This window comes from Colossoma macropomum, unplaced genomic scaffold, assembly GCF_904425465.1.
Source record: "Colossoma macropomum unplaced genomic scaffold, Colossoma_macropomum, whole genome shotgun sequence".
Classification (NCBI taxonomy): Eukaryota; Metazoa; Chordata; class Actinopteri; order Characiformes; family Serrasalmidae; genus Colossoma; species Colossoma macropomum.
In genome coordinates this window covers 10466609-10610787 of record NW_023494791.1, presented here as the reverse complement: position 1 = coordinate 10610787, position 144179 = coordinate 10466609, and the positions used below count along the sequence as shown (strand labels likewise).

At 39.0% G+C, this 144179-nt stretch overlaps 1 protein-coding gene across 1 annotated transcript; it reads right to left on the bottom strand.

The window, feature by feature from the left end:
* Positions 1 to 53284: 53284 nt before the first annotated feature.
* On the bottom strand, positions 53285 to 138722 carry srbd1 (S1 RNA binding domain 1). Its single transcript, XM_036573830.1, has 20 exons — positions 138189 to 138722; positions 136730 to 137015; positions 136109 to 136360; positions 135744 to 135910; positions 134103 to 134220; positions 133831 to 133969; positions 131709 to 131805; positions 131403 to 131559; positions 124378 to 124481; positions 123524 to 123631; positions 123219 to 123376; positions 120766 to 120856; positions 120280 to 120387; positions 101582 to 101673; positions 92747 to 92829; positions 74421 to 74527; positions 71479 to 71646; positions 69989 to 70138; positions 59627 to 59811; positions 53285 to 53854 (listed from the first exon to the last, which is right to left on the bottom strand). Exons 1-20 carry the CDS (start codon positions 138257 to 138259, stop codon positions 53562 to 53564), a joined length of 2934 nt encoding a protein of 977 aa, XP_036429723.1. The 5' UTR covers positions 138260 to 138722; the 3' UTR covers positions 53285 to 53561.
* Positions 138723 to 144179: the final 5457 nt, after the last annotated feature.

Sequence of the window (144179 nt, the reverse complement as noted above, 5' to 3'; positions counted from 1 at the left end):
AACCACCTGATGGTTAATTGGCAACAGGTCAGTAACATGATTGGGTATAAACAAGGATCCCAGAGAGGCTGAGTCTTTCAGAAGTAAAGATGGGGAGGGGTTCACCACTCTGTAAAAGACCAGCATGATCAAATAGTGCAAAAATTCAAGAATAATATTTCTCAACATAAAATAGCTCAACATAAAAGGACCTTTGCTGTTCATCATCTATGGTGCATAATATCATTAAAAGATTAAGAGCATCTGGAGAAATCTCTGTATGCAAGGGACAAGGCCAAAAACCAGTATATGCTGGCTGTGATCTTTGGACCCTCAGGCAGCACTGCATTAAAAACAGACATGATTCTGTAGTGGAAATAACTGCATGGACTTAGAAACACTTCTGAAAACCACTGTCTGTGAACACAGCTCATCACTGCATCCACAAATGCAAGTTAAAACTCTAAAACGCAAAGAAGAAACCATAAATAAACAGGATATAGAAATGCTTCCACCTTCTCTGGGCCCGAGCTCATTTAAAATGGACTGCGGTGAAGTGGAAAAGTGTCCTGTTGTATGATGAATCAACATTTGAATTTTTTTTTGGAAATCATGGAAACTGTGTCCTCCGGGCTAAAGACCATTCAGCTTGTTATCAGTGTACAGTTCAAAAGCCAGTATTCATGATGGTACATATATACATACATACATACATACATATACACATACAGCCTCTGTTTTTATTAGATGTCCTGTTTCAGCAGCTCTAGCTGAAACACTCTTTATAACTTTAACATGAATGGGTGGGGCTAAACAGTTATAGGCTGAATATGCATAAATACATAGGTTTTTGTGACATCACAAAAACAATGAATTCAGATCAGGCTATTTTGCAGCTTAGTTTCCATATATGATCTGTATGAACAGTGTAGTGAATGGTACATTTGGAAAATGTAACAATTTTGACATATTAAATCATTTTAAAACTATTTTGTACCAGAAAACTGTCTATGATATGGTCCTTTGAGATTAATAACTGAATAATACATTTGGAGTTTAAGATGTTAAACCTTTACAGCACAACAACAACTCCTCACTTTCACAGCTATAAAACTAACACAATAGATTCATAGCAGTTACCAAAGAATTCCTGAATAATCAATCTTAAGATTTGTAACTGAGCAAGTTGTACACAAGTCCATCTCATTACTGAATAATATATTTCATTAATAACATTTCTAACAAAACACCAAGATTAACTTTAAGCCACAACAGAGTAGTAGTCATCTTACTTCAAACACACAAACAAACAAGTTGAATTTTGGCCCACGCTGTGGACCCCACATGGACACCCCAAATTCCCTAGAAACCACTACAAGGTAAGGGGACACCGAAATATGCAGACAAGGCCGATATGGCTCTCATTCTTCTCATTCTATAGTCCTGCAGGCTCTGTGAATATTCTCAGCCAGCCAGGTCCAGAGGCCCAGAAGCAGATGGAGCTCCACTGGCCTGTCTGGCCTTATCCTGGGTGGGCAGCAGTTACCTACTATTCCCCCATGCCCACGGGAGAACTGAGCTGGATTTAATGTCCATACATTGAAAAAGCAATCTTCTATGATTACATTGAGTCCAATGTAAACATCAAATGCATTGGAATATATAAAATCTTAGAGCAGTGGTATGTACTCTCGGGGCAATAAGTTGTTGGCAGCCTGCGTGGTTCAAAGATAGTCTGTGAAATGTAATGTAGAATCCGTGTTTATGTTGGAAAGTGAGTTTAAATAGCAAAAGGTCAACCGTGGAGTTCCATGATGAATTCAATAAAAATTGGCAGAGGTGGTCTGTAACATTTTACTCCACTACTTAGGCAAGTGAAATATTAAAGAAAGTATACCTTTCTCTATTTTCAATAATGATTTTGAGTATATTGCACCATCACACCATGTGAGCTTGTTGGACATCCCATTCCAAAACCATGGGCATTAATGTGGAGATGGCCCTCCCATCTATGACAGCCTCCACTCTTGGAGTGTGTCTGTGGGGATTTGTGCCCACTGAGTCAAAAAAAGCACTTGTGAGGTCAGACACTGATGTTGGGCGAGAAAGCCTGGCTCACAATCAGTGTTCCAGGTCATCCCAAAGGTGTTCTGTGCAGAACACAGGAGTTCCTCTACACCAAATTTGCCCAGCCATGTCTTTATGGACCTTGTTTTATGCACAGGGTCACAGTCATGCTGGAACAGGAAAGCTCCTTCCATAAAATTCTAAGCATAGAATTGTGCAAAATGTCTTGTATTCTGTAGAATTTCCACCATCCTTCACTGGAACCTGAGCCAAGCCCACACTCTGAAAAACAGCCCCAGAACATCCCTCCTCCACCAACTCCAACTTTACTGTTGGCACTGTGCATTATGGTAGATAGCGTTCTCCTGACATCCACCAAACCCAGATCCATCAGACTGTCAAACAGTGATGCGTGATTCATCACTTCAGAGATCATGTTTCCACTGTTCCAGAGGTAAATGGTGGGGTGCTTTACACCACTCCAGCCAAAATTTTGCACTGTACACAGTTATCTTGTGTGCAGCTTTTTAGCCATGGAAACCCATTTCATGAAGCTCCTGCAGCACAGTTCCTGTGCAAATCTTTCTTTCAGTTTGGAACTGTGGTGAGTGATGCAGCAGAGGATTGGAGATTTTTTACGTTATGTGCTTCAGCACTTGGCAGCCCGTTCTGTGAGTTTGCACGCTCTACCACTTCATGGTTGGACTGTTGCTGCTCCTAGACTGCTATTTCACAATAATAACACAGTTGACTAGGGCAGATCTAGCAGGGCAGAAATTTCACAAACTGACTTGTGGCAAAGGTGTCATCCTGTGACAGTGCAACGTTTAAAGTGCTTAGCTCTTCTACTGCCAGTGTTTGTCTATAGAGATTGCATGGCTATCTGCTTGACTTTGTATGTCGATATGCAATAGGTGTGATTGAAACACCTGAAATCAATAATTAGGAGGAGTGTCCACACCTAATATAGTGTATGTTTGCTTGCTTTGGAGAAAAGAATATTCTCACCAAGATCTAAGTACTAATTTAACTCATTTATACAGTTTTCTTCTGTAGCAAAAAGCACCTAGTATGTTAGCCTGCTAGTTACATCTGTCTCTCTCTCAAGTATCAAGTATTAATTATTACTCTTGTCCAACAACCTCACAAAAAGTGAAAAAACTGCACCTAAAACTACTATTTTTAGGTGATATTAGCTAAGAACTTTTATTTTAACTTAACTTTTTAAGAAAATTATCTTGGTAACTGAGTGTTTTGTCTTGATATTTATGAGATCTCTTTCAGAAGGTGTGTTTTACGTCTACTTGAGTTAATGTTTTATTGTTTTAAGTAACAGTATTTTTTTTAACTCTGCTTTGAATTAGTGTACTTAGCTTAACCCAGGAGCTGGATCACCATACCTAATGCCAAGCTTTGTCTAGAGGGGCATTGTGATGACATGTCACCAGAACTCTAGTTCACCTCGTATCTCCATGGACATTAAGGTGACTTTTATTATAACAGACATTTAATGGAATAAATCTAAACTTCTACTTACCTGAGTCCCAGGGGGATCCAGTTGAGGTGGGATCCAGGTTGTAGGTACCTGTAAAAGTGAAAACACAATGTTAAATAAGGCTAGCTTATCAGTACTGTTTATAAGTTGAACCTGCAAATGTATATATGAAGACAAATGGCCATAGTGTGTATGTATCTAATATATATGCATATTGTTTTTGTTTTCTTGTCCATTTTTATGTGCAAAGTTTCAATAAACTTCAGAGCACTGTGAAATGGAGACCTGACATCCAAGTGTAATGAATTGGGAGCCTCTAGACCACTCACCCACCACAACACCATCAAAAGTGGCAAGCACACTTATCACAGGCATAAATGCCCCCTGCCTGTGTTCTATGGAGTGATGGAGCTCCATTCAATATTTTTGGATGAGTTGGAGTGATCATCCAACATCAGTACCTGACCTCATTAATGCTCTTGCGGCTGAATGCAATCAAATCCTCACAGCAATATTGTAATATCTAGTGTAAAGCCTTTTCAGAAGATTAGAGACGGTTACAACAGCAAAAGGGGACACCATTCCCATTAATACCACTGATTTCAAAATAAATGCTGGTGTCTACAAATTTTTGGACATATAGTGGAATCTCAATTAACCTCAACCAGCTCAAGCAGCGAAAAATAAGCACTGTAAGTTTAATATGTGGACACAGAACAAACATTCTTTCTAATTTTCTCCTAGCTGACTAAGAGAGTTCCACTCATGGCAAAACTAAGCTACTCACAAGCCACTATGCTTAGGCCCTCATCCAAATCTGCAAGGGGATGTTTTTCACACTTTCACTATAATTTCCACACTGCCTGCTTCTTTGAACCACGTTTTTATGGTCATTTCTGAATTGCATAATTACTGTGAAACCACACTGGAAAACTACTCATTTCCTGTCTAATTTATCCCTTAAGATGATTTAGTTGAACCGCACTGTTACTTTCTACCTGCGTATAACTAAACTCTCTGTTATGAAACTGAGATCTTAGAAGTAACACTAACCATATTGCCAGCATAGCTGATGGAAAGAGCTCATAATTAAATCACTGAAGCCAACTTTGCGGGCCTTGTCTGTCTGTTCATTTTTAAGACTCCTTCTTAAAACTCAAGGTCTACTTGATTTCCCCTTTCAATGATTTATTTCATGGTTTTACCAATTTTTTTTAATTCTTTTTGTCTGAAAATCGATTCTATTCTGTTCACTTTATTTACTTTGCTGAGATTAATAAAACAAAGTTAATAAAACAGCATAAAGAGAGCAGGAAATATTGGTTTCTGAAAACTCTATATGTATATGCAAACCCTACGTTTATTGGCAAAATGACAGACTGATTTGAGAGTTGTACCCAGTGGAGAATTCTCATGGCCTTCTAGCAAGTATTGCAGTAACACTCTTACTGTTAAGTTTTGATTGGAAACAAAAAAGTTAAAATGTTGAAATGCCTCATGGAAAATTATCTAATCATAATTTTTCTTTCTGTAGTAATTAAGTAGATATAGCCAAGCAAGCTTTTCCATTGGTTAGGACTTCAGGAGTTGAACTGAAGGCCTTACATACCAGATTAACTACCAACATAATTAGGAAGTGACAGTGGAATCAGTCAATCACGTTTTGGTTTATAATGGGTGAGACATTTTCACAAGAAAAAACATCACATCACAGGCCTCTTGGAAGTCCTACATATGCAGCAGCAGCTCTTACCAGGGATCACTGTAAGACCGCAAAATTCAAGAACAATTCATGAACTTTGTTAATATCTGCTATAAGTTTCAAATAAACCATAAGTAAAGTCTTTTATAAGTTTCACATAATCATGCTTAATCTAGAATGAACAAAAAATGTGTTTTGTATGCATAGATTATTAACTGCTAACAAAGGTGTGCTAGCAGAAACCAGTACTGTTTTAGTGTTATTATTTTTCGCATTTTTCTTTTTCTTTTTAGATTAGGCTGTGATATTTATGGGCTGAACTAAAGTCCTAGTCCTAACAGTCAGTTCACTACTTGTAAAACCCAGTTTTATTCATTTAATCGCCAGACCACAAACGCATGTCTGGAACAAATAAATAAGACTGAACATGCAGGAGTTAGGTATATATATATATATATATTATGTGTGTATATATATATATATATATATATATATATATATATATATGAAAATAACTTATAACCTGAAATTCTGCATAATTTGAAATTTTGCTCACAACACAGAAATATTAAAATAATAATTATTGTTATGTACCCACAATCAACTCAAAAAACTAATTAGCTCTTTAATAAATTTGCTCTTTCTTGTTTTAGTTTGTGTGATTAGGTTGAAACACTTTTGTCAGTAACATACTTAGAGTACCCACAGATGTGTGCTGCTCAGATGTGCTTTTGGGGTTTTACAGTTTTGCAGTGCCTAATTCATCTGTGTGATTTAATACTGGGTTTTATAGTGTAGGGTTTTCCAAAGAAAGCACTGACATTTTACCCAGAAACTCTCCGTTGCACTGGACTGCCTTCAGCTGAAAGGCAATGGTGCTCATTGTTTATTGATAGTTAATGGCATCTCTGCAAGTTAGTCCATTTGTTTTCGCTGTAACAAAATATGCATGTTGTTTATAGCTTTAGTTTAAAATAGCAGCATGACTCATGGCAGCATTGGACGTGGCAGTTTGTGACCCAACACCCTTCTCCTATTGCACTGAAGAAAAGCAAAAGGTGGTGGTGTGTGTAGTTGGAGTGATAGTAAGGTGTGTGTGTGCGTGTTTGGAGACCCTCTAGCCTGAGAAACGGAGGAGGGGGACGGAGTGGGAGAGAGTGGAGATTTCTGGCCAGATTATGTCAGTTCAATCATTCTCACACCCACTTTCCGTTTGGTGGACGAAACCACAAATAAGGTTTGAATTGGGCCGATCAAACAGGCCACCTCGCGCCCCCGCACATGGAGCCGGGTTAGGCCTTGTCACGGGCCGGTGGCTGGGGGTTAGGGGGGATAGAAGCAGGGTCCGAGCGCTGAGCGCTTTAGCAGACAGGTCGGCTCCAGTAGCAATGAGTCATGGCTGTCTGTCTGTGCTGCCTGCAGGCTAGTCGTGAGGGGCTTATATTTTATCATAATGCTAACAACTGCTTCATTCACATAAAGAATAAGCCCTGCCATTTATGACTTGTGGGAGTCCAGTTATCCAAGTCTAGCAAAACCCTCGCATGGACACATCATACAGAACAAACAGTGGCTATACGCTTGTGGCTAATGTGGGGTCAAGTGTAAGAGATTCAAACAACCAGAAGTACACAAAAAATTAACTCTAAAAACAGGCACTCACAGCAAACTGGAAAAAAAACAAGTAAGAAATTACAATTCAGCACAAAAAACTTACAAATAAAAAAGAAATTTAGTTGCAAGTTTCATTCAACTCACAAGAAGTATTTTACATCAATGCAAAATTCTGCCCTATCCCACATTTTACCCTGTAGTTTAATCATGTGAACAGACAATGGTTAATTTCTCAACTCAACGTCATTAAAGCAATTGACAGGTTGACCACAAAAATCCTAGCATTACATTTTTCTCTTTTCCCAAATTTGGTCAAGCCAACATTTTATTAATGCCCAAAGTTTGCTTATTCAGTTTTGCACTGGAGCTACAAGGTTAATTTAGTTAATTTAACAGTTAAAGGAAGCTTATTTCCACCCAATAGCATTATGGAAGCTACATTAACTGCCAACATAACTAGGAAGTGAAAGAGGACTCAACCAATCATGTTTTGATTTACAATGGGTGGCACTATTTTGTGAGGAAAAAAAAAAAATCACTCTAAGCCTTCTAGGCCTTGGTTATGTATATTAGCTACATAACCTATTACAGGTAGATTATGAAAATTAAATCATCACAAACTTGTCTCAGACCAGGTGTTAAATAATCTGAAACAGCTTCTGTGGTTTCTGACTGCATTACAGACTCTAATCTATAAAAATATGTAGGAAATTCAGGCCTCACGGTGGCCACTGCAACTGTTTTCAGCTTTGTGGTGCAGTTTTGTTACTTTTTATAGATAACTGTATGTCAGAAAGCTCACAAGCAATTTTACTAAGATTAGTTAAACTCGGTTTGAGGCAGGTGAAAGATGATTTAGGCGTAGATCTTGCACAATGCAAAGTAGGTAGCTGCATTAGCCTTGTAGCTCCATAGTAAAATTATATAAGTAAAATAAATAACCTAACATGTTTTAATGACAGATTATATCAGGGACAATTTATCAATGGGATTTTAGGCCAAACCACTGCTTTAAACTACAGGCTGTAAAACTAATATGTAGTTTCTGTCAATATGAGTTACTAGCATATGCATTGATTTTTGGAAGGGGAAGGAGGAGATGGGTTATATATATATAGTGAAAGCAGTCACAACACACTGTTAAAAAGTAAAGTTTTAGTTTTTATACATATTTTCCATTTTCCGTCACTTTTTTACATTCCTGTGCACACAAGACTCATGGGAAATGGAGTCACCATCTTTCACTGTTCCTTTACTGCAGCAGACTGAGCCAGCTTGACTTTTCTAATATTCAAGACAAGGATGTTTAAAAGTGAGGTAAACTAAGCAGGCTACCTGTGATAATGTAGGATACAGCCAGCTTGTTAGCTACCTCATACTGAAGCTCTCCCTTGATAAAAAAAAGATTAATGCTTCAGCCTAGTTTGTTAGTGGTAACTAGCTGGTTCAGAAGATCTAGCAGTTTTTCTTTTACTTTATTAAACCTAGAAAAAAGCTCCACTTCTGCTGTACTTCTGTGTCTATGTGATGTATGTTTGTCTAAATAGGGTTCCTGGGGATCCTTTTTTTAGACCAGTTTTGAGCTCCATTGTGCGATGCTCGGTTGATACTGCTGAATGGACGTTAAATGTCCAGTCAAGTCTCACTCTTAAGGCATTCATTTTGTTGAAGTAGATGCAGTTCTGGCCTCATGATTGTGCTTCTGTCTCTCAACTTTCCGTCTAGTGACTACACTGATCTGTGATAAAGAGATCAGAGATCGATACACGCAAACAGCAATGAAGAAACAAAACCTTTTGCTTGTCAAAGGCAAAGTGTGAGGAGGTGTTTTAATACACAAAACATCAGTCAGATATGGAAGGGAAAATGTTTTGCATATTGAATAACCACTTAAAGGCTCATTCCTGATGTATTACATCCTTAACACATAATATTTAGTGTAAAACACTTATCATATGACAGGTCAGGTGGTATAAGGGGTGCAGCTCAACCTCCCCCCAAACCCAAAACCTTTGCCACTGGTTACTAGTGAGGACTGGAAGTCTGAATTCGCCAACGAAATTTAGGAGGTTACCTATACTCTACTAACTAATCAGGCAAGAAACGGTGCACACTTTCCACTGAATCTCTTACAGAGTATCCTAATGTGGTATGAGTACATATCATATTTCCCCTGTGGGGTGTGACTCAAAAAACCTGTCCCATCAGTGGTACCACCACATTACCTATTCTCTCAGCAGAAACAAACAATAGCATAGTAAGCAGCCAAACCCCTCTGTAAGTGAAGGCTGGTTTAGGCCTGGCCTAGTTCACCAGGGCTGCAGCAGAAGAAGAAGCTCTAGGTGAAATATGATAGTGTGTTGTATTGGACTTGAACCGCATCAGAACCATTACAGAGCAGCACCCTGGTGTTCAGGCCATGTAGAAGCACATGGTGAGAACAGCATGGGCCTTCGTTAAAGAAGAAGCACCGTGAAGCTCTATTTGACCCAGCGCACATTCACTACTAACCTACTGTGAAAAATCCCTGTCAAAATCCCCAAATCTCCAATATTCCCAAATTCTGGTCTGGACCACAGGCCGGATATGTGGGCAGATGGACGGGCTCCAAATCAGGCAGATTTCACAGCTGAAGCTGGAAGCCGTGAACCTTCTCATTCTCTCGGTTCACCATGTGCAGCGGCACAGACCTTCCGGCATTGTTCTGTGGAAAAAAGAGAGGAGGATCATTTTACCTTTCAGGAAAAAAGAAGTAAAAAACATGCAACCTAAAACTCTTCGGAACTGGGTGAGAAGAACGGGAAGCAGACAGGAGCAGAGAGAGAGAGGAGAGCGAGAGCGAGAGCGAGAGAGAGAGAGAGACAAAAACATGTAAATGAGAGCGGGACACCGCATTTTCTCACTGCAGACAATCAAACCCTCTCCATCATGGCTAAGACTAAGATTTTACAACAAAATCTTACATAATTTACTAGTGTGTTGTGTGTGTATCATGTCACTATTATGCATCTCTTCTTCAACCTGATTTGGAAACCATGAGGGTACATGAACACATGCATATACATATGCATTTCTCTGTCTTAGTTCCACTGACTTCTCTATAACAATACTTAAAGTTACCCTATGTAAGTTTTGGGGATATAGAGATCTCTCTAGTGGAAATGTGCAAGTGCATTCAACGTGTTAAAGACCATTTTGTAATGACATTTGTGAGCACCTTAAAAGAGTATTTAAAGAGAACACGGTCAAAACCTGGTGAAGGACGTGTCTTCCGAGGATGTAAGTGAATTATTTTACTTTTGTCATCATATCTTCATCAGTATAATCTTGAATTTGCATTTCAGACCAAAACATCGAGTCTGATTTTCTTGTGTCTGTGGGACGTTGAAATGTAAAAATGTATGATGTGGTCAGAAAAAACTCCCACAAAATCAGACCTGATGCCAATGTTTACCAAAAGAAAAAATGATGTGATTTATTATTATTTCAACCCCAGATTCCTTGTCCTTTGCTCATTTTCTGTGAAGAACATACAAAATAACACAATTTTATATTACACATGTAGTGTTGGGTGAACCTGCAGGGAATAAAAGTGTGGAGGTGTTGTGTCCTTCACTCTGTTCTCCTCCTACATGGCCTGCTGTTAGTGTTTGTGTGTCTGTGTGTGTATGTGTTTGTATATATGTGTGTGTGTGTGTGTGTGTGTGTGTGTGTGTGTGTGTGAGAGAGAGGGTGGACAATATGGAGAGGCTGCTGACTGGCTACAGCTGCTAAAGGAGAACCCTATGCTGGCCACTTGTGACATTTTAAACATCTGGTATTTGTACATAAACTGTTATGGCTTTATTGATTTACAAAAACAATAATGCGGTGGATCCACCAGACCACTGAGTAACAAACACATCAACACCATACAAGGGTTAAATTATTATTTCAGGTTTTACAGTGTGACTCGGACAAGCACACACACACACACACAACACACACACACACACACACACACACACACAAGTAGGCCTACTTCTCTGTTACTTTCCCTTCCGTAACTCAAAAGTCAAAATGCAAATTATGCAAATTCAAAACTCACCAACACTCATATCTTAGTTCCAGGGAAATAAACTGAATACATAGACATAGAATATACACCCAAATAGCTGAGATAATATTACGCTAATATCTCAAGATCAAACCACAACAAGTGGAAAAACTCTAATTAAGACAGATGGAATATAATACAACAGGTCACAGAATTTCTAGGTTCAGAAATTTACATTAAAGTCACAAATTCACTACGTCAAACAGTCTCATAGAAGTGTGACAGCTGTCTACATACCTCTGGCCATACAGTGAATGTTAACTGGTATCTTCTTGTTTTTGTGTCCCCACAAGTAAATTGGAAAATAATATCATGTCCTAATTATGAGATCATGATATAATTATCAGTGAAAATTGTCACTTTACTTGGGCAGACACAAAAAGTAGCAGTGACTGGTTAAATAATAACAAGTAAAGAGTGGTTAATTGCCAGAATGTAAAGACAGCTCTCAGCATAGTGAGGCAACCAAATAAGTGAAGGTAAAAGAAAATGTCCTGTAAAACCCACATGTAAAAAATGAGAAGTCTTCTTCTCAAGTTTTCTTGAGTTGACTCAACTCGAGGACACCACAGTTCAGCCAACTCAAACTTCTTAGTTAAGTCAAAAATTCTCTTAGCTACTGTTTCTAGGTCTGCATCTCAGTTAGATAATAAAACAGAATGTGTTTTTTTACTCAATTTCCCCACTAGCTGGTGCTCCTTCTGTCACACAGGCCCATCTGGTATATTTTCCTCTTGGGCTTCCAGATATGGACAGCTGTGGCATTGCTGGGATGTAAACTCACAACCTCCTGATGAATTGATGATGTTGGGATTAATTATTAGACAGCTCCACCACAAGAGACTCTTCAAAACAACACATATTTTCTGTTTTATCTCCAGTGTATTAAACTTTTGTAGACCCAAAATCTGAGTCACTTTTGAGTCACTGTCATTTTGAGTTGAGCTGACCTCTCACAGTGCCAAACTGTTTCATACAACACTGCACAACGCAGGAAAAATATAACAATAAAACAAGTAATTAACAAGACTAACGCATAAGTACTAGTAAGTTCCCATGTTACTTCTTCATATGACTAAACACACTTCTCAGCACATTAGCACTGTAATAAGCAGCATTTAGTACACAGCTAATGAGTGAATAAGCTATGAACTAATGACAACAACTAACTGTTACTTAAGAGTGTACTCAATTATTTAATGCCAAGTATTCAGTTAACACTGAGTAATAACTATCACTTAATAAACAGCTAACTAATACATAATAATACATGTAATTAATCATTAAGTCTATTAAGCATTTTCTATTTCAACGGCAGGTCCCAATTTCAAAGCAAAGCTGGCCAGTATTAAAGTGCAGCCCTCAAATGAAGACTGCTATGACACTGCTGTGTTCCTGTGGCTCAGTGATTCAAAATGATGCTGATATAAACTGTCCGAGGTTTGAGTTACGGAAGTCATAATAACAGACTAAGACAGAGTTACACGGAGAGACAGGCACTCAGACAGCATGCAGAATGATGAATAGTAAAGAGTGAGAGATACACATGCTCTGAGTCAGACACACAGACAACGATTTGAATAATCAGCCAGCCTAGACACACACACATACACACGCACACACACACACAGTCTGACCTTCACAGACACTTGACCCACAGCCTATAAGGTCACACCAGTAGGTAGCACATTCTCTCACAGTGACACTTGGAGTGATTCATGGCATTAGTGATAGTATCATCACTGCGACTGTGGTTAGACGCTATTAATAGAATGTTAATTACACTGCGGAGTGTGAGAATCGTGGCTGTAACTGCGAGGCTGTGAGTGCTTCTCTTCCTTGTGCGCTGGCTGAACGGTGGGGATTTTTTGGGGTAAACCGATAGGTCCCAGACACAAACAGGATCTTATCAGACAGATCAGGTATGTATGGGAAAGTGATACATGGCGAGTCACTTGCCCCCTAGATAAGGAGGTACAAGTTTCCAGTTTGCGCTGCAGGCCTATCCTGTTACTAATACTGGCCTGCTTTTGTTTCTCTGCTAGGATGTCACGTCTCCTCGGGGCACAGGAACGTCAACTTCCATTTCATTCACTCTCATCCCATCACCTACACAGACAAGACATACCAGCGTACACTACTCTGCCACACCCATCACATAGGTTGAAATAAGTACAGTATACAACATGACGTATATCTTCATACAGTTTAGAGACTGTTTATCGCATCTGAGACAGCAAACACAACGGGCCACTCTTTACTGTAGAGCAGTGTTCATAAGGTTGGCTTAACAGTGAAACTGCCACTAATACTTGAAACCAACATGAAGGTAAATTGCACTTCAGCTGTCTAATGCAAATGTCCTGCAAATCATTTGAAACTTGATGGACAAGAAAAAGAAAGAAAAGCCAGTGTTTTGGACATCTGAAAAGGAGATACTCCAAAATGACTTTATGCAAAGTTGGTAGCTTTTATTTTGTCAGTTAACCAAACAGTAACAGACAAACAAAGTTTCTCAAAGCTAGCCGTTCTGAAACCAGCTGGGTTAACCAGCCAGCTAACGGCAGCAGCTGCTTAAACTCTTTTCTCGCTCTTCAGTAGCCAGTTCTTCCCCCACGTTTATTTAGCCCTTTTAGTTCATTTTCTTCGTTGAGCATATTTACAGGTTCTAGTGCAGTGATAGCTCTCTTGGATTACATGCTGCATGAGTTTATATCGCAAGAACATCACAATAGCTCAAATAATACAAGCTGTGTTATTTGGCTAACTGAATATGTTGCGTGTGGCTTTGGTTTTGAATTGCTTTGTGTAACTGTCAAGTTGCACAAAAATTAGGTTACAGGCAACTCAAAACATGCAACTAGTTCCATGAAAGTTTCAGCACGTAAAGCCAGCCAAATAAGGCCACATGACACTTACATAAGATTGTCATGACAACTGACATAAACCTACACAAGAATTTATAAAGTCTTATTCTAAAAGGCACTATCTGTCAGAAAGCCTGCTTTTGTCAACTTGTCAGCGTAGCACCTGTCAAATGACAGAGTTTTTTCTGACACTGGGCTGTGTGATTACACTTTTTGAGTGAAACAACAGCAGATTAAAACAACTGACTTTGAGGACTGGTGTATATCTGAGAGGCATAATGCTGATAATGTGACATAGTTTATATCTTATAAAAGGTAAAATTAAACTTTACCAAAAGGCCACAGAAAATGCCTAATGTGGTAAGCTATGTGATGTCACAGAACCTAATGACAGAAGAAAATCAGTGTCACCTGGCATAGGTGTACTTGACTTCAAACACGGCAAATTTATGATAAATAGCACTTATTGGAATAAGTGTTTATAAATGTTCATGTTAGTGGTCAGTGACAGGTAGCCTCAAGAACACTACCCTACAGAACACTGTCAATTAAGTGTGCTGTAAGATGTTCTACATTTGAAGAGAAAAAAATTTAAATTATTTCATTAAAATTTCATTAGTCTCTCAACCTATCATTCATATTTCCACCAATAAACTACACAGACCATAGTGCTTGGACGGCAGACAAGCAGCCATAAAGGGAGACGTTGAATTCTCTCACTGTGGACTCATTAATGAATTAATGAATGAACTAAATGAATTCATAACATGACAGATTGGCTAATTTACTAGTGTTGTATGTGTTTGTACATTCGTGCCTTTTTAAGGCTTTTCCATTGACTTATTACTTCTATATTAAATCTTCTATATTACTACAAACCACAGTCCCACCTCTTTTTCTCTCTCGTCCTCAACACACTCTTTCTCTCTTTCACACACACACACGGAGCATGGACCCTGGATGAACTTCTCATACTTTATTATCCCGTCTCTTACTCTCAAATGTCCTGAAATATCAGTTTCCGTGTTGCTGAGATAATAGTGAGGGACAGGCTCAATACATCTTGGCTCTCAGGCTCAGTTCTGGTGTCCAGTGAAATATTTACATGTTGAGCAGAGGCCTATCTGTCTGAGGCTGAAAGGGTCGTGACAGGCTGTGGCAGGTGCATCTCAGTCTTTACACTAAAGGTCAAAGGTCACAAAGACTGAACAATCCTATATTACGCTCACCTGGAACCCCAGCTTAGCAGTGAACAGAAGTCTTTGCCACTTAAGAAAATATGTGAGCCTGTTCTTCTGGACAGTAACTATTTAATTTAAAGTACTAACATTTGAGTAAATGCAAATAAACAAATAAACAACACATTGTGACTTGATGTGTGTGAGCTTGTTAGTTTGATCATTTCCAAAGCTCTCCTTAAAGAAGTACAGTCACCATCCAATACCTGCTTTAACTAATTAGTCCTTCACTGAATTAAATCAGGTGCATCTATATCTATAGATCTTTCAAAAACAGGAGCTTTTTCTAATGTTTTATGGATTTTTTGCTTGTTTGTATTTATTTAATGGTATATAGAGACACATACAATATGAAAAAAAAAAATATAGGTAGATTTTTTTATGAATAAACCTTATAAAACAAATACCCAGTCATGGGATTGGATATAATATAATTTTATCTATACAATAAGTATATACACAATATATATATATATAAAATGATATTTATTTGCTGAGTTTAATGTATTGGGAAAAAAATAAAATAATAATAAAATAAAATGTGCCATAACCTTTGCACAGGCCACATTTGATGTTTTCCTTTTTTTCCCCCAATATGTTAAATTAAATAAACTTAAAGCAAATAAACAGTAATTGTGCATTAAAATATGCAGAAGTGTGTTTTCTGTAGTCAATATGTTTTGCCTACAACTGTACATACTGCTCATAAGGTTGGGCAATATAAAAAAACATAACACAACAATATATAGACTATGAAAAACTATGAGTATTGATTTTTTAAACTATTTCTGGAACAGCAAAAAAAACAAATCACACAGCTGGTTACAATAAATTAATAACGGATAATGTGTTACTATACACATATGTATACTCTATAAATGGTATAAATCTGAAAGGCATATTGTGACATAATTTATCACAGATTACAAAGACTACAACAGAGACATAGTTAGCTCAAAGGCCTAAACATCCTGTTCCACTCCTCCTACATCAGTCTATAGACAGTGCAAAGCAATTATGACTGCAAGCTACTTTCTTTTGAACTACATGTGTGTAATTGTCTCTTAACTGAGAACTGTCTATAAACTGTATGTGGTGCATCCAACAAGTTCACTCTTTTCCATTCTTATCATCTGCGACAGCCTAAAACTCTCACCTGTCCTGTAGGCCTGTCTCTGTCTGTGCCACTCCTCCTGGGCTTGCCCTTACACCTCTCTCTCTCTCTCTCTCTCTCTCTCTGTCTTCTCTCAGTGACCTGTCCTGTGGAAACACAGTCCAATCCCATTAAAGTGCTATTCACACATTCCTGCGCTGTCATTCTAACCTGGATGTTTACCTTGTCTTTCAGAGGACGTCCCTGCCTGCTCTCAGTGCCGCTCTGACAGGCAGTGGGAGTGACGCAGCCCTTCAGAGAGCGGCTCAGCAGCAGGCACTCCTCTCACCTGCACAGGTAGTCATTATACTCATCACTTCTGCACCCTGCCACTCTCTGTCCTGTCAACACGGCTAATCCAGCCCCCTAAAAGCCCTGGGCCTCTTTAAGCCCCCTGCTCTCAGATCCTCAAGTGCTTTTAATGCCAAATGAAAGTTTTGTGGACAGATGGCAGGGTAATTTGATAAGCTATCTTGCCCTGTTTTTTTTTGTTCTTCAGGTTGTCAACAGGAGAAGCTAAGAGTTTTGGCAGTTAAAGAGTGCGCTGATATGATCACTCGGATAACGCTGGGAAAATTCAAAAGCAAACAGACAGCGCCAGTTTCTCAGATACCGAACCATACAGTCTAGACCAGAGCTGCCCAAAGTGTGGCTCTTAGGCCAAAGTTGACCCGTGAGGATGTTTGGCCCACCAGCAAGTTACTCAAACCCCACCCCTCAATCAATGAGAGAAAAAGCATATTTCTATATTATATCTAAGTTATTAAACTCTTATTTTCATTTAAAGGGCCAATACTGTGTAAAACAAAATGTTCCTTGCTTTTTTAAATAAAAGTTTTATGTAGTATGCAGACATTGTTAAGGTTTCAAAACATACTGGTCACCAGTCCGTAAGGTCCATTCATGAAACTCAGCTGCCAGAACAGCCTGTTTCGAATTCATTGTTTCTGTGATGTCAAGAAAACCAACACATTTACACACATCCACCTATTCAGCCTTCAGCAGTTTAACTCTTTAATGCTCATTCTCAGTTAAGTTACAAGGAGTGTTTCAGCCTGGAGTGCTTTCTGAATGAGGCACAAAACAGGGCAGTCAATCTGAACAGAGCTCATTTACATATATCAGTCTTAAACGCACAGTAACAAAAACAGCCTGTGTACTTTCAATGGATAAAGAGAGGTTAGAAAATGGTCATGGAAATTGAATTTATGACTGTTTTTGGTACCTAAACTCACACAGATGTTCAGATCTCATGGCGGCCCACCACAAACATTGCACATTGGCCCCCTAAGACAAAAAATTTGAGCACCCAAGTCTAGGCTTTTCAACAGTGAATAACTAATAAGGGTGCAGAATATATTAGCAACCAGCATTATTATAAATATGATAAAAGGGAAAATGCAATTATTATTATTCTCTGGATTTAAACTGGAATTATAGTCATTAATTTAGCACCTTATTTTTAGCTCATGCACACATTAACACACGTTATGACACAAGTGGTTGCAACACCACTTCCAATAAACATCAAAACGGCAAGCTTCCAACACTCTATTCACCAACACCATCAGAACTGCTTGTCTGCTCATCCAATATATCTTCTGGAATCTCATCCATATTTCCCCTACATATATCCCATCCATATCTTCTGGAGTCAATGATATTAATTCCAGTAACAGCCTTTGCTGCAGTAACAGCCTCTACTCTTCTGGGAAGGCTTTACACTAGATGGAACATTGCTGTGAGGATTTGACTGCATTCTGCCAGAACAGCGTTAGTGCAGTCAGGTTCGGGATCACTCCAACTCATCCCTGTGGTACTGAATAGAGCTCCATCACTCTAAGGAACAAAGTTCTACTACTCCATAGCTCAAAACCAGGGTGATTTATACACCTCTGGCCGGTGCTTGACATTGGTCATGGTGAACTTAGTCTTCTCCAGAGCATCCCATTCTATGATACTTTTCTATGGAGATTATACAAGCTGTGTGTGCACTATTGGAAGCCTGTGTCAACAATACATGCAGCTTGAAGTGGATGAATTCAGCTATTACCAGGGCTTCTGGAAACTTTTGTATTTTAAGTGGGTGGTCATTTATTTGTTCAAAAAACATTAAACATCAAAACCCAAAAATAATACATTGTGTTCTTAAACTGCAAAACTGTTCCCACCTCTGTGTCTTGCGTGTGCATAGATTCTGCTCTTACCTAAGAAAAGAAGAAAACACTGATTAATGTCAGAATCTTCAAGAAAACTGCAAGCGAGTTTTAAGAAGAAATTTCTTCTTAAGAACATTTAGTGAATGAGGCCCATTGTCCTTCAAATTAGCTCACAAGCTCACTTTTAACTGTTTTAATGTTTATTTGCATGTATTCTAATGATATATGGTATTTGTACAAGCATACATTTACTTATTGCCAAGACAAATGCTTTTAAACAATGCGCTTAAGTGCCTAGGATTTTGTGCACACCAAAAGGCCCTTTTCACATTTACACGGTTTTTTCTGCTGGAAATACTTGCTGCATTATTATACTGTTTCAGTTAAAACAACAACAATATCAACAATGACTGCAGAATAAGAGCTTTTGCAGTGTAAAAAATGCTCAAGCATGAAGCAAAAACAATCTTATCTCGGTTTCAATGGCTTCTCAGCTGAAAATGAGCGGAGGGAAAATGGGTTTGTGCAATTAGAAGGGATGAAGGAATAAACTTGTCATACTGAGGGAAAGTACCTACAACATTTAACCACTGCTGTCTAATGTGACATTGAGGACAGCTCATGCTTTAAAGTCGGTGCTGTTCTGGCCTCTTTCTGTGGAACAGTTTTCATTCCTCCTCAAAAACTGTCAGCATTTGAGAGAGCAGGTGCTCGACAGTGAGTAGATGTATGAGGCATTACCCCCTGCTGATACGTGTGCATGTTTTTGCATGTTTGGTTACTTGTTAGTAAGTTCAACATCTCCAGCTAATATGGTTAACTTAGTTTTTTGGTTATAGTTATTTTCACCTATTTTCTATCATTTTATCACTCTGTAGAAATTAGCTGATGTTCTTATGCTCTGAAAGCTGTGAAGGAATCCTTTCGCAACGAATCTGCATCCTTTATTTAATTTGGACTCCCGCATTGTGGTGTGTTTGGCGTTCAACAGTTCTGAATGCATCCTCAAATTTCAATCTTGGCAGCTATGACAAAGATAAACTGACACCTTTCCATTGTAAGTTATGAACGCCAGTATCTCTGAGGTTGATAATCGTCTGTAAGGCAACAGTGGAATTTGTTTTACCCGACGTTTACGCAATTCTATTTCTTGTGAAAAGTATATTTTTCCTTCTCCTGTAAATGTACTAGTTTTGACAGCATGTGCATGGTTATGTCAAATGTCTTTAATTTATCTCAAGCTCACTGCACTTTATATATCCATTTTACTGTTTTAAAATGCTCAGAAATTCTATATCAGTGCCAAGAACCACAGGACACTGCAATTTAGCCCAGAACAAGGTTGAATCAATGTCCAGGAAACTGGCTCAGAAACACAAACTCATTCACCAATCATAAATTATTATGTTATACCCTGTTTTAAGAGAATGTGCTTCTTTCAGAAATACAGACATCATTCACAGTGATAAGGATTTCTGAAAAGGTGTAGGCATGCACTCATGCAGATGTTACAGATGTTAGAGATGATTGTCATGTCTGATTACAAACATAAATTCACTGCCATCATGACTTTGATTGATGAAGTTGACAGTCGTGTGCCCACTGAGCAGTAATGAGACAGACTTCTCAGAGTTTCATGCATATTAGATCTTCCTCTTTTTCCTCTGACTTCATCAAACTCCTTCCTTCCACACCTCCAGCCAGGTGCTGGCCCATATCAGGTGTGTGTACACTATGTGAGAAGAGGATGTGGCCGCAGCAGGCAACACTCACGCCGATGTCAAGGAGAGTTCATCCAAGTCGAGGAAAGACGCTGCCAGCACAGTCAAGTCTGAACACACACAGCAGCAGGAAGCCTCACACCTTCCTTCTGTTGTCTTATGCAACTCAGCACACTTTCAGGTGCCTGACAGATCTGAGAGAAGTGGGCCTGCCAAGTGCATGCTGGAGCTGACCCACGTTTTTTTTTAAAGCAGCCTTCCTTTTGCTGAAGAATGAGTGACCTTTTGGATTAGCTCTCAGCACCTCGTTCTGCGACACAGAGAACGGAGGTAGGGTGATGAGCTGTTGGACCAATGCCAGCAGCTGTCTCATGGTTCAGACAGGTGAAGTGAATGCATGAATAAGCCTGCTTAGATCCACAGCTATCAGTGCATACCCCAGAGACTACTTCCTTTATCTCCCTCTACTGGCTGTAGAACTCCCTGGGCATAGAACACCGGGCGTCTGTGTGCTTTGGGCATTCGTTGACCTATTATGTAGACTTTCAGCTTGTGGCTCCCAACCCTTCTCCTGCTTATATGTTGGTGTATTCTCTGTTTAAACACATCTGATTCAAGATAAATAATAAACTGAGTTTGGATGAGTATGTTGAGGGACAGTGGTACTCCAGGACCAGGATTGAGAAGTTCTCTTTAGTGATATACACTGATCAGGCATAACATTATGACCACCTCCTTGTTTCTACGCTCATTGTCCATTTTATCAGCTCCACATACTATATAGGTGCACTTTGTAGTTCTAAAATTACAGACAGCAGGCCATCTGTTTCTCTGCATACTTTGTTAGCCCCCTTTTACCCTGTTCTTCAGTTTTTAACCACCTCAGTGGTTTTTAAACATCGCAGTGTCACTGCTGGACTAAGAATAGTCCACCAACCAAAAATATCCAGCCAACAGCGTCCTGTAGGCAGCGTCCTGTGACCACTGATGAAGGACTAGAGGATGACCAACACAAACTGGGGAGCAGCAGATGAGCTGTCGTCTCTGACTTTACATCTACAAGGTGGACTGACAAGGTAGGAGTGTCTAATAGAGTGGACAGTGAGTGGACACTTGTACCACCACAACACACACTAACACACCACCACCACGTCAGTGTCACTGCAGCGCTAAGAATGATCCACCATCCAAATAGTACCTGCTCTGTGAGGGTCCATGGGGGTCCTGACCACTGAAGAACAAGGTAAAAGGGGGCTAACAAAGTATGCAGAGAAACAGATGGGCTACAGTCTGTAACTGTAAAACTACAAAGTGCATTTATATAGTAAGTGGAGCTGATAACATGGACAAGGAGCAAAGAAACAAGGAGGTGGTCATAATGTTATGCCTGATCAGTGTAACTGCTGTAGTAACAAAAGCGCTCTCTCCAAAATGGTGACTTTGCAGGAAAAGGTAAAAACATCCTTAAACTTTTATGTATGTTAATGTACTAACTATATTCCAAGTCATTTTGGATCTTTCTGGTTGTTTATTCAACATAAATTCTTCAAACACTATAAAAGGCAAATGGCAGGGATGTAACCACAGGTAGGCCTGCATCTACACAGATCGATCACAGGGCCTACCCAATCAAACGAGGTGAGAATATTTATTTAGCTGCATTTTTTTAAGATAATGAAATTTGTTTTCTGTGAGTGCTGTACCGTTCCTGAACAGTATAATGTAATCGTCTAATCACAAGTTCTGTCTTATTTTCTCAGCAGTCCGATCACTGCTTAGCAACCATTATCTGCTACAGCCTCAAGCTTTCAGTTCTTTATCAGTGCACTAATGTTTGAATTTAATGCCCCAGCTGTAGATGAAAGATGTATCTGGAGGATGTGTAAAAGTGAGATCTGTCACTGATGCAGTAGATTGTACCATTTTCTATCCATTTCAAAAGCAAAAACCAATTAGAAAAACACTGTCATCATCTTCAGTGGTTGTTTACTATAAAAGCTAAAATAGGCTGTGTCAAAATGTTAAAGCAAACGACTGCTTCAAAGCATTCAGTCATCAAAGGAAAGACATTGCTGGGCTACAAACACTTTTCATGTACACTGTGGCAGTATGCTTAAGCCTTGGTTATTAGGGGTTAGCTTTTAAGTTTACAGTGTTGTCTTGCTTCATCTCAGCTGTCTGATTTGAACTAACATTGTCATCTTCATTTGTCACGTTTCAAATAGTTAAAACTGGCTTTGATAAAACAGTGAAGATTTGAATAAAATCCTAATTTTCAAACACAAACCCAAAACGATGCTCTGACGTAATCAGAACCTTAGTGTAAGCTTTGACCTGGTGAATCTCTTTCAGCTTGTGTTCCTTTGTAGTTTTTCCTTTTAGTCACTCTCTACATGTTTTTTTTAAAAGATGCTTAACACCTGGTTCATTCCTGTATATTTATCCATGTCTTTTAAAAAACCCTAAATAGATTTTAGCTTCAAAACTCTCTGGTCTGAGATTCACTTGTAGTGTTTGTGAGATTTGGATTCTTGACAAATATTGTTTTTATTAATCTGAACTGTGATTTTGCTTCATTTTAATCAAACAGGACCTCCAGTGCATATGCATGAAATAGATACATCAAAATAAAACTGTGGAACTTGACTAGAATATAAAACAGCAAATATCAGCATGCTAAAATTATATATATAAATGTTCTGCTTATATACACTGTAAAGCTGTACAAAAGTTTATTTGTGTATTTGTGTATTAAGTATTTCTCCTTATCAGTTATTATCTTGGCTTAGCTATCTATTTCATCTTGCATTAAAAACAAGCTTAGCCCACATCACTCTTAAAGCGTTTCATGGTCTGACCCCTCCTTAACTTTCTGAGATTTTTTGTCACCTACATCTGAGGTCTTCAATTCTAGACCAGTTTCCGGTCCTGGATGTTTGTAATTACTAATAGGTTACCTTTGATTTAGCTGATTGGCTACTTACGGCGCTTAGATTTCATATATTGTGATACACCTCTGCATGCACACAAAGGAAAGGTGGAGGAAAGGTGGTTCTCTTCAAATAGAGAGTGCTGCTTCTTGAGCAGACATGCTGAGACTGTATACCTCTCAGCTTCTGGACCGTTTCTACAGCGAGTCTGCCTGCAGCATGTCACTCTGGTCCCCGGAAGCCTGCTCAGGAGTGAGTCTAATCCTGACAGATTACCCTGATCTGCCCAGCGACCTCCAGCCTGGTCCATCAAAGCCTGCCGCAGACTCCAGGTTTGGAGGATGAAAGCAGTCATCTCTGAAAGCAAGGCCTACGTGGGGGAGCCCTCAGGAGCCCAGCGGGCCCCTAGCCTGGAGCGGAAAGGTGCTGATTGAACAGGGCCCACTGAGGTCCTGGGGAATGGCTAGAAATGCAAAGGGAGTCTGACAGCCCCCTCATGGGGTAAAGCGGAATGTGAAAGCTAAGGTTAGAGGGGACTTGGTGTGGAGATCCACTGAAAGATGATACCAGTTGTAGAATTTTTAAGAGACACACAAGGCTAAAGATTCTTAAAACGACGGAGGAAATACAAAAAGTTTCATATGCTATTCATTACTCATAATAATCCTAGATTTAATAGAGGTGTGGCCACAGATGGTTATCATTGACTTGTACCACATGAAGCAGATGTATTACTGCAATACAGCAAAAAGAAACAACACCAGCTAGACATTACCACTACAAATAGATATTATATTTATTATGTATGCAATGCAATTCATTGCTATAAGTCACATATAAAAAGTCCCAGATTTTATAGAGGTATTGTTATGGTACCAGATGGTTATTATTGGTTTATATTGCATTTAGCAGATGGTTCTATGTAACAAAAGGGTGAATAAAATAATATGGGGATATATTCTGTGTCTTATGTATACAAATGGTTAATCAAAAAACATTGTTTGGTGCTTTAAAAAGTTACTTTTTGGAAATTTCGTCAAATTTTGCAGTATTACACCAGTAATACACCGAAACAAGTACCATCAGTATGATCCTCTGTATGCTTGAAACACCTTTGCAATTCCTGGCCTGTGCTTTGCTATTCATTCATCAATAATTCCAGATTTAATAGTTGTAGTTATGATAACAGATGGTTACCATTAACTTGTGCCACATTTAACAGACCTATTACAGCAATACACCAAAAACAAATAGAACCAGTTAGGTAAGAACACTGCAATGCTTGCAATTCATTCTAAAATCACAGAACGTGGCTTTACATTGAAAGCTATAAGCGCAGGGCAAAAAAGTGAGTCTAAGCAGTTTCCCCTCAGAGCCAGTGTTTTGGGACTTCTCATCCTTTCCTTTCCTCTCCCATAACAATGGAGGAGTGAGGAGCAGGGGAATGGAGAAGGAAGAGATTTGCTTGAGAAAATAAACGTGCGAAATAAACACTGGCTGTATTGGTGTAGGGTTGCTGTAAAAACGCAGGCCTCTCTGCACAGGGACTGAGCACGGTAACCTGATGAGGATAATCATGTTGCTGCTGAAATCCATCCATAAGCAGCAGCCGGAGGGACACACACACAGGGGTTTGGGAGAGTACAGCAAAGCACGAGTTGAAGATTTAACATGAAGAAAGCCATTTCTGTTGGATTTTTCCCTCATTTTTTGTTAGCAGCCCATAAATAAGAACACCTGGGTATATTTGAGAAGAGAGATGGAATTCAGAGTGTAATGATACACTAATTTCATGATAAGATAAGCAACTTTAGTTTTGCACTATGATTTGATATATTTGTGATCTAGAAGTACAAACCTCAACTCCAAAAAAGTTGGGACAGTATGTGAAATGAAAACAGAAAAGCAGTGATTGGTAAATATTGTTTGACCTGAACTGAAGACAGAAGAAAACACAATGTGTGACATTTTACTTTATGAACTTCATAGTTTTTATGCTCACTCTAAATTTTGATGTTACATCATCTTTAATAACATTTGGCAATTGTTTAAGGACTGAAGACACCAATTCATCCACTTTTCGAAAACTGAATTTTTGCCACCGTTCCATCTTACAAGTCTTCAGATGTGCAACCATAGGGGCCACACAAATCTGGACTGCAGGCAGTTTAGCACCCACCGATTATGCAGCCATGCTGTTGTAACAGATGCAGAATGTGGCTTGCCTTTTTCATGCTGAAATAAGCATGGACTTTCCTGAAAAAGACATTGTCTAGAAGGCAGCATATGTTGCTCCAACATGTACACATATTTCTTGTTAATGGTGTCAAACCTGGTAACAGTCTGGATGGCCCTTTTGCTCTTTGGCCTGGAGAACATGACGTCCATTATTTATTTCCAAATATAATCTAAAAGTTTGACTCATCAGAGCAATGTTGTCTGAGGGACTGAAGGTCATGGACAATCAGTTGTGTTTTTAGGCTTTGCCCTTCATGCACAGAGATTCCTCTGAATTCTCTGAATCTTTTGATGATATTATTCACCATCTAAGGTGAAATACCTGAAACCCCTGCAATCGCTTGTTGAAGAACATTGTTCTTGAACTGCTGATGCATTTTGCCTTTTTCGATGCTCCTTTTATTCCCATTGCATAAACTGGTGTTTCTTTTTTTTAACATTTCACAACTTCCCTAGTTTTAAATTGCCCCATCCCAACATTTTTGGAACGTGTGCATATATTTAACATATTAATCAAGGGAATATATTCATTTGAAAAAACAATGGCATCACTACTTTCTGTTATTTGCATTTCACATATTGTCCCAACTCTTTTTGAATTGAGGTTTGTAAAAGAGTTTTGCTAATATTATTTTTGCATTACTTTTTTTGGTCCAACAGCCAACAAGATTGCAGTGCCTTCATACAAAAAAAAAATTCAAAGTATTGCAATACCACATGTAGATGGTTTTGGATATAGTGCAAGGAAGTTTTGTTTCTTGCTTTTAGCTTATTTTTGCCTCTTTTGAGTTTTACTATGCGTTTTATTACATCGAGCAGACGTTCAAATAGCCAAACACACACACACACACACACACACACACACACACACACACATACACACACACACATACAAAAGCAGATAATTTTAGCAAATCATGGTAACCGATCCTTCCTCCTCCTCCAGCTGAAGGTAACTCTAGCCCTGGCTATGGTGCTGACTGTGTATACACACACTCCTATGGGAGAGTGAGAGGACAAACCGAAAACAAATGACTTCACCAAAAACACATCACAACCTTTCACTGCTCTGTTAGAAACACACCACACGAGTGCACACAGCAACCCCAACAACACACAGCCAATCAACTACACCATCCAAAGTAAGCATGTTCAGTCCTAAAATGACAAATGAAGTCAGGGGCATGGTGCAGTTACATTTCAGTGCAACAACACTAGCAACATTTCACACAATTCATAATTCGATTCAATACGAGACAGCTGGGCCTGGATTTGTTACATTTTTTGATACAGTAGAAAAATGGCTAATATGGCTAATAAAACTGGAAATGTGCCTAATGTTAATATGATATTGCTTCCTTTTTTAGTCCATTACAGCATTAAACATTATAAAAGTACAACATTTTAAACAAAAGCTGTACTGATCTAATGCTCTAGCCACAAGCTAACACACTAACTACAAGCTAACACATTAGCCCCAAGCTAACAATCTAGTCACATGCAATGATACAATGCAATATGTGATATAACTCAGCATTACGCGATATGCTGCATTGTTACATCCCTAATGCACAGTGTACAGGTAAAAGTTTTGGCACCTGTATATATATATATATATATATATATATATATATATATATATATATATATATATATGCTGAATTAAAACATATTGGAGGAAAAAACAAAACATAAAATGCAGACTGCGCAAAAGTCATGACACGTTATATTTTATTTTTCTAATATGTTACATAGAAACTGTGCATAAAAATGTGCAGAAAAACATGCAAGTGTGTTCTCTGTAGAAGATCTGTTGACTTATTTTCATCAACAAAACATGTAATTTGAGCAGGGGTGTTCAAACTTTTGCATACGTCCGTATGTAATAACCAATAACGGTAAGAGAAGACTCAATCACTGTGCTGTTTTGTTGCGGTGGTGGTGGTGTGAAGTGAAGCATGCTGGGTGTGGGGGTTGGAGGAAGCATCATGTTTCAGTGTGCAAGTGCATGTGTGAGAGTGTGTGTGTAAGCAAACTTCTCCTCTCACCTGACTTCTCAGGTTTCATTTCTTTCTCTCCTCTTCCCTCGCCCCATCCCTCGAGGCAGAATCATCCACCTGCCTCCTGTTTCTGTTTCTGCGAATGTGTGTGCGCATGCACACCTTCGCAACAATAGCTGGCTGGGCCGCATCTCTCCTCAGGCACTGAGATTTACACTCTTCTGAGCCTGGGAAAGGAAGTACACCTGTAACTCAAGCCCAAATCTCAAGGTTATACTGTCAGTCAAGCCACTGCTGCATACCTTCTGTCTCCATGCACGATCAGAAGCACTTTTCTGAGCCAGAAGCACTAAGCGAAACACCGCAACTGGCCACTACAAAAAGCAAATGGTGCCTTTCAAGGCACAAATGCTGTCAGTAGGGTAGTATCCCCAAGGGCATGACTTCAGTACCTTTAGTTAGGCAACATCAACGTACTATAAAGAACCAGGTTGTACCTTTGAGGGTACATTTACACTGTTTGTGTCTTAGGGGAACCACAAATTACCTGGACAGTATCCTCATTTCTGGCAAACAAACAAAGTGAGAGTTTCAGAGTGGTTTGATGTGAAATGCTCCAGTCATGGATGTTTTGGCCTAAAAAGAATATATATATATATATATATATATATATATATATATATATATATATATATATATATATTTTTAATGGTCTGAATGGTGGAGGGGTAAATGCAGGGTGTAATAAGGCAAAATATTCCCCAGAGATGCACCATAATTTTATCAACATGACATAAAAAAAATCAGAACACATCTGTAGGCTGTACTGGTTGGTATGGATAGTAAATACAATAAAAATAAAATCCATAAAAAAAGTTGTATATGCAAATAAAAATGGCTATATTTGTGGTGTACACATGACCCCTGGTTCCTATCAACACAACTGATGTGACCATTTCTCATCAAACCACTCTGAATGACTTTCTGTTGATAGAAATACTGACTCTGTTTTCATCTCAACAATTAATTACTTGTGCAGAATTTTTTTTTAATTAGTGGAATTCCCATTTAAATCTGCAGCATATGATCAATTACCACATTCATCTGCACTTAGAAAAGAACATAAGATCTGTTGACTCAAACTTACAACAGAAGCTAATGGGAAGATGTTTCAGCACCTGCCCACTGGCTTTTATAAGAAGTGTTTTTACTCAACAGGGTTTCTGTTCTTTTACTAAATACAGGAAATGTTACACATATCAGTGATAATTGACTGAACACTACAAACACTTCAGATAGAAACTAGCTCGAAAAATTGAGTATTCCTTCAATAATAAATGGCTAAAATTCAATGGCAACACTGAGAGGACATACTTTCTAGCACAGCCATAAATTCAGCATTGGGCAGACTGACAAACAGGCAACCCAGGAAGAAACTGGAACCACTTTCCCACAACTTGCAATCTATAAGGAAAAAAAAAATCAAACACAGAGAGTGAAGAAAGAAAGGAAGAAAGAAAAAGGGACAATCCAAAAGGTGTAAATTGAACTTGCCATTTTGTAAGCCATTCATTTCCTGGGGTATTTGAGTAAATATTATGAAGATATTATTCAATGTTGCACAGTCAATCCATCACTCTCCACAAACTCCAACTTTTAGCTCACTGTATTCGCTTTGTCATAATTAGTCATCCGGGCTTTTCACGCTGACGTCCTTTTTTCCCCCGCTGAGTCCTACTGCAGCACGAAAATATATTACCACCCTCAAGCCTTCACTTCTACAAGCAGCCATGAGCCAGGAGTCTACGGTCAGGTGGAAAAAGCTAGCATGACAGACATGGCTTAGCTAAAGTAGGCAAGAAATCACTAACATACATTACGCAGGTGTGGAGAACATTAGCAGTGGCTACACATTAGAGATGCTCTGGAGCAAAGCCCAAGAACAGTAGGGATCTTGCCTGAGTTTAGGAATTACTCACATAGGTGGTTCTGTCAAGTGATTTTGTATATGTGGTATTAGGTTCCAAATACCATCTATTAGGTCAGATAAATCTAGAAATAAAAATCCCACTCTCATAACACACCAATGGAAATGGCTCATTTAACTCCAATTTCAACAGCTACATATTCCATTTCTGAGGCCTTTTGAGGGCCGTCTATGCACGGTAATTCTATCTGAGACATTTCAGATCGCATTAGTAAAAATATATCTGAATGTTAAGAATCATTTAAAAGGGAATTCCATGGATTTTTCAAAATTTCTGTATAACTTACAAGATGTGAAGAAAGTCATTCTGCTTGGTTTGGTGTTAAATGCATCATTCTAGAGTCAGAACTGTTTACAATAGTGATTAATTGTTTTATAATAGTTTTAAGATAAGTTTTGGTCATAAACATATTTTTTAAATGCCAAATATTATAGACATTTTTTTCAGATTTACCACTATTTTACTATTATCAACATTTCACATAAAACCCAGAAAACATGTAGGTTCACTGGGCATTTTGGACATTGAATAAAATGTACATTTATATTGTAGATACTGCTATGTTTGTATTGTAGATATCACAACCTCTAGATTATATCACCCCTACTGTAAAAGCATCTGACTCAGTAAGTATCTCCACAATTAACTGTTTCAAATTAAAACCCTCCAAATTACTTTGTTTACATCTCAACGACTAAACTAAGCACAAATTTTAAAAAAATATTGGTGGAATTTCCCTTTAACATTGTGAGAAACACTACATGATCACCACCAGCTACAGTCATGGACATGCAAACTGAGCAGATTTGACATGTACACCTTCTTAATCACACGCAAACATTGAAAAACCTTAGAACAGTAATCCAGAGTGTTCCAGTAATTGACTGTAGGGGTTTGGTTCTGTAGGCCTGGGTAATTCTGCACTATTACTTGAGAGCTATACACCAAATCTGTAACAGGTGATAGATGAACCGCAGAATTCTTTTTGTCCTTCACATTTAAGTGCTTGTCAGAGGGGATATGGAGGGGAGTAATACCGCCACATCCAGCAAAAGAACAAAAAAGCCTCTCAGCCCATCTCAGACTAGCTTTTATAGAGCTCCCTGCTCGGCCTGGGCGAGGGAGATAATTGGCCGATGGATATTTCAGACGCTCAACTCTCCACGTTCCAAGCTCTCCAGGTCCCGGCCGGCCGGAAGCAAGGGCTTCTGGGATAGATTTATACAGGCTCTGGCCTAAATTGCACGTCAGGGTCGACTCGCTCTAATATTAATATTAATTCCTTTTGGACTGGGAGCCGATTCTGGCAAGCCTAGCACGTCTGGAGTTCTAAGTAGTTTTCCATGAACCTACCACAGCACTGAGGCTTTGGAGATATGATGACAAAAACCGCCCTCTCCCTCTCTCACTCTCTGACTTTCTCTCTCCCGCACACCACAGAACCCCACCTCCCCCTCCACCTCACACTCTCTTCATAAATGCCACAATTTCCTCTGTTTTTGTAACAAAAAAAAAATGCTAATCTGGAGTAATAGAAGTAGGAATACAAAACTGCCTGTTTGGCTGTTATTACATAGTTTACAGGGCTATGGGGAAAAAGAAACAGGCACAGATATAAAATATCTCTATCAAGATAATATGCAATGAAAATCCATTGAATCCACTGAACTTACTCAAATTAGGGCCTATACCTAATTTCCACATGAATAAAATATATCAACACAATTTTATATGTCAGTTTCCTTACTTTCGGCAGTAACTGTGTTGATATTATATATTTTACTCACATGAGCACATTTGATTAAAGTCAATGCTTCACTTTTTCCCACAAACAAGTCAACTCTGCATTGTTAGAGGAACAGTATGGTGAAAAGTCAAATTTTCGTGATTTTCCACTTCCCCCAAATGCAGTCAATCAGGACATGTGTGGTCCAAATGTTGCTTCTTTGGTTTAGAACTGGAGCTGCTAGGCTAACAGTGCTAACAAAGACTGGAAGTCAATAGTCACCCAAACTGTGTCCACAAATACATGCCAAAAACAACTTCTTTTTGTTCAAAATTACATGGATAAGCTACATAAACTTGTTAAAAAAAGATTTAGTAAAATGACATTTAAGCTAAAACTGGAACTACATATTCATGCGAACTGTGGCTTTGACACAAACTAGAAACAGAGTTTAGTTAAGTCAACATGCAGTTTCTCTGTGCATGCTGTGATCATTTCTCATGCTCTCAGAAATAAAGGTATGAAACTGTCACTGGGGCAGAACCCCTCTTGTCACTGGGGTGGTTCCCTCAAGGATACAGCTCAGTACCTTTAGTCAGTGAACATAATTGTACCATAATCCATTGAAATTATATTTTCTAAGTTGTATTGACTCCACACACCCCGTCTCATCTCCAGCCTTTTTATTTTATTGTTCTGTATTAAAACATGAGATTATGAAAAGGTACAAATGTGTACTTTTCACCTGGGAAAACTTATTTAATTGGACCTTCAAACCACTGTTGTACCTCTGTGCATACATGTACAAGGTTTGTACCTCGATGAATGAAAAATGTAACTGCACAGAACTTTCATTTCTAACGGTGCACCTGACGATTACAAGGAAGGTCCCCAGTGGGATATTCTAAAATCTACAGCTGTAGCAAGTACATTTTTACTAATGACACCTCAAAAAAAGGATTCTGAGGTAAGCACTCTTTACCTTTTCTCCCACCATTAGCCTAGCAGCCCCAGTTCTAAAACAAAGAAGCAAAAAGTGAACACAAACATGTCTTGGCTGATTGATAATACAGCATTTCTAAAAAGTGTTTCAGACTTTCTCTTTCACAAGCCTTCACATACTTCAGGTATACCGTGTGTTATATTCACTGCACGGCTGTAAAGAATCACATTCTTATTTTCTCAGGGGTCCTTCTGTTCTTATCGCCACCAGGCGCAAAGCTGTCAAGCAGGTCTTTTGCCGCTGATGCAGAGTCAGATTTGATGCTCTGTTCCTTACGGATAGGTCTACAGTGATCTGATCTGAGATCAGTTGTCTGGGGCTTTTCAGTAACCTGAGCCTAAGCTCCAGGCCTGCTTCTGATCTGTCCCCAAGCAGCCCGTTTGCCCATAAACACAGCCGCTTTGAGTTCATTTATAGCGTGTCGGCAGCCAAAGACATCATTATACCTGATCCTGCAACTGCCTCCAAGTGCTATCGAAGCTAAAGGGAAAGGAGGCCTGCACTATCGCAAGCAGAGGGACCGCACAGCTACCCACCACGGTGCCTGCTGCTTTCACTAAGACCATTACGGGACAATTAACAGCACACGGCGGCGTAGCCCTGCGTCCCCTGCCAGAATAAATCCATGTTCACATAGGACGTCATGGATGAAATGTGTACGTTTCTTGGTCGTATTCTAAAACATGCCAACCACTGTGATATATTTGCTTCATATGTTTTGCCGGTGGGCATTTTGGGAGTTTAGAAACATTAGGACCTCTTTTTGTGAGAGCAAAGGTCAAAAGGTAGCAAGACTTGCTGGAAGCATGCAGACCTGTGTTCTTTGCAGTATTTCCTGTATTTATAGTAGGAGTGGGCTAAATGTATTTCCACATAATAACAATGTAATAAAAAAAATCAATAGATAAATAAAATATTTAATTAGTTAATTGATTGATAAGTAATGGTACTACTACCAGAACTTCTAATACTATTACTTTGTCTACTACTACTATTAGCATTAATAATAACCACTCCTACATCCCCTGTCCTATTTACTTTCTTGCTCATCCTCTTTTTAATAGTGTACATTGCACTTTGCATATGGTCTTTCATATATTTCAGTTTGCTGTAGCTAACAAAGGCAGCTTGTTCCAGTGTAATGTTATATGTGTTTTGTCCAATAGACTAACAGAAGAGAGGAAACAGAAGCCTGTTCGCTATTATAAAGATACCAAAGCTGTAGCTGTGCAGATATTTAAATTGTGTTATACTTCTTATTGAGCTGAATCTGTTCAAGTTTGTCTTGTGAGAGGGGCTGTTTTCGGTTTTATTACAATGTCCACTATCTTGCGATTTGGATCTTGGAATGGAAATGGTCTTTTATTTATGCTATAGAACACAAGACGGAGTGTGTTATCTTGAATAATACCGTGATGTAAGCATGAGCTAAAGGCGAATGCCATAGATCACTACAGATCAAGACACAACCTTGAGTATTTTAACAAATTAAAAAAGTAAAGAAACCTTGAATACTGTGTCAAATCTGCTTTAAAATCAGCAATTTCTACCACTATAAAAAGTAGTATCCTTTTGTGATACAAACTGAACCAATATCAGGTTCAGCTCAGCTTTTTTAACCCCTGAAATGGCCAGGGCCCCTTGGCAGGCCCAAAGTTTTATTACACACTTCTATAATACAATTCTCTAAGGATAGCTTAGCCAGTTTGCATTGAAGTCCCTGTAGTTACTGAATAATAAGTTATAATAATTTGTATGTTATAAACCTGGTATTTTAAAGGGTTTAAAATTTGCCAGATGAACCTGTATGTTATGTTCCAGCCAGCTAGCATTTCACAGGCTATCTTGTTTACGGAATTGTATTCTGTTCATTTCTGGCTAATTCCAATTTGCCAAGTTGTTCTGTGAGTCATTACATGCAAACAGTGCTCACTTATTATGGGAAAAACTAAATAAATAATCAGACTCTGCTGTTAGAAATAATTGTTGTGCAATAGCTGCTAGTGCTAGGATGCTCAGTGGCTAGCTAGAGAACTAAAGGCTATAGGAAACCGACATGTTTTCAAGTTTAAAATGAACATATTCAATCTACTTTTAATCTTTCCTGTTGATCTCCTGCTGATGGTAAGCATTAACACACACAAAGCCACCATCCTGAATTGTAACCATGAATGGCCAAAGATTCAGTGTTGCTAATTGCCTAATAAAGGTTCCAATTTCAGATGCATATCTCAGTTTGGCTCATGAGTGTCTTTATTAATCAGCTGCTTAAACTGCACTGAGCGCTGAAGATCATGGCGGCATATCAAACCTGGCAGCACTCCCCCAGCCAGGTGAAGAGAACGCATTCTGGGCCTGATACTGAGCCGCGGCCTGAGCCAGAGCAGCTCTGCTGTGGGGTTCCGTTGCATCAAAGGAATGTTAACTGCCCTGCTCATTTAACAAAGCGGTCGGAGCCACTTTACTCTCTAATACATCTTCATTAGGCTTCATTACGCTCTCATGTTCTGCAAAACTGAAAAAAAGAAAAGAAAAAGAAAAAAGGTCTTACGTGGGCACATTTTTGTGTTGCCGCTGCACTTCCTCCCCAGGCAGGATGTGAGTTCAGCTGGGAGCTGATCTCTTGCAGAAACAATGGCTGAGGCACGCCGCGGCCCGGGCCAGCTGGGCATGCAGCGCTGGACGGCGGGAAATGCAGGAAATTATGAGCTCCTGAATCTAGCTCGGACACAAAGAGAGACTGTACAGCATGCTGATTAGAGCAGCAGACACAGAGACGTATGGAGGGTTAACATACACCCACTCAAATAAATGTGGTCTAAGTGCAGAAACACTGTTCAATGACAGCCTTAAAATCAGCTTTAGCCCTGGAGGGCCTTGTTTTCTTCACTCAACACACCTGACTGAGCTCATCTGTTTAGAAATGATCTTAAATATCATCAATATATCTGATATTTCATATAAGTGTGTTGACCTAAGTTTTTTGACCTAATTCTTTATGCTTTTTACTTGTTTTAAATAATTTTATACAGTAAAATTCCCAATCCATTGTTTAATTTTAAGAAATAAGCTAAATTATCTGCCAATGGAATACAATGATTCACTACATTGTTTAAAACTAATTTAAAAAATGTAGAAACAGGCAGAATAATATTATAATGTGTTTACAACAGACTCAAAATTAGAATTACTAAGTATATTTTACTATATCTAAGATGATCTCACATGTCAAGGTATTACTTTTTATGATTTATACCTGGTGTAGTAAGTACATTAGAGCAAGAAAATCACCAGATTACGTTGAACTTCAGCCCTCCAGGACCACAATTGCTTTAAATAACAGTTAAGTACATTAAGGGCAATTCTAGGTCCACAGTGCACGTTACCAAGATGAAAACTCCATTAGTTCACTTTGTGACTGAGACATTTCTGCTTCGTACCTGTACATGGACCGCTTAGATCTCAAGAACAAGCTGCTGAGATCTGAATGTCTGCCCATGCCCTTGTTTTCGGTAGAAGTAATGGATGTTATCTAATTAAAGACAGCCTTTTTGGTACACAATTCACTATTTATTTGAATTAAACCTCATCTGTCTATCATCATTTTCTCAAGAGAATATAAACACGGCTGCTTTTTTCTGCCTTTTCGCAGGAATCAAGTGAACAAACAAAAACAACTGGAAATAGCCATGAGGCAAACATATCATCCTGCATTAAATATTCTAGTCTGAAGTACATTGTTTGTTTTCATCTCTGATGTGCTGTGCATGTTGAGAACTTGAGAGAAGTCTTTTTTCTCTCTGTATACTGCAAGACAGGCATGGGAAAACTAAAGAGAATAAGTTCACTGAGCAAGTTCAATCGGTATTCTTCCGAAACTTGTCAGTCGATCGTACTTTGAAAACTACTAAATAAGGGCAAGGTGCAAAATGTGCGCTTGACCACTGCTGTGGTAACTGACGGATCAATATATGAGCTTACCTGGGCCTAAGACAATTAAAAGTAGATTGAATATGTTCATTTTAAACTTGAAAACATGTCAGTCGTATCCTTAAAGATTTGTTGCATGACACCTTACTACTATCCAGCACCATCAAGTAATTGATAAACTACAACACCTCCAAGTTCCATCACCTCCAATCTGCTGGATCTATAAGTTCCTCTCCAACAGCCCACAAACAGTAAGAGTTGACAATGTACTGTCACCCACAATCATTCTTAATACTGGCATACCACAGGGGTGCGTACTCGGCCCATTCCTCTACACTCTCTACACAAGTAACTGTCAAAGCCCATTGCCTACTACCCTATACCTCAAATATGCAGACAACACAGCTATCCTCTCAATGACAATAATGACTCTGTCTCGGCATATCAACTTTCCATATCCTACTTCAGCACATGGTGCTGGTGTCATTTCTTCACCTTAACATCTCAGAAACCTAAAGTGCTGGTCCATCCTCCTAGTCTCACCATAAAAAGGAGAGAAGGTAGAGGAGGTTGAGTCTTTCAGATACCCTGGCATTATATTGGACAATAACCTCAGCTTCAATCAGCATACTATGGACATTTATAAACGCTGCCAACAGAGACTTACTCATCCTCAAATTGAAACATCTCTGTTCACCCCTATCTCCTTCTTCTCCTGTATCATAGCATCATCGAGCCAGTCCTCCTCTATGTGCCATCTGTTTTTTCAATATGCTCAGTTTCCCATAAGAATAAATACATAAATATAACTAATTTGGCCAGCAAACTCATTGGTATTCCCACCCTTCAACTATTCAAGCTCAGGCTTGATCCAGACCACCCACTCCACCCATACGTTATCCTCCTGCCTTCAGGTCAAAGATGCAAATTACCCTGGAGTAGGAAGGTTCATTTAGCAAGAGTTATGTCGCTACAACAATTTGGGCTTTAAACAGGTAACCCTCCCATGAATTAGCATGAATTAAAATATTAATGTATGTCCTTTTTTTTGTGTGTGTATAATTGTGTTTCTATGCTTGTACGTATGCACCTACCGTGTTCTTCTTTTTGGTATGTATGCACCGACTGGGGAAAAGAATTTTATCCTTGAGGACAAATAAACTATCTAACCTTTTTGAGCTGCAGCCCCCTCAAAATGTTCCACACCATGAATATTATCATACAGGTATTGTGTCTGACAAGCAGACACTCCACTAGTGGATGCTTTGTAGCAGTCAGCTAATAATTACATAATACTGATGCACATAAAAGTTAGCTGACTAGGTTCTAAGTGACTTCACACATGCAGCCTCTCTGTTTTAGCTCATAACAACATGATCTTATAGTGATGAAGGTGAAGAATGAGGGAGGAGAAGCTGCAGTGAACCCAGATAAAAGCTCTTTATCTGGGAAAATACACAGTGTGAATGCTGCTGTACTTGAACTTGCACAACACAAGTCAACTGATGACTGACTGTCCATCTGCCCATACAAAGAACAACTAGGGGAGGTGCCGACTCGTCATAGTTGGTACCGAAATGTACCGGAAAAGAGAAAGAGATTATAATGACGTTGGTTTCACCATTCATGTTTGGTTGAGCTCTTGTATGAGGACAGATGTCTACGAAAGAGAGACTGTGCAGTAAAGAAAGACAACATTAAAGGTGACCTATTATGCTCATTTTCAAATGTTCATAATTTTATTTTTGGAATCTACTAGAATAGATTGACATGTTCCAAAAACATTCATCTTCTTATGCTGTACATCTCAATTCACCCTCTGTCTAAAACTCTCTGTAAGAGATCCTAGGTCTTTAAGGCCCGCCTCCGGATAAGCCTAGTGTGCTCCGATTGTTCAGCTCACCCACTCTGTTCTGACTGGTCAAACCGCCAGAGTGGCATCAGGCTACAAGCAGACGTTTACATGCACAAAAAGCTAAAAAGTAACACACTAAAGGAAAGGGACCCCTTTAAAACTGCGGATCAAATGGATGGTGTATAAATGGATAATTAGAAATGGCTTTTCCAAAAGATGAAATAACTCAAGTTTACATTGTGCATCTACACTACAAATGCTAACTACACTACCAAACAATATTTAAAAATCTGCCTTTTCCAGTTGATTGCAGAACAATGCTGAAAACAGTAAAAAGGCTTTGACTGAAACAGAATTACATTTTAACTTGGCTTACCTGCAACATGCTACTGTTCTGCAAACATAAGACACTTTAGTGGAGCAGCTTCACTATGGCTGGCATCTCCTTACTTATACTGTATGAAGAACACAAGCACAGGCCCTAATACTGTTTTAGGGTTCTTGCCACACCTTGATATTACTAGCCCAGCAGCTCAGGCCTCTTAAAATAGGCAGTTTCTCTGAGTGAAAAAGCTCCCCTGAGCCAATTCAATGCTTTGCAACTTTTGAACTTGTCATGCCTGTAAGTTATGACACATTACAGTGTTGTGCTTGGCCTACGAGGGATGTGCAATGATGGCTTGGTGTAAAAGCTCCAGCTCTGCCAAAGCTGTGATGACTGCTCTCTGGCCTGGAAATGACTCATCTCTTCTGCTCAGTCCTGGGGAGCATGGGCATCATGAGTGGTAAAAGTTAGGTAGGTGACAGTACCACAGCTGCAGTTGCAGCTTGGCCAGAGTGGTGGACTAAGCCAGGACTTGGGCATGGTAAAGAATTCCATGGTAAAATGCAGGGAAAAACGTCAGAGAATCGAAAACTGCGCCAAAATAAATTTATACAGTCGCTGCTAGAGATGGTACAATTTTACGGCTGAAACGTCAGTGATGTTGATCTTTGAAATTTTGAGGATGTAGTTCATACTTTCATGCAGCGTTCAGTCACCAGTTTATAAGGACCAGCACGGAGCATTTCTAAACACCTGGGTCTGCTGGGCTGAGATTTGTCCATCAACCAAAAATATTCCTTTACCAATGGTCTGGTGATAAGAAACTGACCACTGATGGAGGGCTGACTAACCCCAACTGCGTATGAACAAATATGATGCATCAACTAGGTAGGTGAGTCCAATAAGGACATGAAGGACATTTCAACTGAATTAGTTCAAACTGCGAGGCCACAGTAAAACTATAAAAATAATAATAAAGTATTCAGAACATAGATATTTACAAGGAATATGTTATGAACTACTTAAACCCAAGGCACCAACTGAGACAGTAATAAGCTATATATACACAAAATCATCATTTATAGGGTACTTTCTACTGGGAGGTTGTCTGTCCCAAACCCTAACCCCTAAATTTCAACTAGTGAAGAATAATACTTGCATTTTTTTAAAATCTTTTTTATTTCTTTTAAAGTGAAGTTGAAACACTGATTGTTTAATTAAAAATATATATATATATATACTTATGTCAATTTTCATGACATTAACAAAACACAAAACCCTAATGCCTAAATTATAACTTGTAAAAATGATAACATTTTTTGCTTTTTTTTAAATTTTGATTTATTTTTGAAGTGAAGTGGAAAAATTTAGATTAATCACAAGTTTATATTTTAAATGAAAAAAAAAAATAATAAAAAAATGTTCTCCCGTGTTTTCATGTCACTACTGAAACACAGAGTTTAGTCCATAGGTGGACCTTACTTTAGCCACACCCCTGCATTTTAAAGTAGAAAGTGAGACCGCATCCCTGTCCCTCTTGGCCACAAGATGATCAGTTATATCCCATTCTTTTGAAGTAAAGGTGTCCCAAAGTCTGAAAATCAGGGTATAACCTTGAGAACTGCCACTTCTGAAACACGTTTTCTGTAAAAATTAAATTTTTTTAAGAATATTATGATTTTATGTGTGCACAACTGTTCAACGCTATGTTTGATAATCTTGAACAGGCTAGCGTTGTTGAGTTACATTCTAAATTGTCTCTAACAAAACTTTTGAAAACATTTCGGTAGCATTATGATCGTTTTGTTAGTTATAAAATTTAATGTAATCAAACATTTGTTTTAATACAGTAAACAAGATTAAGACATATGGTCACTCAAAGCAAAAGAATTTCATTCTGAAGTCCACATCAGTTAAAATGTGTTTTCAACTCTGACTTTGAACCAATTCAGTTGAACCAATTATTTCAACCAATTAAGATTGTTTGTGTTTAGACTGTGTTTATCTAATCACTCCTAAGAAGTAGCCATGCTTACTCACGTTCTTGGTCAGAGAAGCCTCTAGCTAGGTCTAGTGGCACACACTTGTGCTGAACAGCAGCTGTGGGAACAGTTGCGCTGGTGGCAGTGTTAATAGACAGCTCTGCTAATTGGCTCACTGATTGTTAGCACTTGATGACAGGCAGTGCTCCTCCTGCTCCTGGACCGCTGGCCATGGGGAAAAATCGATCATCATTAGCTGTCTTAAAGGAGTAGGGGCCAAGCTGCACTCCAGTTAAATAGACTACCTCCTTCCTTCCTTCCTCTTTCCCACTGACACTGACACAGAGAGAGAGAGAGAGAGCGAGAGAGTGAGAGAGAGTGGGGGGTTTAATGTATGTAAAGAGACAGTGATTTTAAGGGGAATTTCACTGTTTTTTTCTATTTCGGCATAATTCAACTATTGAGATGTAAAGAGTCTTTGTGAAAAGGTGTGAATTGTTTTCACAGCAGGGGCTTCTCAAATCCCCCTTTTCACTCCTCGTTGCACCCTAGCAGCTCAACACAGAGTCACAACATTTCAGACACAAAGAACCAACAGTGTCATAGTTAATCTGATAATAAAGTTATGGGGAAAAGATCGTATTGGATTAATTAAAACTAGCAGAGTTGATCTCCGTTCCACGAGTGCCTGCAGAAAGAGTTGTTTTAACTGAGATCAGCATGTATTTGTGGGGTTTGAGGGCATATAACACTATCAGGAGAGCACGGTGTGATGTAGTTTCAGTGTTGGAAGCACATCGTGTGTGCAGACGGCTCGTCTGAAGGCAAGTCATCTCTCCAGCACCAGCACTATTGTTTTAACAGTAAATCTGTCACAATGTGACAAGCCAGCCTGACATTAATAAGGTATTATTACCCCTCATTGTTTAGAAGTCAAATCCCTTAAATGAGAGGCAATTACTCAGGAGGCTTCACATCCTGGCAGTCAGCATCGGCAGCTCGGAGACACGTCAGGACCTGTCCTCCCCTGTCAGTAACACTCTTCACGCTGAAGCCTGCTGGCCGCAGGGGGGAACTCATTAAACAGTGCGATCTGGAATGAAAGTCAAATAATCTAACATAATAATCCAACACGTGTTCATGGGTTAAACATTTACTGAATGTACTCTGATTGCTTTTAATCCAATGCGAGTCAAATTTCTCAACAGATCCTTCAGGATGATTCACAGTCGAGTGTCGAGACGAGTGTGTGGACTGAGGGGCTTAAGTGGTCCATATGTGTATAAGTCAAAAGTTTGGACACTAACAAGTGGTCAGCATATGTGGAACTTCAAGCCTGTTGGGAAAAGCACCCCAGCTGGCTCCTCACGAAGCTGCTTGACAGAATGCCCAGAGTGTGACAAGTTAGCATCAGAATTGAGAGATCATTTCATTGCTGTGATCATATATAAACAAATAACATTCGAAATACAAAGAGCACTGTACACAGGACATATAATCAAGAGGCATAAAGTGCAAATGTTGGCACATGTCTATTTAATGTGAAACAGTATGATTACATATAGTATTAGAATAATAAAAAAATAAATAAATAAACTAGATGTAGTATGGTGTGGGAAGGAGAGCTGAGAGGCTAATCTTATCTGATTCGACTGACGAATCTAAAATACAAGATAGGTGTGACAGTCTTATATGGAAGGGAAATTCAATTTCTGCTCATTTTAAACAGTGAGATGTAACCCAAGTCATTCAGATTGGTTTAATGTTAAATGTAAAGAAATGTATCAACTCTAGTTTTCTTTACAGTGGTGGTGTAAAACATAAAACTGTCTCTATGATAGTTTTGAGATATGATTTTGGTCTAAAATGTATGTTTTAAAAACTTTATAACTTTCTGCAAGAAAGCTTTATGGCATTAAACAGTCAAGACGTCTGGTTCCAATCAACACCACTGTGAACTATTCTATTAACATTAACTTTTCAAATTAAACCAGTCTGAATGACTTTTACATCTTAATAATTCAATTATTTGGAAATTTTGAAAAAAATCAGTGGAACTAGTCTTTAACACATTTTGGTGACTGCATGAATGTTTTCACTATTTTCTGAAAAATAGTAATAAAATAAAGATAAGTCTTGTATCAGTAAGGGTGTCCAACTTTCGTAATTTTAGTGAATTCAGGTGTTGATTGTATTTGTTTAATATTTGCATGTACCATTGATGCGCTTATTGTTTGCATTCTGTATTGTTGTGGTTAGAGATTTGTAGCCAGATAAAGGTGCCATGCATATGGGTCAACATATTCTTAACATTGGCTTTTTTTAAAAACATCGCAGCACTTTAACTGAAGATATGAACATACATCATCTAGAAGATGAAGAAAATTTCAATCCTTCATTTCATCAAGCATGTAGTTGGTTTCAGTGTCGCTCCAAAAGTGTTTTGCAGCCATCTGCCAATGCTGCTTGCTTAGTTCCGGTACTGCGGTCTGTTGTCACACAGCGCAGACTGAGAAATCCGAAAGAAATCAGAGTAAGAGTTCACATGCACTGAGAAATCTGATACTGAGCTAAAATCCAACTCTACTAATCGGATTTCTAGACTTTACTGTTGTATGCTGTTGACATGACCATTTGAATAATCAGATAACTGCAGAAATCCGATTATGATCAGATTATTGAATGCATGTAAACACATTCAGTGATAAGTGTGATTGAATAAGGCTTTGGTCATGCAGGCTCCTTATTCAAATCATGATGGTCATCAATCAGGTTATATAATGGCTAAACTACTCTAGATCTTCCAAAGAGACATAAGCTCCCTCGCTATGTGGTCATTTAAACAGGTGAATCCAGCATCTACAGTACGAGAGCTGTGAATATGCTTTCCAAAAGACAGTTCTCCTTTGGCTTCTGGACTTGACCTTGGTAGAAACCAGGGAGAAGGAGCACAGGTACACATTATGGAGAATTCTGAAATAGGGCATAGCATGTTTCTCTCGCCATCATGAGTTTATCCCCCTCTCCACAGCCCCTCTTCCTTCCTGTGACCGGGGCAGCTCTACTCCCTGAGTGGCCGAATATGAGATATGCATATGAGATTGGCAGAGTGTGTGAAAAAAGTCGAGAGGTCCACAGAGAGTCTCTCTGATAAAGGCTGTCTCTACCCAGTGACCAGCGAGGTGAGTGAGAGTAAAAACACAACTTCCTAACCCCGTCTGTCAATCACAGTGACCGGGGGGTTGAGGCAGTGACCCTGGAAGAGGAAGAGGTCCGTCGCGTCCCAAACAGAATCCAATAGGGGAATTCACACGGCATGGAGATGTGAGAAAGTGATAGGGAGGTAAAACTACAGGGCGGATTACTGCTGTGAAGCAGTTTATATAATGCAGGTAATGTGCTCGCAGTCTTAAGCTGAACATGAGAGACATGACGTTTAGTTTATTGTATATAGAGTCTGAAAAAGTTAGACCCCCTTTCGTTTGTTTAATTTAAGGCCACACTGCTATTAAGTACAGGACAAGCTATTAAGTTCAATTGTACAAGTTAACAAGTAGAAATGTCTGAGGAGACATAGATATAACGTAATCCACATGCTTAAGGAAGGGAATGTCAAAGGAAAATAAGTGAAAAAACAGGAGTATCCATAACTGGAGTTCAATAAATATTAAAAGGTACAGAGAAAAACATGCAAGACCTGGAAGACCACCGCAACTGTCACCATCAGATAAACAGTATTTAAAGCTTTCATCTTTGAGAGAGAGGAGAAAATCAAGCTGCTTCAGATCTGAAAAAATCCACAGGTGTCTCTGTCCATCCTTCCACTGTGAGAAGACAACTCAGTGCTGTGTGTCTGAAAGGATGTGTAACTGTCAAAAAGCTGTTAATGAGGGAAAAAAATAGACAAAAAAGAGGAAATATGCACTGGAACATGGAAACTGGAGAAGGTTTTAAGGACTGAGAAGTCTAAATTTGTAACTGAGATTACTTGGATTGTGAGAAGCAGGAAATGCAACCAACTTTTAAGACTGAACTTTAGAGATGTGGAAAAATACTTCTACAGGTTTATTTGAAAAACTTAGAGCAATTCTCCCTAAAAGAACGGAAGCTGTAGTAAAGGCCAAGGGTGGATGAAAAAATTAGATTATATTTAGCTGTTGAGGCCCAACAGAGTCTAGCTGCAGACACAGACTCTCAGCCCCAGTGATGTCATATGCACATGCACTCTTTGCCACAACGGCAGAAAGGACTCAACAGCACGTTAACACTTGGCTGCTTCTGCTTAGTGAGTGGAGAGGAATCGTAAAACAGTATCATCATCATAGTTTTCTTCTTCTATCCCAATACCCACATCATCACTTAACCCATTTTCCATACATAACACAGCTCGAGAATTCAATTTAATGTATTTTTCATGAGCTTCAGCAATAGCCTGTTTGCTTTTCTGCTAATAGACCCGACATAATGTCTTACCGTAGGTCTTATTTTGTAAATTTTATTTTTTTTTACTTTGTTTTATTTTGTAAATTACTATATTATTTAGTTCTATTATTGTCAGTATGACAAAGCTAACTCATGTAACCCAACAGTAGCCTACATGGTTCACTGTTTTTACTAATCAAACTGATAAAATATAGGTGTGTCCCAGCATGCACTGACATCATTTATAGCTTGGCAGTGCATGTCAGGCTGAGACTGCATGTCTGCAGCCAGACCCTTCTCGTTTAGGCTTCTGAGTAATTTACTGTTAAATATAAGTTTTCCGCTGTTTCCTGATAATAACCTGTGCTTAACGGCCATTTTGGCAGGAAATTAAATGAATTTCAGCTCTCTAACTTTTGCACAGTACTATACAATAGTCACAAACTCAGAATGCATCACACCCATCCAACTTTATCCCTCATGATATCAAAGCTGAACTCAGGGCATCAGCCGAAATCGCATTTCTTGTTGTAGCTAAGTACATAAAGATAAGTATACTATATAAGCTAATTATGGATGGTTCACGTCTGGCTGACGTCCAATACGTTTAATAAGGACTGTAGTAGTGCCGATACCAATCCAGTATATTGGGTCGCGGCAACACTATATGTATTCATGGTAGTTACTAAACAATGAATCTTGAGATGAATAACTGAATAACAAGCCTATAGTTCAAGCAGTATAAAAGTTTCTTTTTCCCCATTGCTTGTGTCTAAAGTGAAAATGCCTGTTTTCATGTATGAAAATGGTCACTTCTCTGCAATGTTTCCCTCTTTCTCTTTGCCTGCCCTCTCCTCAAGTGGAGAGGAACACCTGGGCTTCTGTGAAAATATTTAGCCTGCACAAGGCTCACCGCTGCAGGGCCCCTTCTCAATAGCATCTCTCTCTCATAATCAGTCTAAAGACATTATCCACTTACTGGAGATGAGCTGAGGGGCTGCAGGGGATACGCCGCCGCACTAACACAGTTAGTCTAATGGCCGCCAGTGAAGGAGCCTAATGAATTTTAGCTCTGAGCAAGAGGGTAGAGGGAGGGGAAGGAGGCTCTGGAGGGATGGGGGGGTCCTCCTGGGGCTGGCTAATCGGATGCGCGTGTGGAGATTTTGATATCGTGCTCATTTGGGGACAACAGCGTTTATAAGCTCTGTTGACAAGGTGCAGCCTAATGCAAACAGCCATCCAACTGCCCTGAAGGCAACCGATACAGCTGATGAGTGAAAGCTGTGACTGAAAGACAGCATCGTGCTTCAGTCAGTGTGAACAAAGAGAAGACACAAGTGCTGTAGTCAATATAAAATTGAGTTTCTATTGCAATATTAGACACAGAACTCCAACTTCATACACAGAGCTGCTAGTTCATTTGGTACACCATTACTGGAAAAGGGCCACTGCCAAACAGATATCTGAGTGGTGGACTGTTTCAGCACATCAGTTACACCAACATGGTAGTGGTATATTAGAGTGTATGCACTGGTTCAAGTGCATCAGGCGCAGTAATATAGCTTAAGTTTTAAACACTGTACATGCTTTCTGATCACTTGAATAGACAAATCTATCTTGTTAGTATACTGTGTTCATGAACAGTTCATGCACAATTTTTAAGGGGAATTCAATCAATTCTTTTTTTAGTTGATGTTAAACGGTTCATTTTACAGAAAATCACACTCAGATTTCTTTAGAGTGGTGGTGATAGGAACCAGGGTTCATGATGTCAATAAACCAAATATAGCCAATTTATTTACTATCGAAAATGACCAGCAACGCTTTCATCTTCTGAATTTTTTCATATAACATTGATTATGCCAAAATACTGGTAAATCTGAAAACAAACAAATTCTTTTGAGTACTGTTTTGCCTCACAACACCCTGTGTATACTTCTCTGCCATGAACAGATTTCAGGAATGTTTTACACCAAAACTTTATCTCAAAACTTTGATAAAACAATGGCTTGAGCTAACAACTGTCTGACAATGTAATTTTATCTAAAATGGAGCATTTCACACCAAACCACTGTCTTGTTCACATCTTTATGATTGAATTATGCATAAATTGGAGATTTTCCCTTTAAGCATCCTTCATCAGTGGTCAGTTTCTGACCACAGGTCTACTAGTTGCTGGGTATATTTTTGGTTGGTGGACTATACTCATTCCAGCTGTGACAGTGAGGTGTTTAAAAACTCCAGCACCATAACTGCGTTTGATACACTGGGACTAGCACCACGCACACCACAATGCCACTATTTTGCCATTGACACTGCTGTGCTGAGAACTGACCACCTTGCAAACAACATCCGGTCAGTGGTGGGCCTGTGGTGGTCCTTTTCCATTGAAGGATGGGTAGAGGTGGGTGACAATGCACACAGCAAAGTAGGTGTTCCCCATAAACTGGCAAATCAGTATATGTTACACCAGGGATGTCCAATCTTATTTGCAAAGGGCCAGTATGACTTTAGGTTTTCTTTGTAACAAAGCAGAGCACACATGATCAGTTGTTTAAAGACTGAGACTGATTAAATAAGTGGAATCAGGTGTGCTCTTCTTCTTTGGAATGAAAACTAAACCGGCCCTTTGTGGATAAGATTGGACACCCCTGTGTTACACTGATAAAAGCAAGGAATACATGTAAATTTGTGCGACAAATATTACATTAATGGATTTCTGCAGTCTTTCCACCATAAAGGTGGTCAGTCACACACTTCTCCTTTAATAATGGTCAGAAAGAATCCTTGGCCAGCCTGCTTCTCTTTTCTTCTCTGCAGTATCATTTTCAGCCTTCCATTTCATCGTCAATTGCACACAGATTTTGGAATTTTCAACTGCACTGAAATGGCACATACTGACCTTCAGCCTAGATGGCATTTTACAAAAGTCTGGTTCCTTGCAGCACTTTCCATCGTCATAATGTCAAATACACCCGACTGACAGATCAGCCTTTTGTTAAAGGAAAACTCGTTTGCATATTTTCCAGAAAGCTGTCTTTTGGTAGTATAACATAGATTTATGAATAAGGATGACTGTTGTATTGTTTCACCTACATATGGCTTGTCTACACACATCCATAATAAGGCAGTGGAGCTCAGAGAGCAATAAGGAGAATAGTCATTTATTTCCTGTGTCATTTTGCTTTGCACTCCTGCTCCCCATCCTTCACTTTACCCTGTCATCCCTCTGTCTGGGGACCAATCCCTCACCCCTCACTATCAACACGCTAAGCAAAGCCAAACTTATTGCCCTTGAAGGGCACTATAACCACAAGCTCATACGCATACCCCTTCACCCTCTTTGAAGGAGGCTCGCAGCACAAACTGTCTTGCTCCCTATAGGGTCATGGAAACTCAGGCAAAAATAACAGTGTGAACTCAAAAAATTCTCCAAGGAGATTTATAAACTCACTCCTCACAGCTAACACAAAGTACTTTAACAGCTAGGGCCCTTCCACTTCACTAGTGATTTACTTAAAGCTTAGGCAACGCGGTAGCCTAATTAGATTTCACTGCAACCTCAACAGCACAGTGTACAGTTATTTATGGCACAGTGGTGCAGCAACCTGAAGATGTTACTGGAGTTGGACATCGTTATGTTGAGGTGCTTAAACTAGATGCCAATACGTATCAATAGGATTGTTTTATTCACCTACAGAAAATCTCTCATGTCAGAATCAAGAGTACAAAAATGAAGCACTGGTATTCATTTCATGATGTTTCGAAAAGGCAGCATTCAAAATACACTGCACTGTATAATTTGTTTTAGGAGAGTTCTTTCAAAATACCTTCCAACTAATTTACTTATGCAATGCTGAAGTATATAATGCATCATCTGTGTGAATACAGTGTGTGTGTCTGTGTGTGGGGGGGGGTTAAAGTACATCCAGTGCATATATCTAGTTCTAATTTGTACACTTGACTGTGTGAACGAAAAAAAAGGTAATCATAAGCATAAACATACATATATATTTTTTAACATATTGGCAGATATGTTTAAAAAATAACAATCATAGTGAAAACTACAAATGAATAACATTAGAACTTTGCTTCATATCATAATTTATTATTACTTTCCCAGTGTAATTATGATTTGAATTTAGAATTGATCAGCCTCAAGTAGTAATAATAGACTGGTCTTTTACAAGTTTCCACGCCATTCAGACTGATCTCGGGCTATTCTATGCAAAGAGTACTGAATAAGGTCAATTCTAAATGTATTTTGAATAAGTTACTATTTTTATGCATTTAAAGGGATAGGGTACTTTTAGAGGGGGGTAATAGGAAGGTGGTACTGTGCAAAAGTCTTAACCTAAGCAAATTGTTTAAAACCATTTATCTGAGTAATCAATGTATTTTTGCTTGTAAACCTCGTAACACAGAATAAATGCAAACAAACATAAATATGGTAAAAAGTAACAAGAATTTCATGTTTTCAAAAAAGTTAATTAGTTGCTAATTAGAGCTAATTAGTTGAACAAAGGTTTGGTTCAAGATTTTGCCTCAATGCCCAAAGCCATTGCATGGATTATTTAAATTCCATCACCAGCATGCCTGATTTCAAGTAATGATAACTACAAATAATAGTTGGCTTCTTTGTGAAGAGGTTTGGAAATGGTTAAACAAACACATTAACACACAAAATCAAAGGAGAAATGCAATCCCTATTCACCAAGCTTTACCTGGCATACCACCAAAACGGTCAATATTAGAAACATTATTTAAAGCTTTCATCTTTGAGAGAGGAGAAAATCAAGCTGCTTCAGATCTGAAAACATCCTCAGGTGTTTCTGTCCATCCTTCCACTGTGAGAAGACAACTCAGCACTATGAGTCTGAGTCTGAAATGATGTATAGTGAGAAAAAGAAATAGACAAAAAAGAAGGGAAAAAAAAACTTGTCTGGTGTTCTCAGAACAATGGACTAACCAGAGTCCAGACCTCAATATCACTGGATGTGTTTGGGATTACTTGGATTATGAGAAGCAGAAAATGCAACCAACTTCCGAGACTGAACTTTGCAAGTGGGAACAATATCCCTGCAGATTTCTTTGGAAAACTAAAAGCAAAGGCAAAGGATAGACACTAAATACTGAAGCCTCAAGAATACATGAATAACTCAGTACTTTATGGTCATTTTCACTAAATATGAATTAAATGGTGGATGGCATGTAAGTGTGTGTGTGTGTGTGTGTGTGTGTGGTATGTGTAAGCATCTTTCTGAGTCTTGGAAAGAGCGTTGGCTAAAGGGTGAGCCCCTATGACAGGTGCCCTAGAGGAGCTCCAACTCTCCGCTGTGGGAAATCTGGCAACAGCTCATAAAACTGAGGCTCCAGCATACAAATCACTGCCAATTTCAAATCCAACCACTTGCAACGTGTGCACACTCTTCAGACTGTGCCAATTAAATGGCAAGGAAAACACACATTCACACACATCTGAAAGGAATCTGCATTGGCACTATCCTGAAATGCACCTACCTACTGCTCACACTTCTCTCATCACACAATCAATAGTAGGTGCATATTGTGTGTGTGGGGCCTGGTTTGTATAACTTGCAGCAATGGCTGTTCTGCACTACAGCCTTCATCACATCATCCACTGGTTGCACCCACACTCCTGTCCAGCCAAAGACATTTCGTACTTGGCTCACGTTTAAACCACATGTTAACCAAAACTGCTTTTCTTAATTTAGCTAATGAAAAACTATGTAATGGGGAAAAAGTGGGAAATGACAGTGACATGAGTGTACTTATCCACACGTACTCATCAACAAGGTGAAAGAGCCCTGATAAAATGCTATGTCTAGAACAGGCTGCTGAAGCAAAAAGATCCATCCTGAGATCACTGCTCCTACCTGCTGCCCCCTTCAGTTCTCCTTTAGGAGGCCTCTCTAATGGCAATCCCCAAAGCTGAGCAACATATCAGCCTCTCAGGATCATAAATGGGACAGCTGAATGCATGGCTTCAAACCTATGCTTGAATTCACTAGGTAATACCTCAGGGAAGGACTCACCCTCTATTCTTCTCTGGATTTCAGTTTCGCATCACAGCAAGGCCCAAGTGAATCCACACCTGCTCTTAACAGTCTTCAGGGCAAGAAGCATTGGCTCAGTCAGTGGACTTAATGGCTCTCTGGATGGTGTTGGTGAAGTAATTTCCCCTTAACTGGCTTTTGCCTTGGCTGGCTCACGTCTCAAGGCTGTGAATGGGTCAGAGGTTCTTAATAACACAGGTGACTACAGGGATGCTTCACCAGGCTGGTCCAATACCCACATGCAGAGCCTAGAACAAATACACTCGCACGCATACAGCACACAGCTAAGAAAATACACGAAAGTACACGTTAAAGGACAGGGCCACACAATGAATCCTGAAACAGGAAACAGAACCTTAAAAGAAACATAAGGGCAAATCAGTTTCAGTTTTCAAATGCCATCGTATAAGATGATATTCCAGCGCCAAGGGCCACTCAGGACAGCAGAACAACTGTGATGTATCAAAACAGCGGAAAAATCTCAGGCCTTTGATCATACCCTGGCAATAGCTGTTTCCCTGCCACTGCTGGTTATGTCTGATGAAACTTCTCCGTGACAAAAAAAGCAACATTCCAAATGCAAATTTCATCTCCTGATTTGGTATTCTCTCTGCGGTTTGTGCAAAGTGCTCAGGGCACTGTGGGTTTCTTATTTATCCATTTCTTTATTTGTGCCACATACACACAAACAGATTGGATAATAGAGAAGAGGGAATATGGGATTAATTTTGAAGTGGCTGATTAGCACGTGGCTAGCCTGGGATAATTAGGTTTAGCTTTTTCCCCATGGCCCCCTAAGTCATATTGCTGTCTGGCAGCTGCTTGTACACCCCTCCTCCATTCCTCTTCCTCAAAGGCTGTCAATCAAACTGCATTTCTATCAAACTCGCTATCGCAACAGTACCTTAAACAGACAAAAACATACAAACAAATTGCAGGCACTTGGCTTACTGTGAATCCTGCCAACAAATTAAAATCTTTTTTCCTACTTACCCACAGCAGGCTATTTTCTCAACCATAGCACAGCAATAAGCAAAAGTTTGGGCACCCCTGGCCAAATTACGTTTTGTTCATTTTCTCAGCAAAAATTAGTCACACATTCTCTGCAGAAAACACTTCTAAACATTTAAATGCACTGCTGTTTATTTGCAGAATGTAAAATATTGAGGGGAAAGTTATGACTTTTTTTTCTAATATGTTAAACTCAGCAAATACACCGATCAAGCATAACATTATGACCACCTCCTTGTTTCTACGCTCATTGTCCATTTTATCAGCTCTACTTACTATACAGGTGCACTTTGTAGTTCTACAATTACAGACTGTAGGCCATCTGTTTCTCTGCATACTTTGTTAGCCCCCTTTTACCCTGTTCTTCAGTGGTCAGGACCCCCATGGACCCTAACAGAGCAGGTATTATTTGAGTGGTGGATCATTCTTAGCACTACAGTTACACTGACGTGATGGTGATGTGTTAGTGTGCATTGTGCTGGTACGAGTGGATCAGACACAGCAGTGCTGCTGGAGTTTTTAAACACTCACTGTCCACTCTATTAGACACTCCTACCTTGTCAGTCCACCTTGTAGATGTAAAGTCAGAGACGATAGCTCATCTGCTGCTGCCCAGTTTGTGTTGGTCATCCTCTAGTCCTTTAATCAGTGGTCACAGGATGCTGCCCACAGGACGCTGTTGGCTGGATATTTTTGGTTGGTGGACTATTCTCAGTCCAGCAGTGACAGAGAGCTGTTTAAAAACTCCAGCAGCACTGCTGTGTCTGATCCACTCATACCAGCGCAACTCACACTAACACACCACCACCATGTCAGTGTTATTACAGTGCTGAGAATGATCCACCACCCAAATAGTACCTGCTCTGTGAAGGTCCATGGGGGTCCTGACCACTGAAGAACAGAGTAAAACAAAGTATGCAGAGAAACAGATGGACTACAGTCTGTAATTGTAGAACTACAAAGTGCACCTATATAGTAAGTGGAGATGATAAAATGGACAATGAGCATAAAAACAAGGAGGTGGTCATAATGTTATGCCTGACTGGTGTAAATAGAAACTGCACTAAAATTTGCAGAAAAATGCCACATTCCTCTCTGTAGAGGATGCGTTAACTTTTTTCTTAGAAAATTAACAAAACATGTAATTTGACTGGGGTATTAAAACCTTCACATATGGCTGTGTATGCAGGTCCACAGGAGAGGCACAAGCAAAGGCTTTCGCACAATTCAAGCTGACTAATTTTTCAGCCTGAGTAAAGGTTATGAAGACAAAAAGATAAATATAGCAAACAATTTCTATAGGATTAGCTGTAGCAATCTCCAGGTCCAGCATTTGTGTTGTCAAAGGTATGTTTTTGAGAAAAACAGTCTGTCTTCTGTAGACATGAGAAAACGCCCTTGGATTGATAATTTCACCAGATAAATGTAATTCGGGAATAAGACTGCCAAAATGTTAAATACTCTTTATGATTGGTAGATCAGTTCAAAAGGTCGTTAAGTGTTTTTGCAATCAGACATTTAAAAAATGTAGAATTCATGAAGATAAAAGTCTGTCAATATTAACAAAATATGTTTACTCACCAGTTTCTTGACATACAGCATCAATGCAAACCTTGTAAATCTTGGTATATAAAGCACAGTCTTATATGGGTACAATCATGGCACACATATCAAATTCAGAAGAATTATACAATAACTGCAAACTTTTTCCCCCTTTTTTTTATTATTCATTAGCATTATCTATAGATTACCACTGTATGTAAAGGACAGGCAAAACAGTATCAGAAATATATTGTGTAAATGGAACGATTACTTAACAGTAACCAAACAAAACAACCTTATACATATTCACCTTAAAGGAACATTTGCACTTGTGCTTTGGGCCTCATTAACTGGTTTCTCCTACAATTATTTACAACAACTGTGAACAGAATGGCAATTCTGTCTCTGCTCTTCTCCAACACCGAGCTCGCTATAGGATTCCTATCTGAGAACCCTGATGAGGTCCAAGCTGATTCGATTCCGCTGAAGATCCACATCCATAACTCGGACTTCAACACGTTCTCCCGGTCCTAGAGCTAGACTTCTGCGCCTCTTGTCAACAGGCAGTTTCTCCAGAGTGATGTACCGCTTTGGGATGAGGCCTGATCGGCCCACTCCGATGTCCACGAAAGCCCCGAATAAAGCTGTGTTCTCCACACGTCCTGTTAGAACCATGCCCTCATGGAGGTCACCCATGGACACGATCCCTTGCTTAAAGTCTGCCTGTTCAAAGTCTGTGAGAAGAGGGTAGGAGAGCAAAGCAAAAATGTGGATGCAAAAGGGGATGGAAAGGAGGAATGAGGAGAGAAAGACATTCAAAAACACATTTCAAGTAGAAATGGCACCGATCTGATACCCAGTATCAATATCAGGACAGTACATATACAGCAGACCCAAAAGTATTTAGACATTTAGACACGCTATCCTAAAAAAATATTAAACTCACTGTGTAAGGAAACAAAATGTTAAAATAAGTGGCATTTATTTTAAACAGACTGTTTTAAGACTGTCATTTTCTTTTTGGTATTCTTTCAAAAGACAGCTGGTGTGTTTCAGACTGTTATAATTTGAGGAATATCTTTGCAGACCTCTGCTGGTTTGCATCCAAAATGCCTGTGTACACTTATGACTTCATGATCCATCAATGAACACAAGCTCAGCAATGCCACTGTATGAAAAACAGCCCCAGACATGGACGTTTATATCTCCGTGCTTTACATTACTCTTGCTACCCTGGTTGTAATTCTTCTTCAGACTTTCTCCATGCAAAGAGTCTGGGCTAAACAATTTAGGGAATATATCTCATTACTGTGAATGCGATTTAAATTTGGATTATTTTCTACTAATTAAGCTCCTGTTTTGACCAGTTAGTTGTTGCTTCCTTGGCACATACACAGCATGTAGATGTTTGGTTGCTTCTGACTGTTCTAACTCGCCTACAGGCAGTTCATGAACTCTATGTTATTTCGTTAGATTTGCCCTCTTGAAACGTTGTTAACAATGTAGGCTATAATTAAAATTGCAGCTTTTGTGATTTAAAAACTTCACTCCCTTAAACTGCAATTTTGATATAAAAATGATTATCGTTCAGGCTTAGAGTCTACCATCAGTTTGTTGTGCTTGAAACAAGCATCATTTCGTAAAACATTTTATGTATTTATGCTTTAAGTAACCTAAAGAACTTCAATAAATGTTCCAATAGTTAAATGGTCCAAATACATTTTTGAGCCACTGAATGCGTGTTTATGTATTCACTACTTTGCACGTTCAAAAATGTATTTTAAAAGAACCAGACAGTGAGTTTAGCTCATAAACTTGAATACTAAAGTCAAAGGAAAAACCAAAACAAAACAAAATGTTTACACATTACTGTGAAAAAAGCACAACAAAAAGAAAAGCTGTGGTTTTGTCATGTTAGCCATGTATTTTGCCCTATATGGTAGTAGAGTGTTTGAGCCATTAGAGCATGGTGGTCTACTTTTAGATAGCCATCTTAAGTCTTTCTCTAATTTCAACAGTCACTCCAACTAAGTCAACTTCACTCCAACTAAACTGGTCCATTACATCTCAAAGCAAAAATACATATCTAAGACCTATAAAGGAAGACTTGTCAGATGAAGCTGCCTAAAACAAATGAAATTACCAGTTGTTCTTTTCAGCAGTCTAACAGTCAATGCAGTTTTTTCTGGGGTGAATTTCTTTGGAAGGTGCTTTTAGACAAACGTGGCCTCTCCACAGGCTCTGTGGTTCAGGAAACATTCATCTCTGATTATTCTTATCCGGGACACCTTAGCTAACGCATGGATCACATGGCAGCTATTTATACAGCTGGCTACAGGGCCAGCCTCATCAGGCCTTCAAGCAGGGGAAGTGAACCTGCAACCTCCTGATGGGAAAACCAGTGTCCCAGTCATTTCACTACACATAGCTCTGAGCCTCAGACAGTGAGTGACACGCGGCAGCTTCGAAACATGACAGGCACTCTGCAGAGAACGCAACCGTACCATTCATCGCAATAAATGATGTGAACACTTACACAGAACATGTGCCTGGAATTCCAGATACCAACAAAGCAGAGTTTGTGGCTGACAAAAATGCGCTTTGGAATGTGCAGTGGATTATTTGTCTCACACTCAAGTATCTAACCACATAAAATATTTAGATCTATTGTACAAACAAAACCTCAAACACCTAAAAATAGTCTGTATGTTCTTGCCAGAATTCCATGGTTAAGTCAACCTCAAATAACAGCGCCACTGTCAACACGCAATGGGCGGAAGCATAGAACTCTCTCCACTACCTAAAAAGACTATTCATACATCATACCATAGGCATAAAATAGGCTTGAATTCAATACATAACACAAGATGTTGTCCCATTTTGTCTGCATGTAAATGTGGAGGGAAAATTCCTTACCTGGACTGGCAATGGATGTTAGGCTAGGGACTAAAGTGACTGTTACATTTTAGGGCAGGGGTGTCAAACTCAACCAGTAAAAGGGTCATATTAAAAAATCTCATCAAATCTGGGGGTCAGAGAAAAAATGTTTTTATTTCTTCTTAATTAATGTTGTGTTATAACCCCAACAGTAAAATACAGGCACTTGTAGTAGACCTTGAAATACTACATGGACACTTGAAATATTCAAAATTTAAATGACCCCAGGTGCTCAGTCTTTTAAACCTATCTATTTGCCTGAACACCTGACATCCTTTCTTTGCTGTAAGTTCATTAAGACTTGGGCTCACTTCCTGAACTGCTGATCTAATGTTAAGTGTTTATATTGGTTGAACTGCAGCTGAAATGCATTTTGGTGATATAACTGGTGTGGAATTGCGCAGAATTGTGTAGAACTGAGGTGTAACTGCTGTCCCATAGATTGTTGTTGGGGTAGGAGAGTCAGAGCACATTATGCTGCAGTGCATGCTGGGGACTGTAGTGCAGCACCTTGTGAAACGGGCTAATGTTAATAGAAAATTAAAATATTTTTGCGGGCCGGATTGGATTGTGGCAGGCCTGATCTGGCCCGCAGGCCTTTTGTTTGACACATAGGCTCTAGGGGCACCTGATATATCAGCAGCCAATATTATTCAGCGACAAATGGGAAAATGTAATTGTTGTTGTTAATCTTAAATTGAAATCACAGTAATTCAACATCCTATTTTTAGCTTGCGCAAGCACTGAGGCACATACAGTCAGTCACTAGTGAGGAAGTTTCTCTTCTTTTAAACTCACACAAATGAACAGCGTAGTGGATTCAATTCTGTATGTGACATTCTTTTTAGTTAGAAGTCTGTTTTCAAGCCACAAAAACTGTAGCCTAAACTACAAAATAGTTCAATCATCAAAAGCCCTTAGACAGAACAGTGATTGTTAATACTGAAAAATGCTTAAAAAAAACAAAAAAACAAAAAAAAATACAGCTGGTTTAGCTGACTGCATTATAAATTCATGCCAGGGACCCACATCACGTTGCCTAAAAATGCAACAAACTGCACCATGTGGCCTTTGGAGCTAAAAGAGCAAAGATGCCTTAGAAAGAAATCGCATTAAACCCTTAAATGGCCAGGGCCCTGCCAACAGGAACAAAGTTTTAGTACACACTTCTATAACCTAAAAAAAGCTCAGCCAGTTTGCACTATAGTCCCTGTAGTTACTAAATAATAAGTCTTAGTATGTAACGTGTGGAATTTTAAGGGGTTAAGGCACTTTAAATTATTGGATGACAAAATCAATGCTCGCGGCAAGTTTACAATAAGAGGTTGGTGTACCACAGAGGCATGACAAGTGTGATGAATCATCTCAAATATCTAAGTACAGTGAAACCTATCCCAGTACCACTACTTTCTGCTGAGAGTGACACTAAAACCAGGGCACTCACAGCCCTAAACCTGCTTGTTGTGGTTTGTTCTGGCCATTGATGAGGAGAGGAACTGTCTTCAATAACTGTCATGTCTGATTTGGCCTGTTATGGTAATGTAAAATTAATGTTCCATCTTTAGAGTCTTGTGCTCACTGCACTTCATATATTGATTACAGAGTGAATTTGTTTTAAATGCAAAAAAGAATGATTATCAGTACTGATCAAAACAGTTTATTATCAGTTAAAGTACCAGCTCAGAAACTCCACATCAAAGCATCCCTATTACATTTCCATGACATGCGTCTACTACAGATACAGTAAAATATCAGATTTGTTAAAGAAACTTATGTTCTCCAGTAATTTCCCATTAAGGTAACATTATGCTGTGGTATTTCTGTTGGAAAAACATTCTGATTTTACCTGATGTTAATTTCATCCCACACCAAGTCTACGTAAAAGACATTATGTCATTAATCTTATTTATTATCCTGATGGCTGTAATGAACATAACACACATCATCACCAGCCACACCAGGAAAACAGCATCCTCTGGCATGCCTGAGGGTAATGTTAAAACCAGGATAAGTGTTTGTTGTTCACATAGTTTTATTCTCACAATGAGAGTGGCTAGGGGGGGGATTCACCACTGACAGTGTTACTCTGCTTTTCTGTTTAAGCAGATTGTACTCTCATTAATGATATATCTGTCGGCACGGCTAGTTTAATAACTTGGGTCTTCCCCCAAATTAAACGGAGAGACTTCAAAAAGCTTGGAGCACCGCCCAGATCACGCTCAGACCAGAGGCAGACATGGGGTGGGGGGAGAGAAAGAGAGAGACCGAGACAGAGAGCCAGACACAGACACTGCTCTCTTTAATCTGTCTGAATTATGGTCATAAGGGGCAGAAAGTGCTTTGGTCTGTGTCTGTGAAGGCGCGTAGCAGTCAAGGTGTGCCAAAAACTGCAACCTCTAAAGTCTGCTGTTACAAAATAATGTTACAGTATATTATTACATAACATTACATCACTGCAATATTAATCCTCATTTGCAAATGATAAATAAACTCTTACTGAACATGTTGCATGTTATGTGAATGTGCGCCTGCCAGTAACCACAAACATTTTGAAATAAACTGCTATACTAAAACTTTGTAGAGTACAGTGGTTGTCTAGAGCAGAGTCCCGTTCTAGAGAACCCACCTCCTGCACTTTCTAGTATTTTACTGCTTTAACACAACAGGTCCAACTAACCAGCTAATTAACAATGAGTCTAGAGTCCTGAGAGAGACTCTAGGATGTTCTCCCCAGTTCACGCTGTTATAGAAGGTTCGTCCTTCTTTCACATTGTTCTAGAATGTTCTCCCAGTATTCACACTGTTATAGAATGTTCTTCCCTCATTCAGTTCTATTATGTTGTCCTCCCTTTCACACTGTTATAGTATGTTCTCTCCTCACTCTCACTGTTGTAGAAGCTTCTCCCCTCATTCACATTGTTCTAGAATGTTCTCCTACCATTCAACTGTAATAGAAGGTCCTCCCCGTTCACTTTGTTCTAGAATGTTTCCCCCTTCACACTACAAGCTTCTCTCCTCGTTAACATTGTTCTAGAATGTTCTCCCTATACACATTGATATAAAAAGACCCTCATTCACAAAGTTATAGAAAGTTCTATCCTCTTTGACATTTTCCTAGAATGTTTTCCCAATTGTCATTGTTCTAGAATGTTCCTCCCATTCACACTGCTATAAAAGATCCTCTCAATCTTATTGTTCTAGAATGTTCCCATCATTCACACTGTTATAGAACCCCCCAACATCTACATTCATACTGTTCTAGAATGCTACCCCGTTCAAACTTTAATGGAAGCTTCTCCCCTCATTCACACTGTTCAGGATGTTCTCCCCACTCACACTGTTCTAAAATACTCTCTCCAATTCACACTGCTACAGAAGGTTTTCAGTTCATATTGTTCTAGAATGCCCAACCATTCACAGTGTAATAGAAATTTCTGCCCTCATTTGCTGGTGCTCCTCTGGGCCTGAGCAGGCAGAACACTAAAATGTGCCGGGTAAGGGTACTCTAAGACCAGGACTGGAAACCACTAATATAGTGCAATGTTGTGGAGGTGCTGGTTCCTTCTTACCCTGACGGATGTCAAAACCAGGTGGCTGAGTGAGGCCATCCACAATAAGCTGTAGGGTCTCAGGGCTGGTGTTTAGAGACTGGGCCAAAGCCTCCAAACCATTACTCCCCACACTGCTTTCAACCTGCTGCCGGAGCTCCGTACCGCCCAGCTGGTCCAAACTACCACCAATCTGAGACAGGAACCTGGACAGAGATTCAGCAGAGGACACAATTACACTGAGACTAAACACTGGCTGATAAATTTTAATGCATAACAAAGGCAATGCTCTACAGTCAGGCACATCCACATTACAGGCTGTGTAATATAGTAGTGAAATCTCAAGGTCCAGGGGAGGTGCTTCTATAATGAATGGCTTTTTAATAGACCTCCCCAGAGCCCAACGCACATGGTGGATACCCCCAACCCCACCCCAACCCAGCCTGGGGCTGGAGGGCTGACTTGCAGAGAAGAGGAGAGGAAGAGGGGAGTGGAGGTGAGACTAATTATGCCCTAAATCCTGATCTCCAGGGTCCCAGAGATGAAGACTCTGTCTCCTTCCATAAATCACAAACCTTTGCAAGTATATTAAAAAGAGCCACTAGTGGGGCCTTAGTGAGACAACAGGAGCACTCCCTCAAACCAAAGCCCAATCCAACATATACAGCAGTGCATATCCAGACAGGGGGCTTACTTCATTCTAGCTTCACAATCATAGCCTGGAACAGGCGACTTTTCAGATGCTAGGCTCTTAGCAAAAGAGTTTTCAGTTGCATACTTTATAACACAGTTAGCTCTCAGGGAACAATCAATGGATATAAACATCCCTTGGTTGACCCAAGAATTTACTGGGATGGGTGAATATCCTGATAATAAGGTTGGATAATAAGTGGCTAGTCTTACATTAAATTTTGATGATTTAATGGCTTCAAGCTTAATTGAAGAGACAGTTACAGTTATCACCTGCTCATTTCTGTCATGGCAATACATGTTGAACTGGTAAATCTGAACACAAAACACCATCATGGTTAAAATAACAAATGTCAATCACTTGTGAAAACATCAACAATCTTTAGATGAAGAGCACTAATGAAAAAAAAAAACAAAAGGGCTAATACAGAAACCCAAAGCACAATGTATTCTGGGAAGCTCTGTCCTGGCACTACAGCATACAGAAATGTGAAACTTAACAACTGACAGTCATATCACTCAGAAGAGCACTACTCGAGTTTTGAACATATAAAATTACATCAATTGACATTATAGGTTATCTGATTTGTTAGTTCCTTAAAATCTGTATTAATTATTGGTTCACCATATTTTCCGCATTAGTTGAGCCCTGATATATATGAGTGGAGAAATAAGACATTTGGGACGTAAGTGAAAGCAAAGCGCTTCACATATACAGTACGGTGCAAAAGTCAAAAGAGAGACCTGCAGGGATAAGGTTTGGGAACGAGATCCTAATGCATGGCCACGACTTGGTAAGGCAATATTTCACTTCCACGCCTTACGAAGTCGCATTATTTTCATTAATATGGGATGTCACCAGCAGGGCTCCATAGATCTGAACAAGGGTGGCCTTTGATTTCCTCCTATTTGGTGAAAGTTTGGAATTCTCCCTGGTCTTGTACAGTTGTTAGTGGTCCCATTTTATCTATAACTTTTAATAATTTTAAACTCAATCTTTTAATAATCTCTTCAGAAATCTCTCCCAAAAAGAAAAAGGATTCCGACTGGAAAATGATTAATTAATTGGTTAATTCTTCTCCCTGCTTTGCCGTCACACGTATACCAAGAGAAAGTCTTAAAAAGAGGCATTACAAATGTGATACACGAAGATATACAAAGTGTGTGTGACAGAAGGGTAGCAGGGAGAACGTGGGAGGTCAGTGCGCCCAGAGGTGGCTGTGGAATGTGGGGCTCTGCTGGAATGCAGTGAGGGGGGGGACACATTGCTGAGCCAGGCTGTTGATGGATAGCCGTCGCCGTGGCAGCCTGACGCCAGCCAGCCACCACAGCTGTCCTTACTATGACGGACAGGGCAGGTGGACCGAAGCTCCACCCACTTCCTGCAGTACAGAGACACATTTCTGCATAGATACTGTGAAATAGTTGCTTGTGCAGAAACTCTTATATACCCCCCCATACAGACAACCTTACAACACCATGTTTTATATCTTTGTGGGGACCTACTTTTGAATTAATAAGAGCTAATACTACGCCTGGCCAAAATCTTTATATGAAGAGAACTGATGAAAAATTTAAAAATAAGAGCTAATTTACAGAAAAGCATTGTTTAACTCAAACTACTATCTTCACCTGACCAAACTATTGCCATGCCTCTAACCCTAGGCACAAAACCTCACACTAGATCTAATCCTAGAATCATAAAAAGTCCCCACAACATTCTAAACTCAAGAAATAAGAATCTGTACACAAACAAAACACACACACAGACTATTCTTTATCCTTGACTGCCTCGTCTGAATACACCAGTGCTTGCCAGTGACTGTGGTGTTGGAGCGTAACCGAAAACTGTGTGTGTACAAACTGTGCGGCAGCTGTGTGTGACCGTGCCAGGTCCCTGCTTTTCGCTTTCTCCTAAGAGGAACAATGGACACTTTCAGGCTTTTAAATTAAATGAAACAATCAAGATGTTCTCTTGAACCAGACATCAGTATATTTCTTTTCACCCAAGGAAATACAAAAGACCTGAATTACATTAATGCAGCTTCATGCTCACTTTGTAATCACTAACAGTTCACAAGCAGACCTGAGCCCACTGAAACAAAAAAACAATCTGTGGCTTTCCTTTTGTGCTTGGTCTCTGAGTTATGAGGTGCTGAAAATGTAGTAACATGCACATCTAATGAATACCAACGTGTCTCTCAGTTTAAACGGGCTATACGTGGCTGTGTCAGTGCTCCAGGCAGTATCCCTGTACTGGGCTGCCTGGGAGGTGCAGAAACACATCTCCACAGCTGGATTAAAACATCAGCCCTGAACCCAGACCAGTGTGTGCCTTCACTCTAACCTGAACCTGAGCTGATAGGCTCAAGAGAATCCCAACAAAGAATCAGAAACACTCTATATTCCTGGGCTGCATTTATCTTCCCTGAAAATCAACCACACATACATGTTTAACTGGGACACAACTGATTTTGTCATAGATATCTGTTCCAGCATTGGAGCTAAAATTCCACTAATTCATATCATCAGCCAATATAAACATATTTGTTCAGAAAAAACATAAGCACACTCCAAAAGATTTACTTAAACAGTGCTTTACTAATCACACACTGTCATCTTTTATTGAAATCAATGCTGACTCATAAATCAGTTGTTGAAAAGGATTGTCAGTTCACAACTGTCAACTACCTCAAACAGCAGAAACTCACCAAAATAAAACAAGAAAAAAAGCACTTTAACCCTAAAAACATTTATACAGGGCTCTGAGGTTTTATGTTATTTTATGGTCTGTAAATAAGCAACTACTACTTCAGTAGCAGGCCATTTCATGGCCATTTCAGTGCCCATTTTAACATGCCTTCATCAACTTATTTCAAAACTATAACATTTGATTTGCTATGTTCAAACTGGGATTTATTTAGCAAACTGTTCCTTCTGTTATATTTGACAACTTCATTACTTTATTCAACCAGCTTGCTAGTTAGTAGCTAAAGGCTACACTGCTAGCAGCAGCAACAACACCAACAACACCAACAACAACACCAACAACAACACCAACAACAACAGCAACAAAAACTAAGCCATGGTTCTAAACTGAACTGGTCGCAATCCTACCACCTTGGAAAGTTCAGATCCAGCACACTTGTTTCCAATATTCAGATGAGGACATTCATTAGGTGTGTTAGATCAAGGGTGGAGTTAAACTCTGTAGATGGGTAAATCACCGGGACTAAGATTGGGCACCCCAGTTCTAAGCAAAAGATTATGGCCAGACAACAATTATTCACCAAATTTGTGTTGGTTGTGTTCAGAATTCTCAAAAAAAGGGCATTCTGATAAGACTGCTAGTCTTACTATGTTAATTACATTCACAAAAAGTATGTTAACTTGCGTGCAGTATATATGAGGCAATACTTCTATTTCACAAACTTAACAACCTCATATTTTAAATGACACTTATCGGTTAACCACAGAGCTTAACAGGGGAAAAATACCATCCATTTCTCCTACAAACAGAAATGGCTAGGCTGGTCCAGATGCTAATGTCGACCAACAAAATGACAACACACCCTGAGAGACCTATGATATGAACTCTCACACTCTCTATAACATTAACTCAAAATTGAAGTATATTGTTTTTTCTGCTTCTATCTTTTGGGCTCTGCTTTCAACTGCATGCATGCTCTCGGCAACCTCTCCACCCTTGGTTCTTTAGAGCCGCTCTGGCTGTTGCAGTCTCTCCGGAGCTCAGGGGCCAAGTGGCCCAGCCTAAAAGAGCTGTGGGGCTGTACTCCGGCTGATTTATGAAGAGCCGGCGTGCGGGCGCAGGCGGCGGCCCATCAGGCTGGGGTCTCGGGTTTCCCCCTGGTGTGTTTGTGTTTAGGGGGGAGGCGGGAACCAGAGTGGTCAGGAGTGAGCGGAGCGCAGCTTCTCCAGCAGGCCTAATGAAAAGCAGCTCCACTCCACTGACGAGCAGCATGGGGGAGGCCCCCTGCTCCATGCACTGCAGGCCACAGGGTGGGCCCAGAGAGAGAGGCTCTCCAGACACAGCCACTGGGACTTCAGCATTTGCTCCCCTTCACTCTCCTGAGGAAGTTCCTTAAAGTAGGTCTTCCAGCATCAGTGCGTGTGATAAAAGCACAGTGCACATTCTGTAGTTACACTCTAAAAGAAACAGCTGCAATCCGTATTTTTAGAGTCAAATGATAAAAATATTCTTCTATTTTATACTAACCCATGTTTGACCTGACGGAATGAATAAATATGGAAATACTGAGCTGATGTCAACGATTGGTATTTTTCACATTTTCACAACATTTGCGTTGATGCCACGGTTAATGCAGACACACAATAATTTATAGAATGTAGAAATTGGGACTAGAACCTTTTATTAGATTAGTATTGCAGAGAAATATAACATTGTACAATACTGTGAAAAATCAGAGACCACCCTATTTAACTTCCAGTGAAAATGACCATTGAGTTATTCATTTTCAGCATCAATACAAAAGCAGAAAACATATCTAACAGAAAATTACACAAAGCTTCAACAACCAAATACATAATTATTCCGGTATTTAGCATGTCAATACTTTAATAATTATTATAGCTTCCATTCTTTTCAAGAGACTTGCTTTCTTTTTTTTCCAAAGAATTAGAAATTATTTTTCATGCTTCTTGTAAACCTCAGTCTTAGAAGTAGGTTGCATTTTCTGCTTTCTCATAATCCAAGTAATTCCAATAACAATTTTGTACTCATCAGTCCATAAAAGCTTATTCCACATCTCAGATGTCCAGTTTCTGTGTTCTAGTGCAAATTTTTATCCCTGTCTAGTTCCTTTTGTCAGTAACAGAAGCTACACATCATTTCAGACCCAGAGTTTTCAGTTGTCTTCTTACAAATGAAGGATGGACAAACACCTGTTGATTTTTTCCATTCCGAAGAAAGAGTGGAGATAAAAGTGTTTAAGTACTATTTATCTGATGATGACAGTTTTGGTGGTAGACCAGATCTTGCATGGTTATTAGAGGTGTCAGTTCTCTGTATCTTTTTGGAAAGCCCCTATCCCACCTTTTTCTTTACTTTCCATGTTATTATTTAGTTACTTTCCTGTTCCTCATGCAAGTGGATTATCTTATATCTAATCTCCTCAGAAATATCTCCAAGTCAGCCATTTCAGATGCATATGGAAAAAAATAGTGAAGTAGCTAAGGCGAATTTGGGTAGTTGTTTGTGTGAATTTTAATGTCAGTGAGAGCTTTGGGAGCAGCTCTTGTTGGGAGGACAAAAGCAAGGCGTAGACATTTTGAACACTTATAGATTGGTGTTTTATTCACTTCTGCTGTCTTATGTGTACATGGTATCTGTTTTTTTTCTTGACACTGAAAAATTAATAACTTGTACTTTATGACAATGTTGATTGGAAATTAAATAAATGAAAGCATGATCTCTGACTTTTGTACAGCACTGCACAAGATTACAAAAGTAGTAAAACTGTAGACATTGTAGAATAGCAGCCTGGTGTTTCCTAAACATTCTGTTCTTCAGGAATAAAATAAAAGCGTCATCAGATATCAGTTTGAATGATCAAATCTATGCTAAAAGATAATAATCTGTCGACTAATAATACATTTACTTTTAAACAAATACATGCTGGTAGTGATATGATTGTAGTATCATTGTGCATCCTTAGTTTTAACTCAAAAAACAGTTTTTCCATGAGCACTTCTGTCTTATCTCGCAGTATCACAAGCAACACAGTGTAATGATACTGTTTTAGCATCACTGGCTGGTCTGTTCACTGACAACTTCACCAGACATAAGTTTTTGGTATTTACTTCCGCCAGCATTTGCTAAAACAAGGTCATCTCATATAATCTTCCCTCTCATATGGCGTTTTGCAATTCAAATAATCTATTTGTATGAAGTCATTTCCATGTTAACCACATCTCATTGGAATGGCTCAAGTGAAACCAATATATGGGCACCTTCGGCGCACAAGTCTAGATCTTTAACCAAATCCACACCTTTCTTTTGAAAACCCATCAGGGGGTCAGCAGCCTAGCACTTGTGTACGTGTGTGTGTATTTGTACGTGTGTGGGAAGTGTTTCCCAGTGGTAGGGCTAAGGGTATCAGGTTCATCACATTAGAGCAACACGATCCACCATTACCGCCTGCTGGCCCACGCTTCTCAGAGCGGCCATCATGCAACAATCACCCCCAGAGTGAGAGGAGGGTGGGCACACGCCTTCACAGGCGCAATGTGTGTCTGATTTCAGCCCTCTTTTCTCCTGTCCACACCAATCTCACAGTCCGCCATATCCTGCAAACGGCCCTGTTCCTCAGTGCTGAGTTGTTAGAGAGCCGGGAAGATTTTCATTGAATTGTGAGCTCACATTAACTGCTTTATTTAAGTGCTGAGACACATGGGGCTACGATTGAGAGAGGAAGTGAAAAAGCCAGAGAGAGTTAGTCTGCATCCAATAACATGCGAGGGGGGATGAAGGAGAGGGAGCGAAATAGAGCGCGAGCGGGACAGAAGACAAGACTGATGAATCCAATGCAGAAATGGGCTGCAGATTGTTGGGAATCTGTCAAGCTTGTCATCATCATTATAAAGCCATCGTTCAGATATCCTGTTCGCATCATTAGCCCTCCGGTTCCAGCTCTGGCTAACGTCCGGCCTTCGCATTCGGCACACTTTATTAGTAATACCCCAAATTCCTCCCACACCTCCTGGAAACCCTTGTTTTAAGTCCGCTACATTAGCCGGGCGCTACATTACGAACTCGGCACTGCTGGTGGCCATGTTTAATCAAATCCTGTTTTTCCAAGAAAAATAGACCCGGGCTCACTATGACAATTGGAGTCTAGCAGAACATCCATTAGCACAGCATTTGGTAACGATAGAGTGTGTCGATAATACAGGAGACTGCGAGGGAGGCTTTTTCTGCCTGGTTTAGTAGGAAATGAAGCCGAACAGAGAGAAAGGAAAACAAACAGAAGGAGAGAGAGGTGGGAGGATATGACAGGGTGATTATTCCCCCTCTCCATGCCCCTAAGTGGCTTTATTAGACCTCTAACCCCCACAGACGCCTCTGACGACAGATCAGGCCAAGTGTTGGCAGACCGGCACACAGGCTACACTGAGTTTTCGACAGCAACGGCATGGGTCATTGTAAGCTTCAATTACTTACAAAGGTTTTTGGTCAGTTTATGGATAGTTGGAAATGTGAAAATAACTTTACAGTAATGAGAACGGATGTGCTGCCAGAGTCAACTGTGTAGTCAAATTCATTCCACAGCATGGTTATCTTGTACGCTGGCTCTGTGTTGTATCACCCACTTCTAACGTGAATGCACATTTAAATACAGACCTACTAAGTAAAACAGACATAGGCCTGGGAAAAAACAAGGTGGTGAGTGAAGAAAACCCTTACCCTAAAGCTGAGCTGGGACTGTCTCTCAAAGCACCAACAGTGTGTGCCTAAATCTTATTCAATTAGTCAATACTCCCTCACACATGGACACATTCATTTTGACTTGACTTGCAGCTGTCATGTGTCGAGCCCTAGGAGCTTCCGTACAGACACATCTCCTGGCATAGGCCATCACAAGTGTCAAAGAGGAATAGTCTAAACAGACTTGAGCAGCACAGCTGCAGGCACAGCTCCCATTCACAGCCACAAAGCCAGCAGCACATGCTCAATGTGCTTTTTATATGAGCAGCGACAGCAATAACAGTTCCTCACACCACCCTCTGGACACACACACACAAACAACAAACACACTTTTTTTTCAATACAATATCAGGATGTGTGGTCATACATGAACCATTCTACTGAATTTTTTCTGAATTAGTTACCGTTAAAAAAAAATGTATTTAGACCTTAGATATTTACAAGGATTATGTTACGATCTATTTAAACCCAATGCATTAATTAAGATAGTAACAAGCTAAATACAAAATCAACATTGATAATAGTTTATAATAATTAGCTTTTTTTCCCAATGTTTTCAAAAGATCTTTTTGATTTCCTTTAAAGTGAAATTGAAAGATTTTGATTTATCACAAGTTAAATAAAAAAGGAACACACACTGTCCCAATGTTTTCATGTCACTATTTCATGTCACTACAGAGTTTTAGCTCACAGACAGGGCCTCATTTTAGCCACACCTCTACATTTCAGAGCAGGGAGTGAGTCTGCATCCTTTTCCCTCATTGCCACATGGTGAGCAGTTAAATTCCACTGTTTTAAAGTAAATGTGTCCCATGTGTGAAAATCAGTGTGCAACCTTGAGAATTGTCATTACAGAAATCATAAACTATATTTTCTACAATTAAGTAAACTTTGTGCTTTAATGAGAATATTATGACTATGTGTGTACAAATGCTCAAAGCTGTGACTGCTAGGCATGTATTGCCTAGTGTTTTTAAGTTATGCTAAAAATTAGCTAAATAGCCTTTGCTGAAACTTTTGGTGTGGGAAGGCTTTATACTAGATGTTGGAACATAGCTGTAAGGACTTGATTGCATTCAGGCCACAAGAGCATTAGTGAGGTCATTTATTGGTGTTGGATGATCACTCCAACTCACCCTATAAGTGGACGGAGCTCCATCAGTCCTGAGAACACAGGCCCACTGCTCCACAGCCCAGAGCTAGTGGGCTTTATACCCCTGTAGCCGATGCTTGTTATCAAGAATGGTGACCCCAGGCTCATGTGCAACTTTTCCAGAGCATCCCATTCTACTGACGACACATTTCTCTTGAGATTATTCAAGCTGTGTGTACAATTGAATGCCTGTCAGGGTGTCTACTTTTTATATATAGTGTATGAACCATCAAGTCTAAAAGTTTGGATACCGATGTTTTGTTAACTAAGTGAACAAATCTTCTACATTAAACAGTTTAACATATTGTAAAAAACATAGCAATACTAAATGTGCCATGACCTTTGTACAGGCCTACATTTTTCCAATATGTTAAATTCAGAAAAAACAGTAATTGGGCATTTAAATGTGCAGAAGTGTGTTCTATGTAGAAGACGTGTAAACTAATTTTTACCTAAAAAAATCAACAAAACACAATTTGACCAAGGGCGGCCAATCCTTCGCATACAACTGCTTACATTGTGTGTATGCCATCACTGTCCTAAGAAAAAAGTGTGTCAACATAACGGCAACTTTACAGGAGAAGGTAAAATGTTTTTTACCTTTCAAGGTAAGTTAATGTAAAAAAAGGGCAGTCTGGAGCATTTCTATTGATCCATTCATCATGAAACTGTCACACAATGCAAATCATGGCTCCTGCGTTCAAGGGATATAGGACAATGAAAAATGGACAATGGAGATACATTTTTTTTTGGGGCAGTGACATATGGCGCTTACATATGAGGCATATGTAAGTACTCTTATGTAATAAGAAGGCTTTAGGCCTAATGCTAAACCCAACTCTAACATTAATCGCATAAACCAAATGTAAAAAAAATGTAAAAACAAAAGAATTTTCTAAAATGCAGTCTACCCTTTTTTCTTGATTTTGTCCTTAAAATGTACCAAAAAATAACACACACACATACAGCTACCAACCCCCCTCCACACGCTGTCCAAGCTATCAATGGACTGTTACCGAGCAGAGTGTCCTTGCAAGTGGAACAGAGTGCTACATTAGTGATATACTGCTCTCACCTCATGGCGATGCCGTAGGACTCAGGGTGGATGCACGTTTGGTCCAGAGGGTTAGGCTGGTTAGAGATGCTGCTGGAGGTTTTGGCTTTGCTCTTCTTAGCTGTTGGCTTCTCAGCAGCTGTAGAGTCTGCACTTCCACTAGAGCCATAACTGTATAAACACAGAACGTCATAGCTTTGTAATTGGAAAAGTACATAGAAACTAAAGTGTCAGTTCTTTAACAGTGAAATTAACAAAATCTTCAAACTCTTAGTGTAGGTCATATTTTGTTAGACTGGTCAGTATGGGAAAAAGATAAGTGCTGATTTGATATAATAAAAAACTCAAATGCATAAACTAGTCCTCTTTAATAAAATAAAATCAGAAGGAAGCAACAATCTACACATCTAAAGCTTCGTTCAAACACGGCAGGGTAAATCTGACTTGTTAGTTAAATCTGACTTTAGCCAGAGTGCCCTTTTTGCACCTTTTAAATGACCGAATCTGTTTAGCATGACCACACTATAGTCACATTTGCTCACATATCTACATTATAAGTCTGCATGAGCAGGAAACCAAAACTCAACCCATCCCATGATTCTGAGACCTGACCCAATTAAGGCCAACTGGTACTGCTAAATTTGAAACCCGAACTTGCTTGCACACACTAACAGAGATGGATTAAAGCAGATACAGGTTTACAGCATTTAGATTGGTTACTAAGCATCTGAGTTGACTGACAGAAAATGTTAGGCTGGGATAAACTGCTATTTTAGTCATCTGTAATACAATACAGTATTTATTATTAGCATATTTTTGCTGAATTTCCAATTGTACCTGGCAGAGAACAGTACCTACCCTCCTATCATCAACTGTCAACCTCATTGCACTTAAGTTCCTCCTGCTACTACGATTACTTGTAGGAATGCTTAAAAGGAATCCCAGCTAGTATGATGTGGGGTAAATACCTTTAACTATTAAATATGTAGTTGAAATTAAACAAAATGTTTTGTGTTTTTCACAATATATTTTCGTAGTTTAAGGTATTTACATCATATTAAAGTAAAGATGTCTTACTATTTGAAGTTCCTTTTAATACAATTTGGGCACGCTAAACAAGCAAGGACAAAGATTTGCTGTGACGTCCATCAACCAAATTCATTCTTCTCTTCATCTATGGTGTGACTGTGACTGATGTACCGATGAACTTTACCCTTTTCAGGCTTGAATCAGGTAGTAACCTCTAAGCTACATTAGTTGTCATAGTAATGGCTGACTAGGGTGGGGCAGGCAAGAGTAGCCTTTTCTTGTGGCACACTCTGATTTCAAGAAGGACAAAAAGACAAAAATCCAAATGTGGCTTAAATCTGTATGGAAAAGGTCAGATTTCACATGGCTTCAAGAAAATCTTTCCTGCTCAAATCAGATATGCCAAAAAGTCAGATTCTGAGCTGCTTGTCTGAACAAAGCCTAAGAGATCACATCTATCCGTAACAGCAGCTGGCCAGTACCTGCGTATGGACTCAGGGTTGATGCGAACAAATCCGGCACACTGCTGGAAGCTCTTTGGGCCGAGGCCTTTCACCAGCTTCAGCTGCTCTCGATTCAGAAAGGGCCCGTTCTTCTCTCTCCACTCCACTATGCTCCGTGCCCGGCCAGCATTAAGACCTGCAACATGTCTGCCAACACACAAACAGACGCTCATGTCACTGTGCTCCTGACAATATTCTTTTCAGTAGTTACTGTAAAATCTTCCTTATCCTCTTCTTTAAACCTTGTAACACAACACACACCCCTATGGGACTTTATACACCCCTGCACACTCAAAAGGCACTGACTTTTCACATTTCTTGTCATTCTCTTCTAACTGCAACTTTCAAATCCTGTTTGTTTTTGGTATTAGTCATAGCTTCATAGGTCAATCCCCTTTTCTCAACATATATTCTGACTGAAAGACTGTACTTTGAACATCCATCCAGGAGCATGGAAATTCTATTTCATACTAATCTAATCCTTACATATTCATGTGTGAAAGATTAGTACAAATATTGAGAACATTTTCCAGAGGAGTTACCAAAAGGTTTCCGAAGAGCTCATAATCTTTGTGACCTTTTCATATATAACAGGCAGGCTTTGAACGTTTTTTGGTGACATGGCGTGAACAATTTGAAGTGACAGCTCCCTCCAAAAGCAGCTATGTAAACATAGTATGTCATCACTTATAAATAAGGTCTGAATGCTGGAGTCGCGAATGTGTAGAGTGCGAGTGTGTGTGTGTGTGTGTGTGCGCGTGTGTGTGTGCGTGCACATGTGTGTGTGTCTGGAGTTCTGGAGCTGAGAACTCATTTATAGTCAGGTAAACAGATGACCTGATCTCTGCCTGTTTCACACTCTACCACTTCTGGCCCTTCATGACATAATATAGTTTTCAGGTGCAGCAGCATAGAGTTTGGCCACCTTCAGTAAAAGGAGCAGTCCAACACTGCGCATTTAGTATTCACTTTCTTGGTATGGGGTGGTGTGTGTCTCGCTGTAATTTGCCTGTATGTGTTTATAAAGGAAATAAAAGGTTCGCACTTAAGACAGAGGAACACACAGAAATAGCACATAGACAGGGATTTTGTATTGCTATTGTATTAATCTAAGCTCCAATTACCAGCAAAGTAAACATTTTGCTATTACATTGCCATGACAGCAAAAATATGTAGTTTTTTTGTGTTAGACTATTTTATTATTACAAGGATTATATATGCACAGACCAGTGTGTGAAGACTGTATGTATAGTATAAAACAGCACGGTCACTGCTTCAGAGTAGAACAGTTTGTACATGTTTTGATGTTTTTGAGAAAGTACAGTACTGTGCACAAGTCTTGGGCACCAGTAAAAATGTATATAACATTAGAATAAACACAAATATACAAGATGCAACATGATTTTTGTTTTTTTTAAGAGAGTTGCTAATATGTTGGTTAGACAAATACAGGACAGAGGTGAACTCCAGCTATTGCACGTATTTGTTAAATTCCATCAGCAGTACATCTGATTTAACTTAATGAAGGACTAATTAAAAAAATAGTACTGAATTTTAAGTGTACATACTAGACCCCTTGAGGAGAGCTTGAGGAGACACACATCAAATGTTTATTTGTATTAAAAGATGGAAAAAATAGGGGAAAAAAAAACTCACCAAACCAAGACACTCCTTAAAATAAAATGTCTTTATTGTATTGCCATGTCCTTACTGGACTGTTAAAAAATGCCCAAACGTAGTGGTTTGTGCCTTCTTCAGGGCATGTTTATTAGCATTTATTCAAGTGCTATTAGTAGCAGTCCATAGTAGTGGTGTTATAAGTGAAAATATGTTAACAAGTAATATTTATTTGCCACCTTTAACATATTGGAAAAACAGAAAATATTAAATATGCACGTCACATTTTATGTTTTTCTTTCCAAAATGCTAAATTTAGCATTCCCTGGGTTCGGCAGAAATGGTGCTAAATGTTGTTTCGTGTCTGAATTTCTCAAGTCATTTGTCTCAGACGTGCGTCCCATAAACTCGTGCTTACATCTATGACCATCAGACAGTGCTGAAAGTTTACAGTTCACACTCTCAGTAGCAGATGTGTCCCCATGGAGCCGACTAATGCAGCTGACTGAGGGAGAAGAGGCCGAGAGGAAATAGAGGCATAGCAAGATGTCCATGCTAGGCTAACTCCAGTCCTTCCATGGATCGCTCTCCTGTCTACTACCTCAGTAACAAGCTGGACTAACGTGTAGTCAGACTACAACTGACTGCACAGCGAGAGATCAATGCAACCTGACTTTTACAAGTAATTTTGGGCCATTACTTTTGGTCCATTTATCATGAAATTTACAAAAAAATTATGTCAAAAACTGAAAAATAAAAATGGAATTTTATTCTGACAGCAGCGAAAAAAGGTTTTGTTCCAACAGCAGCGAAATGCTTATTGCCCAGATAAATAGCTTTACATATCATCTTAAACACCTAGGACTTTTGCACAGTGATAAGTGTAAACTTTGAAAAATAAAGGTCCAGAAACGTCTCTCTGGAGCGATGCCATAAAGTCACTTTTGATGATAACACTAAACATTTAAGACATACTACAAAAAACCTACAAGAAAAGGTAACAGACTACAAGAAAAAAGTAATGTGTGTGGGCATCAGTATAATTGAAAAATCCTACTAGTGTGTGTGTGTGTGTGTGTGTGTGAGAGAATATGTGACTAAAAGATTTAGCTGGAGTGTGAGTGTGTGAATATAAATGTATAAAACAACTTGCTTGTGAGAGTGTGTAGGTATGTAGGTGTGTATGGCTGCAGTCTGGCTCAGGCTGAGTAGGGCGTCAGACTAAACAGAGCGGTGAGCAGTAGTGGGAGGCGAGTGTGAAGTTGCCATGTTGTGACTGCTGCTGGAAACTATTTGGCTTGTACCTCATCAGCGTCTCAGAGCAGATGTTGATGTCCACTCCCACGAAGCTCACACACTCCTGCACCACGCCGTCCAGCGCCGCCTTCAGCAAACTCTGCGACACGTCGTGCTGGAAAGAGTGACCAACAGGGCTTTATGTGTGTGTGCAAGGCAAGCAAGAAAGCGTCAAGAAATGGAAACAGAGCTGTTCATCCTTGGACTACTGCAGTTTCATGTACAATATTTAAATCTACTTGTATTAACTTACATGAACCTTTTATCTTGATGCGCCAGAGCCACACATGCCAAAAAATAAAATCTACCAATATGACTGACAGTTTCACAACACCATAAAGTAGCCTAGTCTTTAATTAAAACTCCATGTCCCAAGTTGCTTTTGCAAAATCTGTGGCCACACTATGATCCATTTAGGAGGAGATAGTTATCTGAACATTATTGAGTGCTGTCGAAGTCATATTCTGAAAACAAGTCTTTCCACAAGGCCAGTGTTGTGTGAGCGGCGGTCAGAACCTAACCCTGAATACCTTGTGGTCTTCATGCCGGGCTGTGTGAAGAGACAAGGAAAGCAGCAGAGCATGGATCGCTTCGCCTCAAGAGAGATGGAGAGAAGTTCGGAGCCTGTTTTTGTTGGAAAGCGCCTGTGACACTTCAAAGTCCACTCGCAGGGGTTTTCCATTAAGCGCAGGGAATTGATAAAGTTAATCCAACCGAACTTTTCACACTTTGGAGGCATTTTTTAATGGAGATGGAATTCAAAGGGAAGAAAACCACAGAGCAGAATCCAAAACTGACAAAAATTAGGAGCAAGTGGGGAATTCTGACCAGCCTTTGTCTGAATTGCACAGGGACTCTTAACCATATGGAAAACGTTACCATTGTTAAAAGCCCTGGTAGAGGGGCAAAACAGCTTTTCTCTTTACTATCTCAGTGAGATGAAGACTCATCTCCAGAAATTAGATTTCCATAATAACTAAGGCCTTGTGCTTAGTCAGCAATGGGACAAGTCAAGACCACATACAGAATGGACAAATGAAGCCTAAGCCAGTGACCTTTATGCACAATCTCTTTGGTGCACAAAGTGTTTTTTTTTAATTATTATTTGACAGGCTGTACAATATGGACATAAAATGCAATGTTCAATAAAGCTGTTGGATATCGCTGTGTCAACATTAGGTAGGATAAATTACTGTTAAAATGGAGTATCTCTGACAGGATGTACTGCAAGTACCGACAGTATTTCTTTGTGAACAGAAATGCAACTAACTAAACTTAAGGAAATAGTAAAAAACACAATTACAAAGGCATCATTAATTATTGTGTAAAATAAAAATTATGAAATACTAATAGCTGCTTACGTCAGAACAGCAAGCCTATTTTGTGCACTGAAAGGCTGAGTAAGGATACACAGTGTCACTGATGCAAAGCATTGCATATATATGGCACATCAAAAGCTGTTTGGCTGCTAATAGCGGCCCTTTGCAGAGAATTTGAAGCCTGTGAAATATGAGCGAGTTCCAACAAGGTGCTTCAGTGTAAAAACAGTTGAGAGTCCCTCAACAGTTTTTTGCATTCATGTTTGCAGTCAGGCTACATGCACATGTAAATTTTTTCAATATAGGCCAAAAAAGATTTATATATTTATAAAATATTTAATTTATTAAAAATCTCATTATAATGATGAATAATTGTGACAGTCTATGTATTTTACACACAGCACTCAGAGTGAGAACATGTTTTCCTTATGTTTCAAACACTTCTACAGGCTAGTAGGTCAGGATACAGCTGTGCATGTTGGTGTTTTGTAATTGGCTATTTAGCGTGGTTAACTTGCCTGCTCTCCTCCTGGGAGAGCAGCGTTCAAGCCCAGCATAGGGAAGCACTGGTCGGGCTTTTAATGCTACATTCTTGCCAACCTAATGTGTAAGAGAATTTGAACCATTCTGTTATCGCAGCCCTTAACAATGTTTTTATTGTGGAAACTCATCACAATAGCAATTAAAAATTATTTCTTGTGCAGCCCTACTTACATTTGTTTTATTTTTCAGTGTTTTACAGTGTTTTTCTAAGCCTACACTACTATTGTTAGCACAGTTAAGGCAACTACAACTAAGGCCCAATTCCATTTCACTTCTTGCCCCTACCACTTAGTCCTACCCCACCGTTTCGCACAATCATGCCTAGGGGTAGGGTATCCTAATTTTTGTTGAGATACCTCCAAACTGATGTTTTTCAGAGGAACACTCCAAACAGAGTGTTATGATGAATATATATATATATATATTCTCTATTATTATCTTAGTTTAATGTCGTTTCAATGTATATTCTTCATAACAAACAAGAAAATCGCTAGTAGCATGCTGATGTCTAGGTAACTAGCTAGCTAAATTTGCCATTCCACCTTAAATGGTGCAGCAGTTACATTCTGAACCGCAGCACCATTTAAGGTGGAACAGGAAATTTAGCTAGCTAGCTACTGAGACATCAGTATACTAACAGCAATTTTTATGCTTATTTTATGCTTTATGCTGGCGAATAGCTGACTTCAGCTGCATATCACTGAAGAATCGGGGTGGACGATAATAAATAATTGCTTCTGCTTGAAATGATTCCCTAAATTAACTAAAAACCAAAAGCGTGTTTCTGAACTTTACCGCTCCTCTGCCATCAATGCAGACTGGCAGGGATTGGGCCTAATCTAGCAAGCGTTTTCTAGCTATGCTAAAGCTTCAGCTAAGAGGCACTTCGAGGTCCTACAAGGCTATCATTGTATGTAAAAGCATATTTTATGTTTTATGTACTGTTAATAGTTTTTTTATTTAAAAACGAATTTGTACATTTTATAAAAATTGAAAAAAAGTTAATTCACTAGTTTTTACCAAATTGCACACACGCTTGGCAAGCTTGTGTAATTTCGTTAAAAGATTTATAAACTTTTTATAACTTTTCTTTATTAATTTTTAGTGATTTTTTTTACTAATTTATTGATTTTTTAAACTATTTACAGAACCTAACATAAGTTAGCCCTTTATACCTGCAGACCACTGGTCTACGCTGTATCAAAATATACAGAGATTAAAAGCAACCCAATAAGTAGCTTTACTTGATAATGCTCCACTTCAAGTGGAACACTTCAGCACCACTTCATATGTGTTCCTGCAAAACATATCAGTGGCTGAACACGGGGCTTTTTTAGAAACTCCGCAGTTGTAAAAAGAACTTCATAGACTTGAAGGCTTGCTCTACACACAATCCAAAGAACACAGAAAATTCCAGCTTCTTTTGATGAAGTGTGTTTCAAAACAAACACCCACCCGCACAGGCACAGCATGATTAAAGATATTCGCATGACCTCTGTGTCACACATTAGACTTATAATCACATAGAAGAGTATTAAAACTTAAGAGAGAACACAGTGCAGTGAGAGATTTAGCACTCTACTCCTGTAATCACCTCATTTGGGGAAAGTCCAACAGAGGTCCCTTTCATTAAAGGGCAGCAACACAGACCTATAGACACATGATGTGTGGAATAGATGAGCTAATAGTCAATGTATATCTGAATCTAATACCAATCTGTGTTTGTGGGCTCTAAAGTTGGTTGAGTGCACTATTGTGTTTGCATGAATACAAATTCACTGTATTAAACAGAAGTAAATGCCTATGGCCCTTTTACAATTAACGTAATATACACATTCAATCCCCCATACACACATACACTTACTCATTCACTTTCTCTCTCTCATACACACAGGAAAAGGCAGAAATAATAAACAGAGACACAGACAGTATATTTTCCACATATTTAGACACGGTGGTTTACTTTGAGAGAGTGTTAGTATTTGAATAGGAGAAATATGGGACAGGAATATGGCAGTGTAAGTTTGGATCATATACATTAATGGTCCGTAGGTTATTAAGTCAAGGATAGACATACTGTACTGCCAGTTTTTTGCTGTTTCCAAGCAAGAAACAAGCAAGTCCCACATCACTTTGTTTTCTTTTAAAGGAAAATGATTAGTGAAGTAAAAAAAAACTGTTTTAAAATATACCTTTCGCTCCTCGCTGCATAAAGTCCATATATGGAAGCTAAGCTGCTAAAACATTCTGCTTTGAATTTACTATCCCAACTTTACAGCACTGCCTACTCACGCTGAAGTTATAAGGAGTGTTTCAGCCCTGCTTTTTGAATGAGGCACAAAACACTGCAGCCAATCAGAAAGTAGCTTATTTTCATATATCAGTCTTAAAGGCACTGCGGGAAAAAAAACTAAATAAATTTAAAAAAGCCTTTTTAATTCTAGGGTATATCAAGGAAAATGGTCATATAAAAAATTTGGTCTGTTTACAGTACATAAATTCACTCAAATGTCACAAGCAGTCCTTTAGTGGAAAAAATGTAAAAAAAACAACAAAAATGTACTATATGGGCCCTTTAAAAATAGGAGACTGAAACTTCAATGCAAGCCCTACAACAAGGACTTATGTCTTCTGTGTAAGGGTGAGTTATAATATACTTGAAAGATTACTTTCAAACTTGATTTTATTCCAGCCTTTCTTTTTTTCCATCCCAGCGTTCCACTATATTTCAGTAGTAGATAATGTTCAATCACCATGGGCTGACTTATGATATCCCAGCATAATTATGGTTCAGATTAGCCATAATGCGGTGCAGTGCGCAGTTCGAAGCACCAAGATCCATTGTGATCAAGCACACTGCATGAGGACTGTGAAAACAGAGACAGAAGAGGAGGATGGTCTGAGCAACAGATGTTCCTACAAAAACCCAAAGACTAAAATGACAGCAGAAAACAATTACAGTTTCCAAGGGCTTCTTGCACACTGTTTTCAACACTTAGAAAATGTAAATTTGTTAGAAAATTTGCTCCTGTGCATGAGGTACGGTAAAAACTGCTCAAACTGTATTTCTGGACGAATCTTCTAAAAATCACACCTCTGAACTACGGCCCTTCTTAGGAACAGCCAAAAGAAGTGTGAGTGCTGTGCCTAACAAAACTCTGGCAGAGAACAGGTTTAGCATTTTTTTTAAAAAAGTTATCTATTGCGCATCGGTCTTCAGCATGATGTTTCATCTCTTCTAGTGTGAAGGTGCTGATGTTTTAATGCCCAATCCCAAAATGACTAACACAGGGATAAAATGAGTGGTGATTACTGCGGGGTTCCAAAGGGTTCTGCCTCGGGGGCCCTGTGCTTTTGTGCCAGAGGTGTTAATGGACATGGTAAAGCAGACCAGAGGTTGACTGGAGAACTGGGAAACTGGTGCCAAAGCAAGGGGAGCAACTTCAGAAAGTACAAGCTAATGACGATAGTAAAATGAATTGACATGAACCACCAGGAAAGAGATACTGGAAGGAGCAGCTCTTTAATTCTGTAGGTTTTGATGACAGGGAGGACTGAAAGATTGATTGTCCTATTAAACAGGTCAAAGACAAGGGGATGCAGAAGATTAGCATAGCGTTCTGACAGCCAGATGCCTGACTTTGTTGGTATATGCACTACTGGAACACCATCACCAATCAATGGATTTATTTTTCCCTCAAATTTGTGATGCCATTAGAAAGCGCCATTAGACTTTGTTTTCACACTGAAGTAGTGTGACATTATGACTCTCACACTAGAGGCCCTTTGAGACGGAATCTGACAGCTAAAAAAAATAAAGGTCCTTAGGGGTCATTTAATGCTACATGAGCTATAGAAATATCTCTGGTGGTCAGAAGAGTCATGTACACTTGCCTACAATTTATAAAAGTTACATAAGAGTTGGTCCTGGAGAGAGGAACAATACAGTAACATATTTCAGAGCCTAGTTAAGCATATCTGATGGTAAACAATAACAGAAAACAACTACAATACCATGGAGTTTTCATGCAAAGTGAAAAAGTTCAAGCAAAATACCACCATGTACTCTCACTGGAACCTTAGAGAAGTGACAGCTAAGTCAGTATGCTTTTGAAATGCATGTCTGATGGGAAAAAAAAAAACGGACAAACAAAAACGTGTTTCAACGATATGTAGGAAGAGCTGGACGAATGCTTTTGAATTACTTTTTAACAAAACTTTGCAATGATGCGACAACAAACCAAACAGACATCAAAATTTTTTTCAGGATTTTATATACCATCACTATTCTACACAGATCGCTATGCAAGTAAAGCCACCGACAGCAGCTCATCAATCTTTCAACACACCCTCGGGGGACTTTCCACAAAGAATAACCAATATTTCTCAGTTCTTAACCTACAAAAACCTGCAGCTCTGTAACGTCGGGACGCAACCCGAGAAGTGTGTGGACAGGTTTCCCATAAAGCTGCGCCCTAACCCTGGGGTTAGATTTTGAGTATTTGGCAGCCGATTGGCTGCAGAGGGCCTCAGGCGCGGATGGAGAGAAAGTTCTCACAGTCCCTGAGCAGACTACGAGAGGAAGACACCCAAAAAGTGTCGCCTCTAGGTGCTTTGAGCTCCATCGAAGGAATGCACACTCATTAGGACATCATCAATCACTGCGGGCCCTTCTCTCCCCCAACAACTATTTTTGAAGTCATTTACAGAGAGTTATGTGCAGGGGTACACTAATTTACGAGGTGGGACGCCCCCACTGTGAATATTAGCACTCACATACTGGGAGAAAAACTCACAAGAACGGCATACAATCGAGCAAGTGAACTGCCAATGATCCGTGACTACTAGTGGGCTGCCTGCCACTGCTGGAGGTCAGGAGCACAAGAATAAAGATACCCAAGATATATCACTCCCGAGTGAACAACGCAGTACAAGGGACTAAAAATAGGCACATAATCTAGGGCTACACCTGTGATCACAAGGCAGAAAAAACATCAAAAACTGGCTTAGGCCCTCAATAATAAAGCAAACTTCAAGAACCAGCAATTGAACAGGGTCCAAAACACTCTCTTATTTTATTTAAAATTCCTCTCCAGGCCCCACTACATCCTGGTCTATCATCGCTGTTGTAACAAAACCTCTGAAATATTAACTTTACTTATTTAACTTAGGAGAAGGACAAAATGTTCTCATATTTGAATGTACTTTAATATATTTTAGATTATATTTCAAATTCCATTTCTCCTAAAATGTTCACACAGTGTGTTTATGTGTGTGTGTGTGTGTGTGTGTATGTGTGTGTGTGTGTGTGTGTATACACACACCAAGCTTTTTATTAGGTAGGCCCTCCCTTTGCTCTCAATGCAACCTAATATCTTTGTAGCAACATTCCCCACACCATTACACCACCTCCACCAGCCTGGACCGCTGGTAGAATTAGGTTGGGTCCATGGATTCATGCTGTCTGTGCCAAATTTTGACCCTACCCTCTGTGTGCCTCAGCACAAATCAAGATTCATGAGACTTGGCTACATTTTTCCAGTCTTCAACTGTCCAGTTTTGGAGAGCCTGTGCCCACTGCAACCTCAGCTTTCTGTTGGCTGAAGTGGAACCCCTGGTCTTCTGCTGTTGTAGCCCATCCACCTCAAGGTTCGACGTGTTGTGCATTCTGAGATGCTTTTCTACTCACAGTCACAGTTACCTTACCCCTTCCGTCAGCTCGAACCAATCTGTTCATTCTCCACTGGACTACTGCACACTGGATGTCTTTTCTTTATTGCACCATTGTAAACTCTAGAGACTGTTGCGCTTGATATCCAGGAAATCAGCAGTTGTAGAAACACTCAAACCAGCCCATCTAGCACCAACAGTCATAATCAGTCAAAATCATTGCGAACACATTTTTATCAAACAACGTTACTAATATGTGATTATTTTAAGATTTTAATTAAATCAGTTAGCACTTAAAAAGCATATGAGCTGAAGACAGCATAGAAACTAGGTCTAAACTACAGCAGGCCGTGTGTGTTTCTCAAGAAAATATCAAGCTAAGTTAATTATTTTTTAATATCACCTAGGACCAGAGAAAAGTAGGTATTTTGTTATTAATGGTGAACCTTAGGTTATGTTTACATTACAAGCCTCATTCCTCGCTTCTGATTGTTTGCGCAGATCTGATCTTTCTAACTTGATGGTTCACATTTGGATAGGAAAGTGACTCAAATCTGCCATTAACATGACCAAACCTGCGTCCTGAAACAACCCGCACGCGCACATCCTAATCAATAACGTCACGTGAATGAACCATGTGTGCCACAAGCAACAAACTAACCAGTAGAACTTCACTGCAAAGATAATAATCTCTAAACAGTCTTAGCTGTTCATTAATAGAACAAGATGAAAGCATAAAACAGTCAGATGTATTCTTCAGATTAGGTGCCGCTGCCACATTAACACTGAATGATGGCACATGTGCAGTGGGGGGAAAAAAACAAAAACAAAAAAAACAATGCATGACTTCCGACAACTGTTCTCATTAAGGTCACATGGCTTAGAATCAGATATTTATCTGATCTAGAACCCCACAAGAAAGTGGCTGAGATCTGATTGTGTGTTCCATACAGCTCTTAAAAAATCAGATCTTTGTCACATTAATGGAAAAAATCAGGGTTGTGCCACTTCAGCCTGGTAATGTGAATGTAGCCTTTGTGAACGTGTGGGGAAGAGGGTCTGGTGGTTTATTAAAAGCAGAAAAAAAAACCTCAATGGCAAGTAGCCACTCTGACCACCAGCATTTTTAACAGACAAAATGTAATATGCCGTGGCCAAGGGCACAAGGCAATAGTTAACATCGACCCCTGGATATGCTCATCAATTCATATACAATATCTGTGGACTAGTGTCTCTGCTGCAGTCTCTACTTGCTGCTCTTGCTGACAGGGTGAGTTGTTGCAATCAAACTAAGATCCACTACCTGTGCCTAAATAAACACCAGGCTGACTTGAACCTGATACTGATCTGCTTTTTAGACACAAACATACCCATACACATACATACTCTCCCTCTGTTCCTCATCCACACGGCTTTGCAGAGACAGCCCTGAAGACAAAACAGCCCAAACTCAATTAGAGCATCTGGGAAATATGGGGAGAGTCTAGCTTTTAAACACACACAACACTCTACTCTTCTCTCTGTTTTCGCAAACATCCATATACAATACTCTCTGCTTCAACACCAACAAGTCAGGCAGTGCAAGGTATAAGCTACCACTAACACAAACACATGCATTGACCACTCTTCACCTCCAACAGGCCAGTCAGAGTCTCTCACACACATACAGAGCAGGATTAAATTCAGGTGCGAGGTCCTGTTTGGCTTGGATGGGCCCCAGTGCCAGAACAAAGTGGTTCTGTCCACACTCGGCCCAGTTAACAGCTTTTTCATGAAAAGCTGCCATTCTAAGATGTCAATCAGTCCCCCGCTCTGCTCTCCCTCTCCCTCATGATCCAACGTGGATCTAACCAGCTGCAGGCTCTGAAAACACACTTCCCAGAGAGAGCTGAAAACACAAAAGATGTTTGACTGGGGGATCCCTTTACATACCTCCCAACCCTTTGCCTCCTGCGTAACTAGAGACCTGCGCTTTCAGCAAAACATGAAAGACCTAAACACGGGAGAGCAGAAAACAGCTGAGCTCATCCTGACAGAGGCTTGACACACAGCATGGACAGAGCTGGGGAAGACCTGATGACCATTACCAGAGGTCACTCTTTCCACAAATCTCCCAAAGCATCAAATCCCCCTTGAAGCAAGTTGCTGCCCAGGTACCTTATATGAGCATAAGGGCCATAAGTTTAGGCCAATATACTTTTTACCTATAAATGAGAACATAGTGGACAACACCACGACCTCATACATACTGGGCAACAGGGTTTGATTCCCCCCTCCAGGTAAGCACACAAATGCTACACCAACAAGAGAATGCCACAATTTAAGTCCTTAGGCAAGACGTGGTTCTGTTGTTTGGTATACTTTTCTGAAAGGGGTGGGAACCCCTGTGTGAAATAATGCAAAATATTTAGAAAAATTGTCTATGTACTGTCTAGAGCGGGAAATATTTAATTAGATTTTTTTCTAACCAACAATATGATTCAAATGCAATATATAAATATTTTATTAAGCTTTGGACTTCCCCTCTCACCTTTACAGGAAGACCAGCACATCCATTTGGCTGTCTTGTAGTGCACCAGACTGCCAGTTCATAAGCTGTGTTACTGGGTTAAATTTCCCCCCCAAAAAGTTGCTGAATAATGTAGGACATAATTAAAATTGCAGCAGCATTTTGAAAACAGATTTGTATATAAAAACAAATGTTCAGTCCTTGTACAATCTCTATAAAATATCATACCTGAAAAGCTATGTATCAGCTATGTTAAAAAAAAATCAACAATCCATGAGTTTTCACCCATCTTACACTGATTGCATTTCACATATGGATTACAATGTGAACTCATTTAAACTGCCCAAAGAGTAAAATTATATGTTTTAAATTGGTACCAGCCACAATGCGGCAATAATTATCAGCTATCAGCGCTACTACTTTTCAAATAAAAAGCCTCCATGTCCTGACCGCAGTGTGCTGTGAAAAAAAATAATAAATGTATGACAAGCAATATGCTGAGAGTAGGAAAAACTGACACTGATTCTGGCAGTAAATAATATGATGCAAGAACATGGCAGTGGAGTGACATTTTAACGGCTTATTCTGATAGGTGTGCAGGCCCCACACCTGTTCACCTCTCACTTTTAGTTCACAGGTCTGCAGATGGAAAGCACCTGCCAAATTGAACAGGAAGACTCTCTACACCCACGCAGCCTTAGTGCTTTAGGCTAGTCCTCCTGAGCGTGAGAAAATACTGATATCCAAAAGTAGGTCTTAGAGGTACGAGCAAAGAGAACCACTAAAAACTGCCAATCCTGGAACTATTAAAACTTGCACAAAATGCAAAAAAAAAACAAAAAAACAAAATAACCATATAAATAATAATCAGCCAATATAATCTTAATTTTTAGCTCACCAAGCCTGTATCAGTATTACCCATTTTTCACAGAGTGGAAAGAACAGCCTACATAAGAATACATGAGCTAAAGACTCTAGCAGTAGCACCAAAACAACAGACAGTGACACTACAAATCTAAAACAAGTGAAGAGATGATGAACAACAGGCTCGCTAGCGTTTTCCCACGCTACATTAGGCCAGAGCTATCCATCATCATCAATCAATCAATCAATCATCAACCTACTGTCAATCAGTTTTCCCCTCATTTCCTCCTGCTCCCTTTGGGGAAGAGATTATGACAGAGAGCAAATCACAGAGATATTAAATAAGGAAACTGTCTATGGAAGTGACATCACCTGCCTTCTTTCTAACCTGTCCCACAGTAAATCAAACTCACACAAAATCTCACAGGATCTTCACCTTAAGGCAGTTTGGGCCAGTTGTTACTGCTGTACCATTTATAAGCATCAGCTCTTCTTAAAGATGATGCCTAAAGCTATAGTAATTTCCTGATGCCAGTGATTGAGATCGCTTTGAATTTATGAGCTAACACGCTGAAGCTGAGTCTGTGTTTCTTCAGAATATAAACACTAGGGTAGAGAGAGGCACAAACACTTTTTATGTAGTTAAACAGGTTCAAGTAGAACATGTTTTTGGTCATCTTTTTCTATTTTCATACCAACATTATTTGCAAATTTCCACAGAAACTGGAGAGATATTTCTCAAGAGTTAACCTGAAGACTGTTTGAACAGCATAAAATTATCTTTTCTCCATCATAAGTGTTCAAATACAGAGTAGTGTGTATAAGTCACAGAATTCACACACGTTATTTTAATATCACTCTCTTAGTGACTGTAATATAGCACAGTTTTGAGGTAGGTAAATACAGTGTTAGCCAGGCCATGTGAAAGAACAGCCTCCACACTGCAGGGTTAGTTTTAAGGCAGTGCTACCACTAAGCTTCCCAGCGAATACAGTGAGAAAAGTCCATATCTCATATCCATATGTCAATTCAAAACAGTTAATTTTTGACAGTTGTTATACACAGATTCATCAAAATTAGAGCAGACAGTACTAAAGATGGCAAAGTATAAAGGGCACAGTACATAAAATATATTTATATTTTATCGTTCTGATCTTAGCGTTTCCTTGTTGTGGACAAAAATAATTTGCCATGTTCTCTTTCCACTAATCATATTTATTTTGATCAAACATTTTAATGAATTTCGGCCAGAAAGGTCATCTGATTCAAACGACATAGAATTGTACTGAAGTAATTGTTTAAAACAATTTGCATAGACACATTTTACTGAGCGTCACAACTAGCCCCTCAGTCTGTTACGATAACCCCACCTATTGGTTAAGTTCTGACACACCAAGATCTGATACACCACTTTACAGTGCTTTGGGTTAAAACAGAAGGCAGGGAGGTGGAAGATGTTTGTATTAAAAATGATTAATCTAAAGCTCAAATTCTTTTAAAATTATTTAGCAAAAGACAAAATAGTATAAAACTGATGTATGAAAAATGACATACAATCCATTATATAATCCATTATTTTGAGCGGGATGATAAGAGGGAGGGAGACAGAAGAAGAGACAAAGACAGACAGACAGACAGACAGAGGGAGAAGACTGTGAGAGAAAGAGAGAGAGGAGACAGAGAGAAAGACAGCGACAAAGAGAGAGAGAGAGAGAGAGAGAGAGAGAGACAGAGAGAGAGAGACAGACGAGAGAAAGAGAGAGAGAGAGAGACAGACGAGAGAAAGAGAGAGAGAGAGAGACAGGAAGACAGAGAGAAACAGAGGGAGGCAGAGAGATTCAGAAAAAGATGGAGGGAGGGAGGGAGGAAGGGAGACAGAAGAACAGAAGAGACAAAGAACACAGAAAAAGAGAGAGATAGAAGAGAAAGAGAGGAGAGAGACTTGACTTTAAAACCCCTTTAATCAACCATTGTCCACAGCGTAAGAGTATCACAACCAACTCGAAATAAAATCACAAATAGAACAAAGAAGAAAAAAAAAGCAAATAAAACAAAAACCAGCTCAGCGGAGCTGCAGAGATCAGTTCACACATTCAACACAAACCCACTGAGTTCATCAGGTTCACAAAGCAACCCCCCTCCCCCCCATTCAGCAAAAAAATAGTCCACATTGTCAATAAGAGTGTAGTAGGTAAAATCAACAAGGAGTCTTTTCAAGATCAATCCTCTGACCATCAGTACTGGGTCAGTACCCCCACGGTTCTCTATTCTATTCCTCCTAGTACACCAGATCGCTAACTTAGCAGCACCATACAAAAAATTCAAAAGAACTACCATGTTTCTTTTTGAAACAGTGTACTTTGGACCATAAATAAATAGAACATTGTCAAAAAAGCCTAAAAACTTCAAACCCCATTCCTTAATTAAACCCATAATGGGGCCCAAGCGTGCACAGTGAAGAAAGACATGAAAAACTGTTTCTGACGTCCCACAGAAAGGACACCCATCTCCCACTAATGGATCAATCCGCGCCGCGTGCCTGTTTGTAGCTAAAATCCCGTGTACAATCCTCCATTGGAGGTCACCCACCCTCTTCTCGATGGGTCTTTTGTACAGGGACCGCCAGCTACCTTTCGGGGAAGAGCCAGCCTGAACAACCTCTGTCCATTTAGACTCTCGCACGTCTCTCAAGCTGTGAAAGTGCAGTACTTTAGTACATGCAATGTACAAAGCCCTCTTGGTGAGAGAGCTAAAGAGACCAAGAGTCAGTGTTCCCAAAGACAAGAGTTTCCCCTGACCCTCCTGCCAGTTTTGCATCTCCGAATCTCTCCGAGAGAGGAGAGAGAGAGACAGACAAAGAAAGAGTGAGTGAGAGAGAGAGAGAAGTGAAAGAGAGAGAGAAGTGAGAGAGTGAGAGAGCAAGAGAGAGCGAGAGAGAAAGCGCAAGAGAGAGAAAGAGAGAAAGAGAGAGAAAGAGAAAGAGCTTCTAGAAGAGTGACAGTTACTTTAATATCCGGGTGAGTGTGTGTGGTGTTTTCTCACAGCTGGGTAAAATGGTAAAATGTGCCCTCTGGGACCTTTCAGCGGCTAGAGAAATCTGAACACACTCACTCCGCCTATCTTTCAGTGACTGACAGCTCACTATACAAACCAAAATACAGCAGGACCCACCTCCTCTGAGTGACTGACAGCTCACAACACGCAGCAATGTGGGGCAGATCATCAACCACAAAGCAGCCTGGAATCAGTTCCACAGGCCGTTCACACAAGGGCCTGAGGATTCCACCTTAACTTCATAAAGGCCTACATAAGCTTAGACTGCTTTCCAGGAGCACATGTATGACAAATAGAAAGCATTCAGCTCATGTGTTTAGCAACATTCTCTCAACTCAAACATCACATTCCTAGTATTGAGTAAATAAAGTAATAGACTACTAAGGGCTATGCATTATGGTTATAGGTATATCAGGACCCTATGTGAATACGATATAATACTGCAATGTTCAATAAATAATTAATCATTACTAGCAACTGGCCACAAATGCTAAGCAGCATAATGATCCTGAGGAACTTAATGCATTTATGTGTGATGAGAGTAGTCATACAATGTTGTGCAAAAGTCAGGAGCACCCTTTTTTTTCATTTCCTGTCAAAACAGCTATCAAAAAAGTGGACGTGTAGCTGTTCAGAAGCCCTTACTGAAAAAAAGGAAATAGACAAAAAGATGAAAATTTGCACGAGAACAACAAAACTGAACATCTGAGATGTGGAATAAGGTTCTATGCAGATGAGTCTAAATTGTGACTAAGATTATTTGGACTGTGAGAAGCAGAAAGTGCAACCAACTACTAAGACTGAACTTAGTAGGTGTTGAAAAATATCCCTGCAGATTTCTTTAAAAGACTGATTGCAAATCTCCCGAAAAGAACAGAAGCTATAATAAAGGCAAACAGTGCACATACTAAATTTTATTATATTTAGTTAAATTCCTCTGCAATTTTCTGTTCAATGTATTTTTATCTGACAAATTTGTACATAATGGCCATTTGGACTAGAAATTAAATAATTTAAGGGTGGTCTCTATATGAGCACAAATTAAGGGTGCGTAGTACTATATGTGTATGTACTGCTTACTCCACAATCAGACTGAACAACCGTTCCTATCCATTTAAAGAAGGGTGATTTGGTCAATCCATTACATAAGCTACTTATTAGTCTGTGTTGCTTCTTAAAAGCTGATGTCAGATGAGGATACAGAGCATTTCTGCACAAGTGATTTGAGGACAGAACAGAAAACACAACACAACACTTTCTACACTGACCCACTGCGCGCACACATGTACACACACAGCCACCCTCATCACTCAGCATGTCAGTACAGGGGAGAGGCAGCTCGTGTTGCTTTCTCTCTTCCCAGATCATGTGACAGGGTAAATAAACGCTGGGTGCTGACAGACGTGTGTGTGCGCTTGGGGGAACGTCACAGCGCGCACACACACACGCACACACACACACACACACAAAAACAGAGCAACATAGCCTAAAACTCTCTACAGGACAAAAGGAAGACGGGGTCCCCTTCAAACAAACTACATGAGATGTGTGTGTATGCTAAAGTTTGGGCGCCCCTGGTCAAACGACAAGTTGATTTTCTAAGTGAAAATAAGTTAACGTATAAGTTAAGTGACGTCTGCACATTTTAATAGGCAATTGGTGTTTATTTGTTGAATTTAACATTAGGAGGGGAAACAACATTAAATACACAATATACAAGTTATGGCATATTTTCTATCTGTTGGGTATTTTTGCCACTATGTTAAACTCAGCAAATAAATAGAAATTGTGCACTAAAATTACAGAGAAATGTCATATTCAAGTATGTTCTCTGCAAAGGATGTGTGAACTTATTTTCTCATAGAAAATCAACAAAATATGTAATTCGAGTGTGGTATTCAAACTTTCGCCCATGAATGTGTGTGTGCGAGATAGCATAGTGTTGCGCCACAGTTCAGTGAAAGTCTTTGCTTTCTGAAACACTATGTGCTTTGAGAGAAAGAAAATAGTTCTGAAGATTACACACTGTTTTTTCCCCCATCAGGTAGGAGCTGACCAATATGTCATTTGGCAGATTAAATCAGTCAGTATTAGCGTACACTGATTTATCAGCATCAGCAGATGTCCAGCAGATAAAGCATAAAATGTGTTTTTGTTAAGCAGAACAGACAGTGTACTTTTTTAAGGCTCTAAATGACCTAGAACCCGCTTACATCACAGAGTGTCTGTCTGTTTATGTTCCAACACGTGATCTTAGATCTGCAGATACTGACCTTCTGCAAACACCTTCTGTGAAATACAGAAAACATGGAAAGACTCTTTCAGTTATTAAGCTTCTAAACTGTGGAGCTCAATTGCATATTTTATAAGAAAGTCAAGCTCATTTTTAAGAGGCAACTAAGAATGTCTCTCTTTAACTTAGCATTTGTTTAAAACTCCACGTCTCGTGGTATTTATCTTAATTTGATCTGTGTCATTGTCTTATATGATTCTAAACTAATACTTATAATTTCTTGTATTACTGTTAAGCTTTATGACCTGTAAAGCACTTTGAGCTGCCACCGGCATGAAAAGTGTTATCTAAATAAGAATTATTATTATTATTATCATTAGTAGTAGTAGTAGTAGTGTTAATATTATTATTATTATTATTATTATTATTATTATTATTATGGTTGTTGTTATTACTTCAATTTTGCTCTGGTTTGGGAGTTCAACATTTTGAGACAGAGAAAAAAATTAACACAGTATAATATCACAATATTTTGGGTTTAAGAATAGTATAAACAGATGAAGGCCCAAGTATCGATAATTTAATATTAAATTATAAATATTTTTAGCTCATTGTTAGATTAAATTGTTGATACATTCTCACAAGGTATATGTATTGGTCCAGTCATCATGAAATTTTGGCACAATGTATAGGACAGCTGCTGTGCTCAAATGATGCAGAAATGAAAAAGAAATGGGGAAAAAAAAAATTAAGATTTTTTTTTTGTTTAGATAATACGTTAAATATGTAAGAATGAAGCCTGTTTTAAATGTGGCTTGTCTAATTCACTTGTAGAAGAATCTGCTAAATATATAAATGTAAGGACACAGTTTTTTGAATGTTGATACTTCACAATTCTGTTTTGCTTCAATACAAAATGTTATTTATAACAAGAATATAGAAAACTGCACAATCATTTATTTTTATTCATGTAAATTACATACGTAAAATGTACATGTAGCTCCTTAAAATAAATGTCAGTAACAATATTTATAGACGGAACCTATGCTTAGATAAAGATTGCCCTCTGCCTTTGTGGGCCTCTGATGCATTTAAAAAGTGCTCACTTCTCTGTCCCTTCTGCTCGGGTGCAGACAGATTCGCTGTATGTTTTCCATTGCGAAGGAACTCTCAAACACAACACACACAGTACAAGCTCAGAACACACAAACTCAGTTTTTTGTTCTTTCCTGAATCACGAGCCTTCTAAGAACAACAAACTGTTTCTACAGCGAACTAATCTGCATTTATTTTGCCAAGAGGTCCTCCACAGTTGAAGGCCACATTTTCTAATAAAAGACAGGGATAGATGAAGAGACGGAGAGGGAGCGAGAGCGAGTATGCAAGCAGAACGGCAAGACAGAAGGAGGAAAATGGAGAAAAAGAAGGGAGGATACGAACCGGCCTGAGTCTAGAGTCAACATATGATGCTACCGGCAAACTTAATCGAATTAATTGTGTCAGAAAAATGGATTACGCACAATATGAGACAGCAAAAGCAAACAGACAGCAGAGGGGATTAGCTCACCAGTCCAGCTGACTCCTGTTTAGGGAAGCTATTACTCAAAATTTAAAATCCGAGCCAGTGTTAAGACGGTTGGGAAAGCGCCTGGCGTTCCTTTAAAGTGTCAAAACTGAGCCAAACACGCCATCACGTAGAAAACAATGCTTTTCTGAGCACATTGTGGATATCGTCAGTACTTAAAGACACTTCCCAACAACATGTTTCATTACAAAGAGAGGCTAAACAGCCCTGTTTCACTGAATTTAGTGCAGGGCAGGACATGAAACAGTGAATATAAATCACTGTATATATATATATATATTTTAAATGTGGCACTACTTTGTCTTATTCAAGTAATCAGTGTATATCGTGACATATTTTGTATCGTGAAAACTTCTTGAAGCATCATATTACATTTTTCTCCAATAATCCATGTTCATGTAGTATCTGCTCCAGTGTTATGTACAAAGAGAATGCATTATTAATCATAATAATGAATTTGGTCACTGCAGTGTTTAATGAAAAGCAGATTTTTGGTTCAGAAATCAGTTTTCTTGTGAACTATATTGTTCATACAGTCTCAGTGCCATGTAACTGACCTGGTAAGTACCAATGCCAATATGTTTAGGGTCAATCTTCACCAGCTCAGCCAGAGGGTCCTGAACACGTCTTCCAATCGAAACTAAGAAGAAAGACACACATCACACAAGCAGAGCATGAAATAGCTTTTTTCGGTGACTGTTCTCAGTGCAGGAATACAGAGACAGATAACATCTCAAGGGATCAGCAAAATTACTCCTTTAATAAACCAACAGATTTGATTAAGCATAGATTAGCTATGCAAATGAGAAATTCTCCACAAGCAATGCAAAGCACACAGGTTCATTAATTATACTAATAAACTTTACAGGTAAAACCAATTACAGGCTCATGTGTGAGGCTCCACCACCCCCATATTATAATTAGAATTATACTCACTATCAAACAATATAGAAAACATATATATTTATGCCAAAAAGTGATAAAACGGTTAAATAAAAAAAAACACAGAACTCTTTGAGGTGAACTGCAGAAAACATAATAAGTAAGGCAAATTCATCAAAGATGCAATATATAGAATAAAGTAAAATTACTTAAATGACATAAAAGAGCCATAAGAATTCATAAATAAAATGGATCCCAAGACTAACCCATCTGGCACCTCACAGTACAGTAATTAACACAGCTCTGGTGATAGAGATACAGCTGACCAGCTCAAATTAATTACAGCGCTGCCAAATTCATCAGCTTCAATGGTGTATAACTTTCATATGACCTTAATTTAACAAAACTACATTTGAACTCTTTAAAAGCCTTTCAGTCTGGCTCTTGGCTGAGAGGCTGGAAAAGAAAAATCAACAAACATGCAATGATGTTTAAGTGCGAACACATGACAGGATCATTTAACAGCCTTAGCCACAGATGAATATACCATCACATGCCCCAAACCAAACACATTATAGAGAGAGAGAGAGAGAAAGAGAGAGAAAGAGAGAGAGAGAGAGAGAGAGAGAGAGAGAGAGAAGGAGAGAGAGAGGGGGAGAGAGGGAGAGAGAGAGAGAGAGAGAGAGAGAGAGAGAGAGAGAGAGAGAGAGAGAGACACTTGTTCTCAGATATATAGGCTACACACGCGCATAAGTCGTAAGTCTCTTCCCAGTAAGTTTAGTATCACAGAACTAAGCAAAGACAGGAGCAATAGTTTATGGGTCTGATTAAATGGGCGCAAATAAAAATTCAATTACAAAAAATAAAACCTCAATTTAGGAGGAATAAAATGTGACAAGTCTTTGGCAATACCATCAGCTCACAGGCCAAAAACAATATCATAAAATGTGGGAAGCATGAGGAGTTTGATGCACTTGTTTTATTAGTTTGTTTATTTTGTGGGTGAGCAGGGAGAATTTAAAAAAGGCATAAAGTTTAACCTTTACAAGTCTACAGTTATTACTGTCGCTTTATGCAACGGAATTCATTAAATAAGTACTATGGAATTACATTTACAATACATTTGCATTCTATATTGACACCTCTGACTTTCCTCCATTTGTTTCAATGTCAAACAATGACAAAAACAGCAAAAATATAAAGAATAGGGTTCAGCAGTTTCTACTTGTTCCATTCCTTTCAAACCGTCTACAAATATTACTGTGATGTACAGTATAACTTTTTGGCTAAGCTAGCGATAGCTTAGTTAGCAGGCCAAACATGGCACACAGCAAAACATGGCCTTGTTTCCAGCTAACTGATGATAAAATGACAGCCGCTTATAGGATATCTGAGAGCGCAAACTCAAGTGACTGGTGTTAGAGTGAACGCTGAAATGATACGTGTTCTGTGGTGTGTGTAGTTCTTTGCTGTCTCAGAGTCGCTTTCATGTTTATTTTTTTGGATTTTTTTTTCCTGGCTCTACCGTCATACCACCCAAACCTAGTAAAGAACTTTTCTATTTACTCAAAACATAACTGTACTACAGTATAATTTTATTCAACAAACTGAAACATAATATCTACTTCTGTGGCACTGAGTGAAAGTTCAGAACTCACAATTTCTCCACACTTAGTGAGTAAACAATATAACTAGATAAACCATATAATTAATGAACATAAAATTAGAAAATGTTGTTAGGAATAAGCGATTTCTAAGAATTTATTGTGCATGACAGAGAGAATGAAAATGAGATTTTAACTGATAAGACAAAATAAAGAGATGAGCAAAGGGAGAGAAAAAGAAGACAAGAGACACAAGACAGACAAACAAAACATAAATCTGAGAAAAATCACAACTGGGAAGAAGAGCTGGTTTCAGGCTGTCTGAGAGAGAGCATGAGAGAGAGAGAGAGAGAGAGAGAGAGAGAGAGAGAGAGAGAGAGAGCGAGCAAAAGAGAGAGAGCGGTGCTTTTGTGTATGCCGTACAAGGCCTATGCTGAAACTCCATCCCTGTGCAAATATTATTGCAGGCAGCAACTTCCCACTGAGTTCAATGCAGAGACGCAGAGTGAGGCATGGCAATCATCCTGCAGCAGCCCACCTCCACCCTCCACCCTCAATCACCCACTTAAAGTCTCAGCCACACCTAGCACTGTAGGTATTACACACAGTCTGCCTGCCAGTCCAATACCCACCAACGCTCTCCTCTATTCACAGACATATTGACGGACCTATCCACTTGGCATTTGGATATTATTTGGCGTGACATTTGCTGGAACTTTCAAAATAACACAGTTCTGTAAATGTTCTTACATAGAAATATATTCAGTGCAGTGTGACACTATCCTCTTCAGGAAATCACACAGGTTTCCGTAACAGCTCAGCTTTTCCACCCTGACCAGGACACACTGGAAAACACTTTTAATTTTTAAAAATTTGCTGTCCACATTACAATTTTTCATTGTTTTCAAAATGTTTTCTTGCCACACTGAAACGACAATATATACTATATACAACACACACATTCTACCAGAGCCAGGCAGTTTGTGGTGGTGCACGCCAGAAAATATGGTTATGCAAAGTTGCACAACCATTTGGTACACTGCCTGACATAAAGCAGTGAATAAAACGTATTTGTCTTGCACATACAGTATATACACTGTACATCTAAAAGTCTGTAGACACCTGTTTACTGGGTGTTTCTTCTAAAATCAAGAGTATTAATAGGGAGTTTGTCCCCCTGTACTACAGTAACAGCCTCTACTCTTCTGAAAAGACCATATGTTGAAAGACTGCTGTGAGGATTTGATTACATTCTGCCACAAGAGTATTAGTGAGGCTGGGTACTAATGTTGGATAAATAGTTCTGGATCACAAATGCCACTCTAACTCATCTCAGTTGTACTGAATGGAACTCCATCGCTCCAGAGAACACAGTTATGCTGTTGGCTTTATACCCTTCTAGACTGAAGCTTGGCACTGGACACGGTGACTTTAGGTTCACTGGCATCCCATTCTATTGGCAATGCTTCTTGTACAAGATGCATGTGCACAACTGAATGCCTCTGTCAGCAATGAATGCACCTTAAAGTAGCTGAATTCACTATTTAGAAGGGTTTTTGAATACTTAAAAAGTTGGGACGCTGTGCAAAATGTAAATAAAAACAAAATGCAATGATGTGCAAATCATTTAAACCCTCTATTTAATTGAAAATAGTACAAAGACAACATATCAAATGTTGAAACTTTGTGCCCATTTTGAATTTGATGCCAACAACATATTCCAAAAAATGTTAGGACAGGGGCAACAAAAGGCTGGTAAAGTTGTGTAATGCTAAAAAAAAAAAACGGTGGCTAATTGGCAACAGGTCATTAACATGACTGGGTATAAAAAAAAGCATCTCAGAGAGGCTGAGTCTTTCAGAAGTAAAGATGGGGAGGGGTTTGATTGTGCAGCGAAAGACTGCACAATCAAAATGTGCAACCATTCAAGAATAATGTTTCTCAACATAAGCAATGCTTTTCATCATCTACAGTACATAATAACATTAAATGATTCAGAGAATCTGGAGAAATCTCTGTATGCAAGGGACAAGACCTAAACCAGTATTTGCTGGCCATGATCTTCAGGCCCTCAAAACTCTAAAATCTAAAATGCAAAGAAGAAACCATACATAAACAGGATCCAAAAACGCTGCCCCCTTCTCTGGGCCCAAAGCTCATTTAAAATGGACTGAGGGGAAGTGGAAAAGTGTCCTGTGGTCTGACAAATCAACATTTGAAATTCTTTTTGAAAATCATGGACACTGTATCCTCCAGGCTCACATGGCATGGGTGACATGCACATCTGTGAAGGCACAATTAATGCTGAACTATATATACATGTTTTGGCAACATATGCTGCCATCCAGATGACACCTTTTTCAGGGAAGGCTTTGATTATTTCAGCAAGACAATGTCAAACTACATTCTGCATGTATTACAACAGCTCCATATTAAAAAAGGTCCAGGCGCTGAACTGGCCTGCCTGCAGTCCAGACCTGTCACCACTGATAACATTTGGCACATTATCAAATGAAAAATACGATAAAAGAGACCCTGAACTGTTGAGCAGCTGAAATCCTATTTCAAGCAAGAATGGGAAAACATTTCACTTTCTTTTCACTAGAGCAGTTAGTCTCCTCAGCTCCCAAACGCTTGCAGTGTGTTGTTAAAAGAAAAGGTGATGAAACACAGGGGTAAACATGCCTCCATCCCAACTTTTTTGGAACGTGTTGTTGGCATCAAATTCAAAATGGGCATATATTTTTCAAAAAGTTTCAACATTTGATATGTTGTCTTTGCACTATTTTCAATTAAATAGAGGGTTTAAATGAAAATAAAATTTCTCAGTTTAAACACATGATATTTTGTCTTTGTAGTTATTTTCTTTGAAAAATATGGTTTACATGATTTGCACATCAGTGCATTCTATTATTATATACATTCTGCACAGCGTCCCAAATGGAAATGGGGTTGTATAATATAACACTTTAATTAAGTAATTGTACATTTTGGATATGCTGACAAACTTATCCAATAGACATTAGCATTTTAGAACATGTTTAGTTTTCCCCCATCAACTTTACCAGTAAAAACTGCATTTTTAGGGGTTAAAAACACTACTTCAGTTTTTCAACCAGAAATCACAACGTTTTTATTTTTCTTTTTTCAAGTTGTTTTTTGCTTTATTCCTAGTTCAATGTTTTGTGTCTGTGCACCCTTAGGATTGCTACCCAGACAATAAAGAACCTTGAATCTTGTTAAGTATATCACTATTAATACACAAAGCGTCAAAATGCTAACTGGATTATCAGCTCAACCCAAAATCCTAACATGTTTACCAACGAAAGCCGGTAGGTCCAGTTAGGATCATGCAAATACGAACTGGCTCTACTAGTTTTTGCCAGCAAGACTGCCATTTCTCGGTGAACTAATCCTTTCAGATCACAGGACAAATGATAAAAGGTGGTAGTGTTTAAAGATCACAACCACACTGGAAGAAAACAGTGCAAGAAAAGAATGACTACACAGAGTGAATCGAGTTCCTCAGCTGATTCAGTTCTTCAAGACAGTGTGGCAGAGGTGCACCCACCTCTGGTGTTGTACAGTGTTTACACACTAGAGGTCTCTCACACTCTAAACAAAAATGGTACTATTAAAGGGGTGTAATAAGAAAGCTAACATTAATGAGTTTTTTTTTACTTTACAATAGAAGGTCAACATTGCCTACTTCAAGACCCCTTCAATTTTCACACATTCGAATATATCAACAATTCACAAATATAAATATAAGCACTAATAATTTGTGCACATGGCAATCAAGTACAAAAATGGATGTACTCATTTTACATGCTTTTTGGTATAAACAAATGCTGCAACTCTTAAATGTTCCATGACACCTTTTATACTACTAACACTGGCCAAAAAATAAAACATACAAAACACAGCTAGGGTAGAAGCATCTCATACACTGCAATAATACAGCATTTATTTTATTTTAGAAAGATAATTACACTTCACATCACATCGCATCAGTCTAATGTCTTAAAAAACTATGGCGTTTTGTTTATTTCACATTTTCAGTCATTATAATTTTAAGAAAAAACGTTTAGTCAGTAAGAAGAGCAGTTCAACCTCAAACTCCACCTACATACACAGCTATTGGCTCACAAGCTGCTGAATACTGTTGTTCTATTGGCTGCCTATTGAAACACATAAATTAGTGTGCTTCATGTAAATTATATATAATAAGGTACCGCCAGGCGGTGCTTGATTTCGCAACGAAGCTGATTCAACATTTGCGTCCAAATCTTCGCTTGTTGCCTCCTCATACAAAGGTTTCATGAATCAGACACAGAGCAATTCGTACATCATTAAAGGTGGTCAGATTTGTGCTCTTTTTTTTTTTTACACAAAATGTATGACAAATATGTTTCTACAATTCTGGACACAAATTCTTAATTTTGGCCACAACATTCACTGGCTTGGTGGCCCATGTGGCCAGTGTAAATGTTCACATTTGTCTACCCTTGTTTTAGAACATAATTTAATGCAAAATAAATAAAATCCAAATATGGAAACATGAAACATAAAGAAAGAATCTGTTATGAATGTGCATGTGTGTGTGTTCAATCAAACAGATACAAGCACACACACACACACACACACATGTTCACAAAAACGTGAAAAAAGTGCTACAATTTTATACGGCTTTCGTAAAAAGGATAAATATAGCTCCCCAGTTCGCTCTCTCACTTGACCAGAGGAAAATTTATGATAAATCCCACATTGATTTACTGCTTTTATAGAGGAAGTCTGGAATAATTCTCAGATCCTGTTTTTGAGAGTGTTTGAGCCATTTCCAGACTTTTCTATACACTTTTTGTGTTTGGGATTGCAGAGCAAATGCCTGTGTGGTCCAGCACACCGCCGAGGCTTGAAAAGTCCAGTTTCACAGAAGCATAATGAGTAACACAGATCTGGTCGGATCACAACTGACAACAAAGGTCTGTAAATAAAGCAAGGCATTTAACTTCAGAACTAAAAACCTGAGTCAGTCAATTGTCATTGTTGAAGCACAGCTTACGTTATTGACCTTAAAACAAATATGACATAAGGATGCAGACTACCGGCAACCATCCGTGAAATTACTGTCAGATAGCACAGACTAGGCTGACTGAAATGGCAGAGAAAGATTGAGCTAAGCAGGAGCTGAGTTGGAAAGACAGGTAAGATACAACTGCAGGGCCAGCGCTGGCACTGGAGACATGTTTTTCAGGGTCTAGACAACCACAAATATCTCTTGACAACTCTCATTCAAAAAAGAGCTCTTGTCAATGCTATGAGTCTAATAGGATATGCAGCTGTCAAGAAACTGTTACTGGGAAAAGGAAATAGACAAAAGAAGAAGAACATTTGCACTTCAAACAAAGAAGCTGCTGGTGTTTTCAGGACATTGACTGGCCACCCCATAGTCCAGACCCCATCACTGAAAATGCTCGGATTACTTTGATTGTGAGAAGCAGAAAATGCAACCAACTTCTAAGACTAAACTTTGGAGGTGTGGAAAAAAATTTGAAAAAAGAGTACGTCTCCTGACAAAAAAATGGAAGTTGTCATAAATACAAAGCGTCTACACAATGCCAGAAGTTATTTTTAGCTGTGGTGGCTTTGGTGTAATTTTCTGTAAAATAATTTCCCATTAAATGTTGCCTGTTCTATTTTCTGACACTGGAAAATGAATTGCTTATACTTTATGGCTGCTGTGATTGGAAATTACGCAAATGAATGTTTCTGACTTTAGCACAGTACAACAAAAATGCAAAATCTTAGTAACACTATTTTGAGTGGCCCTTTGTAGATGATTAATAAGCTCTTAACAGATTATCAGTAATACATCAACATCATATCAGTGAAGTAGCAGTAATGAAGCATCTGAATACACTGAAGTAAATATCTTGTAGATGTTCTGTTGATACATTATTTACATTAAGTAGATTTATTGTTAATACATTACTTCCATCATGCAAAACCTAACCTTACCCAACCTTATCCAAAACCTAACCCTCACCCTGGCCTCAATCCTAACCCTCACATGTTTTTGACACGTTACTGAGAGTCTGTTGAGCGTTCATTTAATCTAAAAAGGACCACTCAAAATAAAATATCACCAAGATCTTAAATATAATAAAAGATCGAATTCAATCTTTTCTCTCTCAGATGCCAGATGCAGCATTTGCTGCTGATATCAACCCAATACAGATATCCATCAATATTGATATTCCCTATCTAATGCACAGCAGAGTTATTTTTAATCTGCTGCCAAAAGACCAAAAGTATTCAGACACGCCTTCTAATTAGTGAATTCAGCACTCGTTGCTGACACAGGAGTTCAACTGCACACACACAGCTTGTACAATCTCCATAGAAAAGCACTGCTAGTAGAATGGGATGCTCTCAAACAGCCACACATGAACCTAAGGTCATCATGCCCAATGCCAAGCATCAGCTAATGGAAAAGGTCCTCAGCATTAGGCTGGGGAGCAGTGGAACTGGGTTCTCTGAAGTAAAGGAGCTTCCTCCAGTAACACTGGGATAAACTGGAGTGATCCAGAACTAATCATCCAACATCAGTACCTGACCTCACTAATGCTCTTGTGGATGAATGCAATCAAATCCTCACAGTTCTAGTGTAAAGCCTTGCCATAAAAGTAGAGGCTGTTACTGCAGCAAAAAGGGGACAAACCCCCTATTAATATCCTCGATTTCAGAAGAAAGCAGGAGTCTATAATGTTTTAGACATACAGTGGACCTTCTATAGGTCATTTTGTTACATTCTTACCCTGATGCAAATGACACAGAATTTACAGAATTTGACAGTTTTTACATGTCTAAGGTGTAGAAAGGAAGTGAGTAAGAGGTAGTTACCTGCACTTCTCAGATTTGGGTCTAGGTCTGGCATTTCTTTCACAGCCTCTGGACTGACACTGTAGATGGATGCTCCTGCTTCATTGGTGATACTGAAAATGAGACATACAGAGCGTTTACATAAAAGTGAAAAACAGAAAGAGTGAATGAAAAAGGTCACAAAACAAATCCAACTAAAACCTCACAGTAATTAAAACAACACTGTTGACAGAGATATAACTGACCAGTTCAAATTAATTACAGTACCACCAAATTCACCAGCTTCAGTCAGATATAGTTTTCAAATTACCTTTATTTAACATAACTATATTTGAACATTTGAACATTGAACATCAAGTCTGGCTCTTAGCTGATAGGCTAGAAAAAGAAAAAACAGACACACCAAAGTATCTCACAACACTTCACATACATATAAAAAAAGCATCTCACAAAACTTACAAAAAAAACACAATATAATAACATATATAATAACATAATATCTGAAGTTATGAACATAGTAAAACCAAAAACACTACATAGAGGAACAGTTCAAAAAGCCCCCCAAAGTGAGTCTACAAAGTCTGTATACTTAAACACCAAAGAGTCCATTTAAATAGATTTGCATTGAGAGCACTGAAGTCTGAGACTAGCACTGCAACGTCCTCACTTTCAGGGTTCAGGCTGTTAGAATTCAGAGCAACACAAAGGACACATGCTAATATACACAAACATCACATTCGCCACTGTTTACTTTAGCCATCAAAGGCTATTTGAGCCGGTTAAGCTCAGACCCCAAGCGTGATACCTACAGTGCCTGTGTCTCAGGCCCATTTATCATAACTACATTTTTGTGAAGAATAGTAATGAATAACTGCAAATAATAATATAAAAATGACAGCCTCAATAGACAGTCTATTCAGCAGGAACTGGTTATAAATAGCTAGAGTTAGTGGACCAGTGTAAATGCTAGCAGTGATCCAGGATCTTAGCAGACCTCTGTTACTTTTGGATGTAAAGGTGCAAGGAGAAAAGCATTAAGGCCACTTTACTTATTTAGTCTGTTGCTTTGTTGGTAAGCATTGCTTTTATGAATTTAGTGACATTAAATAAGATTGTGAACAATGTCTATCATGGGCAATAACCTTCAAACAATGCTACTCTCTCCGCAACTGTAATGTCTCATACTCCATTTGTACAATACTGAATGCAATTCACAGGCTGGAGATGGTCTCTAATCTGTATGCGAATGCTGAACTGAAGGACTGACTAAAGCTTAGGATAGATGTACTGTACCACTCTTGCACTGACTGTGTCATGCTAGCTAAACTTGAGTCAACACTGCCATCTAGAGGATAACGTGACAAAAGGAAAATGATTCAATAATTTACACCAGAAAATATGGTTCACTGGAAGATGTTTACTAACACAGGGTGGATAACACCATTTTCTTCCAGCTTTCTTTGTGGCACGACTGAATGCTTTGAAAATGTCAAACCTGTTACAACAAAACACTGACAATTCTGACTGATGATTGATTGTATGTTTATAAAGATTCATATCATGGAATTTTTTATGGAACAAAAAAATGCAAAATTTCCTCTCTACTATGCGGTCAAGCTTCATAAACGTCAATGTGATTTTACTGTGACTTCAAACAGTAACAATTGCAGATTACTGAGTGCAGAGATGACAGTGCAGTAACATTTTGAAATGTCATAAAAAAAATGTCATATATATATATATATATATATATATATATATATATATATATATATATATATATATATAGAGAGAGAGAGAGAGAGAGAGTTTTAAGGGATTTTTTTTTATTTCTAATTCAACAATTGAAATTTGAACAAAGTCATCCTGAGTGGTTTGATGTGAAATGCACTGTAGTAAAACTTATAGAATGAGATTTCCTTACAGTGGTCATGAAGCAAAAGGGCAAAATGAGCTCAAAAACTCATCACTACGGACAGTACAGCTACTCTCTCGTTTAGCAGGCCTCACTGTTAACTCAGGCAATTAGCGACATCTTAACCATGACAGCTCACAGAGGCTTTTTGACATGAATCTTTTCTTAAAAGCAGTGGTGTCCTCTTTTTCCATTTTCCTTTCTCCTCATTCTTCCCTTCTCCTCCCCCTTTCCCTCCATCAGAGCATCATCAACCCAGACACCCCCACCCCTCCCCCTGTCAACAGCTGACATGTCGCCGTGGAGACAGTGCTAACAAGGCCTGGCATATGACCTTCAGACGGGTCATTGTGGAGCTGGTCATTAATAAGACGTGCCTGTGCACGAAACACACACACACACACACACACTCAGAGGCTGCAGTGAATAAATCCATTACTACACTAGCAGGCTTCGTAGATACAGTAAGAAAATACTTGAAACCCATTACTTCTCCTAAGAAATCATATGATTTAGTCATAAATGGCCCTTTCACACTTACATACAGTACTGAGCAATCTCAAACACATTCACTCTGGGGTGGTAGTCCATTGTTTTGAGAACACCAGCAGCTTCTTTGTTTGATTTGCAAATGTCGTTCTTTTTTATTCTTCATTCTTGCCTATTTCCTTTTTTTCAGTAATGCCTTCTTGACAGCTACACATCCTTTCAGACTCACAGTGTTGAGCTGGCTTTCTCTCAGTGGAGGGATGGACAGAAACACCTGTGGACTTTTTCAGATGTGAAGCAAGAACGGAGCTTGATTTTCTCCTCTCTCTCAAAGATGAAAGATTCAACTGTTCTGGTAACTCCTGCTTTTCTCACTTCTCATTTCGTTTGACTTTCCTCTTCCTTATGCAAGTGAATATAACCAAACTGAAGCGTGAACCTTATTTGGACAAGTTCTGCAAAGTACCAAATCATTGCAAAAGACAATTATACTTGAGACAGTCGAATGTAAATGAGGAACAGGACTACCAGCTATAAGATGGATGGACAGAATCAAATGAATCATAAACAAGCCATTTAGAAGCATAAAGACCCAAACAGAAGACAGGATATTCTGGAGAAACACTTTAACAAATCACGAAGGTTTGTATGCTCTGAACATCCTGAGATTTCCTGATAACAGTGTAAAATTCCCATCAACAAATTACTGATAATTAGTGGCTTGTCTCACATTGTAACAAGCCTCTGACTTGACAGAAAAAAGCTAATTTTTTAGGATCTCATGGTTTCTTGTTTACATGTCAGTCTTTATAAAAAATGTAACCATCATAATCATACTTACATCAGAGTAACATGGGTGGAACTGCTAAATTGGAACACAAAACAGGATCGTGCTTAAAATAACGAAAAATAGGCTCCCGGATAGGACACCCATCTAAGCATCGGCCCTGTTGTTAAAAGATAATTTCACCCTCCCAGCTTGATAGCAGCTTGTGATAGAGGGAAACCTAGCTAAAAGAGCTAGAAGGTTCCAGCCTCCACACTACTATATGTACAATATTTAAGAAACGTAACCACTGAAAAACGACAACTGAGCCCCTCCAACAAAAAAAAACATGTGTTGATCATTCCATCCTTTTTTTAAGATGATCAGTTATTTTGTTTTGTATTTTATTTTAAAATAACTGCACTGGTAACAGTTTCAAAATACTAGTTGTGCCTTTTAATCATTGCATCAGGCATTTGCCAGTCATGTACATATATTCTTAATCTGCCAATGAGTGACTGCCCCCCCCGCGCGCACACACACACACATATTTCACCCCTTCATTAAGTGATATGTGACACTGTAGGCTGCTCTAGGTCAATTGAAAGAGAGATAGTGCCTGGATTTAGAGGAGACAGACACACTTAAGGGAAAAGAGCCCAGAAGAGACACAGAGGGGCACACACAGCTCACACAGAGAGAGCGGCTGACCCCTATCATGTCTGAATTAATTAGCACGGCCGCTGGGGCAGCTGGGTAACAGCCCTCAACGACCCTGACATGGATCCGCATCCCACCCGGCTTCACCCTGTCCCGGGCACGGTCGTACTACGGGCAGGGCATCGCTATGGCAGCAAACAGAAGGTTGTCCACGCCCGTTCCGCCACAAGTGAGCACAAACATGAAGGCACAAAACAGATTGAAAGACGTCCTCACAAAGAAGCAACCTGCCTCCAAGAGCTGTGGATGACTGGACGACCCTTTAGGTCACTCAAGTCCAAACGCATACATATACACAAACATACACACATTTACAGTGTGGTCCATCAAGGCTTCATCATCGTCCCAGGGCAAAGTCACAGTTAAGCCCTCTGTTCAGAGAAACACTGGCCCTCTCTCATTACTCATCATCATCAGCCCCTGAGGCTTGAGACCCCTCTGCCCCTGACCACTGACTGACACTCAGAGATGGATACACGCTTTGATACGTCCCCCCCCTCAACAACCCCTCAAACAAGAGCGCTAATTAACATCAGTCATCAGATCCTTTTGAGAGAGGAACAGACGATATCATCGCCACAGTAACGCGATACACATGACTCTTGGGTTGGACGTGAGCATCACAAGGAAAGAAGCGGTCAGTACTCAACCATTCTAGTCAATCTGAAGGACAACACAACCTCATTCTGACCTCATGTCTCAAGGATTTCATGTCTTTCGTGAGTGGTGTAAGGGTGTAACGAAGCACAAACTACGGCGTACTACACGTACAGTCATAAGCAGAAGTTTAAGCGTCCGGGTAAATTATAGTTTAGTGTTGTTAAAAAAAAAGGAAAAAAAAACATACACATCTACAGAGAACAAACTTCTGCACATTTAATGTACAATTACTGTTTACTGTTTCAGCAATTTACAATTGCTGAAATTAACATCTTTAACATCTCAACATTTTAAGTTTTCCAAGATGTTAACCCGAGTAAATAAACAGAAATTGTGCACTAAAATGAGCAGAAATGTCATATTTACATTTGTTCCCTCCATATTATGTGCTAATTTTTACTTCCAAAGTCAACAAAACTTGTCATGTAATCAGGGGTATTCAAACTTTTGCACATGATTGTACTGTATTTTTGCACCACAATATGCTACCTTTTCCATACAGAATTAAAAATGAATAATAACTAAATAAGTAAATAACTAAAGCCAATATTCATTTAGCTTTTTTGGGGGTCAAAGCCTAATGGTTAAAACAAGAATGTGTTTGGTGAAAACATAATTACCACAAACATGTAATTTTCTTAGAAAACAAATACATTTAAACAAACACAAAATGTAAATGGTTACAGGGCGCAGGGGATTTTATTTCTTATTTCCATTTCTCTTTAGCAGCATCATGGAACCACCATGTTTTTAATGGAACCACTGGAATAGAAACAAGGCCTGTCATGATGACGAAACTTACATGATGATTAACTGTGATAAAAATAACTGCAATTAACAATCTTTTGAAAGACAATTATATTGTATTAAAATACAAGCCTGAAGTGGCCACAATGGACGATTAGCCATCTTTCTTCCTAGCTGTCAATATTTAACTTCCTGATTACAGACACAGCACCAGCACAAACATGACTCATCGCTGCCATCCAAAAGTGATATAGCATCTAACAGAAAATATCATTTTTGCTGTTTTCATAAAACCCATGATGTATTAACAAATGCATTTTCTACTTAGTTTTATTTGTCCGGATTTTTGTCCGAATCCAAATGATAAAAATGTACCAAATTCTGTTTGTTATAATGTAAACATATGATTGTAAAAGCTAACAACTATGGAAAATAACTGAGAACAGCTTAAATAATTGTGATCTGACCAAATAATTGGTGTTATGTAAAGCTAAAAACTATCGGTCTTATGTAAAACTTGAAACAGGCCTAATGAAAAAACATTCCAATATAGGTCAAAATGCATTTTCCACAAATTCATTCCATTCAGCATGCATTGTGTTAAAATCCCTGTATCCCCAAAAAACTATCTTAATAAGCATAACACTCCAGTATGGTGTAATAAAAGCATTAAGATTCTTCTAAAATTAACTACAGAATATTAAAGTATATTATGTTGTTATCAATATGTTATCAACTTGCCAAAATAAAAAAATCTTAAAAAATGTTAGATAAAGATACTGTTGACCTAATAATTACTTCAGAATGAAAAGAAGGTTAATTCCAGTCTTCTGCCAGTTCCCCCAGTCCAAATCTTTAGAGTAAACTTTATCCTAGAAACAAGAATATGTGATCAGCCTTGTCATAAGAATTTATCACAACACTTAAACACTATAGACGTATAAACACTAAGACATGTTAAAGTCTATGCTACATTTTTAACGCAGCCAGAGTCGAGGACATTTGTCTGCAGTTTGACATCTTTATATATTCCCAAAGACCGGTTTATGAATCTTCTCAAACACTTGGAACAAACATTCAGTTTTCTTTGGCTGCCTTTTTAAAGAACTGTGGAGAAAAGCAGCTCTCACAGCAAGGCCTATTCACTCTAAGGTTATCTTCATGCAGCAACTGCATGTCAAACATGTAAAAGATATCAGAGTTCATCAGAGTGCTTTTTGGCAGAACTGGAAATTTGTTGGAAAACACTGAAGCAAAGCAAAACCCCCTGCCTTCCAGCAGTAGTGTCACTAGTAAGTTGTGCAACATGATCACAGTCATCATTTATCCTCATTCGAACTTAGTCTAAATAACGCAAGAACACCAAACCATAAACCCAATATTGTGAATTGAATAGAATCATGGGCTGAGTGCACTGTTAAACCCTGTCATACCACTGTAATGCTATAATTCTTTGATCAAAGCAATATCACCTTTGCCCACCTCTAAAATGTCTTCCAAGTATGATTATGTCACCATGCGCTGACAGGTGGGGAAAATGAGTTATGATTTCTGATTCATGTTGTTTTTAATGGAATCAAGAACTGTACTTCAAAATGGTGTACAGTAGCTGCAACGTATCCACGAGAGATAATGTTTAAGGATCAGATGGAATCTGCCATTTACCAAAACTGCTTCACAAATCACTGATGAAAGAGCTTAAAAGGGGAAAAAGTAGCAAGGGGCTGGTTCAGTGGTCAGGAAGTGACAGTGGACAGGAATTTACACTGAAGTGGGACTTTCTAATCTCTACTGGTGGAAGAGAATGCCAAAAAGCAGGATTCTTGTTATGTTGTAAAAAAAGAACAAATGTGATTTAGGCAGCTAGATCGACAATTGTCTTTTCTTTGCAGAGACAAATCACTACATTTAAGGATCTTTTCAAACTCTTTCATTCTTTTTTGTCTATGTTGTTCTGCAGAGTGTCGATCTGTGTTTCTTGACTCCTGAATCTGTTTTGTTAATAATTCAAGCAAGCAAAAGCTGTCCACCACTTTTACATCTCCACCATCAATGGTAAAGTAAATGGTCTTTTCCATTGTCAAAACTTTTGTTTTCCTCATACTGACCTGAAGTTCCATCTTTTCACTGTTTGTTAACTTTCCTTATAAGGGCCTTCAGAACTTATGAATGTCATGTCATTCACATATCTAAGCTTACTAACATTTCTTCCACCAATTTTGAGTCCTTGATCATCCTCCTCCAGTCCTGCTTCTCTCATTATGTGTTCAGCATGCAGGTTCAACAAGCATGGTGATATTGGGCAGCCCTGCCTTTTTCCCCAATGTGGAACCAGTCAGTCTGTCCATTGTCTGTCATGACTGTGGCATGTTAGTCAGTGCACAGGTTCTTCATTAGAACAATGAAACGCTTTAGTATACCCACTGTCTGAAAACATTTGATGTGGTCCAGAGTCAAAAGCCGTAGTCAATGAAACACATTGACTTCCTTTTTGAATTCATTGGCTTTTTTGATTATCCTGCACACATCAGCAATCATTTCTCTCGTTTTCTAAATCCTGCTTGTACATCTGCCAGTAATGTAACAAAATACCATATATCTCATCTTCGAACTACATTCCTTTTATTAAAACACAAATATGTACAAATATGTGCAAAATTAGCCTATGTGATATTTTTGTAAAAGAGCTTAGCTAAATAAATAACCTGCATCTGCTGGCTATGTATTCATCCTGTACTGTCCTACACAGGACGAAATCCTATGTATTTCACTTATGTATATACCCTGTTTGTTTAAGTCATATAACAGATTTAGACAGTCATTTTAAATGGAGAGGATCAAATAAAGCAGGGCAGCGCAACTCCAATCCTGGGCCGGTGTCCAGCAAAGTTTGATGATTTTCCTGCTTAAACACACCTGATTTAGCTCAACTGTTAATTGACACGTTAGTGAGGGTGTTTAAGTAGGGAAACTACCAAACTGTGCTGGACACCGGCCCTCTAGGACCGGAGTTGTGCACCCCTGAAATAAAGATTACAAGCTTTTAAAGACAAAACGAGAGTCAGCTTTAGTCAACAGTTACAGCATTGGTACTGGACAAGAAGACGTGGTATCGTCCCATCTCTAAAAATAGCTCACTAAATCTCTGCATTTTCTTCACAGTCTTACTTTATTGAGGTGTTATTTTTTTCTATTGTCTTTAACATTTCTGTTTAGTAGAAATCATTTATCCACTCAACAGCACTAAGCTCTGGAGTCAAGAGGCCAGCCTGCAACCTTTTGCTTCATGCAGCAAATGAACAGGCAGGCTAATCCAAAACTGCTTTCTAGTTTTTCCTTGATGAGTATGCTCAAGTTTTATGGAGAACTACAAATAGTACAATAGTAAGTGAACATGTGGTTTGAGGGAGCAGAGCTTGGCAACACCAAATGTAATCTGTAAAACTATGGAACTATGAGCCTTTCTTCACTCTGCCCTGGGAGTTGAGCTGATGAGACTGGCTGGTGCTATCAGATCAAGCTCTCTCGTTAAGCAGGATAACTGTCATCTCACCCTTCAGGTGCTGTAATGAGGGCAGCAGCACTACATTCTATTCAAAATCTTTCATTCCACAATGAATGTCCAATAAGTGAACTGCTGTTCACATAGGTGTTAAAAAAAATAGTCCAAAAGTCCTCAAATTTGGGGTTAATTTGATTTGTATGGCTGTAAACATTCCACTCCTTCCATTGTTTCTCCAGGTAGGTTTTTAAGGAAACCTGACAACTATGGTGACAATTCGTCTGGCACGCTGACAATCATAAACCACAATCTGTACGGTCCAGCATATAAACTGAGAATTTAGCCAATATTCCGAAAACAGTGGTCTTAAGAAATTCAGTTTAATATTAAAGGTGCTGTCAAATTATTTTGTTAATCTGTTAATGCTTTTAGCTGTAGGCACTCGTGCAAATATACTACTGACTGCCAAATAAAAAAAAATATACATTGACCAGTGAGAGATTTTTGTCGCTGTGTTTCCTTTGTTGGATTTGAGTTGGGTTAGACTATACTGAAATAGCCATTGATTGTACCAATCATAACTGGGACAGATTTTTGGCCGAGTTTCCCTGCCATAGCCTTGCTTAGCAGAATTCAAACTCTCTTTAGTTGTGCCAGACTATCTACCAGTATAAGAGTTTGTTATCGTAGTTAATTGCGTTGCTGTGACCACACCACTGTCAATCACCATATTGTTTAAAACACCCACTTTTTTTTATTTTATCTGACTTCTATGCAAACTATCATACAACAGGGCTGTGACCAGGAATCCATGGAGGAACAACTCTCTCTCATGCTCTCACTGAGTATATTGTGCTTCACTCAGCAGTTGCCTTTCAGAGTCACTGGACTGAAAAAGTTGTATTCAACGCATCCCACTCTTAAATGTTATGCAAGAGTTTAATCTGAAGCAGTCAGAAACAAGTAAACAACTTATCAGTACGTGTTTGCAGGTGGGCACACCACTTTGTTTTATGCTGGTCTTTTTTCTGTTTTGACAATCCTGCCTCTACACATTACACTAAAACAACGGTGCGTTTGGTCATTTTTAATGACAGTCAAACGGCCATTTCCCATCAAAGCAGGTGAATTTTAGCTATGTTGAAACAATACAGGCTACCAAATTCTCTGGCACTGGAAGGGGACTAGCTTGCACAACTACCTAGCCTAGAAACACTGCCATGCCATGAACTCAATTATACCTCATATTTTGATGGAGATTCACATAAGTTATGCACTGGGATTTTTTTCTCAGCCAACATAAAACCAGTTTGCAAACTGCAAGTAGTATCTTACTTCTCAGTTAGATAAATACATAAATACTTGGTTAGTCCACTGCTCATGGAAATCCCTATGGATGTTCATAGTGAACCAAAAAAAGGCTACAAAAGACCAACAAAAAAAAGAACAAAGGAATGGACAAAATCTGGCCAGTTTGGCCAGTTGCTGTCAGCTTTGTAGCAATGCCTGAGCCTGGGGATTCTGGCCATAAGAAAAGATGCTGAGATACCAGGCCTAGACATAGTCTGAAAATGGCGACATTTTTCGCCATGAAAAGGGCCCAAATGGCAGGTGTCAGGGGCTGTCAGTCTCACACGCTGCGCTAGAAGGCAGGAGCCACGCGGTCAGCATGGGGGCCTTGTCAACGCCACACTCCAGCTGCCACTACCACACACATCTGAAAAGAGCAAAGCCTCACAGCCACTTACGTCAACCTGGTGGCAGACGCTCATCACCCCACTCCTCCCTCAAATGCACACATACACACAGAGCTGGTGGAGAGTGTAGTCCCCCACGGCTAGGGAATGTTTCCCTGCATTGTGTGAGGGTCCAGGATGGAGCATTGTTAACCACCAATGAGTGCCCAGGCCCCAATAATGTTAAGCACGTATGCCAAACCTACTGCACTTACTGACGGCTATTTTCCAACTGACGGCCATTTTCTAATTTAGAAAGGCTCTGTTTACAGGGAGAATAAAAAGGTGACTACAAACTCTATCTAAAACAGTATAGTATATCATAGGTTTGTTCGTAGGCTGAAGATGCCACACTTAAATATAACAATCTCAGTTTTGAAAATTTACTAAGTTCTGGGTTATTTCTTCATGTCCTTGCTTGTCAGCTTCACTGTCTATGCATGTTTTATGAGCAGTATCTTCTCGTTCCACTTAGCTGAAGTTTCTGTTAAAACTGTCTGGTTGCGACATCCATGGTAACCTGAAAAAAAATGGCCACTCCACTACACCCTTCAAAATACACCATCCCCAAGCACTACTGACTCTCTGTGCTCACTCTAAATACCATTTTAATGGGAACCCCAATTCATTTTACACAAATGTGGCATTGAGGTTTCCATGTTCTGATGTTGCCTGCATTTTCTTTATTTCTCCAAGGCAATAAACTTTAACATCAAACCGCCAAACACAAGCAAATGAGGCATGAAATGTGCAGCACAGTAAAAGGGTTATTGATGGAGACTGCTTCTAGTCGTTATGACATCACAAGAATCCATTAGATGGAAAGTGACAATTGGGGATTTTGGCATCTGGCTTTAAGGCAATGAAAACTTTTAAGTAACTGCTCGTTCAATGTCATGCTCAACTGACGAGGATCAATCAGCGCAAGGCAGACAGGACATGACACAGAACTGTCTGGAAAATCCAGCAAAAATCTACAAATAATTCACAGCAGCACTTTTTCTGTGAAAATGTAGAGGAGACTTAATTTAAAAGCTATAAAAGCTAGACAATAGATTAAATATCAATGTTTACTTTAATATTATATTACCTATGTAAATAAATGATGGCTATGTGACATTAATAAAACACTTATTGGTAGCAGGAAACCCAAGTTTCAAAGACATAACAACTCTATCTGGTGATCAGTATAAACTCAGGCAGCCTTGAGACAGTTCTCTGAGGAATCCCTAAATTTGGCTGTCCTTTATGATTCAGACATCTAACCTTAAATGAGCCTATAGCTGCAGGCATGTGACTGTAATTATCCTCCATCCCTTACTGTCCTCATCACCCTACCCAGAATCCTCCACAGTTCTAGGGACAAATTTCCCTGCTGCCAAATACTCGTCATCCAAGGCCCTACAGCCAGGAATGATGTCATTCCACCAAAAGCAGGCCAGCATCCAAGAGCATTAATTACCTGAAGTCAGACTACAGCAAAGGACAAAAAAATGACTATGATGACCACAGAAAACAAAAGCTGCATCATCAGCAGCACAACCATCAGCAACAGAAAGGACATTCTTTCTGCAAGTTTCAAGGAACAGAAGGGGGGGGGAAATACTTAGAAACAGATTTCCACATAAAGTTCCTATTGCCGTCTCTTTTTATCAGTATTTAAATAAGCTTAAAAGATTATTTTGGTAATTTATATCATTCAGCAGTCCATAAAAGCACTGAATGTCCAGTAAAAATAGTTGCAATGAGGACTGTGGACTGATAACAGCACTAAGCAAGTCAAAATGAACTGCTTTAGTGACAACAAACACATATTTTCTTTTAAAATGATCCAAGATTAAGTAGTGCCTACCATTGATAACAAGACAATGTAAGATTAGTATCTTGTCAGCACGTCTGAGTCTGCATAATAACCCATTCCAATTTGGTCACAGCAGTTGTGTGTTTTGAAGAATCTGTCATGAATTTACTGAAGCAAGACATTCAGCAAGCCTTGTATAAAAATAATAGGCGGTTATCTGTCAACATTTAGATACTTTGATTTCCTATTTGTAACAAAACCTAACAAGACTCATAAATAAAGCTCCTTAGAAAGCGTGAAGAGGACAATTAAGAATACTCCTGCAACACCTCATCCCTATGCAAACTGAGGCTAATGGCCACTGACGGGCCGGCTGGTGGCAGAAGGACAGCCTAGGGGAAAGCAGGGTGGTCACTCCTTTTTGTCCTCCGCCTACATGGCTGACAGGGCTGTCCGAGCGGTCACCAGCGGAGGCTCTGTATCAGGATCGCAGCCCTGAGAGCCGAGCTGATGTGATCAGTTGGTGCCTTCACTCCAGGCTCTCTCGTTACACAGGATACATGTCATCTCACCCCTCAGGAGCAAGGAGCATAGTCAGCACAAACGAAAAGCAGCAATCAGGGATATAGCGCAACTTTGTTTTCAGATTCAGCCATCCCACAATGTTCAACCCGACCAAAACATGAGTTGACTGTTCAAGTAGCTGAAAGTTTGCTGAGTCCAAAAGCCCTTATATCTGGAGTGAATTAAATTGTGGAACTATAAAACATTCCACTTATTCAAACATTTCTCCAGCTAGGTTTTAAAAAAAACCTAACAACTATGCTAACAACTAATCTGGCGCACTGCACAATCATAAGCCACAAACGTGCAATCCATTACAAACAATAAGAAGCTACAAAAGCTCTTTATATTTACTTCTTGTCAAACCTAGAAATAAGAGAGGGTAACATTCAGTACAGATTAGGCTGCTGCCCACCGAGTGGAAATCTGTGCGCTTTTTTCCCCACTCATAAGTGAGTCCTTTGAGAAGAAAACTAAGGCTAAGACAAGGGTATTTATGAATGATGACAGAGCTATGGCACAATTGCCACTGTCTGCTTTCAAGAGATTATGACAGCCAAGGTCATTCCTTCATGGGTCTCCCCCAAAGGATTTTGTTCATCTTGAAGGCACACCAAGGGTCTGCTAGTCATAATGAGGGGAGGCAATACACACACACATACACAAAAACCTATCCTTGATCCTGGAAACATTCCTAATCAACCTGCTTCACGCTGTGGGTCGATTAAAATCTTGGTGTTAGAGCTAATTAGGTCATGCTTTCGAAGTTTTGTAGCTGTCCACAGGAATAAAGAGGGCCAGCACAAAAGAGTGCCTGGCCAGAGAGGGGCACCACAAAAAAAAGAGAAATAAAATCGCCCAACAGCCAGTACCTTACTTAACAAATGCTCTTGTGGCTGAATGCAGTCAAATACTCAAAGTAATGTTCTGAGATCTAGTGTAAAGCCTTCCCAGAAAGAGGATGATTTAATGACATAAATTTCATGAAGGAAAAAAAAAGTATGTCTTATGTATGTTTTGTTTTAACGATTACTCAGGGCCTCATTTATTTACGTTTTTTTAATATTAATATTAATCACAAGTTGTTGGAACTGAAACTGCAATTAAAATACATTATTAACATGGATGTAAACCGTATTTACCCACATTTTGCTGTCTATGAGCTGATTATAACATTTAGGCATATAAGAACAAGACAAATTCAGAAAGGAAAGGCCTGTGCAAATGTATTGGAAAAATGTTTTTTTTCCAATATGTTAAACTCTAGAAATAGTGTGTTCAAATTTTCAGAAAAATGTCATATTTAAGACAGATCCTTCTAAGGAATGTGTTAACTTATTTTCACTTAGACAGTGAACAAACTTTTGTACACAACTGTATGCCATGTTCTGTAAGTTGATGTTTTAGACACGCTGCCCCATTGAAATGCCCATTCACCGGGGGGTGCTACAAAGGCATGAAAATGAGATATGATCTGGGTTTAAGAACTCAAGAAGGAATATTTGTATGCAAAAAATACTGACCCTGATGTTTTGATGGCATTGACATAATAGCAATGGACACGGTATATGTAAAAGTAGTCAATTTCACATTTAAACAGACTAGCAGAAAAGTTTCTGAGCGCAAGGAATCATGTAGAGTCAGTGGGGGTGAAAGATAATTAGGGGTGAAAGTATGGGTGACATATTCACCAAAAAAAGGAACTGGAATTATGGCCAGTTATTACGATTGATGATTTAACATCAATTGTTTTGACTAAGCACACACTGATGACACTCATTTAGTCACAAACTTGCACTACCCACACAAATGAATACAGCAGTGGATAAAACCAAACCACACACTGAAAACCAGGGTTTGATTCCCTGTCCAGACAGGAATGCAAGTGCATACATGTTACCAATACCATACCATCAAAAGTGCATAAACTGCTACATTTACCCACTGTTGAGAATAGCTCTTAATTGGAGTTGTTGCTAAGTAACATAAAATTAATTAAGATTTAACTGTGTGATGGCATCTATGGAGTTTTTGCCTGCCTTACATTCACTGCACTTTACATATATGAATTATAATGAACTCATGTTCAAATGTTAAAAAAAAAGAAGTCCAGTGATATCAGTATTGGTCACAATAAGGTGTTATTTATCAGTTATTCTATATCAGTGCTTCACTACTGAAAAGGACTGAACTTTAAAGAAAATGTTGATAAAGTTAACTGCAGACATAATTATGAAGAAGTGGCAGATTTCCCTTTTAAAAGAAACAGTAGAAGGGTTGCTGAGCACAAGGAATCAAGAATGTTCACTAAAAAGTAAGGGGAAAAAAAGCTCTGATTTCATTAACATATATTTACAACCTGGTAATAATGAACACATAAGTATGAAGAAGTGGCAAATCTCTCCTTTAAACGGACTAGTAGAAGGGTTGCTGAGCGCAGCGCCATCTTCCCGCGGGCTGATTACTGCATGTGGGCTGCTGGCGCTGCCTGTCACTGTGCAAGAGCAGCCAGGCGGAAAAGAGGAGTAGAGAAGGCTGAAGGGGACATGGGGACAGAGGGGGAGAGAGAAGGATGAAGGGTGGGGGCACCGGGAGGGCTGTTCATCAGGCTGTGGCGTGGGGAGACATAAAGCAGACGGTGCGAATGAACCCAGGGGTTTAATTAACTGGAGCAGCACTGGGAACTTGTTCTTTTAAAGGGAATATGCTTGAAGATGCTCTCCCAAATACTCAGAAACACACATACACAAGAGCAAACTTCTAAGATCTGAGGCTGCACACAGATACATCAACACCAAAAACTCTAAAACTCTCCCCAACCGCAGTGCACTTTAAAACCCCAATGCCAATCTCCTATATGAACCTCCTCAAATGCTACCAATTCAACACCATTATCTTTTATCTCCTGCAGTTCTACACATCATCTCATACCTTCATTTCAAATAATCCTGGTGTACTGTGAACAGAAAGATGAACATACGGCTGATCTTTCTGAACGCCACCCCCAGGACTGTAGCTGTTCTTTGCCCCCTTTTAAAGCCAATAATAAAACTTACCAGTTTCCCAACACCATTATTTTAACCTGCCATTTTTTACTGTAATTGTACAGTGACCTTGAGTATGAGAATGGTGCTATGTTATTATTATTATTATTGCAAAAGACAGTACAACAAGCGCTTTTAAAACTCCTGCTATCACAAATCGCAATAGTTCAGAAAGCATTCAAGAGTGCAGAGTTTTCATTTTTATATGACACAGCTGCCTCTAATGTCAGACAATTACTTTCAATTTAGCTACAGTTCAGCAAAACCATTCAGCTTAACTACAGCCAAAACCAGTTTTCTTGCTATCAATCTGCCAAGTAGGAGTGAGTAGGGGAAGTAAGCAGTTCTCTTTTCTTCATGACATGGAACTAGCCCCATAGAAGGTCATGCATGGTTAATTTCCCCCCCATAAAGGCACTCAAAGCAAACCTCTAAAAGAAAGGACAAATCAGTAGAAGAAATGTCCTGGCCTGGTTTGGCCTGATGTCTCACAAAAAAACCTTCTCAAAGTTTTTAGCTGGCCTGATCAAAGTCAAGTCTCAAAGTCAACGAGAGAACATCTGAAAACAAAGAACAAGCTGAGTCAGGCTATTCACTAGACCACTAATCAGGTGAGGACAGACCACTAATCTGCAATTCTGATGCTCAACTGTCACCACAGAAGAACATTTGATATGAAAACATGATGGTTGAGGGCAGTCATATATACTACATGGGAAAAGCAGTATAATACTGCATGGCTTTGTCAATTCATTCATTGCCTGACTTCTCTGGTCATTCTGAGATCAGACAGCAGGACCAAAAGCCTCTAAAGACATTTAGTTACCAGCACTGAAAGGTCATCTTTCATCATTTATGATCTTTCCAGGGCAGTTCAGCTGACAATACTTTGATGACTTTAGGAAAACCACAATCCACAGGGAAAGAACTTGTGAAATTCATGCGCTTGAACTATTTTAAGCCATTTATTTAACTATTTTTTTAATCAAATTAAACAAAAAACCCTGGAAAAAATGTATGGAAGGAAAAGAGTGAGATTCCAACAGGGACGTGTCCATTTCAGGCATCTGAGAATGCAGAACATTCTAGAAAAGCTGAATGAACTTTAAAATATAAAGTTCAACATGGTGTCAGTGACAAGCTGGTGCAAGCACATCTGTCATGTCAGCAGGGGTGAAACCTAAACCACCCACCTGTTGATTAAGTGGAATTAAGACAGATTGGAATTTGGGGGAATGTTTTCACACATCAACTCACTTTCATAACTACATAATACTTTGTATATATTGCTTTCATAGAGGTTACTGAATAATTAATAGAAGTTACTGAATAAGTCTTAACATTAATAGCTGCATAATAAGTCTGCAGTTAAGGAGTACTGAATCGTTTGAGTTAGGGGTGGGCAATACAATGTTATTTATCGTATAGTGAATATGTTTTTGTGAGCATATTGTTACTATTGTCTGTTTATCCCAACTTTCAATTCAGATGTCAGAAAATATAAATATTGTCACGCATTAATTAGTTATATTACACATTATATCTTTGTAAACTTCTTGTTTATTTGTTTTGTGTCTTAGGTGACTGTGTTTTTAGGGGTTTAGATTTTTGCCTACATGAGACGCATTGTTTATTTTAATATCAACATCAACCTGCCCAGGGACTGCAGATGAAAATTAGCTATTTCGATAAATCTAGCATATTTACATTATGAAATCCTGATGTTGATTAATGTGTATTGTCCCTGTTAAATAAATAAATAAATGAAGTAAATATCTTGTACCGTGAAAATTTCTTGTACTATCATTATATTTTTAGCATATTGTCCACCTCTAGTCTGAGTTTTGGCTTTAATCCTCCAAGAAGCTGAAACAGCAGCATCCTTAAATATCAAGACAGAATGTTAAAATAAGAAATTCAATCTATATGATTTACTTCAACTAGCACTTTGCTTTCTTTAACACTTGGCTGTGACTACCAGTACCGGAAACAGTTCTAAAGCATGTGGCGCCCAGTGCCTGACAGAAGATGCAGTATGGGTTATGCGGAGATCTCAAATCTTCCACTTCCATTTCTGAACGGAGGTTGAAATGGATCCACTTGTGGAGCGCCTTGGATGTCGGTTTTGACGCATCACGCTTCGCTGAGAATTACTGAGGCTGACCTGGCAGCCCATCCAAGCTGCACTGAGGGATGCGGAGAGCTATACCGAAAACCGCCATCGCTGCACTCCATAAACGGCCACTTCAGAGCGGTTCTGGGCAGGCCTCCAGTCCGAACCAAAAGTCAACAAACACAAGTCTAGCTAGATGGAGAAAGAGACGATCCCAGATCTAGCCCATATTTGAGTTGGATGAGAGCACGTCGGACCGGTTTGGTTTGAAGGACGGTGAGAAATATTTGTTTTTAATTAGAGACAGTCAAACAAGGTCCAGATACCATTTAAAATCCACAAGAGTTACACATTCCAGACCGGCTCCATTTCCTCTCCCGCCCTCCCTCACTCCCTCCCTCCTTCGTTCCACAGTTGCTATTTTCTTACCTCTGAGAGTTTATTGATCAAGTGTTTCCAAATTTCAATCTGTACTTGCACTTAACATCCTAAGAGGAATTTCAACTCACTTCAAACAAACACAACTTTCCTCTCAGCTCTACTTAAGTGCTGCTTTAAATGATCGAGTTAGGATGACCTCTACGCTACCAGCCTTCATCTGACACATTCTAAGCAAAAATAACTAAATGGGTTAAGGTCAAGCAGTTCATTTCTGATCTTACCAGTAGGACACATCCAAAGGCCTGAAGAAGCCACTTTTGATGAGATCAGCAAAGAAGGCCTCTGTTTCCCTGCATGCGGTGCCGTTTCCAATGACGACAGTCTGGCAGCTGCGGTTTGAGAAGGTAAAGGAGAGAGAAGTGTCAAAAGCAAAAGCTTTTATATGCAAGCGAGACAAAAGAAGGTCTTGCATTCGTGTTGAGGTTATGCGTCCCTGCTGGACTTTTTTAATTTTTGTAAAAGGATCTACGATTGAACACATTAACATATAAACACATTACAATAACTATATGAGGCTACTGGTACAATCAACCGCTGAAACCGAAAAACTCATCTAGAGAGCGAGTAGTGGAATCACGCTGTATAGTAGATTACCTTGAAATATTTACAAACAGGTGACGACTGTTCAAAAGCTAATCAGAAGCTTGACTGTAGGTCATAATTTTTGCCACTAGCTCCTGTTATCGCTCTTTTCAAAAGTGCAGTACCTGTGTTTGAGCAAGAGGTGGCGCAGTTTGTCAGCCTCTCTGTTCCTGCCTGAGCCGTGCAGGTATACCACATCTGTGTGCAGGATCTGACCTGAGAAGACAAACACAAAATAGGACAGGAGCCTAAAACTGTGTGTGTTTGTGTGAAAGACAAATACAAGACAAACTAGGGCTTAATTTTGGGAAAAATATCTAATTGCAATTTCTCTGACCAATATTGTGATTGCAATTTAAATTGCATTTATTTTCTGTATATTGAGGTCCAGACTTGTTTTTTTAGCTAAGAAGTCAAGAATGTCCACTTTTTCTGAGTTGAGGCTTGAACACTGGACATAGTGAGCCAGACTGACAGTTCACTGTGGTTGTCTTGTCATGTACACAGGACATATGCTTTTGGTTGCTCCTGACTGGTCTACCTATTAACAACATTAATACCTTAAAAATTGCACACTTTCAAAATGTGATTTCAATATAAAAGGTATTCAAGTTTCAGCCCTAGAAAGAGTAATGCAACTCTAGTGATTGAAGTAAAAATACTAAAAGTTATCTAATAAGAGTAAAAAAAATGTTTACTGAAATATTACTCAAGTACTACCTTGAACTAAACTACCTTGAATAAAGTTAATATTACCATTACCGAAAAAAAGTTTTACTAGGTTTACTGACTAACTTGTCAGCTTACTTCAAACATTAGTTCAATCAACTATTTAAACGGCACAACACTTCTGCTAGACCTTTAGGTTTAATAAAGGTCATGCCTGTTATTCTAAAATAAAAAGAAAATAGTGAAATCACACTTGAGCTATTGAATTAAGTCTAGATGCTGAGTTGTAAAAACACAGCTAATAGAGCTATACAGTAAAAACTGCAACAGCTATGTTGAATAGTTCATTAGAAATAAACTGGCGTCTTTTTTTTTTAGAAAAGACATTTCCAAACAGATTTGTTCTCTGCTTTAAATGAAAACAAAAAAAAAAAATGTATGCTTCAGGGCAGTTGAAAAAATTGGTACTTTCTGGGACAGAACACACACCACGGTAGAAAATATCTTTCAGTCACAATTTCAGAAATCGCCTGCCCTGTATCTTCTGGGAATAGGAACAGAATGTGTTTTTGATACTGATGGCAGCGTTTTGCGTTTAATTGTTGTCAGTTTTGGTGAAAAAATGGATCCTAACTCGGTGTGCCTGTCCCTCTTCACCATTGTTGAACAATGTCTTTCTCAAGTTTAAGGTGTCTTACAATTTAAGTAATCAAACACACAGATTCTGGAACCTTTGACCCTTCTTTCTTAAATCTTCTGTATGTCTGCCCACTGTGTGAGATCTAAATGTATGACTGTCATTGTTAAGTAGTGCAAATGAATAAAAGAATTCCACCTCTGTAATCATCCTCTTTTAGGATACTCCAGTCATGCCCCCCTCTCTCCAGGAGGGACAGCACCACTGCCATCTGCAGTCAGCTTAAAAGAAGCAAGCTAATCCTACTGGACATGACCGGAGAGCAGAAGGTCATCTGACCACACTCCCACAGACCTGTCACAGTCAAGCTGAGCCTGGCATGAAGCATTTTTGTGTGTGAGTGTGTGTGGATACATGTGGTGCTGCTGCAGGGCAGGTGGTAAAGCATGGCAATGCCACCTGACACACACCCGCCGGGCCGATCAGCCGCCCGCGAGCCGGGCACACGCTGCCCAGCATGGCGGCCCGCTCACTGCGAGGGCACAACAGGCACTCACCCTAACACTTGCAAATCAGATCACAAGTAATTCATGTTACCATTGAACTTGCTCTGTTGGGACTGACAGTTTATAAATTTCTCTGTCAATCAGGGAACAATCAGGGAAAGCGATCACCTCAAATCTGCTGTAAATATTAAATAAGATAATTAACAAATACATTGTATTATTTGCATTTGGAAAAACAACAGCGCCTCGAGAAAGCAACAAGAATTTCAATTTAAATGTCAGAAAGGTTTAAAGAAAATTAATTCGACATTCTTTCTATAAAATGAATTTATTTTTTACTTTGGAGATAGATAAATGCATCCAGAGTTTGAATGAAAGAAGCATGAATTTCAGAAATATTGTGTTGTTACCCACGTAAAGTAATCAGCATTGTATGGTTGTACAAACTACAGACTCTGAAAGCATTTATCGATTAACATTGCAGTAAAATAATAAATTTTTTACGGCACCCATTATTCAGATGAAATACAGCATAAGATCATAGCATTTATAAACAACTAAAATAAACAGTTCATTTACAACTACACAGCTATCTCAGATGTACAAGACGTATCCAAGCTTCCCACTTCATAACAACCAAGCATTTCTACAGTGGGGGGGACGCTTCAGCTTTCAAAATGCTAGAGTTGTGAGCTGAAATTAATGTCACCTTAAAAATGACGAAAAACAAGGCAAAGCAGACAATAACTGTGTAACATGCTCTTACTTGTAGGGGACAGGATGGCAAGTTTGCAGCCATGGCGGTATCCTGGGTCCACCCCCATGATGACACGCCCACGCACTGGACACATCAGCAAACGCTGCCGCAGGTTACGCACAAACATAGCGACAGACTCCTTCTCTGCACTGGTGGTCAGCTTGGTCCTGTGTGTGTGTATGTGTGCGCGTGAGAGAGAGAAAGAGAGAAAAAGAGAATTTTTCTGTTTAGCATTAATTATTTTGATCTTATATTTCAGTTCTATTCCGGAAATTAAAACTGTAACACTAAAGGAATATAAAAAAAGGAGTAACCTATATCCTCTGCAGAGCAGGGGCATTATGAGCCGCTTGTAAGAATCCTCCACAGCAGCATTTAAAATCTTCATCAGTTCTGGCCGTGCAAACCCCTGTGGCCTCCACCTGCAACACATGAAGGACACAAATGATGAAGCACATACACCAACCTACAAAAAACACTACACAGTAAACACTAAAATAACATAAAAAATGACTATTTCTGTATTTACTGCTACCAAATATTTGTTTAATGTTATGGGCCTGTAAGAATGTGAGCTAAACCCATGTAAATGCAGTTAACAAGACCAAAGTCTTTTAAATGTATGAATTTTTAATTATTATCATTTTATTTTACTATTTATGTTGTTTCATTTTATTACTAATATTACAATTTATTATTATATAATTAAACACACTGAACAAAAACTTTCACTTTTTTAAATTCTTGCAAAAACATGTCACATGGTCTTAGTTTGTACAGGAGTAGAAATGTTTATATCTCTGTTTGTTCAACTTGACTGATTTTCACAGCAAGATAAGTTTGATTCTCCACAATATGTATCCACAGTAACTTAGCAGTAATGTTTTGCCAGTGATAAAGACATATTTGCATTTCAAATTTTGCAATCTTTGAAATGAAGAAAAATATGGAGAGAGAATTTTGTTCAATGTAGCCAAAGAAAAAAGCATATTGCAGCCCAATGGCCCTGGAACCCAGAACACTTATTTAAAGTCTAGCATAATCAACAGTCACACCTGGCAGTGTGAAAGTCAGCTGCTGACCTAACGCTAAGCAAGCTTCAGTAGTCAAACACACAGAGAAAGAAAAAGGGTTGTGCGTGTGTGTTCCGGTGAGGTGGGAAGCTGACCTGACGTTGACACACCACCTACAGAAGTCAGTCTTCACCCAGTCGGGGATGTTAACTTTCACTGACAGGATCTTCAGATTTTCCCCTCGGTTAATGGCCAGTGTCTGAAACGAGAGGGTAACCTGTAGAGACAGCAGACACACGGCCTGGCACGGTAGAGCACTGTCAGTACCACCCCCTCCTGTTTCCTACTAAAACAAGCCCATGTGGGTGCACGCACACATACATACACATGTGTACCGTAGAGAAAAAAAAATGCCTCTCTCACTTTTCCCCAGCTGGTCCTCTAAAGGAAAGTGACATGCTGTTAAGCAAATAGTTTTAAGTGTCTGACCTTTTCTGAGGAAAACCTTTTGGAAAAAAGAGGGAAAAGATGACCCATCAATCTGGACTTGAAGCAGAAGAGCAAAGCTGACAAATGCCACGCTGCCACCAACCCCCAACACACATACGCATATGCCCAGCACCAAGAGCGCAACAGACCGTTCACATTACTAAACAGCTAATGGCCTGATCAGGCCATAAATTAATGCAGCCAGAAGTATGATGAAAATTATATTTCCTTATTTTGGCATATCGCTGCCCTAAGGCAGCTCCTTACTTGTGTTATTGTCATGCGATGTTTATCACATTTGAAGTTTTGCGTGAGATGTGGAGAACATCAAACATCCATCTAACTTTTTCCGTCCAAGCCCCTCCCCACCGCTGACTTGTGGCTGGTGAGCAGAACACATATCATCCAGGAATATACAAATTCATTCGTTCACAATCACACCGAGAGTGAAAGTGACCAGAGCTCTCCGTGAATCACCATCCAGAACACACTGCACCACCTCAAGGCAAAGCTCAATATAAAAAGAGAAAAAGAGAGAGAGAACGATAAAGAAGAAAAGACCATGACAGACAGCAGGGGTCAGAGAAATGAAGAAAACTGTTGGCAACAACACCTTGCGTGAGATAAACGTAACAGCAAGATGTAGCATCCTATACGTGTATATATGCCAGGAGGAAGAGAGTTACACCTCTATTAAATCACACTACATTTCAGATTCAAACTGCAGTGTGCCTTGATGTAGCAACAAACACACAGAAAACATGATACATACAGACACAAACGTTGCGAATCATATTGCAGCAAACACATGCATAAAAAAGCAAGTTCTTACAGTTTTTTCATTAGTAACCTTGCTCTCATTTTCTTTTAGCCAGTCCTTTAAACTTTAAAACACAATTTAACTTAAGTTTAAGCCTAAAAACAGACTTTTTGATTCTGCAGTCATCATTTGCTGTGGAACAAATTTCCTGCAAATTTCACATTTCTCAAATCTCGTTCTGTACAAATCTGGTAAAAATCAATGCATTTGGACATAAGAACATCAGAACAACATCTGACTGCAGTTACAAGGTAAGACAGAGCTTTATAGCTTCTGAAATATAACACAATGTTGTTTTAAAAAGATGTGTAATAACTGTAACTTGAGAACTCTCTCAGATATTTCTCTCAGGGCCCATGTGTCAAACACAAGGCCCGCAGGACAGAACAGGCCGGTGACACAATCCTCTCCGGCACGTAAAAGTATTTTAATTTCACAATTTGCTGCACTTCGGTCCCCAGCATGCACTGCAAAGTAATGTGTGCTCTGACTCTCCTACCCCAGCAACAATCTATGGGACAGTGGTTACACCTCAATTCTACACAGTCCTACACAATTCCACACCAGTCATATCACCAAACACACTAGCTGCATTTCAGCTGCAGTTCAACCAATATAAACACCTTACGTTTGCTCAGCAGCTCAGAAATTGAGCAGCAGTCTTAATGAACTTGCAGCAAAGAAAGGATGCCAGGTGTCTAGTTCAAGCAGATAGGTAGGTTTAAAAGACGGAGCTCCTGGGAACATTTACATTTTGAATATTTCAAGTATTCATGTAATATTTCAAGGTCTACTACAAGTGCCTGTACTTCACTGCTGAAGTTTTTGTATATTTTGAATAAACAATGGCTATTTTGGCTTATAGCATGACACTAATTAAAAAATGAAATAAAAACATATTTTCTTTGGCCCACAGATTTGCTGAGATTTTTTTTAACATGGCCCTTTTAGTGGTTGAGTCTGACACCCCTGTCTTAGAGGAATAAAAAGACCAACAGAGAAAAGTTGTAAATAAAATATCCATGTAAAAGCACATTAAACCACACAATATACCAGGCACACAAAAATGTCTATTTAATGGATTGGTAAAAGATTTTAAAACTGATTTCATCAGGTTTTAAGCAGAATGTTGTAATCTGTTGCATTTGATCTTTTTTCCTGTTCTGAGATCTAAAAGGCCAGAATTCAGCATTTTAACTCTGAATAAGGGGAAAAAGGATAAATATTCAACATATCATGTTCTTCAATAACAATGAAATCATAATTGGAAAAATATGAGGAATGTAAGCTACAGAAATGAATATTATTCTAAAGACTGAGCGATTCCGATTCAATATTTACTTTCCAAATAAGGTGAAGGAATGGCGATGGAAAAGAGCAATAGGAAGGCCTCAATAAAAACAAAAGGAACAGCTGAACTTTTCACTTCTTATCTTTTAACACACAGAAAAAACATACATACACAACACAGTGCTTAATATACACCAATGATTGTTCTCAGGAAAAATAAATATCCTATTTTTTGAGTGAAGTAGAGCAAAAAAAAATAAAAAGAATTTATTCATGTGACTAAATATCTTGATGGTTTGAGCATTAGGAAATACTGCAATAGCTGTAATTTACAGATTTGCCTCGCTGGGCACTTTGCACACAGTGGAGTTACCTGAAAGATTTATTTGTGCCATTCAACAATCAGAATGATTCTGCTTTAATTACATCACAACAGTCTGTCCTTTGATAATTTACTAGAAAATCTGAGTGTTAATTTCTGTCATTTACTGATTATCAGAAAACATTTTCCTTCCACCAATCCACCTGCCCAGACACCTCTCTGTGATGGAAATGTGAACACTGCAATGTGCAAATCTGTGGAAAGGCAGAACTGTAAGCATGTAAGCATGCAAATTTCCCTCTTCTCCTCATTTTAACATCAAGCAAGAACAGCACATATGTGATCCAATTAGAGTCGCATATACAAAATCAAACCCAGGATGGCAAATCTCAAAGAGAACAAGTGCTTAAGAGCTACGGAAAGAGACAGAATTATTAGTGTACTGACAACCTATATTAAAAGCACAGCTGGAAAATATAACTCACTCTCTGCATTAAGTCAGTTGCTCTCTTTTTAACATTCTGAGTTGTATTGGGACCACTCAAATTGCTGCATGATCCAAAATAGAGCTACTGTAAAACTCAAGCTCTGACAGTGGAGAAGAAAGTGACGTCAAATACTTCGGTGATTTATCTTTTTTAATCACATCAAAACAGGTTACAAACTGTGAACTTAAGTAGAACTGTGCAGGTATTTTTGGCTTTTCTGTAAAATCTGGATGTAAACCTCCATCGAGAAGATGAAACCACATAATTCTAGAAAATATGACATCAAATGTCTGAATTCAGATGCAAGCAAGTATATATATCTCTATATAACACTGTACACCTACTGTAGGTGTGTTTATATGTATGTCAGGGCTGAGAATGACCAGTCAAGCTCAGCACAGCACTCTGGTCAGAAACACAAGTCAGCCTCACAACCCACTACCATATCTTACCAAAGATCTCAAGGACCATATCTTACCAAAGGTCACGTTCATGTGTCACTGCTCAACCACTAAAGCTCCTCAGATGTACACAATTATGCATCCAATCAGTGAGTGAGAAAGATAGAGCGCTGTGATTTCATACAGTCAACACACATCACTGCAGGACCATACGGCTGAGGGGGGGAAAAAAGGTCTTACTCTTATACGGCTCTAGAATCCTGAAAATCTAAAGCACAACTAGATCCAGGTTTAGAGTAGTTATTGAAAGGATTAGTCAGGTATGTAGTAGATATTTTATGCATTCCAAACCAAGTCTATGCCAATTATTTATCTTACCATGCTCAGATTAGGGATACAAATTTTGCTCCAAACATGCAATATATTATTTTGATTTTGGCCAATCTGCATTGCAATTTTATGAAATAAATAAGTAACATAAATATATTCACGATGAATTAAAATGCTGCTGCTTACACTGTATTATCGCATTCCTTCTTCATCCAAGAGATTTTATTCAACCTGAATTGAAGACCAATTATGTCCAGTAATCCTAACTCTGACCCTCCAAATAAATCACTTAATCAATAAATAAATGTGGTCCTTTATTTTTAAAATGTAAGGGTGTATTTTCTATTTAAAAACTACACCCCCAATTGTGAAGTAGGAAAAATCTACATATTGTTATAGAGATGTGAGGGAATTTGGTTTTCACAAGTGTAGAAATACAAGCATGCACACATACACACAAATCTGGCCTTAATACACTCACTTCTGATGTGCTAAATCAAACAAGCAAGTACGTGTGTGCACACATGCCTCCTGTCACAACACATCCCACACTGCTCCACACCGCTCCCCAGCTAACAAAGCCACGAAAAGGTTCATTTTAGCCGCAGTGCGACAGCTCACAGGTCACAACCAGCTCAAATTAACACTCGCTGACAGTCTGCATCACCAAATTAACAACGTCAGCCATGCTGAACGCTTCAGAGGAGACAAGCCTTCTACCACTCATTCATTCACTCACTCACTCACTCATCCACCCACTCACTCTCTCTCTGCGTCCCCTCTCTCACAGAGCCCATGAGCAGCTGTCATCATGCAAGAATGTCTGTCAATCTTAGCCCCTAATCCAAAGCCACGTGGATGGGGACATGTCACATATGTTAAGGAGGGGAGAGGGGGAATGACTGGAGGACAGAGAAAGGGGATGAAAGAAAAAGGATAGAGGGATGAAAGCATGACAGAGCCACTGTGACATGTGGCCTGCAACCAACTCTGAGTAAACCAGGGTGCCAGCAGTCGGGGCGGCTTCCATACTGAGGTAGCACTAAGCACCACTGACAGGAGAGCTTTGCAGAGTGGCACAGAGGACTTGGGGAAATGCCACAGGACTGACGCTGCATACAGAAAGCTGGGGAAAGAGGTGTGTGTCTGTTCAAGTGTCCATATGATGTAGCGTCTGGCATTTCAGGTGGCTATTACAGCATACTAACACCACTTTTCCACCACCAGCTGGAATCATGTGGAATCACAAACAGTCACTAAGGTACAGGCAAGTGGACCTAGTTCCAGATTTAGCTCGTTCACAAGCACATACAGTAAGGAGGTTTTATTTATAGACTCTATCCAGTAAAATGAAAAGATATCAATTGGTTATACAGTCAAACTCCATGATTTTTCTAAGTGAATACGAGTTAACACATCCTTTAAAATAGTACATGAAATATAAAATGTGCCATAACATTTGCACAGGTCACATTTTAATGTTTTTTCCAATACGTTAAATTGTGTTAATAAACAGCAATTGTGCATTAAAATGTGCAGAAGTGTGTTCTCTGTAGAGGTAGTTTATTTACACATTTATAATCAAGAAAACATGGAATTCGACCAGGCTGCCCAAACTTATGCATTGTGATAAACTGTTAGCAGAAACAGTAATACCGCAGAGTTTTTCAACCAAATCTCTATCCACTGCATCTGTAGAGTATGACTGATTACCACAACAAATAATTTCAGCACGTTACCCTGTACTGAAAAGAACAGAAAACCTGTTGACTTAAAACTCAATCAAAATGGGAGCAACTGAGCAGTAGATGGGATTTTCAGTCAAATTTGATATTCAAATTTGCAATTAGTAAGGCATTAATTACAAAATATTATAATGATACCCACCGCCCTTCAAAAAAATTATAGGACTCTTATGCTGCATTTACGTTATAATGGTAGATGGTCGACAGCAAAGATATTCTATTGAGGCTACTGGCTACCACACACAGTAGAGTCACTGACATCTCCCTATTGTTGTACTACATTAAACTTAAACCCGGAAAACAAATCTGTAGCAGGTGACGTGGCTTGTTATTGAAAACAGTCAGTATAATTTCTTCAAGATAAACATGCAAATGCTAACCATCTGTTTTCACTTCAGCTAGTGTTACTAGCTTAGTCACATTGTTTGCGTTTACATTCACAGCACTCAGCAGAAGCTCTTATCCAGAGCAACTTACATAAGTGCTTATTGTATATCACCTTACATCTTTTAACTCAAAAACAGGAGTGCTTCTCTGCAACACTTGCTATGTGCTGTAGTTGTGCTTTACACTCTCCACTATCTGGCTCCACAGACCCTCTTGCAGTTTGGTGTGGTGCTGTGCTTCTTGGTAGCCTTTGGTCAGCTGCAGGAATCTTTCAAAGCTTCTTTTGTTGGACTAAACCAATAAGAAACCCTCTGGTGGAGTAATGAGTTCAGACATCTCATGCTTCAACTTACCATTTGATTTATTATTTTTTTTTACTTTTGTGACAATTCAAATATTCAAAGAATCTGATTCATCACAATCTGACTCATTGGGCACATGTCGAGTTCTATTATTAAAATGAACGTGAGAGACTATTTTATTGATGTGGAGTTTTCTTCGGTTTTCACAGGCATAATCACAACTGAACACCAGAAACAATGAAGGACAGCAAAAGCAACTCTGCCAACTCTGTTCAAGGATCAATAAAACGTCAAAACAAAGGCTTTGGTAAGACAATCTATGTTTTTTGTCCTAAGATGTAGTTCAGAATGTGTTGTATGGTGATATATTTCAAGTATTTATTCTTGAATTTTGGCAGAGATTAGACTGAAAAACAGTGAAGCATTTCTTTAAATCAGTAGCATGAACAAAGAACCCCTACTCATTAGAGACATGCCAAGTGTGTGTTAATTAGCAGTTTAAACATACAAATATTTTTCAGAAATCATTTGTAATTGTAATTTAACCTCTACAATTAAAATCTCAAACTACTAAAAATATGTGTCCTGTGAAGGCTGTTTATGTACCTGATGGTGCTGGATACGCTGTACATTGCAGCTGAATTCACAGTACAGGCTGAACTTAGAGATATCTTTGGGCTTGCTCTTCTGATCTGTCTGCTGCTGCTCTTTCAGAGCTGTTTTAGACACTGTTGACTGGATTGTCACATTACTCCTGTCACACCTGTGAAGGGACATCCATACACACAAGTAAGTGTTTGCAACAGCAAAACAAAAGAATACAGAACCAGAGACCTAAAACAACTAGTAAGGAATGTGGCATTTAAAAATGAAAAGCAATAAAACTTTGGATGAGGCTAATGTGAATCTCACAGTGATCGGACGTAAGTCAGTGTCTCGCCATCTTTCGCCATCATATCAGCCAGGATCTGCTCCACACCTGTGGATACCTCTTCAAGAGTGGACAACCCTGTAAAACCAACACAACACACAAACTTACTACACAGTTACTCATAAGAGCTTTAGCAAGACATACACTTTCCTCATAACACTCAAATACTAATCATCACTCCATCAGGTCACGAGACTAACAAGACATGATGGTCAAGAAAACACATCTCAAAGATCCATCAGAACGTGAGATGATTCAGTGTATGATTAAAATACATTACACAACATATCCATCCTGCAAAACTGTAGATGAAATTAAAATCTCAACATTTAAGACGCGAACACTTTGGAAGACTTTTCAATTCATGCTCCAGACTCATGTCACTCATGTCACAGTGCTCTGCTGCCCTCTAGTGACCAATAAATCTGTTACTTGAAGTGGAGGATCAGGAAAAAATAGTTTTTCAGGAAAAAGCCTGGGGTGATTATAATATCAAACTTAAACTGCAAAATGTGTACAAACACTTCAGCCAAAGCATGGACATATGCATGATAGTAGGGGTGGGCGATGAACTCCTTATATCATCGTATTTTCCACTATTCAGACGATAATGAACTGGGAATTCTTATCAATTCTGATTGATAACAGTTATAACAACAATAATAATAATAATAACAATAATAAAAAATAATAATAATAATAATCATCATTCAATTTTATTAGTCCTTCAAGGTTCTGAAAGCAGCCCACAGCAGTGCAGTTACTACTTCTGCTGTTAAGTATGCTTTTTGTTCAGATTACTGAGATTTATATTTAAGTTGTTCACACTTCCTGTTGGTCATGTTTATATTTTAGCAGGGTTGGCAGGCTGCATAATTCAATGCTTTTTAACACCTTTTAGACCTCAACAGAGCAAAGTAACAGCATTTCTAATAATGCACATTAACTCAAATATGGCATTCATTAATGTCAATTTTATTTAAACTGACTGGTTGAAAAAACATGAATATATGGTCTGAGATTGCACGATCCTTACAAGACCTTTTACAAGACCTTTTTACTGTCCTCTAGTCCTTCATAAGCGGTGGATTTTGACCATAGCACCACTGTCAGATGAATATTTCTGAATGGCAGACTTTTCAGCCCTTGTTGAGTATCCTTACTGACCTTTAAATATTAAGTATCAGCCAATACCAAGTCAGAGATGCTATTTGCATTACCATAAATTATATAGCTGCAGAGTTTAGGAAAGCTATGCTACTCTGCTAATTAATACTACAGTAAAATCAGTTGATTTTTAGTGCATAATGTGACTTTCTGGACTAACAGGTTTTGTTTTTAGCTGAAATTTTCAAAATGACTAATTTTACGGTGTGTTTAACATTGACATGATCACATTTGACTGACCTAGTTTGATTTAATATTCTGCAGTGAAATCACTTTTTTCAATGTTGATTCGAGCACAGTAATATATATGTTGAGCTGAGTTTTTGTTTTCTTGGATTATTTATGTGAAGCAAACCCTAGAAACATACTCAGATTTTATGTGCCCACGTTCAGATAAAAGATGTCTAGTTTAAACACAAAGGAAACACTTCCACTGTAGACATTACAAGTTTTCATACGCCACAGTAAAATTGTTTAAAACTGCAGACATATGGACCACTTTTTTAAACCTTCTTAAAACACAAAAAAAACGCTGCAGGGTGTGGATAATGCTCACGACAGCGGAGTAAACAGCCCTAAAAAAATTAAGTATTGGAACTAGATCAGGCTTATTTTAGCTGATATGAGATCCATTAAAATAGTCCAGAATCAGCCATTCTTAAATTTAGCAGTAATAGTAAAAATTAAGACATTTTAGATATTTTATGACCTTAATATTTTAAAATCTTTTTTAAGACTTTTTAAGGATCTGCAGGAGACCAACTTGGGGCCAGAGCTATTTGTGGTTTGTTGTTTTTGTGCTTAAGGTATGGCAAAAAAATCATGGTATAATATTACATTAGTGTTCACTTTTACACTGGTATACCTCCCACACCTATGAGAGTCACATAAACAATAATATGTCATGAATGTTTGTGTGGGTTCCCTGTGCAGTACCTTCAGTGTTGGGCTTGATCCATGAGTGTAGGTCAAGCGTCTGGGGCGAATGCAGCAGAGCTAGAGCAGCTGCTTCCAGACCCAGCTGCTTTGCTCGCCGCGCCTTCGTCAACTTACTGCCCTTCTTATACGGTGCATACTGTAAACAACACAATGCTAATATTATTAGCTTTTAAAAAGTGGAAAAAATAATAAACAAACAAACAAATAAATATAAAGTAAATAAAATTAACACAAGTTATTTAAAGACACAGATTGCATTGTGCCCTGACCACATGATCCAGTTCATCAGCACTCCTGCAGCTCCGCAGAGCTTGCTCCAGCTCAGAGGTCAGAACCCCCTCCTTCTTTAGTGTTTGGGCGATGGACTGACTCTTCTTTGCCACTGAGCTAAAATACACACACAAGCATGCCACTTCATTATAAACACAGTCTCCACTGCCATCTACTGCTCAAAACATGGCATTACCTCCAACTCATCATTAAGTCTTTGGAAAGGTCTGATCAAGTGCAAGGAGTACACAAAATAATGAACATGCTAAATGCTAGAAGTCAATAAATACATAACTAAAACCTGCATATTTTTCCAAATTAATTCTAATTAAAACTGAGGATGTTCTGACAACAGGCAGTTTGAATGCTGCTTAATCAGAAGGATCCTTCAAAGCATAATCAAGAAATGCAGCCTACATTCTGACAATTTTCAAGGATGCTGCTAGAGTATTCTACACAGTGTTCTGTCACCCATAATCCTTTGTATGTGTGTGTGTGTGTGTGTGTGTGTGTGTGTGTGTGTGTGTGTGACTGACTCAAAGAAAGTTCACAAGAAATGCCAGCAGATAAAACCACTGTATCTGCAATCATGTCTGCAGAATTTGTGTTCAAAACTAAGCTGTTCATATAGGATGCATTCCAAAAGCAGCTGTAGTTTATGTATCAGCTTTTTAAAATGTATAATGAACGTATGAGGGTTTAACAATAAATCATGATTCTGTGATATCGCAATGCAAAACTGTGACAACGGACTGTGGATAATGGACATTCTACTAATCTAATCTAATGTAACTGCATTGTCTGAACATCAAAGTTTGCAACCAACCAGCACTAATTAACAGAGGTCTCCAGCACTCTTCCTCCCAGCTCAACTGTTGCTAAAGCTGCACTGTCTAAGAGTTGGGGATTTAGAGACCTCTCTGGTGAAAATGTGTAACTGCATGCAGCGTGTGGAAGAACATTTTGTAATGACGGCTGTGCTTCGGACTCCAAGTACATGAATCTGACATTCGCTACCGAAGTATCAAAAGAGAACTCTGGTGAAGAACATGTCTTATAAGGATTTAAGCGAATTATCTACTACTGTCATCATATCTTTATCAGTATAATGCTGATTTTGCATTTGAGACCTAAAGAGCCAGACCTTCTTTCTGAGCCTGTGTGGGTGAAAAAAAGACGTATAACATGGTCTGAAAAATGCCTGTGAAATCCAACCTGACGCCTCTGACTTGGTGTGGGATGGCTTATAGCAGTGCACTATATTGTGAGGATACCGAATCGTGAGCCCAATATCACAAAATACATCAAATAGTAGACCGAGTGCATTGTTACACCTAGAATAAAGACAAAAATCAGAAATTAGTCTACTATGTTTGTAAGAGGGGCTACTTAGCCCATGGGCTGGCTCACACTAACGGTAAAAGTGCTGCAGATTGTACCACACAGAAGCTCTCACATGACTGTACTACAGAGGACCTACCTTTCTTAGCTGCAGCCTAGCTAGTGGAATGCACCTTATACATTTTCTGCAGTTCAGGTTATTGCCAAATGGTGAGTTTCAGAGACAAACTCAAATACTCATTAATCCTACTGTACATACTCCTAACGTTTTAGATTTTCCACTCCCTCTGCTCACTCACCAGAGCTCCTCCAGAACAAGCTGCACATCCCTTACAGCATCCGCATCCATGTGGTTGATCAGCTCCTTCCTGTAGCGTACTATGAAAGGGATGGTGTTCTCATCCCGCAGCAGATTAATGATGTTACTACAAACCCACTCCTCCACTCCGGTCTTCTCAGCTAAAACCTAAACCATAGTCAAACACACACAATATCCTGAGACACTACAGGAACTACAGAACTTTCAATTTACATAGTCTTTACATGTCTTTAAAAACTTCTACTACACATAATACATTCAATGAATGTTAATGATGTACAATGATGGACACAATGGTAGAGCACAGTGGCTTCAAGACTTCAGGGTCCTAAAGCACTAACGCACCTTAATGAGATCCCAGGTCATCTGCAGTTCATCCCCTACAGAATTCCCAGACTTTAGCTTGATTGGTCTGCCCTGAGGTGCGCTTGTGGTCTTCTGCTTCTTCTGCACAGGCTCATCAAAGGTGAAGTCATCCTCAGGCTCCTCTTTCTTTACCATAGAGATCGGTTTACTGGACGATGGCTCCTCACCCAGCAAAACCCCTGTGGTGGCAGTGCCGATACTGAATGCTCCGTCCATGCTAATGGACTGCCTCTGAAAGACACATCAATTGGCAGCAGGGACATTTCTGACATTAGACAACACTATCATTAAAAAGATGTACAGAAAAAATTATTTACAAACATAGATGAAACATCTATCCTTACACTCACTGGAAACTTTCTAAGGTCCACTTACCTTATGGGTCCACTATATTAGTGCACTGTAGCCTGTGTGTGGTTATGCTCAACTGATCAACAATCCTATCTCATTCACTGCTTGTCAGTTTCTGACCACATCACGTCAATTTAGAACACAGTGCCCTTTGGTAATGAATCTCAAGTAGAGACATGAGATCTCTGACATAAGTAACCTCATGTAAGAGCTGACAGTACTTTGGCATTACAAGACACACAGGCTTACCTCCTCCTTTACCCTCACTTGTTGTAGTGATTCAACCTGCTGGAAGACGCCTTCATTTTTCTCTTCTCCTTTCTCTTTATCAACAACTTCCTTTACTTTAGTGGCCCTTGGAGCTCTAGGCTTTCTCACAGCTTTTGGCTTGGGTTCTTTAGGTTTGGCTGCTCGTTTCGCAGCTGGTTTCTTCTCAGTCGATTCATCTTTCTTCCTCCTACCCCTTCCTTTGGTTTTCTCTTTCACCTCTGGTAGCCATTCTTCTGGTTCCTCCTCACTTGCTGGACAGCCTGACCTGGAGATACAGCCTGAGAGCTTACACCTTCTTATCATTGACTTTGACACAAACAGATTGTTACAGTTACTCGTATGTTAATATATATGTCCAAAAGTAATCAGACACCGCATTGAATGATTAAACTCAAAGCTACTTTAAGGTGCACCTGATACAGGTATTCAACTGTGCACACACAACTTGTATAATTTCCATGGAACAGCAAGGCCAGCAGAATGGGACACACTGGAGCAGCCACACATGTGCCTAAGTTCTCCATGCCCAATGCCAATTGTCGACAAGAGTGGGTATAAATCCCCCCCAGCATTGGGCTGTGGAGCATTGCACTTCTGTTATCTGGAGTGATGGAGCTCCATCCAATATCTTCAGGGTGAATTGGAGTGGTGTTTGTGACCCAAACCTACCCAAACCTAGACCCTAACAGTACCTGACCTCACCAATACTGTTGAGGCTGAATGCAATCAAATCCTAACAGTACTGTTCCAGCACTTAGCATAAAGCCTTCCAAAAAGAATAGAGGCTGTTAATGCAGCATAAAAGGAATAAAAACCCACTATGACACCTTTGATATAGAAGAAATATCTGAAAAGCAGACACTCTTGAAAATATAGTTCTTCAAGGGTTCTTTAGTAAAAGACAATGGTTCTATATAGACCCATGACCACTCAAAAAAACCATTTGCATGCTTAAATATTGCTTTGCATGGTGAAGTGGTCCTTTAGATTAATGGAGAATGTGTTGTATGTGTTAATTATTTTTTAATTGTTCTAGATAGCAACAAAAAGAGTTCTTCTATTGTTACAAGCTTGACATCGTAACAACAGCACAACCCTTTTTGGTGCTAAAAGGATTTTCAAAAAGGTTCTATACAGAACCACTGTCTTCACTAATGATCTCTTGAAGAACCATCTTTTTTAAGAGTGACAGTGTAATCAGTTTAGACCGGAGTGGTAACTTTTAACTCTCCTAATTCAGAACTTCAGGCTTTACGCTAAGTGCACGGGAGTGACTGGTGTTTTTTTTTTTCTTGCTACTGTCGCTATTAACTTAGTTTCCTCATGGGGGCTTGGACCCGGATTTTTCTGTAAAGCTGCTTTAAGACAACATCTGTTGTAAAAAGCTCTATATAAAAAAACTTTGACTTGACTTGACTTGATGAAAAACAACACTTACGGCTCATCTGAATCATCGTCTGTAGTTGTTGGGTCCTTGTACACTTTAGCCGTTACGGTCCTCCGAAGCATCTTCGCAAAGACGATGACAAAGCTGGCGAAAACTACTTGAAACGACTAATAATGTGATGTAACCAGAGCTCACCGGCTCTTGCCAAATGTGCAGCAAAATTCACTGAGGAAAAACAAGCATTCTGAGTATGACAGCTAAAGCAGCTCTTCACTTCGAGGTAAATTTACACGGCTGGCTAACGGACTCTACTGTAGAGCCCAGAGAACCTCACCGAGCAGCGAGTTCAAATTTAGCGCGTGAGTGAAGCTGGCTAGCTGGTTGGCAAATGAACTGCTTTTAACGTAACCCTAACTCGTAAACCCGCCATGGACCGAACTCCTTAGTTAAAATAGGAAGGTGTCGATACTGAAAACATGTTTATATTCTGACTGTTCCGGGAACAGTAACTTACTTACTGCTCTACTCTTTAGACACATAGTTACTGACCAAACCCCCGACTAGCATCCCTCTCACATCAGTACACCGCGTCACTGCTTGAACTCCGGAACCGTCTGACAAATACAAATTCGAACATTTCAAAATAAAAGTTTCCAAACACGCATTCATTTTGCATAAGCTCGAGCTGAATTGTCCATTAACAGTCAGTTTAATTAAAGCAGATTTGAATAAACTAGTGCAGAATCTACATTAAAATCAAACGTATTTTTCCACACTATTACTATTATGAGATAAAATATATAGGAGAGAATGAGGCTGAACCTAGCATATTTGTTTTCTGCTTAACAAATTTAGAAATATTTGACTAAGATTAATATTTGTTTTTCTGTTCAAGCAGCCCTCAAGTGTCTGCCACGACTGAAAACCTAAACTTTGTTTCCACCACTTACCCTATATGAACAATTCAGCTGAAAGTGGTAGGAGTGCGGTTATAAGTAAGCACATAGGCGGGTTAATTATAGGAGATAACTGTACAATTATGACTGGAAATGGCTGAAAATTCAGTAAAGCGATGCAAAAAATAATTTGATACAATTCTGTGTTGTTTCTGTGTGCTTTCCAACCTATGCATAAAATATATGAATTAAAATTTTAAAAAATAATTTTCTCTCTGCAATTTTATTAACTAATTATTAACTAATTGAACTGGTCAAAGAGACTTTCCTACCTGCATTTTCATTGACTAGTGGAACTTGGCTCTGACTGGCTAGTAAAATTTTACCTCCTTAAAAGTTTCCCTCCTGTGCTCTTACTAGTGGCATTTTTACTACTGCAATCTGATTGGCTAGTTCAGGAATGCTCAATTCTGGTCTTGGAGGTCTACCACCCTGGAGCGTTCAGATTCAACATACCTGGCTCTAATATTCTAGCAATGCGGCCTTCCACACATGAATTGAGATCTTATGCATCTCTTATTTTGCCTTTGGTTTGAGAAATAAGTAATAGTTCACTCTTTCCACTAGTCCCTTGTCGAATTGAACAAGTTTTCAGATTTACACACGACACACTGTAAAGTTTTTAGGTACAGTTGCTAGGATATGAAGGATCAGCTGGCTGAACCAATTTGCTACAGCGCCACCCTGAGGCAGACTAGAGCTGCATCTCTAGTTAGTTAAGAATACCAAAGACAGAAGCTCACGCTTTTATGGGTGAAGCAGCTAAACAGTGAACTTTCCCTGAATTACTATTTGAGCATCTATTTTACATCATAATGAGTTTATTTTCACAGACCCCCCAGCATTTTTATTTTGACACATTTAGGGGGTCCAAGAGGTTAATTAGTTGGTCCCAGAACCCCCGGTATTTCGGACCACGACAAGGACCAGGATTGTGCACTCTTATGCTAGTTGAATTATTCCTTTATGCAATCTGACTGACTGGTTCAGCAATGCTCTAATAGGCTAGTAGGATTTTCCCTCATGTGGTATGATAGTTTCTTTGAATTTTCCTCTCTGTGGTTTGTGTCATTTTCCCTCCTACAGTGTGAGTGGCCTAGACTCCTTCCTTCTCCAGTTTGAATAGCTAATGGAATTTTCCATCCTGCGCTCTTATTGGCTAGTTAAAGTTCCTTTAAGTGATTTGATTGGCTGGTGGAATTTTCCCTCCTGCGCTTTAACTGGCAAGCCAAATTTTTCTTCCTGGCTCAACTTAGGAGCTCTCTGCCTGTCAGTTTACTGCAGGCTTCAGTCAGACAGTGTAAAAAATGCAATGAGGGTTGGACAGAGAACATGCATAAACCAAAGCTGTGTGCCCTGTTTGCCATTGCCTGAGCAAGTAAATATTTCTAGTGTTATCATGTCTGATTGCCAAACTGTTCATAAGCTTATATATCAGTATCAATAGCCTATTTAGGACCAAGTTGTGTGTGTATGTAGGTACATGTATACACATATTGTGATAAATATAAATATGTATTATTGTACTGACATCATCATTAAGAACAGAAGCAGAGCAATCAGAAGGAAAAACTGTCTACTAAAATCTGTTGCTTCGCTAGAGTTTTCATTTTCAGGGGCCAACATTTTGTAGACTTTGATGAAATAAGCTCAGTAGCATTACTATTTACTTTAAGAATGTAGAGTACAAGTCTATTAATCTATGAAATTTAATATTTCAGTTAGCTTTCTATCTTGACCCAATCAAAGCAAGCAAAACATTGTTATTCATTCCAGCATTAGGTGATAAAATATCTGTAGATAATTTGACAGGCCCTAAATGGAACACTTATGGTGTTCCCTTCTCATTTTCACTTGCCTGTACTTCTCTGTTTTGCTCACAGGTATGTTACGCAATCTGTGTTTTGGTGTGCTTGACAGTCAACATTGTCCCTGAACAGAGATGTAATTTCATATGTCTACTCAGATGCTGAATAAGCGCTGATCACATTGTTAGATATGACATCAAGAACAGCTTCCCTAAAGGCACAAGTGAAGGACTCTGAAAAGACTTCTACATGAAGCTTCTTTTATACGTGCAAATATAGCTGTTTAGCAAATTTTCCATCTCAATTATTAAGAAAATATTAGTATAACAAATTATACTGGAGCACAGCATCATGTGGTGTAGTCAATGATGCTAAAACCACAAGGCTTAGAACATTTTTCCCTGTTCTCAGATGGAACTGACAGAGAGTTGTTACTATGATGTAGTTGTTTAGAGCATTGACCACAATAAACCCCCATTTTCAAAGCATGAAAATGTGTAGGTGTAGGTGTATGATTAAGGTGTAGGTGTATGATTAAGGTATAGGTGTATGATGAAAAACACCATTAGTCCACTGTAAGCAAAATCCAGGCCTGGGTAAGGCCATACAATTTGAATAGGGTGTTCCTACAGAAGTAATCTGTTTTTTAGTCTTAGGAAGGAATATTTCTTATAACTGTGAACTTTTTGTTACTTTTGTAACACTTTTACTATAATTTTCCCATTTATAGTTCCTAAATGGTTCACATTACCTTTAATTGAAAGGTAATGTGAACCATTTAGGAAGGAAGATCACAGATAATTAAGAGGGTTTTCTGAGTGAAAGGAGCAATACAGTTAACTTTTTTAATGCACTAAAATGTATAACCACTGCTGCTCTGTGTTGGAAATCTAAGCTATTTCCATGGACGTGCTGTCAGGTTTAAGCAGATAATACAACATGTCGGAAAATACACTACAGCAGTTTAACTGGGCCATATTCTAACTAGGAGGCACTAGTGGAAAGCTCCACCAGCTCCACCACACTCCACAAGTTAAGAGCACCACCAGCTGTGGGGTAGCTGCTGTCTAAGAACCTTAGTACTAATCCAAGGCCTGTTCTTAGTGGCCATCCTGGCTACACTGACTGCAGGACTCATCGCAAAAATGCTTTTTTTAAAGCTTTTTGTAGCCTTGAATTTCATGTCTGCTGTTAAATCGCTGATGACTAAGCCCAATGTAGTTTCCCACTTTAGGACCTTCTGCTTTGTGCTGTAAATGACAAAGGATGTAAAAATGTCTTTGGATACAGTATTAGCTGGTATATGTTTGGAGAACAACAAGGTATCATGTGGATACTTAAAAAAGAAAGGAATCTGATGCACAGTTCATCAGTTGCTCTTTTTGTTGGAGATTGGTGTGTAATAGTAACCAAACATAACAACATCAAATTAGACTATTTTAAATGTTGTGTTGCCAGGAAAAACATGCCAAGGTGTAGTATAATGATGCATGTGTGAAGACAGAAAGTCTATGTACTTACGCACTGCAGTTGTGCATTGGCTATTCTGAAAGAAGGAGGCTTTTTTTTATTAAAACAATATTTTGTCAGGCAGACAAGTTAAAAGTGAGCTGACACGATTTTTCCAAATTTGCTCTTGCATGCTGTAACTCCAGGTGTCAGTGGTTGGTGAAGACCTAGTTCACTGCTGGACTTTTTCTTTGGTTTATTTCATTTGTTTGTACATTTTTCTTCATATGTTCTATAATGAACAGTAGAAACTCTTTGTGTACTTCAACAAATAGAAAGCATTTAGAGTGAGACGCAACATTTAAATGTTCAGTTGAAAATGGACAACAAGGCCCAAAACTAGTCTGACTGTTTGGAGACCGAACACCTGGCAACACTAGACACATCACTTGGAAAAAGATGGACATAAGGAGACATGGATTTAATCAAGAATCTATCTAAGCCTTTTTCTGGACAACTGGCAAATCAACTGACCTGGTCTATGAAGATCTGAGTGAAAGATTTGTCAACAGCTGGGCAAAATATATAAAATTGAGGAAGTCAGAATCAAAAGCATAAGAAATCAAAGAGGTCGTTTGACAAAGAAAATCAGGATGTCAAAGAATTTTAAATTTAGGTCAAATTCCAAAATCTTTCCCCTGACAATCATTAATGCCCCTCTTTGAGCACATCAGTTTTGGATGTGGGATGACAAAAACGCACCACTTCTTCCTTTTAAGGGGCAAAAATCCTTCACAAGAACACAAGGAATACAGCAGAGACTGATTGAGCAGAGTTGGATGCTGCCCAGAGAAGGATGGGTAACATTTCGTTTATCAAGTGCTTTTCCCCATGATGCACACGATACTTTAATAAGGCACATTTTATCATCTCATAGAGTTTTTTCTTGCTACTGTTGCTCTGAGCTTAGTCATTAGACATCAGAACCACTACTTCTATAAAGCTGCTTTGTGACAGTGTCCACTGTAAAAAGCACAGTGCACATAAAATTGAGTTGGACACGTAATGACGTGTGTCTTCCCTTACAGAAAAGTCACACATATTTCACCTGTGAAATGTGTGAAAATATGTGATCAAACATTTTTTTTCACGTGTGTCAGTTCAGCGAGAGAAACATGCTTTTCTACCACCTTTAAACTGGATCATATGCACTTATCATTGACTGCCACTAGATGGTGCTCAACCTCACTCTGATTAACACACTGTGCATGAATGAACAGAATTCTGACTGTGGGTTTCTGAATTTACAAAGTAAGCAAAAGCCAGCATGTACATTAAAGGATTGGTCTTTAGCTGACCAAAAAGATCAGCAGCTGACCAGATTCCGCACTGAAGTATATATAAAAAAGGAACGAAAAGAAACCATCAAACTGGTGCAGTCATTATCTGGAATTGTATTATAGTGAGATTTGCACTGAAGCTGTTAGCAATCATGGGAAAGGACGCTTCCCACACCCTAGAGTGATAAGTGTGGTCACTTCTGTCCTATACAATAGGCCATGAGTGTGCAATACAGAATCACTTATTTTTATGAAATAATTACATTAATATAAGGAAATAAATACCTTAGAGGGATTAAAAGGAACTTGGAAAATACATTGTCTGGCTATTCTTTCTTGTGAGGTTGCAGTGAGCTGCAGCTTTTTAGTAGGACACATAGTTGAGGTCTGGTTGATACAGCACATTCCAAACAACTCAACCTTTGTGCAAATACAGCGTCTTTTGTGCTCCAAATCTCAACACTATTTGCCTTTCAAGAGGTAATTCCA

What these genes read in the sequence shown, in the direction of transcription:
- srbd1 (XM_036573830.1), bottom strand. Translation starts at nt 138,259, where the DNA reads ATGCTTCGGAGGACCGTAACGGCTAAAGTGTACAAGGACCCAACAACT. An exon ending in GACGATGATTCAGATGAGCC is followed by an intron (nt 137,016 to 138,188) that starts GTAAGTGTTGTT and finishes CTGTATCTCCAG; the next exon opens with GTCAGGCTGTCCAGCAAGTG. An exon ending in TTGGCATTGGTACTTACCAG is followed by an intron (nt 74,528 to 92,746) that starts GTCAGTTACATG and finishes CACTCTTTCCAG; the next exon opens with CACGACGTGTCGCAGAGTTT.